The sequence below is a fragment of the Aptenodytes patagonicus genome, chromosome 4, assembly GCF_965638725.1.
Source record: "Aptenodytes patagonicus chromosome 4, bAptPat1.pri.cur, whole genome shotgun sequence".
Lineage (NCBI taxonomy): Eukaryota > Metazoa > Chordata > Aves > Sphenisciformes > Spheniscidae > Aptenodytes > Aptenodytes patagonicus.
This window is the reverse complement of record NC_134952.1, coordinates 45,427,117-45,549,012: the sequence shown is the minus strand read 5'-3', so window position 1 is coordinate 45,549,012 and position 121,896 is coordinate 45,427,117. Positions and strand designations below refer to the sequence as shown.

General features: G+C 39.1%; 1 protein-coding gene across 1 annotated transcript; it reads left to right on the top strand.

Moving 5' to 3' along the window:
* Positions 1 to 408: 408 nt before the first annotated feature.
* Positions 409 to 59,938, top strand: CPE (carboxypeptidase E). Its single transcript, XM_076336564.1, has 9 exons — positions 409 to 728; positions 42,010 to 42,206; positions 44,067 to 44,234; positions 45,174 to 45,291; positions 46,282 to 46,464; positions 53,102 to 53,241; positions 55,628 to 55,727; positions 58,106 to 58,224; positions 59,344 to 59,938. Exons 1-9 carry the CDS (start codon positions 443 to 445, stop codon positions 59,440 to 59,442), a joined length of 1,410 nt encoding a protein of 469 aa, XP_076192679.1. The 5' UTR covers positions 409 to 442; the 3' UTR covers positions 59,443 to 59,938.
* The last annotated feature ends 61,958 nt before the right edge of the window (positions 59,939 to 121,896 follow it).

Here is a 121,896-nt window from a genome sequence, read left to right as displayed (position 1 = left end):
GGAGCACTCTGTCTGTTCATTTAGGTTTTTGCCAGTGGGTTAACTCGGTGGGACTGCACGAATGCCGTGCAGAGCAAAAGTGTTTCACCAAATGAAAAAGCAATGTCGGAATCGCGCCGCGGGATTCTTCCGACGCTTTTCTCCATCTGGACATGGGGACCAGTTGATGAAAACAGCTTTAGTGGCTTCCGCCTGCATCTTGCGGCTCCGGTACGGCGGGGCCGCGCACTCATCGCCGCCCTCCGCGGGGAGCTCTCGCTCCTCCTGCCGCGGCCCGCGGAGACGGGCGGAGCGGCCGGTCCCTCCCCTCCCTTCCTCTCCTCTCTTCTCCTCTCCCCTCCCCTCCCGGTCGCCTCCGCCCGCCCCCCGCTCCCTCCCCTCCCTCCCTCCTGCCGGGGCCGGCGGCAGCTGAGCGGCCGCAGGCGGCGGGCAGCCCGGCGGGATGGCGGTGCGGGTGCGGGTGCTGCTGGCGCTCTGCGGGGTGCTCGCTGCCTGCCGGGCGGCGGCGGCGGAGCCGGCGGCGGGGGGCGCCAGCCGGCGGCGGCGGCTGAGCGCCGAGGAGGGCATCTCCTTCGAGTACCACCGCTACGCCGAGCTGCGGGAGGCGCTGGTGGCCGTGTGGCTGCAGTGCCCCGCCATCAGCAGGATCTACACGGTGGGGCGCAGCGCCGAGGGCCGAGAGCTCCTGGTCATCGAGGTCTCCGACCGCCCCGGCGAGCATGAGCCCGGTAAGGGGGGCGGTGGCGGCGGGCGGCCCCCGGCCGTGCCCGCACCTGGCGGCAGGTAGCGGCGGGGCGGAGCGGAGCGGGGCTGCTGCCCGGGGCTGCTGCATTGGGCCCGGGGTCCGGCGGCAGCGGGCAGACGCTGTCCCTAAAATCTTCGCTCTAGTAGCGGCAGCGGCTGTCAGCGATCGCCTGCGCTCAGCGCACGGCGTCTTTATGTCTCTGTCGTTGGATTTGGCGCCCTGTTGAAGGGAGAAACACGCTCAACCCGCTACGAAACATCAGGAGATGCAGCAGCAATAGGGAATGAACGTGCTTCCGTCTGCTCTGCAGGGCAGCACCTGGTGCAGATGTGCTGAAAGGGAAGGCGTTGGCCTCCCCGTTCCCTGGCACGAACCAAACTGTCGGGGAAAAAACCATTAGGTATGAATGTGCCCGTGTGAGCTGTGTAACATGGCCAGGCTGCCTGCGGAAAGCGTGTTACCGCGTCAGACTACAGGCATTTGCACAGATGTCTCAGCGTGTGTGGTTATGTGTACCTGGGGTTTGAGACATTTTTTATAAAAGGGGATGCGATTGACACTGTGCATTTGTTTGATGCCTACGAGTGTGCATTTTTCGTCGTTCCCAATTTCAGAATCGATAGTATCACGTATGTCTGTATGTGAAAAGGCTCAATCCTGAAAGCTGCTCAGTACCTGAGGCCCAACCATAAGCCACCTGCAGTCGTGTCTTCACATTTCCCTCGGTAGGTTACACAACAGGCCTGGAAGCCTGTGACTTTTAGCTGGAGGTGTGGATTCTGTGCGTCTCTGGGAATTTGGTCTATACAATTAGTGCTTAATGTTCTGCTTTATGACCTGAATATAACCTTGCTTTGCATCCTCAAGGGACTTACATTTTTACTGACTGTATTAGGGCTACTGGTAAAACTTAGAGGTCATAGGATATTGGACATAAGGAAGACAGAAGAGGAAGGCAGGGTAGCAAAGCGTTGTCTTGAAATGAAAAATGTAGGAATTGCAGTGAAATTTGAAAAATTTCTTTGTGGTATGTTGCCATCTTGATATGAAGGGTGATCCCGAAGCTAAGAATTAATCTATCGCCACTATGTAATTTGCATGCTAGAATGATACGCAATTATTGTTGTGACTTTGTGTTACTGTCAGGGGAGAGTTGCTACAGCTCATTTATTTGGCACTTCTGTCAAACCAGCTGAAACAGGGACAAAAAGAGCACTCTGCAGTCTGAGATGGGGCCGTGGCTCTTCCTAGAGACAGGAGGCTTCTCCTGTTGGTGTAAGTGACGTGAGAAAGGGTTTGTCATTGAGCCCAAGCAAAAGAGAATCCAACTTTGTATCAATGAGCGATAACAAACCGCAGAAAAGAAAATTTCCTATGGATTGCGCCCACATACAAGCTAGAGTGAATGTCGAGCGTTTCCTATAGAACATGCTCGGTCCCTCACAAACGGAGCCCTGTAGACGAAAATGCCACATGTTGTGATGTCCAAATCACATGTCAGGGAATGTGATGAGTCCTGGCAATCTTTAGTGGTGGATCCTGAAAATGCTGGGTTTTGCAGAGGATTAACCAGGGTTTGAACCAGAGCAAATTCATTGTTTTATTTAAATCCTCAGTTTCATTCTGCGAGGTACTGACCATTTCTCACAAAGTGGAGAGCTGCTGTAGCTTTCGCTGTCTGCAGTGGCACATGAGAGAAACTCAGGATCTTTTTAGGAAGGTCAACGAGCCAGACCCCATGCCTAGTTATGGTTGTGCTCCTTGAAATAATTGTAAAGGCACTGTTCACATCCCTGCTTCTTTGTTACAGAGCCTAAGCCCCTAAATATTATGCTAATGGTTGCATTAGAGGTGTTTTCTTCTTAATAACGCGCCCTTTCTTCTGCTATGTAGTAAAAGGTAGCACTGCTTATTTTTCTATGTGAGCTTTTTTAAGCTGTGCAGTAAAAGAAGTGGAGCCTTGTACCAGCCTTGGCAGGAAACAGGAGGCTGATTCTGCAGCTCTTACCTGAGGGGGGATCCTTGCTCACTCTGAGCATCCATGCTTGATTCCCAGGGCAACAACAGGAATAAGGATATTTTGTGTGATTAAAGCTTGCAGGACCAGGACCTGATTTATCATCATCTATTGTTAAAAAATAATAGAGAGATTCACAGACACACACATACACAGTTATTTTTTCTTTTTTCACGACAGGCTAAGAAGATGTTATTCCTGAACAAAACCTGTTCCTACAAGATATCCTGAGTGTCTCAGGGTTTATTTTAAAATAAGCATAAGTATAAACAAAATATATGCTGTGGCTCATAGGTTTACCGTCTGTAGAGAGCTCATGCTTCTAGAAGTCTGGTGAGTATGCAGGGACGATACCTGAATTATCTAGTGAGCCACTGTGAAAACAAACAAAAATGTTTCTGTTCGCTTACTGAGCAAGTTGATGACAAAATAAATCAGGAAAGTGTCAGCAGAGCATCAATAAAGACTCTTTGTACTGAGTAAAGAGGCTTTGTACTGAGTAAATCAAATACTGCACATACATGCATACATTGCATAATCACGCATATTGCATGGCCGTGCAGCGTTTTGTGAATGCATTTGATCGTATGTAAGCATATAAATAAACTTTAATTTTAGAATATCAGCTATTTTTGGAAATAAATTTGTAATATATGTGCAATATTTGAAAAAAATGCATGAGAGAAATAGGAGAACTTTAGAAACGTGCTTTAGACTTCCAAAGCAACTGGAACAAATCCTTAGTGAACGAAGCAACTGGAACGAATCGTTGAGGCCTCATCTTTTGCTGGAGTAAATACACATTATGAGGATTTTTTTTTTTAAAGTCCTGATACTGCATTGGAAACCAGAGTGACTCCATACGAGCCAGTCTGGTTTCTTGCATAGGCATACAAAGTGTCTTGGCAAATCTTGGAAACGGGGATTAGTCACTTGGAAGATGAGCACGGCCTTCACTGAGCTCTTCCCAGGGACATGCTAAATGCCAGAAGCGTGAGACTGCCTAAAGTTTCTGATCCTACGTTAAATACTCAGAGAATGTACTGCCTTCTCTGCAAACTTGAACACCACGCTACCCATGCTTCCCTTCTGGTTCATGCCAGAGTTCGTTCTAATATTTTGCAATATTTTTTTTGTGGCAGCAGTTTCTTTAGGCTGATACTGCACCCGTATGGGAGATTAGAGCCTGCAATCGCTGATGGAAAAGGAGCTCTTGAATAAGGATAAGCAAATCCTGGAGCTGAAGATATTTGAACTTTAACAAACAGGTTTATACTGAGGCAGCTGCTCCATGCAGATAACCTTTGAATCGATGGGGACTAGACAGTTGAGGCAGAGGAAGACTTGAATGAGACTATGTCAGTGGTTAGGTGTAGAAGGTGTTGTATGAACCTAGACTGGAAGCGATCAAAACGTTTTGGAGTAGCTTTGATTATGTGAGAAAATACAATTTTCTCCCTGTGCTTGCCAAAAATTGGCAAAGTTGACAGAAGATGGCAGACGGCGAGGTGAGATAAAGCAAGGAGAAAGAGATTGTGGGAAGTTGATGAGTTGATGATGCACCAAGGAAAAACGGAGGACAGTTGACAGTAAAGCACAGATTTTTTCTGGGACAAACTAAACAATGTTTTGCCTTACTTCAGGTGCAGGAGAATACTGTCTACTCCTGAGAGAGGAAGTAGGCTCTAGCTTTGGATATCTCATGTTCTGTTGAACAAACACCCGATGGATGCTGATCTCTTGAGGCTTTTTTTATTACTATAACTAAGCTCATTTGGGGCATACGTTTGTATTCTTTAATAGTAATGAAATATATTTAGAATTGATTAATGCCAAAAGCAGTTCTTCCACCATTAATGTTCAGCCACTTGTTTAGGCATGCTGCCACTTCTGGCTCATTTGTACCATTGATTTTGGTGGTGCAAGACCAGTCCCCTCCATTACTGCTTCGCTTTGAATGTGAAAATGAAACACTTTAACATTTTCAAGATTCCTAGGTTGTTTTTCTTTTTTTCTTTACATGAAAAAATTACAAATAAAAATTTCTCTCAACTCCTACTTTCTTTTTATAAATCACTAAGATTTTTATAGTGGTTATTTTTCAGTATTTAGTTTTGTGAAGAAATCCTCAAAGTAAGGCTTATTAATTGACTGGTTACGTGTGTTACAGGTACAGGCTCTGCAAATTACTTTGGCATCAAATGGAGGGGAGAGAGGATGGATGAAAATACAGATTTTGTTACAACAAAATGATCTGCAAATTTGTGACATTTTCATCAAATTGTTCATGCTAGAGAAAAGGAGATGGAAATCCTGAAAATACCAGAATAATGGCATTTTGGAAACAAAATATTAATGTTTTTTCAAAGCAGCATTTAATTTAGAAGTTTTTTTCAGTGTTAATGATTTTATTGTTCATCCTTCTCCCCACAAGCATCTTTAAAAATAATTCAAATAGAAGGAAAAGGTTTATTTGTAGTTAAGACATCTGATTTTCTAGAAAATGGCATACTTTGGACTTTCCAGTTTCAAACAACAACAAACTGCTGTGAGCCGGTGAGGCAGGAGCACACCGCGCATGAGGTGAGCAGCACAGTTGTGACTCGGAGCATTTGCAGGACCCCGCGGGTGTGACTTCAGTCGATTTTATGAGGTGCAACTCAGCTACGTTAATCCTTGGACCCGTCACTTTATCGAAGACCCCACTTGGCACAGTGAGGAAATGGGTTGGGTGGGTCAGTGCTGGCACTGAGCCTAAATAAGCTGCTTGACTTCCCAAACTGCAGCTCCTGTACTGCCCCCCCAAAGTCTCCCAACGTCAGGCTTTCAGTTTCTCACACTCCAGCCCTGCAGTGCTGGAGCCATTTTCTCCTGCAAAAACATAATTAAAGGGTGACTAAAAGAGAAGTGAAAATCATGCCTCTACTGTATATTAGTGAATGGGGAAATCCAAGATCTGTCCGCTAATACAGAAACCATACCTAGGGGTTTTTCTGTCACTGAAACGCTCCCTCATTCAGCTGTGGCACCAGCCATGTGAGCTAATACTTTCTGTGACAAGAAATTGTGATAACTAAAGCCGACAAATTCACAGGGAAAAAAAATTGTTGCTCGTAATGTTTGTATTTCACTGTTGCGCAAAACCCATTTTTAAATATTTTTTAGGTGATTGTAATTTAAATGACTCTGTAGCCATCCCAGAGAACCGAGAGCAAGTGCTGCTCTTTGAAAAAGAGAAACAACAGCAGCAAGAAGAAGCAAAAGTGTAGGAGGCTGCCATGATTTCAGCCCAGCGTGGGCAGGTATCTGCTGTGCTGCCTTAGCACAGTAGCCCAGGAGGGGGGAGACCCCTCAATATCACCTGTGGGCCTTGTGGGCTGTCCCGCTTCAGATGGGTGAACGCAGCGCTCGGGGTGGCGGCAGGGCGTTTTAGCAGTGGTGATGTTAGAAAGCACGCAGCTCGTCTCTTGGTTACGGTGATGTCATCAGATGCGGCCGTTCTAATTTTATCATGTACAATTAATTGCACTTGATTTTGTAAAGCTTCTTTTCCTTACGCTTGGAATTTGCAAGTAAAAATCTTGTGAGCTTTTTGATGGGCCCTATTAATATTTTCCAATTTTGCAGATCATTAATACAAATTGTATACAGCAAGAGCTTGTTATTAAATCTAGATATTGGAGAGCAGACCTAATTTTTGTATGCTTGAGGTTTAAGCAAATGCCAGTTCTTTTCAATGGCCGCCTGTTTAGTATTCCCTTTCTGGAGGGAGATGTTGAAGGATACTGGGCTTGTCGCTGGTGAGCGCGAGTGCACCGAGTTCAGATCCATCCAGCTGCATTCCATAAAGGTAGGGGCTGTAAATAGGTGGATATAAGCAAAACTCTTTGTATCAGGAGTACAGGAGATGCTGTGCTGACCACATTACGCTGTCACATTTTTCTGTCAGCTGTGGTTCAGCTTCTCTCCTTCTCTCGCGGCTTATGTTTGGAATCCTCTTTAAAGGTGAGCTGCTCTTCAGGCAGCAGGGGTAACAAGAGCACCCGCAGTGCCAAACCGAGAGTGTGAGCTGGGCAGCTGCTGGTATCTCTGCAGAGATGTATAAAATAAAATGCAGAATAAAACGTGGTTGAACCTTTTATTCAGGTAGACTTCTGCATTTGCATTTTTTCTTTCCTTTGTGCGTCAGGGAACAGATTTTTCTTTCAGAGCTTGTGAGGACGTTCTGGCTTTCCCATCAAACACCTCAGGGGACACGCTACCGATTCGCCTTCTGGGAGTGCAAATCAGGGGCTGGTTGTACCTCGCTCATTCTGCAGAAGACTGAGAGACTGTAATTAACTTTCCACAAAATCCGTTATGGGCTGTAGTGCCACTTAGGGTAGTCCCCCTGGAGTCTCCCAGCCAGGATTTGGGGTAGTCTCTGGCAGCACGATTTTAATGCTGCCTGCATTCAGAGTGGGTTGTCCAGTGTCCTTTGCAGATTCTGTAGGTTGCACAGGTCTCGAGAGGGCTGTAGGATTTGCTAGCAATAAGATGGCTGGCTGTATGTGCTGAGCGAGTTTCTTATAAGCATGTGGTTTGTTTTTAAGAGTCTTGAATAACTTCATATTTTTTTAGAATGTACTTGGTAACACTCCGTTTTTTGAAAATAGATTTTTCTTCCTTAATATTTTCTTTCTTAAATAAATAATATTTCTGAATTCATCCTCCCTTCCTATCTGTCCTGGTTTCGGCTGGGACAGAGTTAATTTTCTTCCTAGTAGCCAGTACAGTGCTGTGTTTTGGATTTAGCATGAGAATAATGTGATAGCACACTGTTTTAGTTGTTGCTAAGCAGTGTTTATACTAAGTCAAGGACTTTTCAGCTTCCCATATTCTGCCAGCGAGGAGGTGCACAAGAAGCTGGGAGGGGGCACAGCCAGGACAGCTGACCCAAACTGGCCAAAGGGATATTTCATACCATGTGACGTCATGCTCAGTATATAAGCTGCAGGGAGTTGGCCGGAGGGCAGCGGTGGCTGCTCAGGGACTGGCTGGCTGTCGGTCAGCCGGTGGTGAGTGGTTGCATCACTTGTTTTTCCTGGGTTTTGTTACTCTCTCGCTGTTGTTTTTTTCCTTTTCATTACAATTATTATTATTATTATTATTTTATTTTATTTCAATTATTAAACTGTTCTTATCTGAACCCATGAGTTTTCTTACTTACTGGGCTTCTGATTCTCTCCCTCATCCCACCCAGGAGTGGGGGAGGGTGAGCGAGCAGCTGTGTGGTGCTTGGTTGCTGACTAGGGTTAAACCACAACGCTATCTCAGTTTTAATGTTCAGCTAAAAACAGAGGTGTAGAATACCAAGAGAAGAATGTGCTCATAAAACTGGTGAAAGTCAAGGAGATGTAGGCACATTTATACATCACATTTGCAGCTAGTTGTTAATGCCATTCACGTTCCCATGGAAGTCAATGGAAATTCACAGTAAGTGTGGTTAGACAGCTGTGCTAGGCAGTCTCTGCAGTGTTTCCTAGAGATACAATACCCTCACTCCAAATTGCTTCACTGGCTGAGGTATTTAAAGACTTCCCTTTTTGTTAGACCATTTAAAAAAGGGTTAAGAGAGGCTGTGTGCTACCTGCGAAAACGCTATAGATCCCAGCTACTGCATCTCAGAGGTTTCTCTTTTATTTGCTGGAATAACACAAAGGGCAACCAAGCTGTAGTAAAAAGGACTGTAATCGTTAGGAATAAACATGACTCTACAGAAGGCAGTTGTTTTATTTTTCAGGCTTAAAATTAGTCTGCGTATGCAGAACATTGAGAGTTCGTCGGTCTGACCCAGGCTGGTTTTGACAATCCCACTCCTTTTGAAAGAGTTGATTACTTTAATTTCTTTCAGAGAGTAGAGTTGTCATCGCCTCCCACATCTGCAGAATGCCTTAACAGTTTCCAATGAAAACAGGAGGTGAGCCTGTTTTGTTGTTGGTTGGGATTAAAGGGATGTTTTATTATGGTGACATTAATGTGAACTCCACAGAATTAATGAGAAGTATATAAAGCACAGTGATTTCCTAACATTTTGTGAGACATTTTGTTAAAGGCAGTAAATTGTAATCATGTGATTTATCAAAAGAATACCTTACTATTATATTAATTCTTAATTTACTTTATTCAGGAGGAACTGTTTATTTTTCTATAATTGAGTGATCAATATCTCAAGCCTTTAAATTACACAGAGGGTGAAAATTGCAAGACAGGTCTTCCTATTTTGTAATAAACACAAATTTTTTGTTGTAACAATGGAGTTGCTACTAGGCTCAGCCAATAACTTAGTATTAAAACTAATTTAGAATTAATTCTGTGCTCATTCCACCTAATTTTTGTTTTCAAATGTGGTATGTGATTTAAAAGCCTACATGCTATAGTGTTGCTTTGCTGATTAGCAGGTAGACCTCTTGGTTGGGCTGCAGTACCTTCTGAAAATGTCTTTTCTCTACTGATTATAAAAGGAGGCGACATTGGGCAGGCTTCTAACTTGGGAACACGTGCAAGAGCTTATGGTTAAGACCTGATGAATCCCAGCCTTGGTGTGTCATCATCTAAAGTACCTTGTTGTGCTTTATATGCTTGCTTTGTGAAACATACTATTTATGAACCCTATCTGATCTTTTCTCAGCAGATTAATTTATATTGCTAAGTCTTCATACCTATTTAATTCATGTTCCTCCTAAAAAAAAAAAAAAAAAAGTCATATGCCACGTCTTTTTTTTTGGTCTACATTTTCTTTTTAAACAAAAGTCTCATGCATGTATTACCACAGACTCTTGCTTTTTTTTTTTCCCATTGAGTTGGGAATTAAACTGGAAAGAAGTGTTTGTAGCTGAATTCTCTGAAAGTGTTGTGGAATCAAGGAAAAGTGAAAACTGCAGTGTGTACTTTAAGGTTTCTAGGTCAGTTAAATAATGGGTAGAATCAGGAGCAGTGGAGTAAAGGATGTATACTTCATACACTTCATTTTGGAGTAAGTCGCAAATCAAAAGCCAGGGTTCAGTGAATTCAGTGGGATCAGAATGTTATGTTGGAAGCTTACTTTCTTGTATGCTGGGGCTAAATGAAGACACCAAGGGTCTTTGTACTTAAAAGGTTGGAAAAAAATAATCCGTATCAGTAAAGTGGTAGCAGGGTAGGGAGGTTTGATTTGCAGTGTGACGTGAATCTGTGCTCTTTTGGCTGCCATTAGATCTGCATGTGTTATCTCAGGTTTAAGGTTGAAAGCTGGTGCTGTATGGCGAGTGGGTTAGGAGCCCTGCAGAACAACGGTGCTGGAGAAAGCCACTTGACTTGCTGGTATTCGGGATTTTGGAATCGGAGTTCTGCCATGTTATGAAGAAACGATGGTATGTACTGTGACATGATAGCTGCCCTGTGGCACTGAAGTTGCCACCTTGCTTACTCCTTTCAGGTGCACTGTTGGGGATGAGGACACTAGACTAAAAGTGCGGTCTTGGTCCATAGTGCCCTTCCCTTTGGAGTGGAGGTTTCTTGCAGTGCACTAATGTTGTGCTAGCTGAATCAGCACCGGACACACCTTCCCACGACAGCAGCAGGTAACAGGGTGATTGTCAGAGGGGTTTGGTTCAATATGAAGGCATACGTTAGGAACGTGTCTGTGTAGCTACAATGGCCAGGTAAGAGAGAATCTTGAATCATAAACCTGTGGTTGGCAGTTTGAAGGCAGTAAACATTTGTTTCTAATTAATTCTTTTTCCGAAGTGAGACATTTGTAACTGTATAAGCTAGTAGCTGCTTCCTGGTAGTTGTTCATATTGAATTATGAGCAAAACCTGACATTCTTGTTTATGCACAAATTAAGTCCCATGTTGCAAGCTGAGATAGTCATTCTTTGTATGGAGCTATTCATGACCATGGAGAGTGAGTTGCCTGATTTACAACCAAAGAAAGATACTGCTCTGGCTGCAGAGCCTGCCTACAGCGAGACCAGCCATCGTATGCCATTTTGAATACTTAACCTTAAGTGTGGATCTGCCTTAAAGCCAAGTGGAAAGAATTGTTTGATCAGGTGGGACATCCAACTGGCCAAGGTTTAATGAGCTGTTTTCTTGGCAAGAGCATCCTTGCTGGTATACCAATCTAATGATCCAGTAGATTTTTTTTGGTATTGAGAAAGTGTGAGGTTTCTAGCTGCGAGACATGTCATTTGAATGTCCTTTTACTTCCGTGTCCCTCAAAAATAAAGGGAGCCCACGGTGTGATTGTCTTTCAGTTACACATTGCTGTCCTTCACTGTTACGAATGGTGTACTCCTTGCACATTTATAATTCAAAATTAACCTTTTTTCCCTATGCCAAACTGAAGGTTTTGTAGTTTAGGTTGGCTCTGCATTTTGGCTTATTGCACAAAGGCACAGTTTTAGAACTATAAGCAAGATCGGGGTGAGTCTACAACCTAAATATACACTTTTTACACATGTAAAAGATCATTACTTCAAAGGGAGCTTTATGGCTATGGTAAGCTGACTTCCCATGTCAGATTTTCAACTGATATAAACTAGACAGGGGTTTAATTTCTCCTCCCACCCAGCTGCTGAGCATCCACAGATCAAACTGAAGTCACAAATGCTAATGCTCAAGCCAACTTGTGTGTGTACCCTTAAAAAAGAGGGCTAAATGTGACTTCAATTCTGTCAGAGCCTGCAGTTAAGGAATGAGTGATCAAAGTTTATGCCTTTCTGAATGAAATTTCTTCTTTCTTTTTGGTGACATCAGTACATAGTGGAATGGAGAGAAGAAAAAAGCTGTGGGGTTGGGAGCTGGGCTATCACGTGTTTAAACTTTAAACATTGTCATTGTAGGAAGTTGTTTCACAGAGAGGAAAGGTGGTTTTGTGATAAAGGATGTCTGACTTCTTTCCTGGCTCTGCTGTGTATTTCTTGTCTTTTCGCATAAGAACATCCTCTCCCTGTGCCTCGGGTTCTCGTCTACGTGCCTAGGTTCTCATCTTCCATGCTGCAGGTTAGCGTGTGGCTATGCTGGGTACCCAATATATATCTGTACTTGATAGATGGCATGTGGTTCAGCATTTGATCTACCTTTAAGATGCAGTTCCTACCTGCTTCCTGCCAGATTTTTCCTAGTAGCAAATAGCCAAAATATTTGTGCTGACTCAGCTATGCTAATGGACATAGGTGAGGAGGAATCAAGAGTTTCTCTCCCTGTTTACCTGCTGCAGATATACAATTTTTTTTGTTGTTGTTTAAAAATCTGCCTTGATAGCAGAGGAGTATGAAGAAGGTACCAATTCTCCCTTTTCTTCCAGTGCTCATAGGTAGAGTCACAACAGAGACATCTATATTTGCGAGGTTTCTATGTGTTACGGTTAGGGAACAAATCCATAGTGGAAATAAATACTACAAATCTTCAGTGCAAATCTTATAGTACTAATCTTTAGTGGAAAAGTCTATAAGTAAACAAACAGAGGAGCACCTGTTCCTTGATAATCCATGGAGCAGCTGATAAAAATAAATTCTGTATTATAACGGTAGCCAATACGAAGTGAAAAGTACCTGACAACGGAAGACCCCCTGAATAGAGAAGTTTTAAGAGCCAACAAGCTCATCTGACTTGAAAATTGAAGAATTGTCTGAAATAGATGTTGCCATGGAGACAGAGAGGATTAGCAGCCTGAGACTGATTTCATTGGTCTGCTGCTAGCACAAGTTGCTTGTTTGAGTAGCATTAATATGTTGTCTCATGCTGCTTTATATGCTGAGACCATCTGGCATTAGTGGTATTTAAAGGTGCAGTTCTGCTATGGAAAGAGTTGGCCAACATGGTTTGATTTATGCTTGTAAGACGAGTTACAAGGGTTAAGAGGTCTTTGAAAAGCTGCCTCATGCACTAAAAATATTCTGAAAAGTCACAGCCCGTACAGAGATGAAGTGGGGCTTTGGGAAGCAGCATGGGGAATTTCAGAAGTTTGTTTTATACTCAGCGCACATTTAAAGTATTCACTGCACAAACATGCACTTTTGCATGTTTCTTCAGGTGTGTATGTGGAGGCAGCCACGTTTCTCTTTTCAAAAATAAGCCTTTTCACTGTACACTGCAAAGCTGCTTGGGAGCTACAGCTCCACCGCCTTGAAGAAGCATGAGATCATATTGCTTATTGTATTGTGTATTAAGGAAAAATATGTCATAGAGTTAAATGAACAAAAAAAGGTCTAACCGAACAGAGCCCCTCTAGGTTGCTTCAGAGTCCATGCTTTCAAGAAGAAAGGTTTTCTTTTAGTTTGACTATATACCATTGGAAACATATTTTGTAGCAAAATATTTGATAAGAAAGACAGTTTGTAGAGACTAAGATAAACCTTATCTTTGATCTATTTATAGCTGTGAGTCTTCATCTCCTTTCCTTAATACCACTCTGGAGTGGGAGGTGTCTTCCAAAGGAGCTTATATGATAGTGCTGACATTCCTCAGACGCTTGTAAATTTTCACTATTTTTTTCTTTGATAATTATTATCATGATACTTAACAATTCTCAAGAGTTTTTCCCCAGACAGAGATGGATGGTTAAAGAGTGACCAAATAACAGCCAGAAAATGTTTCTGTCTGAGCTTATGAGTTCCAGTGTGGAGATCTGTCTGTGGCTGAGCATCATAGGAAGAGTGGCTGGAGGGAAAACTAGATGGAGGCTTTGTTCTCCTGGACAGACTTAAAACTATTTGAAGTTAAATCTTGATAATAAACACTATGAAAGCATAGGGTTGGAAGCATTTTTACATTCTCAAGTTACCCATGTTCTGAAGTTACTGATGAAAAGCATTCATAATGGTGTTCTGCAGCTGTGTAACACTTGTCCACAGATATTGATGTGATATTCATTGGATATTGGTGGTGTACTTTGTAGTACAATAATAAAATGAAATGAGGACTTGGGATCTATTTCAGAAATCTTTAGGTTTTAAGCTTTTATCCTGGAGCTCTGACTTTGATGCCAAAATAAATTCTTCCTATACTTGCCCTTCAAATGCAAGACCCAAGAAATACATAGCTGTGGATGTTCTAGCTCCTTTAAATAGCTTTAGAATGATTATATTTGATGCTTAATGTTTTTACAGCTTAGTTCTGTTTTAACTGTGTCAGAATGAATATAGGGCACATGAAGACAGCCAAATAACTTATCTCCCCAGCCCACTCTCAAGCCCCAGTTCCTTGTTGGCAAGTCAGTTTGCTCCCTGGGTTTTTCTTGAAGCTGGTCATCCAGTTCTCTCTGAGACAAAGCTTGGGTGCAGTTTTGGGGATCCATTCACCCCAAGACCCATCTCGCGGTGATATGGACAGGACTGCCGCAGGACTGCTTGCTGCTCTTATCCCTGAGCAGTCTTGCAGTGTTGTCTCGTCATGTCTCACAGCATCACATACATCTACCTACTCTCACGACATACCCAGGGTGTGCCACACAGTTTCACAGTGTTCTGCTATTAAAATCAGCCTGAGAGGCTGTGACATAGCCCTCACATGATTGCACGCACTTTGAATTAGATAAACCCACTTCTTAAAGACACCTGGTGGGGCCCATTGTAGCCTTGTCCAACTGTGGGGACGATCAGAAGGGACTAGCCCTGAGGAGCGAGGGTGTAAGCCACCAACGCCACTTGGCGCAAGAGGTCTCCTGGGTGCCCTTAGCAGCGTAGGCATAGACATAATTGTTGGTTTCCAGTTTTATAATTAGAAGTTATAGTTTCTTGAAAATTATTTATACTTAAAAGCTTAATTTCCGGAGACGTCTATTTTGGCCAGATGCTACTTCATGCCTTTGCGGTATTTGGTTTGTTTCAGTTCTCCAGATACTGAAATTTGACATATCAATATTTATAGTCTGGGAATTAACTTTTTTTTTTCCCCCTTCATTCCATTAATTTCCAAGGATAGAATGCCCCTTCCATTCTTGCTGCATTTGCATAGCACTTAAATGAGCCTACTGCAGCTGATTAAACTATTCACAGGTTATTTCAGTGTGAGGAAGGATGATCGAATTGAGAAACAATACCATCTGGAATAGTGTTTGGGCTACTTAACATAGAATAGAATCATAGAATTATTAAGGTCGGAAAAGACCTCTAAGATCATTGAGTCCAACCATCAACCCAACACCACCATGCCCACTAAACCATGTCCCTAAGCGCCTCATCTACACGGCTTTTAAATACTTCCAGGGATGGGGACTCAACCACTTCCCTGGGCAGCCTCTTCCAATGTTTAACCACTCTTTCAGTAAAGACATTTTTCCTCACGTCCAATCTAAACCTCCCCTGGCGCAACTTGAGGCCATTTCCTCTCGTCCTATCGCTTGTTACTTGGGAGAAGAGACCGACACCCACCTCGCTACCACCTCCTGTCAGGGAGTTGTAGAGAGCGATGAGGTCTCCCCTCGGCCTCCTCTTCTCCAGGCTAAACAGTCCCAGCTCCCTCAGCCGCTCCTCATAAGACTTGTTCTCCAGACCCCTCACCAGCCTCGTTGCCCTTCTCTGGACACGCTCCAGCACCTCGACGTCCTTCTTGTAGTGAGGGGCCCAAAACTGAACACAGTATTCGAGGTGCGGCCTCACCAGGGCCGAGTACAGGGGCACCATCACTTCCCTACTCCTGCTGGCCACACTATTTCTGATACAGGCCAGGATGCCATTGGCCTTCTTGGCCGCCTGGGCACACTGCTGGCTCATGTTCAGCCGGCTGTTGACCAGCACCTCCAGGTCCTTTTCCACTGGGCAGCTTTCCAGCCACTCTTCCCCAAGCCTGTGGTGCTGCCTGGGGTTGTTGTGGCCGAAGTGCAGGACCCGGCACTTGGTCTTGTTGAACCTCATACAGTTGGCCTGGGCCCATCGATGCAGCCTGTCCAGGTCCCTCTGCAGAGCCTTCCTACCCTCGAGCAGATCAACACTCCCGCCCAACTTGGTGTCATCTGCAAACTTCCTGAGGGTGCACTCGATCCCCTCATCCAGATCATTGATAAAGATGTTGAACAAGACCGGCCCCAAAACTGAGCCCTGGGGAACACCGCTCGTGACCGGCCACCAACTGGATTGAACTCCATTCACATTATACCGAGTTGCAAAGTCCGATGACTTGGGCTGTCTGAAATTGAAATAGTTGCCTACTAGGCTTTCTTGTCTGGAATGTCCAACCCAATTCTTTGAATTTGTTGATAATGTGAGGTGGAATGAACATAGATCAGTTTATATTATATTTATAATATTATATAATATGTATATATTTTGTGATCTGTTTTACTGGTAGTCCTGAAAACTAATGATATGGAAATGCGCATTTGAAATAACCAGCCATAAATGGCTAATGACAAGTTCTTCTCACAATACCATTACAATAGATCTGTAGATCCAATAGATCTATTTTAACAATACATTTTCTATATTCAGTGGGTTACTTTAATTAATATAATTCCATATTATGGGGGCAATTTCAGAAACCTGTAGTTAGAAACAGCTGACTCATCAGAAGGTGAAATGTCTCCTGTAGAAAGAATCAATAAAAGACTCCAGAAATTAAGCTCTGCTTAAATGTAAACAAAGCTGCTATTAGATTTATGCTTCCTTAGTAAGCATAAATTTGTCCCAGGAAAATTGCACCTTTGGATAGCATTCCAGTGCTATTCCAGTAATCCCAGTGAAATCACTATATAAGGTGACTCTGGAGTGCTTAGGTATTACTTTAAGACTTGACAAAGATTTAGTGCCCGTCTATACCTCTGATTTCCTCTGCAACTTTGAGAAAGGTATTTGTTCTGCCTGTACCTCAGGTCACCCTCTGGGACCCTGGAGCAATAGTGCTTGCACAGCTCGCAGGAATCTGTGAGAGGGAATCCTTTGATGTCTGTGTCGCCCAGACGCCACAGAAACTGGAGATATTAGTGCAATCCAATCCATTTTTCATTTTCTCCTTCTTAGGAACTGAAAGAATAAGGATAGTCTAAACCAAAAATGTGAATTTGACATGGCCGGAGGAGGTGGAGTCTCCTGTTGCAGGTCCTGCTTAAGTGGGAGAGGACTTTAGTGTCCTCTCTAATGAGTGGTGGCATTGTCTTCTGCTCTTATTCATCCGCTCTGTAAGTACTGGCTAGAACAGAGCATGGTGTCTCTATAAGTTCCGTATTCACTTTATAGCAATATTTACTTTAAATTGCTTTAAGTATGTATCACAGATCTCATGTTTTTTTCCAGCATAAAGCAGATTGGTGTGAGGCAGGACCTTGAGCATCATTCTGCTAACCAGAGTTAGGAAGAGAGCTGTATTTTGCAAGGGACGGGTGAGCATCCAGAGCTGAACAACTTACAATTTGCTTATTGCTGGTGCCTGTCATCCGGGAGCACTTCCTAGACTATTTCTATTAAAATTAATTGCATGGACATTGAGTTAGATAGACCTTACCTATTGGTATGATAATTGCTGGTATAAAAAATGTAGGTTGAAACCTTTATGAGCTCCCAGTTCTAATTTAAATTCATTGCATCCTGGAAAGCTGTGAATGGCATTTTTTTTTTTTTTTTTGATACAGGGATTCATTTAAAACATTTTTCTCTTTCCTTTATTCCTCCTCCTTTCTTTTCACTACTTTTTTTTTTTTTTCTCAATTGTTTTTTTTAATCACTGCAGTTGTCTTTTAAAAGTAGCCTCTCAAAGTACAGCAAAGGTGAAATAGGGGAGAGGAAACAGAAGAGACTAAAGAAAATGCGGTTTTGCTGCAGATTCTGTAGACTTGCAGTTTTCTCCAGCCTTAAGGCTGCATTATAGTGTGTATCAAGATTATACTATCTAGAAGGAAGCTGTAGCTGTAATTTACAACAAGAACATGGCATGTTAGTCAGCAATCTGTTTTTAACATTGTGGTTTAGAGCAGAATTTGCCCTTTCTGTAGGAGGATCTTCAGCAGAATCTCAGGAAAATTGAAGCAGCTGCGGCTGTAAAAGGCAATGTACATTAAAAATGCCAGGGAGAAACCACAGGCAAGGATCCTCCTGTGCCATATATAGCTCTGTGATTAAATGTTCCTTTCAAAGCTTTGAATGGAGATAAAAATCATGTTTACATTTAGATACATAAAAGGAATAGACAAATAATGACATCAGTGGTTCAGCTGATGATATGATTGCTGCAGTCTGTAATGAACTGGGATCTGTCATTGCAGTTAGTGTCCGTATAGAAACCTCTGAGAATAAGAGCATGGGAGTACAAGAGGCAGTAAGTGTACAGGGTCTTACCTCATGTATAGGAGGGGAAGGAAGCAAATGAAATGTTGTGATAATTTCACCATCAATATTTTTACAGAAAAGTGCTGATTTGGTTATTGATATTTTCAGGAGCAGACTCAACAGGAGTGTGGATCAAACTCTTCCCTCTGATTGCTTTAGGTGAGGGATAGGTTGATTTCAATGCAGTCGTCATCCTCTTCTGTTATTTTCCCTTTGGTTGCCCTTGTGTTACTCTCTGTTGTTTAAAAAAACACAGATTAATGCAGCATAATTTCTCTTTGTGTTTACTTGGCAACTTTGGGTAGCATGTTTAATTTTTGAAACGGTTTATCAGAAGTGCACTAAGTGCATTTCAAGAGTTATTTCTTCCAGCTTTCCCATCAACTGGTTTACAGTGATGAATGCATCTTCCGGTAAAGCGGTCAAAATTAAATAGCATGAAAATCTATATGGGTTTCAGTTGTGCACACAATGAAGTCCATTGAAGCTTTGCCAGTGACATCAAGGGATCCCAAGTTTAACGTATTACCTACACTGTTAAATACTATGGAAGTGAGACGAGAGGGTGGGCTATATGTGCCTTCATAGGCCATTATTAATAATATGAAATAACTTAGGTTAAAATCATGCATGATTGCATGTGCATATTCATGTGTACATGTACATTTTGTATCAAAAATCTTCCAAAAGGTCCTCGTAGAAAGGAAAAATTCAAATCTCTCAACCATTGGCTGTGTAGAGGATCTGTTTCTTGGGAGCTGTAGCAGAAGCTTATCAATGTGGAAGTGAAGGTGCGACAATCAGTGGGGTAATTGCTGAGCTGATCTTTAAAGCTCACTGAATACTCAAGAGGACATACTAAATTTAAAGATTGGAAAAACTTACACTAGTCCTTATCTTAAATAGGATTCCACATTGAAAACTAGATATATGGTAAACTTTCCAGCCCTTCATATTCATGCTGCAATTACCTTTTCATAAAGCAATGACATTAAATGTGAAAAGAAGCATGGTAAATACTCAATTTTAACATTCTTAAAATAGCACCGATGGCATTCATCAGCCACAGCAGTGAAGTCCCGTGGAGACTTCTGAATTATTATCATAGAATCATTTAGGTTGGAAAAGGCCCTCAAGATCACCGAGTCCAACTGTTAACCTAACACTGTCAAGTCCACCACTAAACCATGTCCCTAAGCACCACATCTACAGGTCTTTTAAATACCTCCAGGGATGATGACTCAACCACTTCCCTGGGCAGCCTGTTCCAATGTTTAACCACTCTTTCAGTAAAGACATTTTTCCTCACGTCCAATCTAAACCTCCCCTGGTGCAACTTGAGGCCATTTCTTCTCGTCCTATCGCTAGTTACTTGGGAGAAGAGACTGACACCCACCTCGCTACAACCTCCTTTCAGGTAGTTGTAGAGAGCGATGAGGTCTCCCCTCAGCCTCCTTTTCTCCAGGCTAAACAAACCCAATTCTCTCAGCTGCTCCTCATAAGACTTGTTCTCCAGACCCTTCACCAGCCTCGTTGCCCTTCTCTGGGCAAGGCAGGCCAGGAAGCAGCCAGTGGTTTTGAGATTTTGTTAATTCTGTTTGATAAGCGAATGAATCCCAGATCATCTGAAGATAATAAACAGGTACAAATTAACAGACAATTGTGCTTGATCTTGTGTTGTAAGTTGTTTTATATTGTTAACAGTGTGCAGAGTTTAACAGCAGATACAATACATGGAGCCCATGCTCTTCCTTTGTTACTAGTCAGTAATAGAGCTAATTTGTGATGTTCTGCCTTTCTTGGTGTTATTAGCAAAGCTTTAGTGGTCTGCAGTGTGTACAAAATTGATATTCTGATTGATTTTCTTTCCTGTTTCCTTGGCTATCCCTAGTAGCCATTATAATTTCAGAATACTTCAAAAAAGTCTGTTTTACTAAGCTCTTGGGGGAATAAAAAACAAACAAACAAGCAAGAAGCCCCTTCCAAAGCTACTCATTATTTTCAAAGTGTTACAAAACAAAAATGTACTTTTTGGACTTTGAAATGTCAAAAATCACAAGTCTTGTCTCTTTTATTTGTGTTCCTTGATTTCCTGGATCGGTCAAGACTCTGTATTGGGAGTGGTCATAATTCTCCAGGGGCAAGGTATCACCTTGAAGAAAGAGATAGTTTGGTTAAATCAGTTTTAATAAGAATGAATAACCATGTAAAATTACCCAACTACTAATCAGAGTTTTAAACATGAAAGTATAGTTGAAATTCAAGTCTCAGTTTGCCATTCTTGGTGTATCAAAATTCTCCAGTTGTTTATTAAGTCTTTTTGCAGGTGATTTCGTGGCATATGTTGACCCATCCTTCAAAACTTCAAGCATTATTATATGTTATAGAAATAGATCTTTTAAACTTTGTGGCAACTCTATAAAAGTTACAGTGTGCTCAGGGGTGGTTTGTCAGGTCAGCCTGCTTGCTCGACTTGCGAGAGTGAGGCCAGTGTCTGTAACACTGCAGACACAGTGGTCCTGTCTCACCAGAGGATCAAGGCAAACCGGAATACCATTGCTAGGTGGCAGAATGAAAGATACCCCCAGAAAACAGAATTGCAAATGTTCACATGGGACTCAAAAGCCTTTAAGATCTACTAAGCCTAAACTGTGTTCAAGTCAAGAGCTTGCTTTGTTTGCCGTTCCGTAATTTCAAAGGGGAAAAAACATAAATAACTTGAAAAGGAAGTGGTCTTAGAGAATGGGAACAAAAATATCAAAGATAACTTTCTAAAACTTTCTCATGTATTGAAGGGGTAAGTGCAGATAGGTTAGAGGCATATGGTGCATCTTGAATACTGTTTTATTTATTTCTCTACGAATAGAGAAAATAAATAAAAGAATCTACCTAATGTTAAAGTCTGTGAAAGCTCTTTAGATAAAAAGAAACAAAATTCTCCCAAGAGTGTTAGTGTGTTGCTATGTGAACAATTACAATGCAGTAGCAGAAAATGTTTATTGAGTGCCCGCTATTCTAGGAAGGATTTTCTGTAGGCTATATCAAAAGAGAAAGAAGTGTTTTGATGCCAGTTAAAAAGATCTGTCCATGTTGTGAGATTTGTTCAGTAGTGTTTACTCTGAAGGGTCACGGCAAGCCTATTTACCAAGACTTGAACAGACTCTAAAACTGCTGAAGAGTTAAGAAGACATTCAAGGACAATTTAATTATTTTTAATTATTGATATATGGGTAATATATATATATGTGAAGGACAAATTTATTCAGAAAAGAGATACGCAGACCCATCCCTTCGTAGGGTGTCTACCAAATAACTAAAAGTGCAGTTGTACCAGAAAGTATACTTATACTTTGTTCAGCCAAGTGGCTGAATCCAATGGTGTTGATGAAAATGTGTTAGCAGAGGTTTTCCTTTATGTTAATAGAGCTTTTCCTGAGGGTGTTTTGAGCTGACTAGGATTTTTGGGTGCTTATTTGTATCGCTGGCCTGTCCTTAAACCTGCATCTCCATCACTGTTGTCACCCACTTTAGTAAGTTAAACTTGTCCGTGCTGCTTTCACACCTCCATTTACAAGAGTTCCTCATGCAGTATGGTTGTTGGAATTGAAATCTGGAGAGACGGACAGGATAAACAACCCATTCATTAAGGCAGTGTAACAGAATTTTTAACAAGGACTGATACAACTTTATTATGTTTCCTAATAATCTGGAGGTTGGCACTCTCTGAAAGAGAGGATCTTTAACAATGTGAGGCATTCATTCCCAACGGGATGGGAGGTATTGTAATATCCAGGTATTCCGTGAAAACAGGCAAGCAAAGAAATCTTTGTCAAAATGTCTTGCTTTGTCAATGCTGATGACATTACTGAAGTGCTGTTTTGAGGTTTTCCTTGGTATTTTTGTGTGAAATAATGTCCCTAGCTGATATCACAAAGATGATGTTGGCTGTTCCCATTGTCTTGTTGATGCTACTATGTTATTAAACTTCTTAAAATGGATTTTTTTCACATTTCCCTAATAATTAAAATAAATATAATTTATTAAAGTAGTAAAATTGACTATAATTATACTTACTATGATTTAGTTAATGTTTTCTTTCTTCAAGGAAAACTTTGGAAATTAGTATAAAACTTAACTATAATTTTAAATGTTTTTCGCTGTTCCTTCCTTCTCTACATTGTTATTGTGCTGGTTTTGGTTGTTTTGGTTTTTTTTTTTTTTTTAATCAGACCTCTGGAAGGAAATTCCTGACCTTTTCATTTTTCCCATGTAAGTGCTGAACTGCATTTGACATGTCAACTCATAATGTTGTCATAATGTCATGACCGTGGTTTCAAACCTATGTCTCTGTGGGATTTCCTCAGGAACCAGGAATCATAAGCAATGTTTGTAGATACACTCTATGGTATTACATTTCACTGATAAATGGAATGCAAGCAATGAATTAAGAAGTGGTTTTAGTTAATTATTAAGCATGATCATTTTTAGAATGATCAGAAGAGAAAGAACTGGGCAAAACTCTTCAGAATTCTAGTAAAAGTGAAATCACAGTATATATGATTTTTTGATTAATTTGACTTTTGAGAGTGATCTGTAGTTGAAACATAATTTTGGTCCATATTGTGGACCAAAACATTGCTATTAAGGGTACTTTTTCCTTAATTCGAGTTTATTCTACTTATAACAAAGATGGATGCATTGTTCCTGGGTAATAAAGTCAACACAACAGTGGAAAAATGAGCTGGCTTTTGTACAAACTGTTGTGCACTGCACAGCTACTTAAGTGGAAGTAGAAATTGGTTGCAAGATTTTTTTCAGGGGTAAGAATACTGTGATGATGGATATAATGTAAAAATGTAAGAGAGGAGGGTTAAAAATGGTTCAGAAAAAGCAATGTGTAATTTTAAAGCACTAAGCCTGTAGAGGTATTGGCTAGATACCTCTTTTAGGTACATCAGCTTTTGACACATAAACTGGGACAATGCACGTCCCATCATTGTCCCAATGCATGTGATGTTCCATCAGTTCCTAGCGCTTGAAAAAAACCTCAACATTATGGTCCTCTGGGAGGCTAAGCACTGGTTATACTTTACCACTTGCCAAGGCCGTGAAGAGAATAAATGTAAATATATTAGTTTGGCAGTAACTTGGGAGATGTAGCTGCTGCTGTCTTGGGTGTCCAACAGGTCTCCAGTGAATAGATGCTGATTACTGTGCCAAATGGAATATTTTTCAGGGTGGATGGGCGGAAACCAAAGGATAAGGATTAGGATTAAGCAATGGTGAGGTCACATATGGAAACTACTTTTCAGTGTGGAATATCTAAACAGAGAGAAAGTAATATACTGTGTAAACTTAGTAGTGAGGAGATGATTTATGAGAAAAAGGTGAAAACATGAAATAAGAAAATAGTCATGTAAAAAAAAAGACAGGAAAAACATCTAGTAATATTCAGGTTAGGAAATTAAATTACGAAAACAAATATGAGCAAATTCCTAGAAGTGTTCCCTCCCCATTTGTTCTTAGTCCAGTGCCTGTTGGTCTTGTTAGGTCTGTGGCATGATAAGCCAATGCAGACTTTTTTTTTTTCCCCTTTTTTTTTTTCCTTCTGCTTACCAGCATAACAATTCTTTGCAACTTTAGATGACTTGAAAACAGCAGGATGCTTCGGGTGGTGTGATCTCGCAAGGTGAATGGTGATAGAAAGCTGATGCCGTCGTCACTAGGTTATAACGAGGTCATGGCAACATTAACTTTGTGGCCTGGTGCTGCCTGTCGCCGAGTCTGAGCGCGGCACTCAGACTGGACCGGCCAGTGTCCCATCTCCAGGAACACGCAATGCTGAGGCACCGCTCGTTTGAGGGACGTGTCCAGATTGCTCAGCCCTGGCACCTCTATTTCTCTGGCTCCAGAAGAGAGCGCTGTTTGAGCACAGGCTGCTGGGTTTGCACCTTCTGCCTGTTGTCCTCCCTCTTTTTGGGTCCCATGCAGTGTAACTTCCCTCTCCCTCCCCCTTTACTTCAGAGGACCTCCAATTTCTTCAGAGTACTTCTTTACTGTTCTCAAAAACATCAGCTTGAATCACGGAATAGCCTTCTGGGTAAGCGACTGAATTTCCAAGTGCTGTTTTCCGGCCACTGCGATGCTGTGAGACTGCTCCCTTTGTTCACTTACAAGCCTTGCAGCAGAATTGAACTCAGCTTTCAGAGGCTGACATGGTATATTATTTCTTATTTCATCTTATTGTCTGCCTGGGGTAGCTTATCCCGGTCTTGTATTCTTCTCTGTAATTGTCTTTATTAATCAACCTCTTATGGCAGCTTAGCTTAACTCTCCCTGAAGTCCGCAATAACTTCTGAAATATTTTGACTTGGTGGAAAAAGTCCAGTGTGATTATCTTCTGCACTGTATTTTAACCTCAGGAAATCCTGGCCTCCCGTTCCCCAAACTGAAGGACATGTAAGTGCTACAGGAGCACGGCAGCATTTGTATTTCCACAGTGCTTTCCAGAGGAAAACATTAGCATGTATTAAATGTTTTCTTCATTTTAAGAGGTTTTTTAAAAGTATGTTAGTTGCTTCTCCTCTAAGTTAGTAGTTTAAATATGCCTCTCTTTCTCCTCCATTTGTGACATTCAGTAAAATGATAAGACAAATTAAAAACCCACAAGTGTTTCTGAAGGAAAATGAGTGCTTGGAAGTTCTTGGAAGAAACATACTTTGTCTTAATGCAACACCATATATATATATATATATATATATGAAATGGTTGATGAAAATAATTATAATACCATAGCCTTCAAATTTTTTAAGGGGAAAAAGCATATTTTTCTATGCCCGCTTCAAGCCTGTTCTGATGTGAAATGAAGTTTGTGTGCACTGCGATGTAAAGTAGGATTTATAGCTACTACGTAAACCTTGATAGGATGCTTTTGGCATGCTGACTGTCCCATGCTTGCTTCATTGCTTTGTGGATAGTTTCTGCAATGTATAGATCCAGTTGAGTGCAAGTTAGGCATAGTACCTTAAGCATGGTGATAACAAATCATAGGTTCTCTTCCTAGTGTCTAAATCTTTCCTTTTCTGGTAGATAACCATATATACTATAGGGCATATATGAATACATTTTGTCTTCTCTCTGCTGTATGTCAGTGTTCATTACTCTAAAAAATGAAGGTATAGTGCAGTTCCTCTTGAAGGCGATTGAAGTGCACCATGTAATAGAGAGCAGAACAGATCCCAAATCCATACCTAGCCTCCCCTGCATGACAGGGGGACAAAGCTGTCAGGATCCTTAAATGCCTGTTGCTGGTATGACAGTGTAGCAACTTGTGTTGAACAGGCCCTTTTAAGAAGAAATGGAGTTTAGCTCGGTCTGCTACCAAGTATTCTGCTTCCAGAATAATTCTGTGAAATTACCTACATCAGGGTTTGTGTAAGAAAAAAATAGCATTAAGAATTTGTGCCAGCAAAATGTGGCAGGTTCAGTATCCAGTATCCCCAGGCATAGAATATTGATGCCAAAGTGAAATCTAGATTTCCTGTATTTGACAGAAAAATACATCTAACAAAGAAAATGTGCTCTGAATCTGTCTTGCCTCTTTAGTGCTCTGAAATGTACGGTGTCACTGAAGATGATACACTGTTTTCAGAGTGAATTATTTATGGAAGACACATCTGTGTTACATGGCTCATTAGACCAGTAGTGTGTTGCTTCTGTGGTTTGCTGCCACCCAAACTCAGCTGTGTCCATCATCTTTATGTCTGTTATTCCTTTATAACTGATAACTAGTTGCAGTCAGATCTCGGAGTAATAGAGCAATCCCATACCACAAAACTGAAAGGGTAAAAACACCGAACTAAACCATAACAGAAAGTCCAGCATGGCAAACTTCCAAAGAGCAAAAGCCTCTTTCTATATGAAATAATACAGCCAGCACCACATGTAATGAAAAAACCCATTAAAAAAAGGGGAAATGTTACTTACCCAGGTCTTATCCACATACTTCTTACATATGTGCTTATACATTTGAAGTGTGGAGTTTTTGCACTTTCAAACATCTGGGCCTTCCTTTTATTAAAAAGTGGGTACTGAAGTTAAAATCAATCAGTCAATCACTATTGTGAACCAGTATGGTAATTTCTGTGCAAGCTCTTCTCTAAACTTAGTTCAGGCTACTTTTCTGCTCACTGTCAGAAACAGGTTTAAGTGCAGTATTGAACCGGAGGCTGATTACTTCAGGCAATGATCCTTCTTTAATTCGTAGGCAATTTGGCACAGGATTTGAAGTAACCTGGTTTGACTCTGTTTTGTCAAATCTCAGATGTGCTAAAGCATTTCCATTTTCTGTAGAATGTAAAATTTTTTCACGAAATAGTGTTTCCAGCCCTTCAAAAAGCCAGAATGCTTTTTGAGTTTGCAGACTCAAACAGTAACCGTTACAGGCTCTTAATTTCCATATTAAGAAAGATGTGACTCTGAACTCTCATAATAAATTTGGATATCACCATTTACTCCCTTACTGATGAATTTAACAGGCAGATTCAGTTTAAAAATAAAATTGTTGCGGCATGGACCTTTTCCTTTGACAGGTGCTTGGATACTATCTCTCCAGGATGCTTGCAGTCTCTTAAGTTGTTCACTCGTAGGAAAAAGAGACTTCGTCTATAGCTCTAGCTAGGATTTCAGCTATGTAAGAGAGATGGAGCTGGGGGAAAAGGCCTAAAAACTCTGCGTCGGAAGAGGGGTTCAATCTATATAAGCCACAGTGGGAGACTGTGAACAGCAAGTCCACTTTTTTCTGCTGATGGTGCTGTGTTGTCAAGCTGCAGAATTTCACCTGTTTGTGATTGTTGCCTTTCTGAGACTCCTCTGGGGCATAACAGCTAATTCAGGCTTTCCGTAGTGTCACACTTGAGTCGTGCCCCTCCGAGCAGCCTGGCCATTCCTGGCTCAAACGGCCTCGTCCTGAACCCTGGTTCAGATCTGGAGTTTGGCTGTGAAAGGCAGCGCAGACATTGCTTTCATGCTCTCGTGTCCCCCTTTTTTCCCCAAGATGGGGTGCTTGTGTAGAACTGGAAGATGATTTGCAGATTGTAGATTAAAGGAGAAGTGAAAGAAAATGGCAGTGAAAAACCTACATCAACTGACCCAAGTATCAAGTAGCTCAGCGCAAGGAATTGTTATAGTGGTCAAAGTGATAAAGAAAAATTTCCTGGAAGGTTCATCAGACTAGGGAATAGTCTACAAAGGGCGTCAGGGGTTAGTTAGTTAAAAATAAATGGATAAACCTTGAAGGATACTTTAGAGCAAAATCTTCTGGCAGGAGGAGAATATACAATACCCATGTAGACCTTGCTAGCTTCTCTGGCTCCTTCACATACTTGGTTAAACAAAAAAAAAATTCTCTTTCATTCTTGTGTGTTGCGATTTAGAATATTCATGGGACTTAAATGAAACTACACATAAAGGGCATAACGAAAACACATTATCTTCTCTAGTTTTGTCTAATTTACCTGAAAAAATGTTATATTCATTAGGTGTGACATTGCTTCTCAGAAAACTTGCGTTTTCCTTTGTAGGTGGATTTGTGTGGGTGTAATTACAATTCAGCAATCCTACAATAAAGCCATAAGATAGCACATTTCCTTCCTTCCTTCCTTCCTTCCTTCCTTCCTTTAAATAGAAACATATAGCTATAAAGCCCCATGATAAGCAAATAGCAGCTGAACGTCACATGTCATCCTGCTTTCTCTGATGCTCATCGATGTGATACCAAAATGACATCTGTTAGGGTATTTCTGTAGTGAAAATCCATGAAGAAAGAGCTCTGCAGTACAGCTGCCCCGACTTCAAAAAATGTTATAATAAAGCCCTTAAATTTTTGTTTAGTGGAAACATATTAACAATATACTCAGGAACAATTGCGGTGTAATGAGAAGTGAGTGCTATGTATTTCTTCCTCTGCCAAAATTCACCTGCTTTTATACTAATTGTACAATGAACTGATTTTCATTTTGGACAGTCTTGCTTTCCTTATACAAACCTCTCTGTTTCTTCATTTCTTTCATTACATCACAAAATTAACTGTTCCTTAAGAAAAAAGGTATTCATATTCAGTTGTCTATTTGAGCTAAGTGTTGCTTATTCTGTCTATTTTGGAGGTTTCTTTGAGCATCATTTAGGATTGGTACTCGATTTTGTTGCTGTTGAGACATTAACTGCCAAAATATTAGTAAACATTGGAATTTTAATTTGTACTTCTGAGCCATGATCACTTCTGTTGTCCGCTGAGCAAATTTTCAAACTACCTTCCTTGTACTTGCTCCTGTGGTGACATCTGTGGTAGCAAACAGCTTCCCCACAACAGTATCAGAGGCCATGATTTGATGCCCTTCTTCAGATCTCTCCATAATATTTACTTTTGTCCCAGCAGTTCCTAAAGGTAAGGGAGGAAAAGGGGTTAATGAGACCTATGGTAAGATCAGCGCCTGCCCTGTGCTTGCCATATGCTTCTGTTCTCTTTTCTTCTTTTGCTTAGATAGCAAGCGCTCTGAGAGCAGGTACAGTCTTTCTTTGTTCAGTGACAGCACAGTGGTGCCTGTCCTGTCATGGAGACCCTTAAGGATTCGTGATAATAGTATTAGTACTTGTACAGAAAGTCTCGCGCTGCTGGAGTGGCAGCTTTGAGTAACCCGTGGTTAAGATCCCTGTGTGGCTTTCTGCACCACGACTATCCCTTGTAATCCTGCTTGCGTACATGTCAGGAAAGAGGGCTGTTGTCTCCGACTGATGTGTTGGGGTTTTTTTTTGTTTGTTTGTTTTTTTAAATGCCTGTTGTTTAGTGATCAATACAGTAAACTATATAGATTTTTTCATATTTATATACACAACGCAAGCCACTCACCATTGTCAAACAATCTAAAATAGGCGTTTTTCTTTTTCTGGGAAAAAACTTCATGGTCAGACTATTTTTGCCTGGTTGGAAAGAACTGTAAAACAGCATGAACTGCTCGTAACAGGCGTGTATAATACATAGCTCGGAAAGCCTGATAAATTCTGGTTTCCTACATTACACGGTGTTATGTTTTAGCTTGGTAGTTTGGAAGTTATGCAGCCGTGACAGAACAACATCTTGATGGAAGTCTGGGAGCCGTTCCTAGTCAGGAAACTCTTACGGTTCCTGAAATTATCTCTTGGGTTTTTGGGTTGTTTTTTTTTTCTTCTTGCCATAAAAGACTTAAGTTTGCCCTCATATCCTGCTTCCTTTGATACGTTGAGTTGATTATTTGGATCTAATGGAGCCTCCTGAATAGCGTGAGATGTGATAACAGCATTGTTCCCCTCATGAAATATTTTATGAGCAAACCTCGATTTTGAGTTTGTTGCTTTCATGGGTTACAGTAGTAGACTACCATGTCAGTGGGGGAAATAAAGATTACCCTGAGTTCCCAGCATAGCCTTATTGCTAAGGGCTGCTTTGTTTTCCTTCTGTAAAAATGTGTCGTTCTCTAACACTGAAGGGGTTGAAATCGTTGTCTTAGCATAGCAATAGTATAATATAAATATAATTTTACTTTCTGTCTCCCTTTTTAAGCAAATAAGAAAGGCTTAATGTTGTACTAACCTCAGTGTGCTTTCCTACAGTTGGTTACCAGATATGAGTCTGCAGAGTAGACAGTTAAGCATCAACATCCCACTACAACCGTGTGCCTAGCACTGATACATTATATTCACATTTTTAGTAGCTTTTCAACTAGTGTCATGATTCTAAATTTCACATTGCCTACTGCAAGATGGAGTTTTCAAGCTTTTATAAATCTGTTGGTTCATATCTGGTTTGAAGAGAAGGCCTCAGTGAAAACAAGCCAACTGGAGAATTTTAACATGAAAAATGAATTTGTTTTCTGGGTTACACAAGTGCAAAGAAAATATCTTTGAAAAAAAATGTTGTCTTAATAAGGTCTGTATGTTTTTATTCCCAGATAATTTATAAATAGGTGAAAAGCTTTTGCTTAAAAAAAGAAAAAGTAGTTAAATGTGGACAGAAACAAAATATGGAAAAATTGCATCCAGAAAGAAATTTTTCAAAAATAAAGACTTGATCCAGAATTTACAGGAGTCAGTGGAAAATCTCTCCTCAATGTTGTTGCTTTTGCAGGAGACTGTAATGCCTTATTCTGGCAAACTCCTGAGCATGTGCTTGACTTTACATTCCAGACTAACCCCTCTGACGCTAATATGCTGAATTTGAGCACATGTTTAATGTGCTTCACTGGTTCAAGTGCTAAATAAAGGGAAAAGATGATAAAACTGAGCTCTCAAGGTAATTTCAGTGGTAGTTTTTGCTGCTAGCAAAGTTAAAAGGGAAAATGTCTTTATTGTATAAATACCGAAGTCTCTATCGCTAGAAGAAGAGCCATATCAGGTCAAATATCACTCAGATGTTTTTGGGAGAAAAGTATTGTTCCTACCTGCTGGGTTACTAGCATGTCTTACTGAGTTTTATGTGCTGGCTGCTCGTTCCCAAATTTGTTGCCTTTCATTAAGTGCAGTCTTTAATGGACAACGTGGTAATCTTCAGTCCCTTTGCCTTCCCATTTCTGTGTTCCTATAATCTGAACACAATTTTTTAGATTACTTTACATTTTGTAACTACTTCTTTTTTCTTTATGGCTTAGCAGAGAGCTGGAAAAAAATATACTGAAACATGCTTTTGGCAGTCATCATGCTGTGATCTTATAAGTTAAACCCAGGATGAAAGAGAAAGTTAAGTAAAATACATATAAAAAAGAAGTAGAAAATATGGCAAAGACTGGATAACTAATATTTTATAGAACAATCCAAGCAGCTTTAAGTTTGTCTTTTCATGCAAAAATATAATCATTTGATAAAAAAGGCTTTTCCTTCACATTGTTTGATTAAATAAGAATGAACTACTGAATCATAAGGTGTTAGAGGGTTAATAAAGACAGGGAATACTGGGTCACTTCCTAAAGGGGTTCAGTTTCTTTCTCACTTGGAGTCATGTGGTTTTGATTTTGTTTGTGAACTGTGCCAAATCTGTCTTTTCATACGATTTTGCATATCTGCAAATGCAATTTCTTTAGTTAAAATTAGAATAAGAGTGCTTTAGATCTAAGATGTTAGTGAACAGAAACATGAAAAATACTTTCATGACCGGGGGATGACCTCCTTGGTGCCTGAGTCTCTGAGTGAGGCATGTTCATGCGTGTCTGTAAGACGTACATGCCCACATACACACACAATAGTAGAGAAGTGCTTGTATATAGTCAGAAAAGATTTTGCCTCCACACTACCCAGTACTGTTCCCCTGTTTGTTGAATTACTGTCCTTGAATTAAGAGCTAGACAAATGCATATTGGATCAGACACCACATCTTCTTCCTATTTGATTGGAATCAGTATTTCCTAGACTTCCTTTTCTCTTCATTAGAGAATTTTTTCTTCTCAAAAAGCCCCAAATGCCTGAAATTTCAAAGTGAAAATATTGCTGTAGGGCCTATCAGGAGATGCCTTTTGGCTGTATTATGCTCTCATCTGTGGGCCGGCTAGTTAGCTACTTCGTGGAGTCTCTAGCCGTGAACGGTATGTATGAGAAAAGTAATTTCAACAATCTCAGAATATTTGTTAATAAATAAAGGTACAAAATGCACAAAACCAGCTTTTAAAAAAGTGCCAGACTTTATTATACCTCTTCATTATACCTCGCCAACCTTCTCACCTGCACAAAATTGAAATAAAATGCAATAAATCTGGAAGGTAGGGCGCAGTTTTCCTCTCACTTTCGCTGCTTTAATATTGGTCTGAATTACAGAAGTATGGTAAAATCTTTCAGCTCCTAGTGTTTTATTACACTTACTAAAAAATATAAATGACTACACAGGAATCACGGTGAATACACTCAGACTGATGCCAGATACCACTGATACCCGTAACAAAAGCCCTTTGGACTCTTATTAGTGAAGGAATTTGCCCTTAGATAACATGTACACTTTCACTAACATGAACTTCCTGCATTGGCAGGAAAGAGCTTGTCTGATGTACTGCTGGTAACATAAAAGAGAAAGAAAGTTTCAAGTGAGATGAAAGGGACCACAAAAGATGGATTTGCTGTAGCTTTTTGTATTGATCAGAGGAAAAAGTAATCAGGCAGTGCTAGGAAGAGCTACTCAGTTTCTGATCCTGCTGGTCATTGCACTTTAACATGCTTGGCATATTGGAGGCATAGTGGGTATTATTGTAGGGAATGGCTATTATTCACCCTTTTGTGAGGAACATGACTTCTTACTTTGAACTAACCTTTCTGCTTGCACTTAGAATAAACCCTAGGTAGCTTCGTTTTATATAAAATTGCACAAAGCTCTATTGCCGTACATAGAGCTCATTATAAAATACCTAGTTGCTCAGCTGCCGGTTCACTTTCTGCACTTACAGGTGCTGCTCAAGGACAGGATTGCGATTTCTGTTGTCCTTGACTGTAGACCATATGGACAACAGGTACCCCTCTCTCCTTTCTCTTAACGGAGAACTGTCTTATTACTCTTTGAAGGGAAAACCCAGTGGAGGCTCTGAGGAAAGCTGAGAAAATACCAAGCTTTTATGTTTGTTCCCTATATGAGGAAAACTGTCTATTTTTAGGACACTAGGATGTGTGTCCCTGAGCAGACATAAAAGCCGTTAGGTTTTTTTGTTAAGCATTTGTTTCTATCTTACGAAGACTGCTCTCTGTCTCGCAGCTATACAGCTGTTTGTGGCTTGCAGTGTTGGGGTCAGTATCCATATGGGATTTTTTGTCTGGAGGTCCCTCATCTAGAGGCAAAACATCTCTTGAAAGCCTTCTGAATCCACTTCCATCTGCTATTGAGACAAAGGATTTGTCTGGTTCAGTCATCTCCATCATTATTCTTAAGTCAACAAGCTGTTATATGATTCACTTCTTCCTCTTACGCACCAAGCTTGATTTTATTAGCCTCTGCACCAGTTTAGCTTCCTCTCCTTATACTGTCTTACTAGGAATCATCACCTTTTTTCATTTTTTTTTTAATGTATGAGATGATATGGGGGGCATTTTCTAAAGGGTATCTATATTTCAAACATATGTGAGTGTCAAGAGATAGACCCCCTCCAAGCATCCAGGTCTGCATTTCTACCTATAACTGGCTATAGATAAATAAGGTACAATACCAATTTTAAATAAAATTTTACATACCATTGAAAAATTCTGAAGCCAGCTGTTGCAATGTCTGGAAATGTAGTGTTGGACTACCAATCTTGATCACTCTCTACCCACTTAACCTTTTTTTTTCTTCTGCTTCCTACTGACCTGATTTTAACTGGTGCTATCTCAAGAACAAGTACAATCAAGATTTACTGCTGGCTACCACATAGCATTCATACCTTAAATGCAGAAACTTGAGAGAGTATTAGCTGCTAAAATGAGGCTAGAGGTGAAGTGCAGCAAAAGAACAGATCTCAGTAAGCCACTTTTTCATCAGGGCTTCACACATTTTACCAGGTTTTTAAGCCTACAATGCAGCTGCAGTTTTTCTGGCAAAAAAACCCCCTAACTTCTAAAATGACGGATTTCTGTTTTTTAAAATTTTTTATACCAAAAGGGTGATGCTAAAATAGGATTAGGACTAAAAGAAGCTACCTGGGTATTTGTTGGTTTCTGAGGATATTGACATAAATCAGGTCATTTATGTTCTGACGTAAATGGTGTCGTCTGTTAGTCATCACAAGTCAATCTTTCATATTTTTTTTCCACAAAGGAGCAAGGTAACAGCATAATTAGCTTTTGCAGTTTGCCTATGTCTTTCTTACTGTAATTTATTTTAAAAGGGCACTTTATAACTTGTTCTGTAAACTCCATGGCCAATAATCACAGAAGCTAAGATCAATAAATATTAGGGCTCATCTAAGCAAGGGAAGCTAAATAAATGTGCCAGTGCAAAAGAAACTCTTATTCTGTAACATGCTGTCTACACAAGGGACTTGTTACAGATGTACATTTATGGGGAGATTTTATCCCTCTCCATCTGTTAGCAATGACCAATGCACTTCAGCATCATCTGTCTGAATCACAGATCTGCAGCCCACAGTTTTTTTCACACAGTGTCAGATTGTGACAAAACAGCAGTGGAACAAAATAATGTTCCAATTACCAATAAAGAAGGAGCATCCACTATGTGCAGCCTCAGTGGAGTAACAAGTGCCATTGCAATGCTTCAGAAGGGCTCCTGGAAATCAAGGGAGGAGGTCTCAGGGCTTACTACTAGTTATTCCTAGATCCTTAAGCACAGAAGATGTATTTCCCAAGGACCGAGAATGTCCTCGTGATGGGAATTGTAATCCTTTTCAGTCAGAAATAGCTCTCCTCTACAGAGAGAAAATGCAAAGAGTTTTGCTAGGTGAAGATGAACTCTGTGAGCGCACTTCCTTTGCACACGCTGGTGCCCAAGGTAGCGCAGCCCTGAAAGCTGCCCTAACTTGCTTTCCTCCTGAACTACAGCTTCGCACCAAGTACTGGGGCATGAGGCTACAGAGGAGGAACCCTGGCCTAACTTACTCCCTCAGCCCTTTTCAGATTTGCTTTCTGCTCTGGGCACTGCTGGGGAAATCACAGCGCTCGTCATTTCCTGCCTGGAAATACTCTCCGAGCGAGCTCGTGCCTGCGCTTCCATGCTTTTGGCCACCCATTTGGCACAGGGAAGCTGCATGGCAATGTTGATATTGGGCCTGTATAACTTACTGGAAAAGAATTATTTGCGCCTTTTCATTGACTTTTTGTTTATTTCTGGTAAAAAGGGAGAGCTACTTTTGCTTCATCACCCTTTTTTGTCCGGCATTTCTGCTTACCTCTTTGACTTTAGAGTCTGGGATCTGGATATAAACGGGTTATTTCTGACTTTTATTTCCTGTTTTCATGAAATGAGGATGAGGAAAAGCAGAGCCCAAATGTGTCTCCTCCTGGTAGGAGGCATTTGAACTAGTTTAGCTTTGAAATTTCCCGTATATTTGTTGCGTGCAAAGGGAATGAGATAGACGCGCTCAGTCCTTTTGAAATGCTCTAGTGGCTGGCAGGTACTTTCGTAGTTGAAGTGAAAAAGCCTATTCTAGAGCTTGCTGAAGAGAGAAAGCTTGTTGAGTGAACTTGATGAGGAACCACCATAAATACATGTCTAAATTATATATCAACTTTCTCTTCCTCAGAAGGTCTGTTTTGATGATGGATTAAAAAAGTATCTTTGCTCTATGTGCCAACCAAAACTGGAGGGATACAGTGAGTGTCTTTGAAATGAAAATTCACTTGGTCACACATAGTTATAAATGGAAAAGCTCCCCCTCTTACTGAGCGCAGTGGAAAAGATGAATTGAGTCAGTTGTATCCCACACCCAGTGTTGCAGTGGACATATAGACAGTTGCTGTGCTGCCAGTGTCCTTCACAAAGAATCCCAGGGTATATTTTGGTCCAGGTTTTTTCCTCACAGTGAGAGCAAAAACTGGGAGGTGAAAAAAACATATGTGTCTCGTACTCTGCCACAGACTGGTAAGGGTGGTTCAGGACAGTTCACCTCATGTTTGGTTTCTGAGGAATCTCATCTCCAATGCCGAGCTAACGATACCTGCCGCTGTAACACTGTAGTGAATTCTGTAAATGCGAAGTCCTATTCAGTTTTCCTAGAGCATGAAAAATGCAATGCATTGTAAAACTAATCTGGTTAATCCGTTTCTATATATAGATAGTTATTTGTTACTTCTAAAATTCTGATTAATTTTAAATCTGCTTTGAGTTCAGAGAGTGCTTTTTAACACACTTACATGAAATCAGGGTTTTGTGCATATCACATTTCAGTGTTTCTTATTAAGTTAAAGGTTTTGATTAAATAAGTAAACTTATTTTGCTTTACAAATGATTTGTTATGATTTAAAGAATCATTATCAATTCTATTAGATAGCACCATCAGTTCGTGCAGAGCAACACAAATCTCGTAGGCAAAAACTCTTCTACTCTCTGGTAAAGCAAGTGGGCTTTACCCGAAACACCGAACTCAGCGCTACGCTGTGCAATGCTTCAGTGCAAGCGCAGGGTGTTGTGGAAAGATCATCACTGGGATGTGCCAGCACAGAGCTGTAGGTGGGGACTGGAGGAGCTGAGCAGATGCTTTGCCCACTTCTCGTGGGAGGCTCTGCCAAGTCCTGTAGCTGCAGGGGTGAGAGTGGGCTATTGGAAACCTGAAGAAAGCATGAAGTCACGCAGAACCTTTTTGGTGGAAATAACTGTCTTGAGCATGAGGTAATCTGTCTGGAGAATTTAACTTCCAGTGCAAAGACATATAAGATCCTATTTTGAAGTCCCAACTGACAGACTTTATACTGAGTGGAATGGAGATCGCGTCTTAATTTGTATGTGTCAAGGTCAGCAGAAACATAGCTGTTCCTTGTGAGCTTTCCCTCTGGGTTTAATGTGCTTACAGACTATGTTGTTAACTTTAATTTTAAGCAGTAGTGTTCAATAATTATGAAAATTTCCAGAAAGAGCTTGAGACCGCTTTTGAATCATAGCTGTTAAAAAATGCATGCATTTTTTTAAGGCAGGAGATTGCCAAAAGAGCCTTGATTTTCTTTTCCTCTTGTTTCCTTCTCAGTGTATTTTCTAGCAGTTAATGGCAAGAAAGTGAACGATTGGATTTTTCAAAGGCTTTCAGTGTTGACCCATTTCTGCTTTCATGTAAGCCACCTGCGAAACTTCCAGTAGTTTCTCTTTCAGCAAGGTTAGACGAACGCTACGTCTTAGTAAATGTCGCCCTAAAATTATGTAAGGCCTATACAATGATTTAGAAACTAATACTGCGTTGCAGTTCTGTCTTTCAATGTCGTTTTCACACAAGTTGTGGAAATCAACATTTCTATTGAAATGCTATTGAGGCAGGTTGTAGACATTTAGTTTACAGGTTGTTAGAAATCTAAATTTTCTAATTCTTTCACTTTCCAATCTCACCTCCTCATTTAATTTCTTCTTTCCCTCTCTTACTTTTTTCACATTCAAAGGAGAAACCCATTTTATAATCCTTGGTTTTCCATGTAGTTCATCTCCAGAGAATTTCTTTCTCTTTGAACTACCTACAAAAATGTGGAGCGTAAGAAAGTCTGCGATCACTTTTAATGAATGAATTTCTTGCCAGCAGGGGTTCTGAGATTTTCCATGCCATTTATCTACAAGAAAAGTTTACTCGTTGCCATATTAAAAATGACAAGCAACTGTAAGTAATCAAAAAGACTAAGTCTGTTATTTCAGGAACGTTGCTGGCTTTTCTGTAAGAAATACAGGAAAGCAGAAGAAGGACTGTAGTTTTTAAGGGTATTTGAGGCTGATTTGCAAAACGGTTCATTAAGCACTTAAACTTTCCAGTAGTTAATTTTTTTTCTTCCATATGGCTTGCACTTCCACGAGTGAAGTACTGTACATTTTAAGGTTAACTGCTTGACATTAGACCATGACTAGTGGCATGACATTACCTTGACTCATAGTATATATAATTAGTAGGTGCTAAATTTTTTGTCCCTACATTTTAGAAAATTACTGTCTTTACTGTACAAATATAGCCTGACCTGAAAATGGCAGTGGTTAGTCATTTTTAATTGGACAACCCATCTAATATTGACGATGTACATGCTGTTCCTAGGAAACTGCTGAAGACCTTAACTGACAGTAACTGCAGAAGCGAATAGTGACATTTCACAATGTTCATCAGGCACCAGAAAGGCACGACATTTTAAAATACCTTTTCCTCGATCGTTTATCAGGTTGTAATGTACCATGCAGTCAATCTAAGAGGGATGTAAAAGCCTTCTAAAAGCCATAATGATGTGATGACTTTTAGGTTTCACCAGAGATACCGAGATATTTATAAACTTGATTGCTGCATTTCATTTCTTATGACTTGCCCCAAAAGATGTTAGTATCCACCCATTCATTTGTTATCATAAACCGCTGTATCTGGGCTGGAATTACATTTAAGCATTTATAGATGTCATGCTCACATTGTTACACAAGACATACTTTTGCTATTGTGAGTGAGAGATTACCGTTTGAAAAGATATTGTCAGAAAATGAATAAAATTAAATGGAGTTTTAAATATTCAAGTAACAGAAATATTCCTTTGTGTTTGTAATATCTTGGACCATGGGAATTCATTAAAACAATTTTACTTTTTTGTGGGGGTCAAATAAATGAGAAAAAAGTTATATTTCTTCATGCTGCTTCTCCCTTAAAGCTACCTTCAGTTCTCTGCAGTGGAACAGGAACGTGTCTACTGATCTGGAGAAACTGTTTAAAAGTTCATCATCAAATTGAGATTTACAGAGTCTTTTAATAAAAAAAGTAATTCTGTGAGGCAATTACAGTTACAGAATCCTATGAAGGGTGATTAATCATGAAGGGTTAATGGAAGAGCAGCTCTTCCTCTAGCTAAGTAGCATGCTAGCAAGAGGTGACCGAAGGCTGTTTTCTCCAGGGGGTGGGCTGTTTTCCAGAGAAGCCTGAAGCTTTTAGAGATGGTGTGGCAGGAGATATTCAATGAATAGACCAGGGAACCCATAAAGTGAGGAGTGCTGGCTTAAGGACTGGACAGCTGGCATCCTCGGCGTTTGAGGTATCTGTGTTAGCCCATGGGGTGGAGGAGAAGGAGCTGGTTCCTTCAGGAGCTGTAGTGGGCCTGGGATGCTGGCTGCATAGCAGAGTCATTCACTAAAACTCGGGCAGCTGGGTTTGCTTAATTCAGCCAACAGAGCAATGGCCTCAGCTAGCAGTCTGCCCTCCAGCTTGGACTTCATTGTCCTAGAGAAGAAGATGATTAGGAAAGGATTTAGGTAAAAGTGACTCCAAAAACAGGTTTCCAGAAGGTACGCCCTGAGTTGCAGTTTTTACTCTAACATGAAAGGCTGAAATGCAAATGCAAATTAAGCGCTTCATTAACTTCAAAGTCGTATCAGCAGATAGTAGCCTGTGGAAGCTCCCTCGGCTTTTTGGGCACTGTGATGATAACTAATGACTTTAGCAACATTGTCCCTTTTTCCAGAATGGACTCCCTGACTTTGGCCGTGATGGGCATGGACAACTAATGAGCAAACTGCTAATTCCCTTGCAGTCAGCTTGTAGCATTAATTTGTTTCTGCTGAAATAAACAGTAAAAATCGAGTTTGTTTCCCTTGGAGCAGCTGTAAAGTTTAGGTATGAGAAGGACCCGTTTTTTCCATTGTTGTTTTGGATGTAAATTACACTGTTGAAATGATGAAGAGTTTTCCTAAAATTGTTGGATACAGTCTGAAATTCAGTATCTTCTGATATTGAGCAGAAACCCAGTATGTCTTCAGTTGCTGTGCCCGTGGGTAAGAAAGCGGGCAGCACTAGGGAGCTGGCAGAGAACAGTTCCCACACGTGCAGACTGCACAGCCTTGTTCTCCGCAGCCAGAGGATCGATAGGAGATGGATTTCTTTGCTTCAGAGAAAGGTGTAAGAAAATGCCCAGGGGAGCTAAAATATGAACACAAAGTTAAGTTTTGAAGCAGGGCTGTTATTCAGCCTGTTATCTTTCCCTTTTCATTCTTTTGCATTCACTTTTAGATCAGTTTTTTAACTCTTGGTTTGCTAGCAAAACTTGGAGTTCCGCTGACACCTCGCTGCCAGTGGGATTCTTTGAATACTGGTTTCACACTTCGTGTTATAAGTAATGTTATTTTTCTTTATCAGTCTAAAAATGGTCATTGTTCCCTTTCACTGAAAATCACTCTCTTGTATTGTGGTGTAGGGAAGTGCTGCTTTCCAGACCGATTCCTCCGTGCCACAATGGCCGGTGTATTTGACTGTCCGTTATTATTCTTCCTAAGGAAAATGGGGCTGATCTCTTCAATCACTTTTCATAGGAAAGACTTTCCATACTTCCAATGACTCTCTTTACCTCTTCCTGAACTCCTTTTAGCTTTTAATGTTCATTTGAGATGGGTCATTACCACTGAAGATATGCTGTAGCTGAGGCTGTATTCTTAGTTCACTGTAGACTCTGTGCCTGTCTTCATGAACCCTTTTAAACACTGTTAACGATTCTTTGGGGAGGGGGGCAAGCAGTACCATATGGGAAACATGTTTCTGTTTCTTCATTTGAACCAGGCCTGTAAAATTCAAGTGGAAGAGAAAGGTAGGTGACTAATGCACAGAGTTGGGAATCAGGAGAAATAATTTCTCCTTCAGGCTTCCCTAGTGATGTCCTAGGGAAAACCAGAAATGCAAAATGCAACCCTGTTCATATTTACCGCAGTAACAAATTTGCCTCTTAGCTTGTGAAGCACTTTTCCCATAAGTAACACGCCAATATACATATGCATGAGTAGTCTAATTATGAGACTATGTGATGTGCAGTGCTGTGTATTTTATTAAGTAGTATCCATCTGTTTTAATGGGATCAGGTTGATTGCATGGTCTTGATGATTAGACCTCTTGCATTCCCTGGTATTAACAGATAAGAAAAAACAGTAAATAGGAGCTCAATGCCGAAAGAGGAAATGGAGGTTTTTAGTCACAGTAATGGCATTGTGTCTATCAGATAAAATGAAGCTATTTCACTGAAAGTAGAAAACTTTTTAACCTGACAAAAATTTTCAGGGACAAATCCATATGTACAAAAACATCTTAGCTGGAAGGAAAGAAGTCATGGTATTAATAGCCCTCTGTCTGCTAGCATCTTATCACTGGATTAAGGTTAACAAGCACAGACTGAAGAGCCGTAAGTAGATATGGCTGTGTGCTTGATTAGCAATTATTTAGGTCTCGTTTGTGTAACACTCCTCCTGGCTTGAATTTGCCCCTGTGATAGTGCTAAAGGCTATTGCAAAGTGTGTTCAAAGACTATCCAGAGCATATAATCAGCAGAATGTTTGATTAAAGCGGTTACAGCAGAACAACTGCATTTAAAAAGGAAAAGGATAAGAAAAAAGGGCTTCAAAACAGAAAACAGCACGTTCTTCATTTTAGTTCCAGGACAATCCTCTTAATCTCATTCAGGTATTTATGTTATACTAAAACCTCTCTGGAATTAGGGCCCAAAATGTAGTCTTTTAAAAGGTAAATCCTTCACAGCTCTATAAGACCTATCTTGTGTGGTTTTCGTGTCTAGGGTCATGGGAATGCGACTAATGAGCAATTGGGAATATTGGACTGCTCATTTATATATTGAATATATATATTTGAATATATGTAGAATATATATTGAACACATTATACATTGAATATTATATATGAATATACAATATATATTAAATCAGCATTAAATATATGCATAATACCGGACTGTTTATTGGAATGTTAGATGGGAGTGATTAATTTTAAGAGTTAGGTTATTGCACTTGCTTCATAAAGTCTGAGCTGACTATCCAAAGCAACTGTTGAATAAGATTTTTCAGATCACTGGGATCAACAGCTGTTGCTTTGGTAAAAGAATTGCAGTTTAATGCATGGGTAGCGTGATAAGCTTAACCTAATCTTGAAGAGAACATTAAAGATAAGAAGCTCTGTTAGTGTCAGTTTACATATTTAAAAACTACCTAATCAAGACACCCTTTTGTAGTATTGAGGCATCAGTTGCATTAGATCTCAACAGTAGTAATGTTAATGGCCGTGCTTAGCATTTATTTTTGCATATTCTGTTGTCCTCTCATATTCTTTATCTGCCTTCGGCAAACAGCTAAATATAAATTACTATTTGTTTAGCCAGAGTGTAGAAAAAAAACTAAATCCACTTTTCTGAAGGAGGCTTGTAGCTTCCTGGGGATACTGTGACCAGTTGTAGTAATAGTGATACCCTCATCTCAGGTGCGCTGTGTGATCCAGTCCCTGAGTGATTTTTATGTGTTGTTCTAAGACATGTTCTTCCTTTTTCTTGCAGGAGAACCGGAATTTAAATATGTTGGGAATATGCATGGGAATGAAGCTGTCGGAAGGGAGTTGCTCATCTTCCTGGCTCAGTACTTGTGTAATGAGTACCAGAAAGGAAATGAAACTATTATCAACTTGATCCATAGCACACGTATCCATATCATGCCATCTTTGAACCCGGATGGCTTTGAGAAGGCAGCATCCCAGGTTTGTAAGGCCACGTATATAAGAATAGTTATCGATGCCTGTATCAGCCTTCGGATCATAATGGCACTTGGACTAGCAGTTTTACAGATACATGAACTCTTGGTGGCGATTGTTGAATGCAAGAGCATAACTGAAGTATTTCCTAATAGTGCAGTAGGCTTGTTCTGTTTAACAAGGAGGATTTTATGCTTGGGTTTTCAACAAATAGCCATCTTTCTTGTGAGTTTACTGTATTTTAAAATATAATGATATTTATGTTTCATGCACATTCTTTCATGTAAGTTCACTGACTGAACTGCTTCCTAAACAAGTAACTTCTAGTAATACATGATGTTTCAAAAGTGGTAGAAAAGGGAAAGTTGATACTTCCTTTAAGAATATTCTCATGTAAATGCACTTACATGAGTTATCCACATTCATCAGAGCTTGATCCCAAAACAAGCAAACTTTGTGAGCCATCTTTTTAATATGAATAACTTTGATTCTAAATTTCAGGCATGAGGTACTTTAATTAAGCTATTAGTCAAGAAAACTTAGCAGGTATTTTGGGATGATGACTCAGTCAAGAAACATGTAATGTGTTAATGCATAATTAGCAAAAAGAGGCCAAATAGGACCCTGCTATATACAGCTTCTGGTGTGTATTATGTTCTAAACAAAAATAAGAATTTTCTTGTTTTACGAGGTGTATTCATTTTTTAAATTAATGTGGAAATGTTAAATCTTTTTATGTAACTATTTATTTATGATTAAATAAGTCAAACCTTATCAAGATCTTTATTAAACTAATTCTCATGAAGTCTTTAAAAAACCCCAAACCCCACAGAATGCTTTCAAACCATATTCGGTCGTATGTCTCCCTCTCGTGGCAATGAAGCAGAAGCTGTCCTCAAATTGATGCAGTATTTTACTTGTTTGAAATCTCTCTCTGTAGAGATTCTGTAATAATATAATTTGAAACTTTTTCTCCTTAGTCAAAGTACACTTGCTTTTACAGGATTGCCTTACAAATTACATATGATTTATAACACGGTTTGCTTTAGTGTCACTATTATTCTAATTTAGAAGTATCTTGATCCTGTACAAAGTGTGTGACAGTAGATTCAATATACCCCAAGATTAAAACTAATAATCAAACTAAACCTGCTTTACAGAGTACTGAAAGCTTAGAGAGACAGGCTAGGGAAAACTATGCGCTCTGAAGGCATTTTGTTAATGCAACCCCAAACCTATTTTAGGGAATCAGCTTAAAGAAAAGATTTTTGCAAAAATTCTCACTGCATCTTTATTCAGTGTCACTATTGCAGTGAATGAAGCTGACAGACACCATAAAAGTAAAAATCTTAGGTAAATAAAAGTTAAGGTCCTTCTTTACCTTGAAGCTATTTAGAGGAATTTTGAAACAAGTGCAAACATTCCTTGCGGCTGGCTGATAAATCTACAGCTGCTCTGAGACTCACTAAAATGAGGTCTGTAGTTCATGAGCATGGGCAAGAGGCAACGGGGAAAAGCCAGGTCTCGGGGGAAGACTCAGCAGGCACTGGAAAATCTGATGCTGCTGGTAATTTTGCCCATCCTTAGTCCAGATCTGCCACTATAAGAATGATCCTCTCTTCCAAGACCCTCAGTGAAATAGAGGTTGGTTTTGTTCCCACAGAGCTCTAGGAGGAAATAGGGGTGACTCAGCTCTTGGAGCTTCAGAAGTTTTTACTCCCACATGATCTCTTCTTATTCTGAAGAACATGAGAAGTAAACCCATGATTTAAATTTGCACGGCTAAATATACCCGTATAAAGCTTGATATGTAATCTCCTGAATCTACTCATCTCCCTTCTCTTTCTGTTCCCTTTCCGCATTCAGCCCGGTGAACTTAAAGACTGGTTTGTTGGTCGAAGTAACGCCCAAGGGATAGATCTAAACCGAAATTTCCCTGATCTTGATAGAATAGTCTATGTTAATGAGAAAGAAGGTGGCCCAAACAACCATCTGCTGAAAAACATGAAAAAAGCTGTGGACCAGAATCCTAAGGTAAGTAGGGGCTGAATATTGGGTCACTTACGTGCCCATCTCTTCCCTTTTATGCAAGCGGACACGTAGCAACCTCTAGGAGCTGTGTGTATGATCTCTACAATTCACGTTCTTCTAAGCATTTTGTTCATTTTGTTAAATTTATTCGTCTGATGCTTCTTGAAGTTTTTCTCAAAATGGCTTGCTGTAGTAAACCCTTTTGATCCATATTGCTTAATCCTTAGACAATTCCTTACTCAAAACATCTTTTATTTTTAAGGCTAGAGATTGCGTAGCCTTCTCCTTGATTTGAAGCTATTCTTGCAGATATTCTGCATTTTTACCATTGCCAGAAATTCACTTGTGTATCGTGCTTAATTACATTGCTGGCTAGCCAGCAATTCTCACATATAACACATGCATTTTTGTTAAGCTTATGCAGGCCTATATCTGGAGGGATTTTTATCTTCTTGTGTTTACCCCCAGAGGAGGTTCTAGAAATTATAGTGTTGTGACTGCAGTCCCATAGGATTGTGGCCTTAATAGCCATATTCTGTCTTCAAATTCAAATTATTAAATGAAGTAATTTTACTTTCCGTGCAGAGAATAGACTGCATCCTACCAACTTTTATTTTGAATTAGTTTATTTTCCTTGGTTCAAAATTTAGTAGGCTTTTTTTAGCCGTAATGGGAAGAAGTAAAAGATTGAGATTGCTTTATTTGTGGTCTCATTCTGAACTAATTTATACCAGTTTTAGACTTATATTAATCTACTTAATATAATTATAAATCGGATGTAAAGGACTGATTCAGTTCTCTCTGAAGCCAAAATAAAATTGCAAGACATTTAAATGTCTTGCACAATATATGTGATAATAATTAAGCCCACTATATATAATTGAATAAGTTTCTACGTTGAATTATCAATTTGTAACTGCTGGTAATGCTATTTTGTTGTAGCTTGCTCCTGAAACAAAAGGTGTCATTCACTGGATTATGGATATTCCCTTTGTGCTCTCTGCCAATCTTCATGGAGGAGACCTTGTTGCAAACTATCCTTATGATGAGACTCGGAGTGGTATGTAGTAGAAGTTAACAAGAAATAGTAGGAGATAGAAATTACATTCTGTACTTATTTCACTGCTTCCACTTTGTAAACATCATGTCATTGCATTGTAATGATTTATTTTAGCATATTAATCACATGTTTAAAGCTAGTTACTGTACGACCATGTTTTCTAGTTTTGAAGATGATAGTTTGTTTCAGTAGAGTTACATCACAAAAATTATGTAATACCTGAGGGAATCATAGTCCCTCAGATATTTTAATCAAGGCAACTTAGCTCTTAAATTAGCTGGGGCTGTTGCACCCTGTTAACTGAAGCAAGAGAGATGTGTCTAGGCTGCCTCTATGATCTAAGGTTTCTCTACTTGCACCTTTAAAAAATGAATTTCTGAAAGCGGTAGTGTGCTAATAACTATCATAACTATACAAACTTTCTCAGTATTGGTCCCATATAAAAAGGATCACATTGTGGCAGAGATGTTATCATTTAGCACACAGCAATATTAGTTTGTTTTTTCTGCTACTAGGGGATGTGCACATGGCTGAAATGGTCATGATATGATGGTATTGTTTGTGATTGTCTTCCTTCAGTCTACTTTCTCGCAGTTTAATTGCAAATCCTTTCAATATCAGACTGTAAAACTCTTTAGGGAGAGACCTTTGTCTATGTACTGTGTTCTACTAAGAAAATATCTAAAGCCTAGAATAGCTTAGATTTTGTGGTGCACTTTTAAATTAATAATTTCATAAATATTAAGACTGATACAAATAGTCAGCTTAATAATGGGGCAGCTTGGTACGGGCAATTGATGAAGTATTGGGGAAATGTTAATGTTATTAAGATAATGCTATATTAGTTTGTGATGCTGTAGGACACTTAGCCATGTACAGAGAATTTCCAGGCACGGTCCTCCTGTTCAGTGCTGGTAATCTAGGTTGTGAGCCCAGTCGGTATGACTGCCCTTTTAATAATCCTTGTTCCTGGACTTTTTTCCACCCTAGGCAGTGCTCATGAATACAGCTCCTGCCCCGATGATGCTATTTTTCAAAGCCTGGCTCGCAGTTACTCTTCTTTCAATCCCACTATGTCTGATCCAAACAGACCACCGTGTCGTAAAAATGACGATGACAGCAGCTTTGTGGATGGAACAACTAATGGCGGTGCATGGTACAGCGTCCCGGGAGGTGAGCCCCACTGCATGGGGGTTCAGTGGCACTGGTGGTTATTTTAAGCTTAGTTTTCACTGATTTAATTACAGACTGGAATACCAGCAGGTTATCCACAACTGTTGGTGTGGTTAAGGCTAAATCAAAGGCTGATCACTCACCACAGTACATCTATAAAATCCCATAAAGCTCATTGTGATGGCTATTAAAATATTCCTCTTTTATTGCTTTTTCTACAGTGTTTCTTCAGTCACGGTTCAGGTCATTGCAAATTTAATAGTTCTACAGTGGGTGAGTGATTGCCGTGCTATCATGAGAGCTTAAGGTTTGTTGGTTTTTTTTTTTTAAAGAGAGAAAAAAATCCCCTAACAAACCCTGATGAGAGAGAGCAGGCTACTGACTGTTCGTTTGAACCTAAATAATGAAAGAATCCAACCTTGAAAGAAGTGGAGAGGCCTGATTTTGCAATGTTATTGACAATGGGAGTTTGGCCTTTGATTTCCATGGGAACAAAATCCAGCTGTGAAGATACTTGAATCTCCATACTTTGTGGCTTAATTAGTGCCTGATTCCTTCCAGGTACTGTTCCCGTAGACTTTGGTAGAGCCTTCTGTGCTAAGAGGAACAGCAGAGCTACTATGGCCATTTCAACACTGATTTTCCAGGAGAAGTCTAGAAGAGTAGCCTGAAATAATGAAACATTTTATTCCTTTTTACTAAGAATTTTGATGATATGTTCGTTATTTTTGTAAACTGAGGCAAAAAGGTGTTGGGATGTCTAAATCTTTGAGGAGTCTGTGTCTGCTAAACTTGGACAAAACTTCAGAGTGAACTGAGCTGGGAATTTCTGAGCTAGAAACTCAGCTTGCGTTGGAGTGATTTGCCTGTCCATTGGCTTTGTGGATTTGTATGAGATAACTTTGAACACACGTACCAGTTTTATTGTTTGCTTTCCTCTTAATATTCAATTACAGTCTCTGAATGAATTTTAATTTTTTTACCTGGAATGAGTAGGAATTTCTCAAAGCATTAGACAGCATAGATGGTAGCCCAACTCTGCTCCTGTTACAGTAACGAGGGTACTAGAAGAGGAAAATAATTAAGCTTATGTGAAGAAATTAGAAACAGAACAACGACTGGTAGTGCTCACACAGCCAGCAATCACCTGCTTATTCTTAGAGCTGTTATCCCCAATCTTCGCAGGGGCAGCATGTTTCCTCTGCTGTGGTACCACAGGTACCAGGGACTGGGTGTAAGGTAAAATGCTGACATTTCTGAATATGACTGAAAAGCAAAACTTTCCCTTTGTGTGGAGCTTTCCACAGACTTTAAATTGGAACCATTCAAACACCCTTGACAAAACAGTTTGCATAATTTGAAAAAAAAAACCCTGAATATAAAAAAAATATTGAGAGGTTTAATAGTTAAATTTTGTTTCAATTCAGTCCAAAAATTATCTTAATGAAATACTAAGTATTAACTGTAAAAATGTGGGCATATTTAACTTCAGCTTTTTTTTCCATAGGAAAATGCTATTAAAAAAACAGTCTTTCCATTGTTTTGATGAAATGCTTTGATTCTGACTAAACTACACATGCCAAAGGCACATTTTTCCATTGGAAAACCTTGTTGGAAAGTTTGAATTATTTCCTCCTTTTGGATCTCATTTTAAGTTAGACTGCAAATTCCCCAAGTGAGCCCTTTCTTTTTCTCATGTATTTTTACAGAAGTTAGTAGACAGGAATCCTAGTCCTAACCAGGATCTATGATCCTAATATGGTGCAGCTAATAAAAAATAGAGAGATGACAATATACTTTGGACCATACAGCATGAATCTGTTTTTTTTTCCAAGTGTAGAAATCAGCTGGCAAGCTGTGACTTTTGAACAAAACCTCCATGGTAATGTTTGCCACAGGCTGACTTAAAAACCAAAAATAATTCAGCGAAAACAGTTCTGTTGTTTCCATGTCTAGTGCTAAGGAAAATAACTAAACATTGCTTGGTTCAAGTGAAAATTTTCTTGGAAGCTTTAGTCCGAAAAGCTCTGTCTGGGAACTGAAATGTGGCATATAAGTTATCATCTGTTGTGTCAGTGACCTTTTGCTATCCATATGATAACGCACTCAAAGTTAGCAGTGATAGAAGCTATTGAAAAGCCATTTGTATTGCTTTGGGAAAAGTATTTCATTGTATATCCTTACCAGAGCTCAGATTTATCAAGAGAAACTCTCTGAAGACCTTGTCTGCATGGCATCTGCTCCGGTTCGGAGCTCAGGCGGTGCTTCTCTGCCTTTGCACCTTTGGGTTGCTGTGGGCTGTCCTGGGTCCTGCGAGGGGATGTGAGAGTAGCTCAGTGTCCTATGGGCATCTGCAGGTTAGGCTCGCATCCCTGTGTGATCTCCCTGGGTTGAAAGGAAGCAAAATAAAAGAGGACTTGCCTCAAGTTTATAGAGAAAGGAGAACTGGAGCAATGTGACTGGGAATAGAGATAGAAAATAGGTGAGAGTATGTACTGGAGCTGTGTTTGGTGTAGAAAGGAGTGCATGGCTTTAGCAGAGCAGTGGTGAGGGAAGGAAAAAGGAGAGAGTGGAGGACAGCTGAGCTAGGAGGCTGTGCTCTCCTAGATGCTGCCTTGGACAGTTCCTCATCAGACCAAGAGCTCTGACCTAGGAAGGGCTGATTTTTCTTTCTAATAAATTTCTAAAGTTGCTATTGCCCTATAGAGCTTATTATGGTGCCCCCAGTTGTGCTGCATCAATTTTTTTGCCCGTATCATTCGCCCACAGGAACTTCTACCTTCTGTAAAAGACAGCACTACGTGGTGGGCCAGCAGCAGACTTCACTGGTTCCTCAGTATGCAGGGATAACATATGGGTGGCTCTCTCGTATGAGTATGAGTTGCTTTTGCATATGTTTTTCTGAATACCTGGGTTCTTTCAGTAGGAAGGCTGAACATCTGGTGGCAGAAAAGTCTGGTAGCAGCCCTTGTCTCAAACTGGAAGTAAGGGTGAACCTTCCATTGCGTTCATGTTCTATCCTTCCCTCTTGTCAAACCTCAGGATTTCCTCATCGACCTCAGGCAAAGTGGCAATTCTCCATTCAGGTTTTGGCGTGGAGAGAGCAGATGATGTACAGGAATATTTGACACTTGCTTCTGTCTCTTAATACACTTTGCCGTGAGGTTTTTCTCACCGTTACCTGCTTAGTAGTTACTTTCTTCCGTGGAGCAAGGGCACAGAGAAAATAGCTCCCCCAACAGCATCTTTGTGCTAAGTCTGACACCATGATGCCTGTTACACCTGCTTTGTATTAGTTGTCATCTGTAATTAGGAGGTTTTTCAGAGAGCAGTAAGCAAAGGCAAAGAGGTCATTCTTCTGTGTTCAGGAAAGACCCTTTTAGCCACCAGACCCTGGGGAAAAACAAGCCTGTAGATGAAGTCCATGCTATTTTTAACACTGGTCTTCTCCCTGTCAGTATGTAATTAATGATTTCACTTATGCACAAGAAAGCCAAATTAAATTTGCACAGACATCTTTAATTTTGGCATTTCCTTAGCTGTTGAGTGCATGATGTTTCAACATTGATAATGTTTTTTTAATGTACCTTTTGTGTGGAATATCTATTTGGAAATATAAATGAGAAGAGCAGATAGCAATGAATTACTAGCTAGCCACATGCCTGTTCTGCTTGTTCTGTCATTACAGTCACCTGAGTCTAATCAGATTCGTGTCATTGCAAAAATAGCATTTCAAAGCAGCTTACATTGCTGTACTATTGTTTAAGTGTCTTTTTATTTTCAGATACTCTCAAATCACTCTTGGCACTCAATTAATTCGTTCCTATCTTGAATTACATTTCATGTTACCAGTTTTGGAAGCAATGTTAGGTAAATTTTTTTAGGATTTTATATGACGTGTAGGAAGCACGTGTTCTCCCTATTACGCACAAGGCGCAAGTTCATCCTGTCCCGCTAAAAGTTACTGTCTTTATATGTGTAGAAGCTGAACTAGCTTAGTGCTGTAGCTTGTAATTCAAAGTCTAAGTAATTCTGATGCCTGGATGCCAGGGGCACACCCTGCACTCCACTCTCTTTGAGAAGGTTGGAGTTCCTTTTTTTAAAAGCTGAAGAAATTAGTTTTGTCCCATATTCTAAGCTTATTTATGTGAGTACTAACATAGAGACACTGTAGTCCTTCGGGACGGTAGAGCAGTGCAGCAGAGTAGTGTTTCTGTTGCTCAGTTTCAAAGAAAAGACCTACTTGTGGTCAGCAGTGAAGGGCATGAATCTCAGTTGTATCTGAGGTCTGCTAAGCCTTTCTGATCTTCAGAGAGTGGTCCCTGTTAAAGTATAGGAAAGTTAGTTTTGTGCTATCCTTTGTTAAAACGAGAGGCTTTGGGAGTGTGTGGTGGTGTGCATGCATGTGATATGTGCCATGTGCATAACAAGAAGGAATAGGGCAGTTAGAGAGCTTGACCAGTGGCAGCAAAGTTGCCGCAATGTTGAATAAATCTTTTGAAATGTATTGATTTCTTGGATATTGCACCTAATCGCCATATTGAACAGGCAGGTAAAGAGTGCAAATTGTATGTAGCCAGCCCGATGCTCTCCAGATTACATATGTAGTAGGCCGCAGTTTAGATCTAGGCTATCTTCACCCTGTTCTCCGTCCCAGAGATTCAGATCATCACCCGCAGCTTGGTGATGCAAGCTGAAATTTTTCAGGAGCAACACGTATAAACTGTGGCCCAGGCCAGGAGCTGGGAAACAAACTATAGGATATGGACATTGTGCACAAAACTGGAAAATATATTGCTTCTCTATTCTGTCCTTGAGAAACTGGGGCGTCCCTGAGTATCACCTTGCTTTGGGAGGTAAGGGGGGAGGGAGAAACTTCCAGAGAATTGGAGCAGTCGTGGTCAAGAGTTGTTGGCATCACAGTAAAATTACATCATGCCCTTTGGCTCCCAGTTCTCCTCTTTATGGATTCTTTCTTTCTTGTAGAAGAAAGGCAAAAATCAAGAAAAACAACATTATCTAGTGTCTGGAACAGATTCCTGGCAGTCAGCACTGCTGTCAGGATTTTACTCATGACTCCGCTGCTCTCTCGCTGTGTACTGCTGAATGGTCCATCTTGCATTCTGCCTGGTGGGACATCAGAGCTGTCCCTCCCAGGAGCACCTTTGCCTTCTGTGTCCTCATTTTTCAGCCATCTAAAAAAGGCTTAGAAATAAAAATGTTCTTTTTAGGAATCTGAAAAGTCCCTGCTCCTATCAGCAGTTAGGAGTCTAGTTGGCAGAAAATAGATTCACCTTAACGTGTTGGCAAAATCCCACCTGACTCAATCTGTTCACTGCCTTCGGTGTTCTCTTTTGGGTATGACATCAGCTCTCTGGTCATTTTTGGACTGGTGCACAACACCGGTGCTTCGGTAAAGAGACTGCATTAACTCTCATATGTAGCTTGCATAGGGGAACATAGCGCTGAATGAATTAGCTGTGTTTGAAGCACTTTTAAATCCCTCAGTGACCTCCATGGGGATGCTCGAAATGCTTGGTAGGCTTTTTCTTTTCAGTCCTCCATTTGAGAATCCACTGACTCTGCTAGCTAGATAGACTGGGAAGGCAAGCACTAATTCTACATCAGCTTCTGCAAAGAATATATTTATAACCCGCCTGGGGACAGCCACAGTCCCTCTCCAGCTGGCTAATCCAGGTACAAAACTGGAAACCACTTTGGTTATTGGTTGACTGATTTGAGAAAATAGCCAATACTTCCATGTAGTAAGAGGAGGGGCTCAGAAGTGTAAAAGAGTACATCTTTCCCATCAAGTTTTTATTCCTAGTGATGATGCTACTGTATATATTTTTTAAACGCCTATGATTAAAGTTGCATTAATAATGATGTTTCTCGTAATGTATTGATTATTGATTTTGCAGAGGCATTGAGTGGGTGGGAAATACCCCTATCCATGGAAAAATTTCCATGTAAAGGAAGTTTATAGGAAGTTTGCTTTTGTATTTTTTTTTGGTGGCAAATCATAAATATTTGGAATCTATGCCGAGAAGCTTGACAAAGAATATTCCTTAGCAAACAGATGCTTTTCTTGTAAAGTGTTACTATGTTGAAACCCTATATTTTCAGAAAAAAAAAACCCATGTTTTTGACCAGTCCTTATAAACCTCTTTTTCAAAGCCACTTTGTCATGTTTCATTTGCTTTATAATTAATTGCCATTCTTTTTGGTTTACGAAGTGATCACCTTTTGCTTTCATCTGGAAATATTTCAGCCATAATCGGAAATAATTTTCTGTTCCTGAAGAGGGGAAAAAAGTAATTTATATGTCAGCTATCCAAAAACATGTGTCAGGTAAGAGTATACAGGCCAGGTGCAACGTCAGATAGAAGTATACAGGCCTGGTGTTAAGTCTTCCCAACTTTCCTTGGGAAGAAAATGTTTTTTTTGGAATTGTGTTGTTGGTTTCTCTGATTTAATGCCTCTGATTTCAGAACTAAGCTGATTAAATAGAACTGCACCAACTGTGTTTATAGCTATTCTTTTCTTAACAGCCCCAGCATCTCACATGCCCCCCTTTACTCTATTTACATCAGAACAATGCAAAATGCATTACTAACTCTCTTTTCTGGCATTGCAGGAATGCAGGATTTCAATTACCTCAGCAGCAACTGCTTTGAAATCACAGTGGAGCTTAGCTGTGAAAAATTCCCACCTGAAGAAACTCTGAAGGGCTACTGGGAGGACAACAAGAACTCCCTTATCAATTACATCGAGCAGGTAACAAAAAAGAGGATGGCAAAACTCTAGTTATTGTACATAAAACTTCTAAACTTTGTGCTGTGTGAACATCTAATCCAAAATTGCATATTAATCCAAGTGGTGCTTCATAATTCTTGCCTTTACCCTAAGATGGTAAATCCTGTGTGATCTTTCTAAATATGTGGAAGAAGAAGGGAAAAGAAAGAAGATGTTACAGTATGGAAATCATCTCCCCTTACTTAAGCTGTTATAGACATTTGTGTTGGCTTCCTCAATGAAAAGTAATACACATCACCAGAGTGTATAATTCATTCCCCCAGCACTGATGCGTATACTAAGAGGGATGGATTGCCATCTACAGATAGCAAAGTGTGCCTACAGATGTGGGATGAATCACTCTGGGTGTACAGGGAGCCTAGATGGCTGGATTAGACTGGAACTGCCTGGCAGTTCAGTGTAATGTCGAGGGACATCTCTAATCCCGGTTTTTTAGATACTCCGCTGCTCTCTGATTCCATTAAAAATTATACAAAATCTGGTTAGAAGTGTAAAGCGTAGTCGTGGGTTTAGATAGTCTTGTGCTAATGGGTTGTTAGAAGTTAACACTCCTGAAGAGATCTCTGTGTCTGTGTGTTTGGTTTTGGGTTGGTGTTTTGGTTTTGGTTTTTTTTTTTTGGTCGGTGTGGGTTTTTTTAATCATTCCATGCCAATATAGCAGGCTGCACTCAAATGATGGTTCCAAGCAGCGTGGCAGTTTCGACTTTCTGAAACCTGGATATTGTAGTTAAAGATCACAAATATATCTGATATCATTAACAGCTGCACACCTAGGATTGCAAAATCAGAAACATACTTTGTTAGCGGTGCTGGCCAAGTAATACATTCATTTCTTTAAGAATTTCTTTGTGGAGAAATGCTTTAGTTAGCCAGAAATCTGAAATATTTGAATATTTGAAATGTTTGTTATACAGTTCTGTTAGTAAGTTGTATGTGGGCTGAGGAAAAAGCTCTATCTACACTGCAGGTTTTTACCCATTTATGTTGGGATCCATCTCAAATTGTTCAGCTCCTTTGCGCATGGGTTAATTTTCTCTGATTCATGGAAAACTATGGTGTCACTGCATTTTCAAATTACTAATGTGTAAGAGATTATTTTGCCAACTTCCTCTGCTCCTGTAGAGCTGATGGCTTTATGCTTGAAGTTCAGATGGTCTATCTGGCATTGGTTTTTATCCTCTTACAGGATAAGAGGTCCAGCTCTATGCTCCAGCTCCCCCATGATTGCTGAGGGCAGTGCAAATATGTACTTTCTGCTTTTCTAAGGCGATCTGTGTCAGGCTTCTCCCACAGTGTAAATTAGAGGAGTCTGGTGAACTAAATTATAGCAGCTGAATACACCATATAGGTTCGTAAAGGGGAATATCAAAATCTCACAATAAAATTTGTGATCCACAAGTCTTTTCAAATATCGCCGAATCAGAGAGAAGCCTGAACTCCACAGCACTTCCCCGCTTAATTTCCAGGCTCCCAATGAGATGCATCTCTGCACGGGTTCAAAATGTCCCGTTGTCCCCAGCGCTGAGAGCTCCCTATCTTAGGCTGTGAAAGGGTGGTAGATCCTCAGTATCTTGCCTCTGAGGAGCTCACTCTGCTTTCAGACCATGCTTAAGAAATACCAGCAGGACTGGTCTCTCCACACACTGCGGTCAGATCAGTGCTTTAATTTCATATATGCTGGGAACAGACAGATTAGGTACTGCTGGTGCTGTTGCCTGGAGCATGTTGCCTAAGAGGCAAGAAGGAACTAGGAGATGACCCACCGTCACCCTTCTCTCACAGGCCATGTGGGGAGTGTTGAGACTCTATGTGGGCCCAGCTCAAAGACCTGGATGTTTTGGGTGCACAATAGAGAGCTCAAGCATCTCACACAGGGATCGCCCATCAAATTCCAAGTGCCGGCACTCAAGCTTGTTAATGTCTCACTTTTAAGCAGTTGTGTCTATTATTAGCCCTAAATTCTTACAGTTGATGAAACTTAAAAAAAAAAAAAAGTTTTTTTTTAGGCTGTCTTTCAAAGCTTTTCAGCACATTCATTAATCCCCAGTGACAAAGACTTTCAAGGCAGTGTTCACATATATTATGATTTGCTGCATATTTCTGAGAAATGCTTGCATTGCACAGAGGAATTAGTATAACTACCAGCTGAATTATTTTTCCTCTTCACTCTTTGTTCCATTATGATGTTTAGTAATTATCCTTGATGGTTGTTGGCATGTAGACTGTGGGATCCCTAACATGCATCGTTAGATATATCAATAGATATTTCGTTGACGAAAACACTATCTTTTCTTAAGAATTTTCCACTGATTTCCCATGTGTTGCTGACTTTATTTATTTATTTTAGATTCATCGAGGAGTGAAGGGGTTTGTTAAAGATCTTCAGGGCAATCCAATAGCAAATGCTACAATTTCTGTGGAGGGAATAAGCCATGACATTACATCAGGTGAGTGTTGTACCTCAGGAAAACAAGAAGTACTGGAATATACTGCTACTCCCTCTGCTTCACAACCTGGAGCCATTTCAGATCTTATCAGCTGACGCTGTAAGGGAGCAAAATTTTGAAGCCAGGAAAACATGTTGTGCCTCAAGAAGCTTGTTGCCTGCAGGATTTCATGAATCTCTCTCTTGTATTTTGCTCTCAAAGTAGCTGGAGACTGGTTGTAGGGACTTCATAGATCTCTGGCGTGAATTGGTTCTGGCAGCTCTTGGTTATTTGTGCTTCGTTTGTCTTCTGATTTGTGGTGCTAGCAGTGTTTCACAACTCTGCCAGGATTTAAAGTCCTGTCGGCAGTGTCGTTTTGAGTTTGAAGTCTAAGTTGTAGTCCAAAACTGTTACATTACTTATGATGCAATCATACCTTTTGGTATGTAAATTCTTGACAGATTTTCAGGTTACATAACTTCCTCCTGCAAAGATAAATTCTCTCTGCTGTTTACAATTATGTGACTTTTTTTTTTTTTAGAAGGGCGGTTCTAAAAGAGGTAAGTATCATGTTGGTGTTTATAGAAAATTGTGTGTCACCTCTTCAGTGGTGGTGTGCTTTATTCTAGGAATGAATTCAAAGGTAGCTCGCACAGTGCCAACTTGCAGTCTTCCCTGTAGACCTATGCTTTCTTATTCTGAATGGCAATTTTTTTTGTTTGTACAAGATACTAATTAGAAAAACACTAATAAAATGCCAATGCTTTATGTATAAGCTAACATAATGGTCATTTTCTCAATGATACGACTCACTATACTGTTACAGAGATGCAGAATACTATGAAACAGGACTGTTAGACCCTTCAGTTGGCTTTGATTTGTGTTTGTTTCTCACATCACTTGCAAAGAGAGCAGCATTTCTGCCAAGCAGGAGAACAGTCTATGATAACATTAGCCACCTTCTTTCACTGTATGTAAGAAGGCAAAAAAGTATAGAGGCTGGACATAAATTTTCAGGAATAATAAAAAGGGAATAAGCTGTGCAAAAAGATATTTTGAGGTATGAGAGTGATGCATACGATACTACAGCTCACGCTTCTACGATACAGAAAAGCATCTAATCATGAATCCTCTCACATCATTGTGCGTGTAGAAGGCTGGAAATCGTGTATTGTCAAAACAGTGAGGAAAACAAGTACTTGAATTTTAGCACATTCAAAAAGAAGGATAAATATTCTTTGACTTTTTTTTTTCCTGCTCCTTTGTTCGTGAGTTAAGATTCAGCTTTGTTCCAGTGCCAGGAATTAGAATAGATCATTATCATGGCTCTGCAGCAGTAATTTTTTTCCTTTCTGTTTTATGAAGAGAAAAGTCTGGGAACAACTGGACTGACTACTGACATTTTTTGACCGTGCGAATTGCAGACATTTAAGTAATATTTCCCTCTGTGCACTGTGTAGCTGCAGATGTGCTGAAAAAGCATTTAAGAAACTGGCAGTAAGAGCATGGCCAAGTGCTTTAAACGGCACTGCTAAATGACCTTTAGAATAGCCTTGCAATGTTTTCTGAAATTCTGCGTGGAGATAGAGAAATTCAGAGTATTAGCCTGTGACAAATTAGATGATTGCCCACTTCTGGTGCAGGGAGCGTCTGATTCTTTGTGAAAATGGGAGAGGGTCATTTCTAGAGAAAAGGATGATGCATTTTTATTCTGTGACTGAAAGAGATGGTCTGCAGTAACACTCAGTGCAGTAGGAGCCTTTCTTTGACCTGAGTGGCTCAAACTTTCTTTTCTTTGTTTAGCTAGATGGAAGAAAAAAGCCCTAGATATTGCCTGGATACTGAAACGTGTAGATAATGATGCTTCAGGGGCGATACACGTGGAGTATTCCAGGAAATGATCATTTACAGCTTTTGCAGCAAAATAAATTGAGAAAGGTGGTCCTGTTTATTTACATTTGACGAGAATAAGATTTATTTAAATTTGGATTTTCAGGATACTGAGGGACATTAAAAATCCATATTGCATTGCAAACTGAAACTCAGACACTTAACAGGAGCTGCACGTTGGCCGGGGGGTGCTTCTAAAGTAGAATAATGTCCCGGATTGTCCTTTTCTTCAGTGTGCTGGAGAGCCTTCAGCCTCAGCAGGCAAAATCTCTCATGGAGGCTACAGCACAACTTCAGAGTTTAAATCTGTGTTTTGGTTACCTGGAAAGAAGAAAATCTGTAATGATATATTTATACAGCCCGTAGAGAACAATCCTTTCAGACAGACAAAAGGAAGGGGCTGACAGGAATACAACAGACACTGACAAGATATACAGTACCTTCTCCTTAGCTGCATAATTAGTTTTATACATATTTATTTGTTTTTGTTTTTTTTTTCTTCTTTACAGCCAAGGATGGTGATTACTGGAGATTGCTTGTGCCTGGAAATTACAAACTTACAGCCTCAGCACCAGGCTATCTAGCAATAACTAAAAAAGTGGCTGTGCCCTTTAGCCCTGCAGTTGTGGTAAGTTCTCACATGTATGTTGGTTTATCATCTATTATATATAAAAAAAAGTCTCTTACTTTTTTTCCTTTATGGTAAACATGTAAGCAGGAGGTGATTTTTCATAATATTTCAGAATATGCTAATTTAGAAGACAGACTGGAAATCTAATCTTCTAGTACTTGCTGCACAAGCAACTGAGAGTAATCTCACTGTAAACTCATTTCATCTCCCGTTGGTCTTATTTAAAATGAAAAGACACAGTGAGGGGTAATACTGAGATACTTAATACTTTTTTTATTGGTTGATGTGTGAATAGCCAATCGGATAGAAGATTACAGAATATCTTTAAATAGTGCAAAATAAAAAGTAAGAGATGTTGAGGTTTTCATTAAGACTTGATATTTTTAATCTAAATTGTCAAGTGACTAGCTGCATAGGTTAAAACCAGTGTTCAGCTCTGTGCAAAAAGATAGCGATGGAGCTCTGCTTTGTGTAGATACCCAACATGTATAGTGAATAAGACCTAGGCTGCATCTAGGAGTTCAGAAGCATTTTTAATTCATCCTCCACAGGTGTGGATTCCACTCTTAACGATTAAAATAAATGTTTATTTGTCTAGTGTGTGTCATATGATAGGGTATACTACACTAGCACATCGTATCTACACTAGTGAGCCATGTGTCAGAACAGCTCCCTGGATCTTCTTGATGGCATAAAATTGAATACATGTTTTGATACGCTGGGGATCTGCATCGCTAAGTGTTAGACAGCAATACGTGGATGATCCTTTTATTATAGGCTAGAAGATTTATGTGGCTGGCTATTACTCAGTTTTAATTTCATTGGCTCATATTTTTTTAAGTGTTTAGATAAGTCAAAGACTGGACAGATGTCTGGTTTCTTTTGGAAATTTTCTCACCTATGTGCATTTTTTAGATAAGTTTATTGTACTGATGTGCTAGTATTGCACATATTTAAATCAGCCCTGAGAGACTTTGAAATAAACCTAACCTAAAATGGAAGGTACCTCCCTAAGCCCCATGTCTGTGTTAAACAACAACTTTCAGTAAATGACTTAAAAGCCTACGCTTCTCTCTACAAATCTTACTGATGTTTTTGATTGTTTCTCTTGCTCAGGTTGATTTTGAACTGGAGTCATTGTCTGAAAGAAAAGAAGAGGAGAAAGAAGAGTTGATGGAATGGTGGAAGATGATGTCAGAAACACTAAATTTTTAAAGGAAGATTTTGGCTTTACAGCTTTTAATCTATTATATGTTGACTTAGTATAATGTACTGTGGAAAGTCCCTATATTCTAGATTTTGTGCACTTCACAATAATTAACTTTGAATTTTTCAGTCATCTTTTGAATAATATGATTATAAATAACTACTAGCCTCCTAGCTACATAAGTTATTAATTTTCTTCCATATTATTATAGAAAATTTACTCTTATATACAAATCAGAAAAAAACGAGTGAATGTCTCTGCAGCCTATATGGAAGTACAATCTGTTGTGTATTATTTGCAAGTTCAGAATATGTAGGTTAACTCTTGGTTTTAAAAAAGAAATATGCTGTAGTCAATTCCCAATACTGCCAGAAATATTTGACAGTGCATAGTAACAGACAGTGCTCTTTACTGAGTTCTGTAATGGATGTTATTGAAAAGATGTATCATAACAGTGTGTGGTGTAATAATGTTTTACAAGGATTAAAATTCAGTATAACATTTTGTATGTCTCTGGTGTTGGGGCTATTTAAATATGTAAGAAAGAGAAGCTGACTTCGTTTTAGTAAGCAGAAGGAATCTGCATAAGCTCTTTTATTAAGGATGGCATGGAATGAATTCAGGAAATAGCAGAGCTTTATTCCTTAAACTGTTATCGACATTTCAAGATCAGGTTTTAATTATTTCTCATTACTTATTAGCCAAATTAAAAAGTTGTGAATGGGTGAAGAAGAACTTGTGCATCTTGTTAATATGCTGCTTGTGTTTGTTTTACAGCAAGAAAAAAAAAATCGTTTCAGGTGATGTCTGTTTTAATTCGATAACTACCTTTTCAATAATCTTTACATGTGTCAGTGGTGTCTAGATAATCAGCCAAAAGTTCATATGTTCACCAAAAGCTAGTAAAACATTACAGTTTAGACAGTGAACTGGAGGTCTACTGAGGACATGCATTTAGTCTCACAAGCTAAGAATGGTTTTGTTTCCAACTTCGTTTCTTCTGCTGGTTAGTCTTACATAAAGCTAGAAGCGAGACAGATAAGTGAAAATTTTTTCAGTGTGGTGAAATTTTCCCAAAATACTTGGAAGATGATACAAAAACCAACTTTGATTTAAAAAGATCCTTCTTCCTCCCATTTTTTTTAGTATACTTGAATTAACTTGCTTTAGTATTTTGTCTAAGATGAGTGAAATTTGTGGAGTCAGAGAGTACATATGAACCATAGTGGGTGCAAGTTTGGTATAATTCTTCTGAAACTACTGCTGGTATGCTACTTGATAGCAGCTAAGCATCTCATCTGTTTGAAAGCTTACACACTATTGCTGGTCTGTTTTAATTCAAGATCAGATGTTTGATATAAATTTCCTTCCTCTGTTTCTTTAGTATCACTGTCTGTGTTTTGATTAGCATATTATTTTAATTGATACTGTAGGAGTTCAGTACCATTCAGAACCAACCAACAGTGCACTATCATGGTCCCGCCGTAAGTGAGAAATCACATGTTCAGGAGTAGGATCCAAATTTACCTCCTTTGGGTGTTTAAAAATCTACTGAAAATACTGTTTTTCTTGAGAATTTGAAATTCTTTAATAAAAATAGCACTTGATCCTTTAAAGTAACAGGCTTAAGGTTTGACACACATTGATTAATTGAACAGCAATAAAAAGGCATAAACTTTCTCTGATCAAGAATTTGCTATGTAACCTGTAGCTCATTTGGGTAGTAGATACTTAATTCCAAACTTCAGGGGAACTTCACTTGCTGTAAGTCGTTAAGCAGTGATGAACTTCGAATCTCTGTTGCAATGAGGAACCCCTGTGGCAAGTGAAAAAGCGTATCTGAACATGTCTTGATAACAACTTGTGGCTAGCTGTGCACAAGAGTGTGCCTAAAGAATGCCCAGTTACACCAACTCGGGTGTTTATGACAATTTAAAAGGCTAAGACACATAGCACAAAACACACTCCGTGTCTGGAAGTAACGATACTGTTTTTGACTGAACCAGCTAAAATCGAAGCAAACTGTGAAAATGAATTGAAACAAGAGGCTGCTGGCATGTGGGCAAATGGCTACAGGCGTGTTTCTGACCTGTAAACTAATGTAATAAGGCAAGTGTATATTTGTGCAGAACACCCTGCTCTGCCCCTTCCAAACCTAACAATTTCAATCCAAACAATATTACTACATGGTGCGATGCCTGTCATGCATCCGGTCTTCCTGTGTGGTGGATTGTGGGGCACCGTTAGTGCAGACACTACGTCACAGTGATCTCAAAGCAGATTTCTAATCCTTACTTGTATTACATGTGTGAGATCCTCTGGTCTACTGTTTCATGCATTTGCAATTAAATGTAGCGTCCCTTAAATGACCTCCTCATTTTGCTCTAGATGACTGCTTGCTATTACTGTGCTGAGAACAGGTTAAAGTGATTAAATGTTACAACACCAGAACCACTGCCACTGTTCTTGCTGTAGGTAAACATCCTTAAGAACAGCATAGCCAGGACTCTCAATAAATTAATTCATTATGTAGCTTTCCTAGCTGAACTGAGCTGTGTTGTAAGGACTGTGTATGTTTAAATGGAAGATTAAAGTGTTGTGTGATGCTGAGCTTTTGGTTAAAAAGGCACATGCTGTACTATTGTACAATAAATCTACAGGTTTATTTAAAATGTAAAATGTGTGAGTAATTTACAGGTTCAAAACGTGACCTCTTTGGCTGTGCATGTCTGCAAAGTATGCCATAGACATCCTCAGTGAGGTGCGTGTGCCAATTAATTTGCTGTTTGAATAGAGAAACAAGACTGGGATTAGTACCGGTATCCCATTGAGAGCCATCCATAGTCCCTCAACTTTGTGCCGGAATACGCTCCTTTTGGAATATACATCTTTCTGAGCGCTTTTCCCATGCAGGTTTTCAAGTAAAGTCATGGATAAGAATGAGATGCTCTTCATCTATGCAAGGTCAGTGGGGGCAGGGCATACACTTTTGCGTGTCTCTTCCATCCACAGTGTTTACAAATCTATTCTTTTTCCATATCAATCCTTAGGATTAGAAAGCGCAGTGTGCTTGCAAACCTGCGGTACTACGCATTCCTTATAACTATACTGGTCAGGATTATAATAATGAAGTAAGTCAAGTAAAATCACTGCATCCGAATTATGTTTCCCTTTTCCTAGGTTGTGGTGTTCACGTCAATATACGTGAATTCACATATAGTCCTGTCTATTCCTGAGCTGATAATAACATACACTAAAGTGTAAATTAAAACTGAGATGGTATGTAAGAAAGAATTGCTACCAAGTTTCTTTCTCTGAGGTTTTTTAACAGATCTAACAAGTGCGTTAGGAACACTTAATAACTAGCCCATGAAAGGAGGAGGATTCAGAGAAGGATGGCAGGTAGGTTTAGAGGAGCTGGAATTTAAAGTTAAAAGGCGCAGTTCCCACGAGCCTGATTCTCTCCCATATCTGAGCTTAGTCTGACTCAGGCCTGCGGAGGCTGTAAAATACCAGCAGTTTAATGACCGCCTCTCTAAGAGTTAGAGCAGCCGTCTAGAGCTTCTCAGTAAACCTGCTCCGCTGGAGGAGTGCCTTGTTTCCTAATTGTAGTCAGCACTGGAAACGCAGGACCCAGAAACATCACTGCGGCACTTGCTTTCTGCCTTCCTGAATCTTGCAAAGAGCTCATTCTGATTGTCTCCTTGCAGGTATTTTCTTCCCCCTGTATGTTTCTGTTTATGTAGAGCTACATCTGTTGTGAATAGTTTACTGCTTGTTAATTTGACTCATAAGTTCGGTCGTTGACACAGCCTCTGTTCCAGTATTTGACTTCTATAATTAAACCCAGAAAGCAAAAACACTCAGGAGATTTTCTGAAAGTCATGGCATTAAAAAACCTAGTGGGTTTGTCTGTCTCCTGGCTTGTGAGGGTTTTGAGTGAGTTTGCGTCAGGTTGCCATTTTTAAAGCCTGCTTTAGGGGGAGAAGAAAATAACAACTGAGAAGTTGATGTAATCTTATGCCTCCAGGGGCTAAGGTTTTGAGCAGCAGAGCAAGTATTGGAATAGGCAGTATAAAAACGAGATATTTAGAAACAACTGCTGTTTACTTTTACTAACTGTGATAATGGGAGTATATTAATTGAGTTAAATGGCCTTGCAGTGCTGATCTTTCTTCAGCCCTCCTTATTTTGCCTCTCGATGCCCCAGGCATTAGATTTCAGCAATGACTTAAACACATCCATGATTAGGCACCATTTATCACAGTGCTAGATTTTCCCTGAATTAATGGTTAATACTTCATGTTATTTTATCTTTGTCCTACTTTCATATTCAGTTAAGCCACCACAGATTTTTGTAATCATGCATCCCTCTGCACAGTGGAAATTGTCAAAGAGAGAAGCTGAAGAGTTTGGCTCCTGCATTGGGAATGTAGAGGGAATTTGACATCTGGGAATGCACTGGAAGCAGTTTAATATTGCAAAATGAGTAGATTTTGTAGACCTTTTTGCTAATCATTCTTTAAGTAAAGGGCTGAATAGGATTATGTGCCTATGGGATTCTAGGAGTGCAGTATGTCTATGCCTTTAGACTTTAGGTAAAGCTGCTCTGGAAAGATTCCCATTAGTTTCACTGAGATTTTTATCAGACCTTCAAGCCTGGAATCTGAGTAGTCAGGACTGTCCGGTGCCAAGGCTGCTCATTTTGCATTAGCAGTAATTGTTCTTCATCGTTTCCAGGAGAAAGATGCAAAATAATAAACAAGAAATGAAGTCCACTTTCACAAAGTGCAGAATTGGTCATGGAACTTGTTAAGAGTCATTGCAAGACCTAAAGTAGAAATAATGGAGATTAGCTGGACCAGTGGCAACCTACAAGCTCACTAAGCCTCTGAACCGCTCAGTGGAAGATAGGAGGGTAAATCAGGGTGACATTTTTGTTACATTCACCCACTGAGGATGTGGTCAGGGCCATAATTTAGAGACAAAATATAGAGCTAGATGAACTTCTTACCTGACTGCAGCATGGCAGCAATAGAGGGGTTCACAGTGTTGCAATACCATCCAGTAATGTGAGATTCCAGTTCATGGACTTGGAGGAGCATCTGTTCTGCGGTCCGCCGTGGTGCGTGTGCTGGTGTCCAAGAGTGAAGAACCAACATCCCTCCTCCACATTCCAGCACCTTTTGCACAAAAGGTAAATTAAACACATTTCAGAAACTATGGACAAGATTCAAGAGAGGACTTGGCTGCCAAGAGCAGCACGAAATTACAGTCTGACTTCCCTCCCTTCAGCTCACTAAATATCCGCTCATGTGGCTTTCCTTGGCTGCTTCCAGTTCTCTCTCTGGGTGTGCCAAGAACTAGCCCAGCCTGAGCAGCTCAGGGATCACTTATGCCAAGACCCATCAGGCGTGGATTACAAGGGCTCTCTTGTGTCTAAAGATCCTAAGTTTGAACTTGCACTGTGAGGCAGGTCCCCTGGTATGGCCTGGCATCCTGAATCTTCAGGTCTCCAGAAGCTCCACCAGTAGCTTGCTTTTGGCCTGCATGCTTAGGTGTCCTCCAATGGAGGTAGAAGACAGCTGCTACACCTCCCTGGTGGTATAGGAGGAAGGGTCTGGCCTATGCCTCTGACTCCACGTCAGAGCGTGGCAGGCATACATTAAGACTTGGAGGCTGGGAAGTGCTCCTGGATCCCATAGGTTAGACATAGTCTGAGACATGGTTTCTGAGACATGGTCTTAGAAACTTAATCTGAAAAGGAATAGCAGTAAACCTAACACCGCCTTCTTTCCCCTTCAGATTCAGGTAATTTATTTGAAAGTTTATCATGATAGTGATATTTATCCCTGTATATGCATATATCAGCATATCTGCATTGTGTTTCCTATGGGGGCTGGAATGCTTTTTAGTTTAAAGAAGTTTTGGATAAAATACAGAAGCAGCTTTGGGAGCAGCAGCACACTGAAACACAACTAACTGGCTTGTGCTGCACAGCATTTATTATTACTGTGTGGCAAATGAGGGGCATTCACTCCAGTCCTGGTGTTAGTAGGTGTTAACATCGTCTTCTTTAGGCTATTTTAGGCACTTAATTGCTCAGAAATCCTTGAAGGCACCTATTCTGTTTGCCATAAAGGGAACGCAGACTCCTGGTTTTATGAATCACGTCTGAATTAGGTGTCTGTGTTAGATAAGTGAATCCCAGGCAGATCCTTGTGCTATGGAGCTAGGTGCCCCCAGGGGGGAAAGCAGGTGCCCCTCAGCAGGGAGGGCCAGGCAGCCACCTTACCGAAGAGGCCTCGGAAGCCTGGGTCCAGTTACTGCTTACAGGAATATTTTAAAATATGTAACATACAGCTCTAACGTAGCTGGTGACCATATCAGAATGACGATGGTGGCTGCTGGCTTGGCGTGCAGGCTGCCCTGCATCACGTCTGATGCACCAGATGCCCTTCGTGCACTGTGCTGAAGCCTGGAGACCTGAATCTTTTACTGCATTTTGACCTAAAAATCTTATTTATTAGCTGTTTTAGTAGAGCTTTTGCAAAAGAAACTTCTGAAGGGAATCCTATCTTGTGCCTTCTTCAGGAAACTGAAAGACTAAATGAAAAGAAACTGATTCTGAACTTTGTTATACCAGGACATGATACAGGCCTTTCCAAATAAATACAGACTCTGTCTTCAGCTCTCTATTTCCACATACATCTAACAGGCCTCAACATCAGATGCCTGTTAACGTATGTGGCAATATGCAAGATGTTAAACATCTGCAAAATCTTCTGATCATTTTTGTAATGTCTCAAAAGTTAGACATAGCTTGCAGGGGATTTCCACTGAGAAGAAACAAAATTTGGAGGACATTCTAAGTTAAGTCATTCAATATTTGTTTGCCAACGCACTGGATGGTATTACAAGATGCCAAGATAAATTCAAATTAACATGAAAAATATTCAGTACTATTAGTTGTGGGCTTACATAAGTTGCTGGCACATTATGTTAAGAATTCTCAGATAAATAGTTGCCAGGAAAACAAAGTCCAAATGAAAAAAATAATAATTACATGTAATACACTTGAACAAGTGTCACAGAAGAATGAAATTTTTACCCAGTGGAATTTTGCTTCAGCAAAGCAATTAAACATGGAGATGTGTTCACAGACTGTTTCAAAATTAATTGATCTCAAAAACCTTATTTTAAATTTGAGAAAATTGAAGCGAAGATAAGAATAGAAAACACTATGAACCCCAAAGTAAAAATACAATAAATACAAATTTAAAAGATTGTAAAAAGATTGCAGTGAATATTTGTGTACCAAAACAATTCACTTATGATATAATTTCCTAGACACCTCAGGTGCCTTTGAAAACCGTAGGTTGAAAAATAATTTTTAAAAAGGGTTAATGAAAGGTAAACAATAAAATTTTGAAAACCCTACTATTCTGCTTCAACTTGAATCTTTAATTTGTAAAAATATCAATTCATATTTTTGATATTTCATGGTATAATGCTTGTACTTAAAAGCATTTTTACTAGTTTCATAGTTTTTATTAATGTAGCCACATAATTGAGCCCGCAATCTAGCAAAGAAAGACTGAACAAGATCAAATAGTTGGCAGCTGAAACTAGGCAAATTCAGAAGCAGAACTGATGTTCAGTATTTTGTTAGTGAGGCTAATTCACCTTTGCAATAGTTCTGGTAGCTGTACAGTAGATTTTTCATCACATGAATTTTTTTTACATAAGACTGTTGTCCTTTTGAAAGACTGTTTAAATGCTGTTTGTGTTCCTTGGCTGAACCAATCCTTTATTCTTCATGGGTACGCCCTTTCAGATGATTGTCCCATCTGGTTTAATTGTTTCCCGAGGCTTTAGACAATCACACATCCCTTTGAGTTTCTGCTTCATCAACTTAAGAGCATTTTCAGATGCACTAATTAAGGGATTCTGAGAATTCAGGCTTGGATTCCGTGGGCAGTATCTGTATGCCATTAAAAATATCTGGGTATTGATTTTCCATGTTTGCGTCTGGGCTGGTTCCTTTATTATCTGTGCTCTGAATGAAGCCAAGTGAGATTTTTAGCTTTGATTCTGAACTGAATTTTCAAATATAACAGAACCTGCTGAAATGTTGTAGGAATGTGTTCGATTTTAAGATCAATCAAAAAGATTAAAAGGGCTTTCTCTCCTCCTTCAGTCTTACATGTTTCTCAATTTTCTTGGAATTACACTATTCCTAGAACTTACTAATTAAAGACTGGCTTGTTTGCATGATATTTATAATGTCAGCAGCTTCAGCTCCCATAATATCCAAGAAAATTATTTGTATTGCAAGTCTGCATTCCTCTCAAATCCATCTACTTCCATGGGGAGAGATGGGATGTCAAAGCCATACATTTTTCCCCGCCTCTTCAGCAGTTTGTAATTGTTCTTTCTCCGTAACCTCCTTTTTTCATTCCAATGTCCCCGAGATGCATGCTAAAATCCCGATATGGCCTGTGCACTGCAGAAGGTGCTGGTTTCCAGGTCAGTAAATGTGAAAGAGATTACGATGCAACAAAATTTATTATCTAAAAGGTGAAACTAAGCTGCTGCTGGAAATAGAAGGTCATACAGTCACAGAACATGCACTGCTAACATGCACTGCTTTATCATCTCTAATGAACAACCTCCTTATTCTGGGCCTTTGGATAAAAATTGTTGAAGGCAATGAGTAGCCTTTATACTTCATGTCCTGCCAGATCTTCACTCAGGAATTCTTCTCTTTGAAGATGGGGCTAGAAAGGTGTGATCATAAACTGCAGTTCTGTTCCTTTTCTGCTTCCTACTACTCTCAGTTCCTCATACCATTAAGTCTCTTCTATTAGAGCAAACTACTCCATGACAACCTGCACTTTCTTTTAGACAAAAGGATACTTAGGTGGATATTGTGCAAACCATAAAAAAGCACTCACAAAAGGGAAACAAAGATTATGAATGTTTTATTTATACACATATACATACATACATAGATATATACATCTATATATCTATACACATATATATCTATATGCATCTCTATATACTTAAATATACACATATATTTAGTCTTCCCTGAATTTCAATGCTTCACTTGGAGTGTTTTCTTCACCTAGTCTTTCATAAAATAGCAGCAATAGGGGTTATCTCAGACCTCTGTATTTGTTGGGCAATAATAAATTAGCAGCCTTTTCTCTCACTGAACTAGTGGAGGGCACAAGGCCCAGCACTTGGCTTTGTTTGACCTATCCTAATTGCTACCACATCAATTTCAATACTTGAAAAAGTTGTTCATCCAAATAGTTTGAGCTGCTGCTTTATTGTTTGATAGTCTTGGATTAGGAGCTGGATAGTCTTAGTCTTAGAATCAAAACCATGCTTAGTAATGAGAGGAAATATCAGGATAAGCTTCATTAACTGTAGGTAAGCAGCTAAGAGCGCAAACATCCAGGAGCACACGCAGTGAAACTCTTTCTTGATTACAGCCAAAGCTGAGAACTTGAAAGCTGTGTGTTTATGGGGACGCTGAATGTACAATGAAGGAAAAAAACAAAGTCGCACCACACGTTTAATTCTAAACCAGTTCTTCTCCAGGGCATCACGCAATTGTACTATGGATTTTCATACCTGAGTAGATTACTGAGGGGCAGGAGGGGAAGCTTAAAAAGGGCATTCTGTTTGATTTACTCTCCTTCTCTACACTTCCCTGTCATCAGCAAAATAACTAATATTCCTTAGCAATAGTTCCTCTAATGTCAGAGTCACAATTACCATTACTGGCATTCTGTCGATCTCAGCGTATATTTTCCTTTGATGTTTCCCAGATATTTCTTCTAGATATTATGCTGGAAACCTTGAAACGTGACTATGTCTTGAAACTTTAGGATGCCGAGGTTAGGCTGAAGGTCGACAGTGGCTGTCACTGGCATTGCTGTAGGGAAGCTAGCAGAGGTGTACCAATAGGTACCAGCTGTGAATCTGTGCTGTGTGCAGCCAAGCAGTAACTTGCTGGAATATTTTGAGGCAATAGCTCACATTCATTTTGCTTATACCAACAATGTCTTTTCTACCTCTTTGTAGTGTATATGCCCGCAATGATTTGTTTACAATGAGGTTACAAAGAGGGGACACGAAGAGACATGATGGGAACTAGCTGTGTGGAGATGACAGGCCTTTCTTGTGCAATCTTGCAACTCTCATCTGTGTTGTAAGTTCAAGGAATGTATCTCAATTATTTCCCACTTGCAGAATCAGAATAAGATATAAACAGGGAGGACTCAGCTATGACCATGTAAAGTAAAATCTGTAGTTTTCTTTAGCTAGTCAAATATTTTGTCTTTCTACCTAGGGGATGGGAAAAGAACAAAACAGCAATCTGGGACAAAAAATGACAGGAAGGCTACAATATGGTTATTTATCTGAGGAATCAATGAATATTTAAATATAAACTCTCTTTTTTTTTTTTTTTTTTTTGTGTGTATGTGTGTCTGGAATGCACTCAGAAGCCTAAAATGCGGGAAAAAAATTTCCCATGTAATACTTTTCCAAAGAATGTTTTCCCTTTAGAAAATTGCAGATCAAAATAACCAAAAGATAAAAATAAAGTTGTGCAAACACTTCCTGTTACAGCTTTTTTTTCCCCAAAGTCTTCAATATTTGGAAAAACTTGCTTTGAAAAGTTAAAAAAAAAAGCTACAAAAACCTTGGATTCTAAGTATGTGGAAAATCTAAGCATAAAATTAAAAACATGTAAATGCCCTAAATACCCTTTAATTATTACTTGATGACCAAAACTTAAAACAGGATCTGGACACCTATGCTACCTATTACTGCCTAGACTACATTATTATGTTTCCACCTTGAAATTCTGTGAAGCGGGAAATGCATTGTGACTCAAACCACCCCTGCTGCTGGGTAGCATCCTCTGTTAGAGAGATGGGACAAACAAATTTTGGCTGATGAGGTGACCATCCTCTGCATCACCCCTTAATCCAACACTTTTTGAGTCACCAAATCCAGGTGTTTAGGCACCTGTTTGGCCCTTATCCTAGGTGTCCCTAGAAAGGAGGAGAGGCTTAAAGTAAAGATCTGCTGAACTGACTCTCCACCTCCCGTTGTGTTTAAAAAGGGGTAACAGCCAGAGTCTATTTTCCACTCCATATTTAAAACCATTGACTTCAGTGGAATAACTCTGGCTCACAAATGCCATCCTTGGGAGTAGAAAATGACCTTGTGTCCCTTTTCTTTCCACCACAAAGATCCTCTTTCCCAGCTTTCACACGTTGAGCAAGGGCAGTTTGGCACGTGCTACTACTGCGCATTTCCCTCCCAATTACCTGTTTCCTCTCCTGTGTGCATTTTTGGCATAACGTGTCATGTTCTGAAACCTCACATACCTGAAATATTTGGAAGCACTGAGTTCTGGACACATCTGGTTATTAGATTCGAGATGGCTGCCCCTTTTGTGAATAAAAGCCTCACGCTGCCATAGGAAATTCCACTAAGATTTTCCCCTCTATATTATAATTTTGCCTCCAATATTTTACTGCTTCCTTTATTAACAAGGAAATGTTATTGTAACCATGCAAAACACTGGAAGATGTCATTTTTTAGGACAAGAATGTAAAATCTTCTTCTTCCAGGTGAGGATGTACATCCCTCACAGCTAAATTCAGTGGTAACTTTTGCCATCCACTGTGGTGAATGCTCAGTAACAGGCTACGGCCTTCAGGAAACAGTTCTGTAGCTGAATGGCTAGAAATCATATTTTTCTGTATACTTTTACTGTGAAAAATTGTGTGTAACCATATGATCAGCAAACACTTTCTTGCAAATTGGTAGTCTGAATAGCTTGCGAAACCTTGTTTGACTTCAGTTGGCTACTGATGCTTGACATCAAACTGGCACACAGAAGTGCTCTTGGTACAAGCTTCATCTTCTGCTCTAGTTTAGGAATTAGTAGGACAGCATCTTCAGAAGTTTCTTGACCCTCCCCTACTTCCTTAGAATAACATCTTTCCCATGCTAGTAGAGTTCAAATGAAAGGCTGGCTGCTAACTTAAATGCTGAATAGCCTTGCTAGAGCTAGCAAACAAATTGAGGCTCATTAATAGGATGCTGTTGAAATCTGTGTTATTAGGCATCTAACCAGAGGAGTTCCTTCTCTGAATTTTAACGTAAACATCTTGCTATTTCCACTTTGGATTAAAAAAACCCCCAACCCATTCAAAATCATTAGAGAAGGATCCAGTTATATATAATCTCTTCTGTTTGGAACAGTTTTTTCTCTGGTTAACAAAAATTCACTTTTCTTTTAGAAAAATATAGCAGATACTACCTCTTGTTATCGAAAGACTTTTACCTTCTTTTTATATCTTGCTCTCTGAAGAAAACATCCATTTATTCTATTAACTAATCATATAGTAAGCTAGTGATCAGGAAATCATTTGTAAGTGCTTTCATTTTAGTAAATGGGGAAAGTACCGAGCTCTGGCTACAGTCATGGCAGCTTTTTCTGACTACATGCCAAAAGGCTGCAGATATGCCTGAACTAACTTAGATGATACTGTGTCTGCCTATGAAAAGTTTTGAATTTAAGGCTGGAAGAAGTTTAAGGATAGTGATAGAATGAGGGAAACAGTCCACAGGAGGGCATGGAAGAGGTGTACTAAAATCTCTCCCTAATTCTGTATCTGTAGATTATTACATTAAAGACTTAAGTACTTGCTTCACTTTTGTACTTGAGTTGCTGTCCTGCTAAAGAGAATGGGAGTATTTACACGATTGGTGGTAGCTACAGGTATCAGTATCTTGCTGAATTAGTGTTCAACATATTTAGAAAAAAAGGAATTATAATCACCCTGGACCTCTATTTACACTTGCTACCTTTTCTCTTGGCATAACGCCCAACAGCTGCACTAACGAGAGAAGTTATCAGCCCTAATTGTCCTTCACCTCCCTCCCTGCTGGAAGGGACTGGCCTCTCTGATCTGCTGACAGAGCCAGTGTAGTGTTTCATTTAAAATGACGTTGGTTAGCTTAAACAGTTGGTTTTTCGCTAACTTGGCTCTTTAAGACTGAAATGAATTAGGGCGCTAGCTAGCCTCCTCCCCTAGCTCAGCTGTTTATGGGCTACATGCATGTTTGCATCCTGAAGCACAGTGTAAGTAACATACGTGGGTCAGTGACAAACCGAGACCGAATTTGATAAAGGATGTATTTTGAATATTAATTGTAGTAATAACAAATACAGTGTGTAATGTAGTGGCTAAACAAAAGGCTGCAGGCTATTAAATACATTTATTGTTACTACACCCTGTGCAATATATCATACGATAAGACCAGTAAAGCAAACAAATGTATTAACAAGGAGAAGCAGTAATTCAAGCCCCAACAGCTAGCAAAAAGAAGGTAAAATCTGCTGGTTATACATAACATCAGGCCCTTGATGTCTTGTTAAAATGGTGAGACACTGAAAAGAACAGCCAGTTCTTGTAAAACGTGGTATTTGTAACCGATGTTGGGGTGAAAGGAGCTTCTTCAGTTCCATAACCGGGAAGCCTGATTCTGAAAGCAGAGGCATAGTTTTGGGATATCACTTCCCTTTCTGATCATAGTAAGGGTTCTTTCCTGTTCTCTCTTTCCAGTGGAGAGCCTGTTTCTGTCTCAGGTGAACTGGCAGATGGGGTGAGTGTGAAACTATTTTTTTTTTTTTTTTTCGCTCAGCATTCACTGTAGCACCCCAGAGCCCAAGGAAGGACTGGGCAGGAAGAGGGGAGTGCTCAGTGCCAGACTGGCCTCCCCATGAACCTGGTGGCCAGGGGCTCTTGAATACAGTGCCGGTGCATTTGCTTGTTCCTTTGTAGCCTTGACTATGTAAGTTAATCTTTGCATTCTGGATCTGGGCCTGTTTGTGTTTTGAAAGAACTCTTCCGAAAAAGATAAATCTTACCATAAAGATTGGAGAAACACGTGCTTCAGAGGTCTTGATTTAAAAGCCCAAATTCTTAAACTGCAGTGAGGCCTGTGTATTCAAAAGCATGGTGGGGCATTGTTCAGTACTTGGTGTTGCAAGACTTCAAAATGGCCAAGCTCCACTCTTACAAGCGCCCAGATATCTCCTGTTGTTAACTTGGGTGTGACATGGCTTTAGCAGTGTTCACAGCTAGTGGATTCAGGCACTCTTACCGAGTAATGCAGGGAAGGATAGTACTCAAGGGTGGGAGATGTAACTGCTAACAGTCCGCACAGGGTGGCATGCTGGTGGGAAACCTCAGTTCCTCCCAGAGTAGGATTGGGAGACTCCCATGCGGCCGCCTGGGGCAGAGGCGAGGGCCTTGGGGAGCATGGTGGGAACACCCTGTGGCTCATGCATGGAGCAATCGGTCTTTTGCCACTGCAGCATGGACTGTGCCTCCTTGCCATCCAGGGACTCGTTGGTGCAGCTTAGCTGCCATCCTTTTCTTGATAACAGTTTAATTAGTTATAGAAAGCGGGATGAGAAGGATTGGGATCGTCCCTCTCTCCTCAACCCAGTGTCACTCCAGAGCAGGGTGGTTGTGTTGCTGTCATGGGTGAGGGCTCGCGTCCCCTCCAGGGGAGGACCATTGAATCCCAAGCACCCTTTGCTACATGAGAACAGTTGAAATTCCTAAAGCTTTTGGTGGATGTACCCACTAAATACAACAGAATGGGATTCAGTAGAGCGGCTGCTTCTAGATTAGTGCTTTCTTTATGGTGCTGAATTTCTTTGCAACACAAGTCATGTGTTTCTTGGGATTGAGTAGCCTGGAGGAAAGCTGTCTTTCTGCAAGATGAAAAGCATTGAGAAAATCCAGCTAAGGGGAAAATTCAGCTGCTATATACGATGTAATTCTGTTTTCTGGGGTTTACAATATATACTGCATACACTAGATGGCAATGTAATACCTGTGTAAAGAGGTTGCCACCGAATTCAACAAAAAGTGCTTTGAGGTAGGTACTACAAGCTCTTTCAAAGTAATAGCTTTACTTTAACTGTTTTACTTTTACTGTGAGCAAATATTCTATCACAAGGGAAAAACACAGGGCCAGTTTAGATCATTAGAGGTCCACTGAGATTGATTCTTGCTTGTTCCCAGTTCTTTAATAATTTTCAGAGCTGTGTATATATTTATCACATGGCTTAATAATTATTTCATAAGGTAAACTCTGTTAGTATGTGGTTTAATGTCCTTCATTAGGTTTTGCATCTCCTATCCCTGTTTGACACTAGCTCAAATAGCTTTGAAACATCCTTCCCGTATATTCCCCTTAGAATACTTTAGACATTGCAGATGTTCTCTTTTCATTTCCTCTTTTTCTGATGAGCAAAAGCCTGTCTAGTAGCTCAGTAATGTTTCTGGGACACAAGGAAGCTCTGTTGCATGTATATTCCAGGTCCACCTTTTTCTCAGGCTTTGCTGTGGTTTTCTGGATTTAGCCCAGGCACAGATAAGCCTGTGATTATATTTGATTTAACATACACTTTACTGTACTGTACTTATTCGTATATTTAGGTGACTGCCTCATTCAAATATGGCCAGTACCAAAAGGTTTAATACATCTCAATGTTCAGTAAGGTTGTGTAATATACTGAGAAACTTTTCCTCTACTGTTTTTTTTTTTAAATTATTATTATTTGTTTCACATACTATTTAAATAAAATTTAAGGGAGATCTGCTGTCCTGAGCTCCTAGCAGAAGTTCTAACTAATTCTTTCGTAGTGCTGCTGTCATCAAGAATCAAACAGGGAAATTGCTGTGTTGCAGCTTTTGAATTATAAGACAAAAAGTTAATATTGCAATTATACCATGCTGAACTTCTAATCTAAGTTTTGATTCAATTCATAACCTTTGCCACTTTCTTTATTGTGTAATCAGAACAGGCTCCTTAGTGAAATTCTGGTTTTTGTTTTTAGTCAGTGAAGGATTAGTGGTGTACTCCAGATGGTGTTCTTCAGTATTTCTGGTGTCTAGGTATGAAGAGCTGCTGTAACCCAAGGCAACAACCAATAATCCCATATGTCCCTCAAGAATCCACCCTGTCAAATATCTTTTTACATCCCATATAGCTGTTCAACTTTGTTTCTCAGGTCTTCATTCTCTATCTCCCAGTTAATTCTTCTTCTGCTATTTTCCCCACTAAAGCAGTCTCTCTCTCTCTCTCTCTCTCTGTTTATTATTTCCGTCCTGTCCACCCATCTGCTTTTTTTAGCTACCTTTTCCTTCCTCCCGCCTTGCTTCTGTATAGAACATACTCTCAGGGATCAGGAACTTATACGTTGGTTTGCAGGGAACTAACAGAAGTATTTAGATTTGTTTTCTCCTCTGAGGACTTGGTTTGGTATTTCTATTTCTTTATACCTGTGTTTTGACCCTGTGATAAGATCAATTAATTATTTGTTTTCTCAACAGAGTATCTGAATGTAAGCATAGACATTAAAACTATAGGAATGCTTAACACTGCATTTCAAGGACTAATTGCTGTCATGTATTTTTCCTGACTGTACCTCTTTCTTCTTGTCTTCTAATGTGATGAAAGCTCCTGTGCTATGCTTCCTTCCTTAGCCCCTTTTCTAGCAAGGACCTGCTCTTGCAGTTGAGGTCAACAGTGGAGCTATCCTTGAACGCAGCCCTCTATTACAAACCAGCATGGGTTTGCATTGTACTGAAGTATTGCTAGCCTCAGGGTTTTCTTTTAAAGTGAAACAGAAAGCAAAAGTGAAAACTGAATTAAGTCATTAATTTATGGAAAATGCCTTCCCTACCTGGGTAGTATGGCCTTAGATAAAAGTCAGTTGAAAATTCTCCATGAAATCCTTTTGGTGCTTTTGATTGCTGAAGGGGTCACAGGATAAATTCCTCCATTCCTAATGCCAGACATACCATGGGGCATCTTGCATTTGAGACATTTCATTATGTGATATTGTCAGCAAGTTAAAAATATGCATTTTTAAAGTCTGTTAAATATATATTAAAAATATCTGTACTTTGACCACAGCTGGTTAGAAAATATATTTTAACATCTGTTGTTTGATTTGACACTGACACAAAGACGTTTGTCCTTTTGGTTTCTGAGTGAGAGATTCCTTTGAGGTATAAGGTTAGCAGCCTTGGGTGAAAGATGTCTTCACACCTCCATATAGAGCAAGAGATTAATATATTAAAGAGATTAATTTTACGCAATTAACTTTTTTTTTGCAAGTGAGGAGTGGTCTTCACTTGAGTGTAGAAAAGCAAGGCAACCTTTGCAGACCTATTGTTTCACTCTATAATTCTGGGGCTGTAGTCTTATGTCATCAGAATGTTGTATATCAGATATTTCCCATGCTTTATAAGGTACTGCACAGTTCCAGGTATTGGAAACAAGCAGGACCCATTCCACATATTATTTTATTTTAACATACAAAGAATGTATATTAGGTAAGGAGTGAAAGGTCAGTGTAATTGGTTTAGCCTCAAGACATAAATCTTCCATATAAGTAATTTTCACAGTTCTTACTAGCAGATTCTGCAGAGTGACTTTCTCAAGCAAGAGGAAAATAAAAATTAAAATTTGCTTCACTGGTAAACTGATTTGGTTCCAGAATGACTGACTTACTGAGATAAAAAATGAAAATTTGCACGTGTCCCTCTTTGATCACAAATTCCCCAACATAAATCAAAATTAAGAAGCATCTAATAAGTCATGGATGACTGAAATGTTAAAATAACTGTTTTGCAGTGGAGTGTCAGCTCAGTCTCTGTGGCAGTTACAGAATCTCAGCCCATTACTGCTTTGCAATTTCCAGCTAAAATTTTGTTTTAATTTTGTTGCTATTTACAGTTTGTTATGTGAAACATAACAAACCTGATGTGAATTTTCTCTTTGTTTGCTTTGTTGTAAGTTAGACATACAGTCAGACTGTGGTGATGATTGCAGTAGCATGTATTTGTTTTCTGTTTAGGTTGGATTTACACTGGCCCATCAAGTCTTTGGGTTGGTTGGTGATGTAATTCCCTTCCTTTAAGTTCAAAGCCTTCCCCATAAGGATTTTTCTTTAATTATGGGATTCTATTTCCAAAAAGGAAACCAGTTGTACAAATAATTCCCACTACAAATCTTTTGCATCTGGCTAGTTACAATGTTCAGAGTGGACAGCTTTGCTATATGACTTTCTGTTTTCCAGGATAAAATGGATTAACCATGGAGTTAAAAGCAAATCTTGACCAATTTAGTAAGAAATGCCCATAGTGCTTATGGTGATCTGCAAAGGTCTCAAGTTTAGAAGACACAGCAGCTGACTGAAATTCCCAGAGAGAAAAGAGACAGGACTATTACCTCAAAAACAAGACAAATCCAAAAAATCTAAGCAGTAATAATTTTTGCTTCCACATTTCCAGTAATTTGACCTGCATATTTCAGAGAAAATCCTGCAACCCTTTGTTGAGCAATTGTTTCTTCAAGCATTTGCGTTTGCCTTGACGTCTCTGCTTACTCAGGGAGTCTGCCCTCTGAATGAGCTCATTAAGAGCTATGGTATCTGGACGTCAGACTGCCCTTAAATGTGCCTGAGGATACTATGTGGGCAGTAGAAGAAGTATGGGCTTTCTGAAACTTTTTTCCAAAATCATTTTTTAAAAAACTTGCCGAGCGGATGGTAATGGTTATGTTCTCAAAGTGAATCAGGCATTCAGGTTTATCTTAAAAATCTCATTGAGAATCTTTAATCTTCATGCCCTAAACACTGGAGAGGAGAGGAAAACAACAGAACAAAACAAAACCAAAAAACCCCAAAACCAGCACCACCCCCAAAACCTACAAAGAAAACAAATATGTCTTCTTTTCTTCAGTGTACGAATGTGGCTTGCTTTCTTCAGTAAAAATTTTCTTTAATATTTTGATATATTTAATACACTGATTTTTTTTTTTAAATAAAGTTATTAAAAAATGCATCATGCCTATGTTGTATGCTGAATTCCCTCTCCCTCCCCCTAAGCAAAGGTTGTATTTATGGTGCATATAAAGCTAAGATGGCCTTTTTCTGAAGAGGCACAGTCAGCATGCTTGTTAATCCTTTCAGTGGAAGGAAATTAAAATGCAAAGATAAAGGATTAGAGGTAGTAAACATAAACAATAAAATATTGATAAAATTGTGATGTAGTATGTATGAATTAGGTGAAAAAAGCATTTATTTTCTCTTTCTTTCTATTTTTTCTCTCTCCTCTCTAAGAAGCTCCATTTTGTGACTGCTGGTAGCTGAAACTTCTTTAGGATTATGAAAAGTTTTAGAACCAGAGGAGATCATTTGATAATTTGAGTATTTGCAAAGCTCCAGCTAATTAAACTGTCCTCCTTTCTGTCTGGTGGAGGAAGAACTGCGAGTACCTCAAACTTATTTCTCATTGCATTTCAGCACTCTCTTTTGGCATCTTCTAGAGATTCATTGCAATAATTAGATGGATGAGAAAGAAGCATTTGCTGTAGCAGCCGATTACTGTTGAGGAACGAAACAAACATTTGGGGAACATGAAATAATGGAGGGCACCTGGGAAGGGACCTGAGGTTTAGGAAGAAGTTTCTGGTGGGTGGTAAGGCAGTGACATTGCAAACTCGAGGAGAGGCAGAGAAGAAAATATGGGGTTAAATTGGCAATGGAGTACTGATGTGGGAAGGATAAAGGTTAGGAGACATTTGGGAAGGGAATAACAGAGGTAGTGGGTTTGGGAGTGGAGGAGGCAGTAGCTGAGGAGAGAAAATGGAGAATGAGCAGCTTTTCAAGGCAGAAGGAGAACTTGGAAACTTAAACCACCAACAAACCCAAGATTAGTGGCAGGCACTGTAAGCACAGTAATGATAAGATCATGAGGGGAGACAGGCAGCATCCTGTGCTCGTTCCATGTGCTCAGCTCTTCTGGCAAAATTGCCATGACGGTTTGTGAAACAAAGCATGGTACAAGCATTGAAGGTTTGGGGATGGGGAGGTGTCAGCTCATGTTGCCCTGGTCCCCCAAAAATGCAGTCACAATTTTAGCTAATAATTCTTCCTGTGAAAGACAAGACCATGAACAACAGACAAACTTGGGGGGAAGCCAGGGTTGCAAAGCCCTCATGTAGTAGCATGCACAGCTGCCTAACTCAAGCAGACACATCTTCAGAGCAGTCTTGTTTGCACTTCACCTGGTTTCTGGCACTGCTGGAGGCTGTATCTTACTGAACTTGAATGGTGTAAGGCAGAAAGAAGTGGAAAATCTCCAATCCAGAGTGCTGAGAGAGCATTTACGGGAAGTGGTTAATGGCAGCACAAGGTCTGGTGATTAAAAAGCTTGCTGCAGCCTCATGTCTTTGATCTTACCGTGGCGCTTGTCCCATCGATCACTCCAATTTATTGCCCTATCTATGCACATTTGCTCTTTGTGGAACTATTTACACAATCCATCCTCATTAGATTATCAGGTGATTTACTCCCTGTCTACACAAAACTGATCCACAACGGGTGATTCCATTGATGTGCAAGTGGGTTTTGTACAGTTCAGTTGATGCTGAAGTAAATTGCACTGCCATAAACTCGAAGGTTTATAGTATGTGTGTGTGCGTGAATGTGGATTAAGGGGTTGGCAGAATATCAATTACACTGATGTTGATCGCTGTACAGAACAAACCCTCAAAATAGAAAGAAACAGATGAGAAATATTTCAAGAAGTACCATTTCACAGCATGGTGACACAGAATAAACTTACCCTGAAGCAGATCTTTCTCTCCGTGTTTAATAACATCTAAAACTGAATCTTGCAATCAATTGTAAAAAAAAAAAAAAAAAAAAAAAGCCAAGAAAGTTAACGTTTGGAGTATTGGCTTCTTTTTTTTCTGACTTATAAATAGGGGAAAAAAAATCCCTAAAAATATAATCTTTAACTATAAAGGATTTATTTGGATAAAATATCACTGTAAAAACATGTTTCCCAATCTCTGTGCCCATAAAATAACTTGAATACTCCCCAACATACTTTTAAATTTCCCAAGAGCTTAAACCGCTATTTAATTTTAACCATATTGATTACTGAAAATAATCAGGTGCCTAACAGAGGGCTGAAAAGAAGAATTGCTAATATAAGTTAAGTTAAGGAAATAAAAACAATACAGAATAACACATGTAGCCACGTCAGGGCATCTGCAGTGAATACTGCCCCGATCTGGACAATGGGGAAGGAATAGCAGCTCTGGAAGCCGGTGAAGTGTAATGGGGGTTGTTGTGAAAGCACTAGTATCCCTTTTATGTCTCCGGTCCGCTTGTGCTGCCCAGGAGAAAATTCTCTTTTCTGCATTTGAGGGTGGTGCTTCAGTACTTTGCTCTTACATCTACCTGGCAGAAACTGAAAAGAATCTACCTACCTGGTTTTCTGTTTGTGTGGATGTTGCCGTTTAAACTCTTAGCTCTGGTTCAAGTGCTTCAGAAGTACTTTGCTTCTCTTAGTCTTGAGTCTGATCTTCAGAAGAAGAAACAATAATGATAAAATGTCATTTGTCAGCTGTTTAAAAATGAAGTGTGATACAGCGGAGGCAACAAGATTGCAGTGCAATTTCTTTGACGCATCAGTTCAGGTAACTTTACCAGAGACCCCAGCAATCTGGTGCTGATGTTGGATTGGATTAAGCTGCTTGATTTTGTATTTGGGAATTAGTGACAAAGAGATAAAAATCAGCTCCAGTGTTACTATTATTAAATATTTGATGTCATTGCCTCTCTTAGGCAGTGTCCTAACTTCTTATAAAAGCAGTGAGTGAGCAAAGAACATGTAGCAGTTGTACTCTGAACTGTGTGTGTTTAGCTAGATTTTGAATGGACATGCAATATTTTGCTATTTACTTAGTACTATAGCTGCTCAGGCTTTATTTTTCCCAAGAAAAATGTGGGAGGGGAAAAAAATCAGATCTTATAAACTACCAGGAGTAGAAGCCTGGGTTTCACAGAAGAGTCTCCAGTAGGGGAAGATAAATTTTCTGATAATGGCAGTATACTTTGTTTCTATAGACAGCAAATTCAAAGACACTTTAGAGCAAATATCGAGCCATACAATATGCCTCTTGGGATAGACATTAATTTGAATCCTGAATGATGTATCACTCTAATAAAGTCAAAGTCAGAAGGAGCTGAATAAAGAATGTCCTTCACCTGCTGCTTGGCCTGTCACGCATTTTGGAGATGAAGTAGTGGGTTACATTCACACAACTAATGAAAGGTCTTAACAAATGAGAGGATATGCTAAAGAGACAGAGCAGCAGGTCTTGCTTCAATAAGGAACCAACTGTTCCCAAAGTGCTTTTTTTTTTTTTCCCTTCCCCCCCGTGATTAATCCGTATTTGAGACTGTTGACCCGAGTGATCGTTCCCAAATGATCGTCTTTGCTTTCGCTCTGCTTAGTCACTATTAATCTAAAGCTGAAGCTCTATGCTTTCCTAAGATAGTTTCACTTGTTCTGCTTGTCTCAATAGGTGTTTTCAGAAGACATATCTTTAATTAAACTTGGGAGGACTTAAACTAAAAATCCCAGGGATGGTTTTAGCACAAGGAATGAACTGCTAAAGTTTAAATATTGAAACATTTTGGCAGAAATAATAAAGTACATTCATTACATTTGCTAGGATGAAGGAGGCTGGAATTGAACAAACTGAACAATGGCAAAGTTTTAACACTTGAGTATAAGAACATTTTAGAAATAAATGTATAGGGTGGTGATTTTCCAAGTGGGACTGGAAGTAAAATTAAAATCAGATCAAGATGCATGAAAAGATATTGTGTACCATTTTGGACCCGTGTTCTGTGATGCACTGACATTATTTTGGCAGTATGAAAAGTAGCACTTTTATAAGTAAGTTCACGCTCTCCTACTAATTCCAGCCATAGAGCTACGACAACATGACTGATGAAGAAAGATGAATATGATGGATTGGATAGAATGCATGGATTAATAGGTGTCAGAGCAGAGAAAAAATGTGCAATGAAGAGAAATGGGGCATGGGAGGAGAAGGAAAACAGGTGTTGTGGCTTACTGGAAGGTTTATGGAATTTGGCACAGAGCATGATCCCATGTTCACTGAAGCTGATGGCAAAGCTCCCATTAACTTTAATCATGCAGAATCCAGACATTTCCCAGGGTATCCAGAAGAAAGTAAGAAAGATTGCAGGGGAGCAAAATAATCATGAAAAGATGGGAACCTGGAAAACAGCAACACTGAAAAATACAAGCTTGTCAGGAGCCAGCCAACAGAATATGGCAATTAATTAATAATAATCTTATTCTATCTTATTGACCAAGTGAATACAACTTCAAATAAAGGTAGAACTGGTTTAAAGAATTCCTGTTCTGTCATCTGCATCTATCCAAATAAATGTCCAAATGTCAACTCCTGTAAATTAACATGCCTCAGAGCAATACGTCTATTATTTGTTGATTGACTGTGATGATCCAGAAAGACTCTGTATTATTCTGTGTAGGTGCTTCTAGCAATGAAGAACGTGAGACAGTGGTCACTCATTCTTCCTTAAGGAAGAATAGCTTGTCAGGCAGAGGTACACTCTTAATTTTGTATTCTCAGCCTGTTTGTGCGTCCTTAAATTTGGTCAATTCTCTTCCCTGTCTAAATGGTCTTTTAAAGGTGAGTGACTGAAGGACATCTGGACAGGACTGGTGGGGTTCACTGCCAGACATCTATTTTGAATATTATCACTTCAGTAGGAGAGTGACTTCAGTTTTCCTGCTGAAACCACAGTTCTCTCAGCCTTTTCAAAGCCACCAGGCAGTGGGTCTTAAACTGTTGGTTTTACCATGTATTGGTGAATGTGCCTTCAAGATATTTTTAGGCTCTGAGCTGTGTCTGAGAGTACTTGAAAGTTATAGACTGTAAATAATCTATAAACATTATGCAGCAGTGAGGAAATCTCAAAAACAGATTAAAAAGAAACCAACCTGATTTGTACTTAAACTAGCACTCTGTTGTTTTCTGTAGAAAAATCTGAATCACAGAAAAAGTAGGAAATAAAAAATATTCTGATTAAGGGGTTATGAAACAAGATGCTTGATGGTATCTTCAGAGCTGGGACTGCTTAAAGGAAGGCTTTACGAATAGTGGAGAAAGTGGTATTGTGTTTACTGTTATTACTTACTATGTGGCATAGCCACAGTCAGTGGTATATATCCTTTTCTTTATTAGATTGCACGATTCTGGAAGAAGTGATCTATGATCAGAAAAAGTCTTGGATTAGTTTACTTCTACAATTCAATTGTCCATAGTCACAGCACTATGAACTGTTTATAAATATTTGTGAGAGGTACTTGGGAATAGGAAACAAGAATTTTTTATTGGCTGGATTTTTAATTCTGAGCAGCAGTTCCCAGAGTTATTTTCATGGACTGTACCTAATAGTTTGGACTTAGGCTAAGGGCCTTATAACAAAAGTAATCAGTGCCATGGTACCTTTTTCTTCAATATCAGTTACAGGATGCACTTGGTGTATGCAAACTTACAACCAGGGAGAATTCAGCACCATTACTGAATGAATTGTTGAGAGGGACTAATGCAGCTGACTTTTCTAACAATTATTTCAGGCAACATAACTTTCTGTCTCTGGCACCTGGCTTTGCTCTTCATAAGAGCAGCCAGTGGATGCCAGGCCTGCTCAATGAAACCTGTTTTCAGCGTACATGTGGGAAGCACTTTCCAGTCCCAGCACAGCTCTGTTGGTGTCACAGCCAAACGCTGCTGGCCAGGACGCTATCGGCAGCCCTGGCCTCCCTCTTCTGTATGAAAGAGCCAACAACTGGGCTTTTTTGACTGCCTGTCTTTGGTTTGCATCAGGCCAGAATATCTGTTATCTCTCTTACCAGCTGGCATCTCCTCTCTGTCTGGTAAAGAGTAGGCTCTCACTACCCCTACCGACGGCTGTGATGTGGTACCCCTGGGGCTGACCCTAGTGCTGATCCTCGTTCCTGGCATCTCTGGGAGGGACTTGCTGGCTGCTGCAGCTGTGGCAAGCAGCCGGTTCTGCTGAGGACTGCCACAATTAAAAAAGCCATGTATAAACACCATAAAAAGAATTTGAAGGTTGCAGTTTTGACAGCCCTGGCTTTTGAGTAGTATGAGATTATTTAGTGTTAACTACAATTTAATTCTTAGCTATCTTAGAACTTGCAGTGTTGTATAATGGCTTGAGCCAGCTTGAGGAGCAAGGACACTGCACAGTTAACCATAGCAAAAATGCACATATTTTGCATTAATATGGGCTCAGGAACAATGGTTATATACATTTGTCTAATTATCATAATGTCAATACAGTTGTTTCTCCCCACCTGAGAAACCGGTACTTTTTGGCTGAGATACTACTTGAAAACCAAAGTGCCCAGTCATCATTGTCTTTACAATGTATTAATTGCATATACTTCTGTCTTGTTCTGTGTCTGGCTTTTGCGTGCCCATCCACATCTATTCTTTGTTTTGTGAAAAATGCCTAATATTAGATATAGACTTTAAAGGCTGTTTTCTTAGATGGAGATCATGGTATTTATGTAACCTAAGAGCAATAAAAAGCAAAGGACAGAGGCAGTGCACACGTCAGCCTGAACACGGAGCTTGCCGAAGCTGTATTTGCTAAGGAGATGAAGAGTCCTGGGGGCAGGAGGATCTGCTGGTAGCCAAGCACAGAACTGAGTTTGTGAGAAAGTGAGCACTGGACCAGAGTAATATCTTACAGGACAAACCTCTTAACCCAGACAATTATTTTTACACTAACAAAAAACCTTATTTGGTGTTTACTTATTCTGTTCCTTTCTCAGAATTTTTCTCTGTTTACAACTAAACATGAACTACCTAGGTCCATAATTTAGGTAGATAGATACATCCGTATTTAAATCTCCTCAAATGTTACTTTTCTGTCTGTTACATTTGTTAAGCTCTTGACCTCGTTAATGCTGACAGAAACTTCAGCTAGCTGAGTGCATGAAAGTACTGACAAGACACTGATTATGACCTTTGCTGGGATTTGAATGAGTCTTAAATTGCAGATCATAAAGGCACATACGTATTGTCAATGTCTGGGATAGTGTGTCTGGATGTTTGATTACAATGCCAACTGTCTCCAGCACATTCTATCGTCTACCACTGGAAAGCTCAGCATGATGAATAAGATAATTGCAAAATTCTGCAATCAAATATGGATTATAGGTTTAATTCCATGTTTCATTATGACTGTCTTCAATTTAATTCTGTAAGGCTGTAGAACTTACCTTATAAAAGTTTCTGTGATGAAATATCAATAATCTGCAGCACCCAGAATAGGTATTTGAATATAGGCTTTAATTTAGTGATAGGAGGAGAAGTCTCTTAATTGTAGTAGAGCAGTGAGTTTCCCACGATTTTGAGTGACACTTTATATAAAGTATTTCATAGCTTTCTGAATAACTTCTTGACAAAACTGGCAAGAAACCTACAGAAAGTTTGTCTCATTTGAAACTTCTGAAATGTCTCTGGGATATAGATGTCTACATGTATGGAACCAAAGTAGTTTCCTCTCTCTCTGTAGTAAATAAAAAGGTTAAACACTGGCATGTCACTCATTTAGAAATTACTCTATTAAGGTGCTTCTGACGTATTGTGTGTAAATAACTTGGAACTATGTACTATCTTCCCTCGTTCAGGAACACATCTGAAAATGTGCTGATGGCAGGTGTAACAGACCACTACTCAGAAAGTGCTGCTCAAACACTTTGTGCTGTCTCTGCTTCTCCATTTCAAAGTAAATGCACTGTTTCTCCTCTGCCTGCCTCAGACCTTATTTCGCTGATCATAGTTGAAAAACAGAGTCCAATAACCTAAAATGACATTAAAGGGCAATACCTGTTGCTCTGAAGTGGCACTAATTGTACCTTGTATCCAAGATTTATGGCAGGGCAAACTGGCTTAGCAACTTTGATTTCAGGGGACCATTTAAATCTTTAGTATGGATGTCTGTAATCCAGAACCATTTTTGCTTTATATTACCTGCAATGCCTCATGCCAGCTGAGCAATTCCACCCTGCTGTGAGGATAAACATGTTACATCTGCATTCAGTGCAGTATTTAAAGATATCACAGATCGTTCTGTATGGAAATAACAGTGTTTATATAGAAATGTTAAAAATGAGTCCCTGCGTGGTGGTGTTATGCTCACCTCTGAGCTATTTTTCTTCTGCTGTCCAATTCATCTACTAGCAAATGATAGGTTTACAAACATGCCTCTTGTTAGAATTATGATTCCTAAAGTCTCCAGCTTAGATTTGTGAGCTATTATGCTAGGAGAAACTAGTATGGCTGAAAATACCGGCTTCGAGGGAGTGAAATACACAAGTCACACAAAAGCAGAAGGGAGGAAATATTATTATTCTAATCTCAGTATTAAGTAGATAAAAACCCAATCCACCGAAACTGAATGACTTGCCCCAATTTCATCCAAATTTTTTTGTAGTAAAGCCAGTGAGATAATTTTGATTTCCCTAGTGCTTAACCCCACCCTTCCTTCACAATATCCTTTATTTTAAAACAATCCTTAAGTCCTGTTCATATCAAGTGAGAGGAAAAGAAATTTTCGCATCTTGACACAGTCATACTATTACTTTGGAAAGAATGCCCAAAGCATCTACAGTATAAATCCAGCAGCACCAAATAATTTATTGATGTGTTCCCTGTCACCAGGGTCTTTTGATACAGCGATTTTTAAGTTTCTTTTTTCTTTCTTCTTTTAACTACATGTAGAATGATATCTATATGTTAAAATGTTCAATCTGCTTGCTCATTATTGGCAAGAGAAACTGATTTTGAACCTTCTTCTGGCACATCTCCATCCCTAAATCTGCTGCACATAGCTGTTTTAACGTTTCCTTTCTTCTCTGGAGTAGGCACAATCACTCTTTGTCCTCTACAGAGCAGATCAGCGCACAGGGAAATCTCATCTCAGCCCTAGCACTTGACTCCTGTGGTGTTGCAGTACTGAATTCTGGCCATCTGTGTCTTACTGCTTCAGCAAGTTTCCTCTTAGTATTGTCATTAAGCATTTTCTGCACGCAGCCTTTGCACTTGGAAATGAGCAATGTTGTGTTAATCTAATTCTAGTGCATCAGCTAGACTGTGTAAATTTGTAGGGACACAGTATTTGGACCAGAATATATATTTCCTTTCCATTAAATACATATTTCCACCCTTGCCACTAGTCTTCCAATTACTTTATATTCAGATATCTGTCCTATTGCAGACTACTAGTAACTTTACTCGGAAAAGAAACCCTGGCTTCCTCATGAATATAGTGTCTCTTTATTATTGAAAATTATTCATCAGACCCTTTCCATTATAAGACACAATACAAAGACACTTATGCAAGAGGAAGGGACTTATGCAAGAGGAAGGGGTCAGAAAGCAGTTTAATTTTTGGCGTTCTTCAGTCTGGATCCCTGTCACCTGCTGGATATTATGTACATAATGTCCAGTGGTGTGAGAATATGAATGTGCTTTTGAAGGAGGTAAGTAAGCTTCTTTTACAGTGACTTTTCTATTGCCATTCTGCAAAGGTGTGTTATTTGTCTCATTAGAAATCTTAAAAAAAAAACCCAAACCCACAAAAACCACCCACACAAAACAAAATAAAAACCAATAAGACTTTTTCTATTAAAAAATGAAAAGCAAGATTTCTGCTTTGTAATTAATAGTGAAGTAGCCACCATATGTCTCAGTTACTAATGGGATACCTATTTCATTAGCTATTCTTCACAGCAAACAGATGGTTCCCGCCACAAAACACTAAACATTTAAATATGTGATGAAAAATGAGCAGATATGGCAGTCAGGAAATGCAAAGAAACTCTATACAAGAGGCACTGAGCGCACAACCTAGGTGGCTTGTATGCACAAACCAACACATGCCTTGGTTACCCCTTCAGCTGCAGTAAAGGTGGGGGAAGATGGAAGTGGACAGTTCAGTAAAGCAAATCGACAGCTTCTATATAGACCGAAGCATCACTTGGCTCAGCTTGACACGTGCAACTGAGAACAGAGGGCTTTCAGGCACAGACCTTCTACATTTCCAGTGCTACGGGGTCCTGGAAATTGCTGCAAGTGCAAATAACTCCTGCTTCTGGAAAGCCAGTGGTTTGTCTTCTCTATATTATCCAATATGTTTTCCTCTGTTTATTGAATTTGAGTTCAACAGAGGGGCCTTAACTATTCCAGAACCATAAACTCATTTCTTTTTCAGCTTGTGAAGCCTGGTCCAAGGAAAGACACACTGGTGAATGTGTTCATGCATTTCTTTTCTCTTAGCTCTGGAGCACGCTTTATTTTGGAAAACAAATGTTTTGCAGAAAGAGTGTGAGGGTGTCCACTGCAGACTTTAACTGCCATAAGGGCAGTTGGTGTCATCTTAGTGACGATGAAGAAAATTGCTGTCATACAGCTCTGCTGTCACATGGGTCTTCCCAGCAGCTAGCTGGGCTGGCAGCTGTAGTTTTATATGTTTTCATCAATAGTACAGATCCAGACGCTTATTTTGCGGTTACTTAAAAAACAAGTTTTGTTCAGTTTCATTGCCTTTGCTTGTCTTACTGACAGTTTTCCACTGCTCAGTTGCATGGTCAGGTTGGTAGGCTGCACGCTTTTCAGTAATTTGTAGACATGAGTTAATTCAAGTTAAATATTCAATGGGGTTTTCCAAGCGAATATGATGTATAGATGCTGCTTATTTTATGTTATTCATACTTGGTAGTGACAGAGACCCCTATGGTAGGGAGAAAGCAATCTTTAGCCTTATTTAATAGTTGTCTCATGTCTCTGGATCATGCAATAGGCTACACAACCCTACTGAGCAGAAATAACTTGCTTAACAAAAATAAAGGGAAAGAAATCGCATCATGAGAAGGCAGTTCATAATGACCTGCATGAGATTTCCATGAAAGTGATTTAATCTGATATAGACTGTTGCTATTAAAAAAAAAAAAAAAAAATCTCAGATGAGTGGAAGAATTGCCCCTAATCCCACTAAGTGTTGGATGAGGGCATTCGTGGATGATTCCCAAAACTTGTTTAGAAAGTCGTAACTTGAGTATTCTGTGAATCTCCCAGAATAGGAATTGAATCTCATTCTTTTTGATTATATTTCATGTCTCATGAATGTGTGTATTTTTTCTTTCCTCTGAGGATGACTGTAAGTGTCAGAAGAACTAAATTGGGCATAATGGGTGCTCCACAGCAGCTGAAAGTCCTCGGGTGAAGGACTCCAACTGCTGGCTTATGCTGTGGTCTGGCACCTGTGAGCCAAGTGTGGCGAAAGCCTTGGATAATGAGAGGTTGATGAATGTAGGATCGTTTGAGAAAGACAGTCCGCCTCCCCCCGCCCCCCCCCCCCCCCCCCCCCCGATAACAACACAGCAATTCTGAAAGTATACAAATGTATTTTAAATGTTCAGCTCAGGTTGTCAGGTTTATTATTCTTTTAGGTTATTGCAGATGGTAAATTCTTTTTAATCTTTTTTTTAATGTTCTGTGCATTTGTTTAGAAATTCCTTAACATTAGGAACATCTGCATGTTGTTTTCCTCAGTATTGTTAAAGTTGTGTCGCATGCATCAGATTCACTTTCAGAATATCATTATGTGCAGCAGTGCCACCAGATTAAAGAGATGATTATGGTTATGAACTACCCATACATTTACTTCTCAGTTTTATGCACGTCTATAAACTGGCTGAGTGAATCTGATTTGCAGCATGGCTTTTTTCTGCAATATGCAGATGATTAAGACCTATAATTAACTAATGATCTGTACAGCAATTTGACAAATTCTTTTGCTCTGATTGCCTACTCCCCGCAGAAGCATTTCTGTAGCTTCACAGAAATTTCTACTCCTGGCTCCACCAAACCTCAGCTATGAAAAATCTTTTAATTTATAGAGGAACTTAACATTCCTCTTTATAGTGGCGGAGGTGGCTATGCAAACCTCACAGCTTAGCATGGAGCATGAGGGGAAATAAAAAAACCTAAGGGTCACTAGGTAAAAGAAGAGCTTTTTACAGCTATCCTTTAACTGCAGCCAGCAGTGGTGTCAGCCAGCCATCCTCTGCAAAAGGTAAAGTTATAAACATCACTTCTGAGGGCAGAGCGACCTGGCGTTTCTGAAGTAACCGTAAATGTAACATCTCCTTTAAGTGACAACCTGAAACAATAATAGCGTTTAGGGAAACAATGGCCCGTTAAGAGCAAGTGATGCTGGAACATGGGGAGCGTTGGCTGTCCTTGACTTTCCGGCAGCCTGGAAGCTGGTGAGGAAGTGCAGATGGAGTCAGTCTGCATAGGCAGTCTTCACACTCACTTTTTTTTTTTTCCCCAAACAGCAGGAAAATATTGAATAGTGCCAAAGTCCGAATGAGTCACTTCACATACAATAGGAAAAATCATAGAGTACTGAAGACCACCTTAGATGTGAGTTCAAAAGAAAAATGTGTATACACATCTTGCATGTATCACTGATGTTCTTCCTTTAAATCCCTACTATGATTTTTCCAGGAAAACATGTGACAAACAACAAAGAGAAAGTTCTCTGATTTATATTGTATTCTAGAATGGTAGAAGAAAATGTTGGAAAATAATCAGGGCAATGTTTAAAAAAAATGGGGGCACATCTCAGAAAAGTTGATTTAGAGTCCTATCAATTTCCTCTTTAAATCAGTGGCTAACCTCCAAGTGGCTTCAGAGAAAGAAGGATTCAGCATGGAGAAAACAGACTGTGAACATATTTTTTAGCCTAGTTCCCCCCCTTTTAAATGACTGAAATTGTAAACCGCGTTTAATGCAACTGGTTCTCACAGGTAATATGGAAAGCATGCAGTGGTGTTGCAACTAAATATTTCTTCTTTGGCAATACCAGAAGCTACAATAACCCCAAAAAGAAAAGTATAATTACTACGAAGGATGGGTTTCAGGCATTAGAAGTAAACAAGAAAGCTCATATCCTCAATTAGAGGAAAGGTTTGGAAGAAAAAGTGGCTATGGCAGAACAGTATGAAAGGCAAGTAAGAAAACTGAGGTTAAAGCCAAAGACCATCTGCAAGAATGGCAAACAAAGACCTGAAGATCAGATTTCTTAGGGCCAATGAAACCTTTGACATCAAAGGAGATGTGGTGATTGATTTCAGTGGTTTTGATTTAAGACTTTTAATTGGATTGAAATTATTATGCCAGAACATATATAGCAGCAGAGGTCTAAAACTAGATTTTTGCAAGCTGGTGGCCTAGGTGTGAGGAAGTCATGGTGGAATCAACAAATCAGGAGGTGGTCGTATTTATTCTGCATGTTAAATCATATTTTATATTTTGGTCTCCAGACTGTTTTGTTACATCTTTGTACTCCCTCAGCATTGACTGAAAAGATATTCATGGTTCATAACAGTTGGGCAAAAATTGAATTCCATCTGTTTCTTCCATAATAAGTAACTGGAATGAAGGTCTTAACAGAGAACTCCTCCTTGCTAAACACCACATCAATGCTATTTGTGGTTTTATGTCTGAAACTCTTGCTTAATGTATTTGTGCAAAGAAAAACTGCTTTCCTATGCAGAAGTCCATATGATCAGACAGCAGTGCCAGCTGATCATCCAATCTGGTAAAAAATCCACAGCCACTTCTGATGTGTAACAGCTCATGGATTTTTGACTGGTACCTCAAGATAATTTTAGTAAGATAAGAGTTTTCTATGGAAAATTGAATGAGTGAGAATTCCAGTTCTCTCTAACAAGCACTTTAACTGTAACAAATTCATCCAGAAATATGTATAGGTTTACTAAAATGTCTGTCATTCTTTCATAAAGTAGACTCTCTAAGGTTTTTCTATGTAACTTTTTTCTTATTTTGTTTTAAATTTTGCTTACTGCTGATCTGAAAGTCAAGTAAAAATTAATGTTTTCTGCAAGGAACTAAATGTTAGCATTTGGATGTTGAAACCCATCTGTCATTAGAAACTCAATCTAGCAAAGCAGTCAGTTCTATCATTTGGACAGGATATAGATAGAAGGGTAATACAGAAGATAAACTCAGAGAAAATATAATCATAAGCATTAAAATACCCGCAGCTCTAGTGACCCTTGGGGCCAGGGAGGAAGTAGATCTGGGGAGTTTCAGAGCAAAGACAAAGGAAATTGGTAGTGAATATTACATTGAAATAGTTTTGTATGTCTGATATAACTGAGGAGAATGTGAGCCGAATCTTAAATGTTATTGCATTTCAGCCACCTCACCTCAGCTTACTCTCATATCTTATGAAGCTTACTCCCTAAGTTGTGAAGAAACTGGCACAAGTTCGCTGATAGTTTATTCCGAGTGATATTAGAAATGGATAAACAGTCCATAGGTGTCTGAAAGTAAGCACTGGCAGCCCCCATTGACATAGAACCCAGCAGTGCAGTTCTTATATCCCGGTCGTTCCCTAATCATTGCCAGAGATATGTAGCTATCTCTAGAGCAAATGTTAACTCTGTTGCTAGATGAGATGTTTGTCATTACAATAGATAAAACAGAAATTTGAGCTGAATATAGTTGTTCCTGACTAAAGGAACTAAAAGGTGGAGTCCAAGAGCTCTGCAATATGCTGTTTTATCCTTTTCCTGAGAAAATAATGGATTGGAAACTATCACGTATTAATCGTTTTTATTTTATTTCCTTTCTAAGTCCCTCTTATATGTCCTTTCTGTCTACTTTATGACTTCACATACAATTATAATCTAAAGGTGCAGGTCACCATGTTCAAAATGTTACACCCGTTTCTGGCAACATCCTCATAAATAGCCTGGAGCATATGCTTCCTGTATCGTCCCCCTCTCTTAGGGAGAAAGGCTGTTATTGCTGATAACAAATCAGCTCTGCTGTGATTCATGGGAATAAAGAGCCAATACAATCTTCAACGTTTCTGTCTCACCCACAGTCTTACCACTTGATACTGTGTCCTTATTCAGGACTTCCTAGAATGGTATGGTCATCACCTCCTGATGCTCTTTGGCACCAGTGAAGTCTACAATGCCCTTGGGTGAAATGACTTTACTTTTTGGAACAGAATTTTATTTCCTACGTCAGTAGTTTTCACTGATTCCATGGAAACTACTTTCAGGATCTCATCTATTTTCTACTTGAATTTATGGGCGATTTGCCTTTCAGCATTGGAATAATTTTTCTAATCAAATGTTGTTTTTCTGTGAGTGTGTATTTTAAAAAATAAATCTTTTAACAAACTAACTCCTAATCATCAGAGAGGTGATAAAAAATAGGTTATTTTCAAGAGCTAGCTCCTCTGCCACAGCCTGCTCCTCAGATAACGTGCTCTGGAGATCAAAAATAGTGAAGGAAAATGCTGTATTTAAATCATTTGAAGCTCATGGTAATGAAGGGCTCATCGGCTGAACTAGTAAATGTTTCTTCAGAGAGATTTCATCTGTGTCAGTTCTGCAAAGTGTGTTTTGTGGATCCTTCACAGCAGGAACTGGGTATTAGAACAAAGATTTCTTTTGATATTCAGCAGAATCTCACAGATTCAGGGGAAGCCTTTAAAGCTGTCTTTCTTACAACTGGAACTTAATGATGCAAAGCAAATCACATTTTAGCCTAAAACATATTGCGGGTCTGGTTTTCACCTAGAAAGCGGTATTGTTTAAACCTCCCTCCCCGCCCCCTGCAAAAAAACCCAGAAAAACAAAAGAACCCAACCAACTGTGAGTCTGGTCTTGAAAAGATACAAAAGAAAAAAAAAACCCAAAACTAAAAAAAGTAGTATCAGAAAATTATTTTAATACTGTACTTGGATACATCCTATGAGCTCATTCTCCTTTAGAGTCAACCTAAATATCCAATTTGAGAACCTACACTATCATTAATTACTGCTTTCAAATAGAACTGGTATAATACCCTTGCATTTCTCAATCCATTTAACCAAAGGATCAGCCTTACCTCTGAAATAAATCCAAGGGTCATTTCATAGCATGTTGCCACAACGGTTTCCACTTACAACTCAGTAAATAAATAAATAAATAATGTATTTTAATGCAAAGCAGGCTGAGAAACATAACTTCAGTGAAGGCAGTGTTTAAGAGGCCTGTGACTAGTTGTGCTGGAATCGCTTATAGTCCACATAATCTCCTGTGTTTTCGTAGCTGATTTGTCCGGGTTCGTCTCCCATTCTCACAAGCATGTCTGTGTAATTGTCTGCCTACAATGGATTTCTTAATACACATATTGCAAAGTCCAACTGAAACTGTGGAATCTGAAGTTATGTAGCTTCTTACAAAAGATCAGGCTTTTACACCAAAAATGTTGGGTTATCTGTAAATATGTTGTAGCTATGAAAATATCAGTACCTGAGAGGCAACATTGCTACTCTTTGTTTCAGATTTTTCTTTCCATATTGTCTGGACTTGATTCTATTTAAAAATGTCAATGGAATGAGAAAAACCCAAAACAACCCAGGAACCTCAACAGTGAAGCCAAGCAAGTTGTTAATAATTACAGATTTTTGACTCTTCTGCAGCTAGAAACATTTGTCCATATGGAATGAAAACTGGCAAATATAAGCCCTATTTAGATTCAATTTATCACATTCTCAATGTTTTACTGCTTAATTAAAAGACCTCACTGTGTCTAATGGCACAATAAATTTAGCACATCTAGGAATGACTTTCTGAGCAGGATATACTAACGTCAGGATTATTTTCTACCTTTCTCTGATAGTGATCCTACTTGCTGCATTATTTTTGGAAAGTTGTCTGTTGATAAAAAGCTCAGAAAGGATGACCTTTGAAGAAGCCAACATGATACTTTTCCCCTCGCACAACAGACTCTGCCTCCCCACCTCAGTCCCACCTCAAAGCAGACACTCCTGCTCCTTGATATTAAAGGGTGCTACTTCACAAACAGAAGTCACTATCTGACTTGATGCTGTCATTTTCAGTTTCCTAGGTATTATAGAAAATGTCAAACATTTTTATTTGTAGTATATTTTTCTGGTGTCTGCTTTGTCCCACAGATTTTTACTTCTTTTCTGACAGGAAAACTGATTTCCACATACCAGTGCTTCTGGGGCAGGGAATAATAAAGCCTGGAACCCCCTCCCTCCACTCAATTTAAAAGTAAGCTTTAGAAAACCCAAAGTAACCAGCAGGCTTTCTGCAATGTATTAATGAGTTTATTTATTTATTTATTTATTTATTAATCTCCATTTAAATATCCTCTCTCCTTACCTCCGGTGGGAGGGATTTGAAGCCCTACCTCAGCAGTTATTGAGGTATCCAGTGGTACAGAGAGGAAGAGGACTCTAGATGTCTCGTTGTCGAGATGGGTTCCTAGTTCCCCATGCTCTCAGATCAGCAGGGTGAAATGGGCAGGAGGCACTGGCAAAGCCCAAAGTTACACTGTAAGTCATGGTAGGAGGAATCTGGTGTGCTGCTGCTGGGGTGAAATAGGCTCTGTGGAGCAGCGTTGCAGCTTCACAGTAGCTTAGGAGGATGGCTAGGAGGATTCCTTGGTAATTACCATTCAGTCTGATCCTGGAAGGATCTAATTGTGAAAGTTTGTCCAAGCTTTCCACAAGATGCCTGAGCATTCAGCACTTCAAAGTGTCAGGGCCAGAAATGGGAAGAAAAGGGAAATGATTGCTCACGATGACTGCCAAATCCCTGTGTTTGTACAAATCTGGCACTGTATAAATAGCATGCTATGTCCTTGTAACAGTTTAATAAACTATAAACATTCATTACAATGTTTTCTAATCTAAATGTGATGATTAGTTGTTTTTTTCTTTTTCCTTAAAATGGGACAGACATTATTTTGTTAAAATCTTGATGGAAGGAGAGAACTATTTCCCCACTTATCTCCCCTGGGAAATTGGCCCGTTAATTTTTAGCTCCTATAAAAGGGGATAGAAGACAGTTCCCAAGGACTAGACTTGGAGAGCAGATTGTGGAGGTCCATCTCATCCTACTTAATGCAGTTCAGATGTAGGAGGCTCCACCTACTCTAAAAGATGGTTATCTTCTAGTGATTTTCCATAACTAGCATAATTACATCATTTTTAGTGCTGTACAGTGTCTGCAGTGAAATAGTTCTGGTGAAGGAACTGACACAGATTGTATATCACAGCATATGTGTGCAAGAGAAATTGGTTTCTATCTTCCTATCTTGACCTCCCTCCTCCAGAATTAAATTTTCAGACACACCCAAGTTTACACTGATCCTTAAAAAACAAGCAATTATGTTTAAAGGAACACAGAAAAGTTGTTCTATTTTCATCCAACTCTCTGACACAGGCTGTGGGGGTAATAAGTTTTGAGGAACTGTGGTGTGAGTAATTCCAGGCTGTGTATCCTGTTAGTTAATTTGGAGTACAGGAACAAAGTTTCATCAACAGTTTGTAGCAGCAAAATGATTCGCCTCCCTTAGGCACACAACTGAATGCTTGAGAGAATCTGAAATTGGAGAATTAGAGTAGAAAGTGCATCTGGCAGCCCTCAAGCATTTGTTTGCCTCAGTATGCTTACCACACAAAGTCACCACAGTTTTTATTACCTTAAATTGATTGTGAAATGTTGCCATTGTAGAGTTTTGAGATTTCTTCACAATGTTTCCGATATGCTGGTAAAGGAGCTTTCACACAATTTTAATGGAATTTGATCTCCATCTCAACTGGAGCTAATGATGTGTCTATATTATCCTTTTTGTTTGGATCAAAAAATATCCTTTCAAAGTGATCTTCTGGTGATCCTCTCACTGCATTTTGGTTTGTATTCAGGAGCACATGAGTTAGACTGCATTGCTTATCCACTGCAAGCACCCCGAAACCCGTATGACACCAATGGCAGGTTCTCTGTACTACTTGCCAATGTGTGGATATCCTGTATGTACGCTGAATCACATATTCACATAACTGAGCACGTACCCTGGAGCAGTTTTCTATTCTTTGTAATTACTTGGGGTTTAGTCTGGCAGGCTGGTGCACGTCTCCTAATTCACTTAAAGCATCTTCCTTTTTGCAAGCGTGGAAGAATGAGACGTCAAACTTTGAGCAAGCTGGTACTGTGCAGCACACAGTGCACTCTTCCCAAACCACGCTGGTGCTCTGTGTTCAAGTGGCATGGCAACTGCTGCTATGGAAACTGCTTCCATGATGACCAGTGTCCTAACTCCCCTATTTTACCAGCAAGCTATCGCACTTTCAGAATATCAAATCATACATTTGCCTTAATGAGTAGGAAGATGTGAGAAAGTCACTAATACAACTTCTGTTAGTAAATGTGGCAGATTCTTTTTCAGAGTGTATGTTAAAATAATGTCACTGTTTCTGTCTTAGCTTATCTCCTTTACATTCAGTTTTGCAAGTAGTTTCCCAAGTGTTGAGTATGTTAACATCCACCTGGTAAGCTTCTGGCGATAGCCCTGAAGATTTCCCTCTGCCTGCCTTGAGTCCTCAGTATTGAATCTGAACAGTGAAGCAGGTACAGATGGAAAATAAAAGGGGAATGTGAATATGTAAGAAAATGGAAAATGAGCATTGCTATAGTCCTCTGCACAATACCAAATGGAGAAGCTTGGTAGTAATTAGCGACCATCTCATCTCATGGAACTGATGACAGAGTGTCCTTTTAATTTTTTCTCCTCTGTGATACTCCTATTCATAACACTCTGAGGTATCTTGGGGAAATCATCATGTAATTTGGGAGCAGGAGAACTGACTAAGTGACCACTCACTTCACTGGCTTGCTGTGTGACCTTGTATTGTTTCACTTCTGTGTGATATCATTCTTCCCTCTCTAAATTTTGTTTAAAAATAAATTTTTCATAAAGGATTTCTAAAGCGTAATTAACATTTGCAAAGGATTTTGTTTCACACAAAAAAGCAATGTAACAGCATCATGACATGACACTTATTACTTGGCTTTATGCATTTATTATTTGTCTGCAAATAGCCTTTTGGCTCAAGCAAAAGGAGTGCTGGATGCAAAACTTCAGTGTCAGCAACTTCATATCCTCCCTATTGCCTTATTTACTTCTTTCTTGAAAAATCTCACTTGTGTTCTTAATTTTACTGGGTGCTTGCTAATCAGTTTTCTCATCACAGCAGATAAATTGTGCTCTGCAGACAATACTTTCACATTCGTTGGTGGCAGGGATGGAACCATGTTGTTTTATCAGATTGGCGAATGTGATCTTGGAGAGCTTCAGTTTATCTTCATAATCTCTATTTTCCAATTATTGTTTTATGTTTCCTTAACTGATCTTTTAAAGAGCTGCCTTTCCACATGCTTTGGATTCTGCCTTTTCTTGTTTATTTATCAGAATAAGTAAAACTAACATAAAAAGAATCTGGTGTAAGACTCTGCTCTTGTGCTGCTGTATCGGGGAGCGAGGATGGTACAGTGCCACCCTCAGAGAGGGTGCTGTATCCCATTGTCTCTGGGATACAGAGACACTCTGCAAAAGTCACTGGATGATCTTCAAAATACCAACAGCAATGTCATTAAAGATCTGCCAAGTACAATGATTGGGGGACTGTACAAAACACTATTTCAAGACTACTGGAAATTTCCATGAAACGTGGAGAGATGTGAAAAAAAAACCTGAAAAACATTTCAGGATGTAAACTAAATGTTTTAGTAATGATTTGTGGATGTATAGGGATCACAGAAATTTGAGGGAAGCTTTCCACAGAAGGAGTATAAGATGATGCTACAATATCTGATGCCTGGAATATATAAAAGAAAAGAGTCAGGGTTTTCTATGCATAATTATTTATACACGCATATGTCAACTTTCTATTGCATATCATGTGTTAAGTGTAAATTGGACAGCCTCATTCATTCCAGATAAGAATTTCCTATATTATAAATATGGCCGTAGCAAAGAAAAAATTCAGAACAAACATAGGGCTTGGTTCTCCAGTAGAAAAAGGCTTTGTAAACCAAGAGTAGTCCTTTGCTTAATGAGAAGCTAAGCAGAATATTTCTGCCAGCTCTGCTGGTGTAAGGGATTCAGAAGCAGTGTGTGGCCAAGGAACATAAGGAAGAGTGACCTTGGTATCCTTAAATCTGCTTCTTTCTTTTTCTTCTCTGTTTTGGTGAAGCTGTGCTAATTTGGGGAATTTGTCTTATTGTGATCCAAATGAAAATTAATATACTAGCTGAAGCTGCAAAACCAAAATTAAGTTCTTTTGAAGTTGTTCAAATTATTTTAAATACAGTTTTGAACATTTTTCTTAGTAGTTTTACCCTATAGAATAAATCTTGAATATGGTTACATTTTAAAGCCACTTTAAATCCAGATTTGATAATACTTTGTTTGTTCTACTTACTCTCATCTCCCTTCCCTTCCCTTCCCTTCCCTTCCCTTCCCTTCCCTTCCCTTCCCTTCCCTTCCCTTCCCTTCCCTTCCCTTCCCTTCCCTTCCCTTCCCTTCCCTTCCCTTCCCTTCCCTTCCCTTCCCTTCCCTTCCCTTCCCTTCCCTTCCCTTCCCTTCCCTTCCCTTCCCTTCCCTTCCCTTCCCTTCCCTTCCCTTCCCTCCCCTCCCCTCCCCTCCCCTCCCCTCCCCTCCCCTCCCCTCCCCTCCCCTCCCCTCCCCTCCCCTCCCCTCCCCTCCTCATTTATTTCTGCTGTAAAAATGTGGCTGAGGCTATTTCTGTTGTCTGTTGCCTAAATGTCTTTTTATAGAATTTACTACTTGGTCATGCCTTCTGATTTCTTTTTTACTCTTTCCCCTGTCAGTTTCAGCTCTTTTCCCCCTTCTAGTCTTCTTTTTCTTCTTCTATCTTACATATTTATCCCTCTTTTCCAATACTTATTTTTTTCCTCTTACCAGGGAACTCCTAAAATATAACTATTATTGTTTTACCTTTTAACATCTATTTTAAAATAATTTATTAATGCTATATGTAGCTGTGTAGAATATATAGAATTATGCCCATATATCTAATTCTGATTTAAGTGAAAAATTAATAATTTCCTTTTTTTTTATGTGATCTAACAGGATCAAGCAGAGAGTTCGTTAGTACTTACAGTGTGCCTAGCAGAAAAACTGAACAGATTTTTTTTGACATCAAGGACATTGGATATTAGTCCAGAAGGGCACAAAATGATAAAGATACTGTCTATATTTAAAGGGACTGAAAAGGAATTGTTATTGATGAGTCAGCTTTGCTTCAATGCATGGAAAAATACTGGAACTAAAAATTAGGCCAAGTATTTGTAAGTACTTTAAAAAAGGAGAGTAACAAAAGGAGATAAGTTGTAGTCAACACAGGCCTGTCAAAAATGTATTAAATCTATTTAATTTCTGCCCAGGACTGGCTAATACCCCTTGTCAGTAGAGAAAAGGTATTAAATACCAAACTGGGAAGTGCTGTTGACTCTCTTGAGGGACAAGAGGCCTTGCAGAGGGATCTAGATAGATTGGAGCACTGGGCTATGATTAATGGGATGGAATTTAAAAGTCTAAATGCCGGATCCTGCACCTAGGATGGAGTAACGCCGGGCACAAGTATGAATTGGGAGAGGAGTGGCTGGAGAGCAGCCCTGCAGAAAGGGATCTGGGGGTGTTGGTTGACAGGAGGCTCAATACGAGTCAGCAGTGTGCCCTGGCAGCCAAGAGGGCAAACCACATCCTGGGGTGCATCAAACACGGTATAACCAGCCGGTCAAAAGAGGTGATCATCCTGCTGTATTTAGCGTTGGTGCGGCCTCACCTCAAGTACTGTGTGTGGTTCTGGGCCCCACAATTTAAGAAGGATGAGAAGGTCCCTGAATGCGTCCAGACGAGGGCAACAAAGCTGGTGAAAGGGCTGGAAGGCATGTCCTTTGAGGAGCGGCTAAGGACTTTGGGCTTGTCTAGTTTGGAGGAAAGGAGGCTGAGGGGCGACCTCATTGCTCTCTGCAGCTTCCTGAGGAGGGGAAGTGGAGAGGGAGGTGCCGATCTCTTCTCCCTGGTATCCAGTGATAGGACACATGGGAACGGTTCAAAGGTGTGCCAGGGGAGGTTTAGACTGGACATTCGGAAGCATTTCTTTACCGAGAGGGTGGTCAAACACTGGAACAGGCTTCCTCAAGATGTGGTCAATGCCCCAAGCCTGTCAGTGTTTAAGAGGCATTTGGACAATGCCCTTAACAACATGCTTTAACTTGGTCAGGCAGTTAGACTAGATGATCGTTGTAGGTCCTTTCCAACTGAAATGGTTTATTCTATTCTATTCTATTCTATTCTATTCTATTCTATTCTATTCTATTCTATTCTATTCTATTCTAAATATTGTTACATTAGTAAAGCCGTGGATATTTTCATAAGCAAAGGAAATACACTCCAGACATAAGATGAATTATTAGAAGATGAATTCAGACTCAAGGACTATACTCAGCAATTTTCTGTGGTCCACTGTCAACTCTTTTAATTAGCTAGCTGGATAGTAGCTGTCCTGGTTTTGGCAGGGATAGAGTTAATTTTCTTCCTAGTAGCTGGTACAGTGCTGTGTTTTGGATTTAGGATGAGAACAAAGTTGATAACGCACCAATGTTTTAGTTGTTGCTTAGAGAGTGTTCTTCTTATCTTTGTTGATGGCGTCCTCCTGGGAGAGTCAGCAAGCGCTTTCAAGCAGGGGTTGGACTTTGAGATAAGCATTAGCATTGAGGGCATCATGGTATTGCATCTCTCCCCCAGGGCACAGGACAGCACCATCACCTTTTGCAAGAGTTCAGTTTGGCTGACACTGATCACAAATAGGCCTGGTTTACAGCTAATATCATATTAAAATCTATCAGTAGGGAGTGCTGTAGGTGTGACAGGGTGTGCAATAGCTTCCGCTCAGAGATGCGTGAGCCTTGGAGCTGGTTTGCGGTGTCAGCCTTGGGGCACCACTCTTTCTGGAGGGATGGGTTCTTGGAGACGGTCATTGGGTGAGCAGCCAAAATGATCAGAACCTATGAAACTGGGAAAGGACTGGGCTGATTGAACCTTTGTTGAATCTAGAGGGGACAAGAAGGAAGCATGTTAAGTCTTCAAATATGTAAAATGTTTCTCCTAAAGCTGTCTGCTGTGGATAAAGCAAGAAGCAATAAATTAACTGCAGCACGAAAGGCTTCTGTTAGTTTTTAGCAAAATGTAACAGCTAATCATAAGGTGAAATGAGTATTGGGATAGATTCTTGCAAAAGGGTTTCATTACTAAGGGATTTAACAGTGAAGTTAGAGAAATACCTGTCAGGAATAGCTGACATGCAGTTTGATCCTGCTTGGTGGAGGTAGAGGGCTTAAGGGATGACCTTTTTATTTTCCTGCCATGTTTTAAGATTTTATGATCAGAAGAAAAGATTCCAGAGCAAAAAGATAACTTTATATTTCAGTCATGTTGCTCACTGAAATTTTGGACATGGAGAGTGTTCTGAAGAGCTGAAAATCACATTTTGAAAATAGGCACATGTGAAGTTTGTTTGACAAGATACAAGAAAGTTCAAAGATGGGCCCATGCAACCTTTAGAAGACCTCTATCTCCTTTTCTGTAACAGGCTAGCAATTAGGGTGATTCTTCCTCTCTGTAATGCCACAATGTTGTTTGATTTATGGACAGGCTGATGTTTTTCTCTTTCAAAGATTTTTTTTTCCCCACTTCATCTCCAAAACCAGCTCTCTTGGAGGTTTTTGATTAACATGGAACAAAGAAACATTTTTTCACTTGTGAGAATATTTTTGTGGTACTAGAAATATTCTCAAGGGTGTGAACTTTATGGGGAGCGTTTAGCAGCACAGATTCCACCTATTTTCCCACATTCACTTTGTAATTTGGAGTCTGAGTTTAAAATTCAAGCATTACCACTCAAAATTTTCCCTAGTAAAACCCTATTAAAACCATATTTCTGAAACAAAAATTACTGTATGACCAAAACAGTTGGAATGTTCTCACTAAGGCGTATCTGCAATACTTGATAGCTAGTGGCATTTTAGATTTATGAAGGGCCAGCTGTGAGACTTTCACAACACAGAACTTTTGATTTATTTATTATTAAAAGTAAGCAGAAGCATACATTGGAAAACAAATTGCACAACATGATAAGCTAATGAAATGATTATTTCCACTCTAATAAATTCCTTGTGCCAAACATGCGATTGTACATTTGCATAATGACATCATTTGCTCATAAGTGGTCAGAAAAATGCCCCCTCAAGTACAAAATTATTTCTTGCTTTGATTTTTTTTTTTTTTTAAGTTTACAAGATGAATAATCATGATGAAACTGCCTTTAAGCATATACCAGGAATTAGTTTTGTTGGTTGCTAGCAATCCACTGTCAGAAAGCCATCAACTCATCCATGTGATCTTTAACTTTGAAAAAGACATTCTTTTCTTTTTTCAGATATGGGTAGCTAATTATTGTTTAATTGTTTACAGAACTACCAGGAGAACTACTGAAATTTGTTCAGTTGTTCAAGACAGCTTGCCAGCTCATGCACAGATATTGAAATCCATCCAGTTTCCCACTCATGGGGAGTTTCCTTTTTATTTCTCACTGGTATTTAGTTTTACCAAATATCTACCTGACTTCTCACCGGGTTTTATCTAAAAATTTAGCAATACTATTTTAATAAATCATTGTTTCACTTATTTTTTTAATACATCTTTGGTTAGGATGAAAAGTTGGGTAATAGCCTATTTCTGTACATGGGAATACATTACTATTGGCAGTGTGATGAAGCAAATAGTTTATTAAATATATGTAAGTCCACTTGCTTTAGGGAAGAACCATCTGGAAGACCAAAGTACTCACAGGTTTCTGGTTTTTGCAATGCCACTGGCTGAAGTTGACATAGTTTCTATAAACAGACTTATCTAAGTGTTCTTTTTTATTGAGGGAGAAGATATATCTGATCCAGTGCAATTCTATCAAAGTACCAGGGGCCCAAATCGCACATTATTGAATGTATAAAATGGATTCTATTGATTGACTGTAGTTTAAATTCTGAGGCAATATATTAAAAAATCCTTAGCATGTTTATATACTATAAGTTATGTGAATAATAAAACTGGATTATATTTTCATAATATCTTGTTTATTAGAGCATGCTGTTCAAGATTGTGATACCAAAGTATAATACTATCAATGCATTTTTTATCACATGGATCTGAACCATCAGTAAGATTGTAAATTTAGTAATTAATAAAAATTGCTGTGGATTTGTAGTGGGATTTAAAACAGTACTATTTTGTGCAGCAAGTTTATCCCAAAGAATAGTCCTGCTGTTTCCTTAGCACTGGTGCCCAATGGCATGCTCTCGTTCTTTTGTCATGCTTCTGGTCTAACTTTAGATTAAAAGTAGGAACCATGGTGAAATTGTAGGAACCATGGTGAAATTGTTTACATCAATGACACAGCTCCTTTTGATGTCAACAAATCCATACTTCATTATCCTTATCTTTGTGTTTCAGGTCCCATGTGCATGTATGACATTGTATAGGTAGTAATCTCACATAGGTCTGTGCTTGTTAACTATGGAAATGTAAGCTTACAGTATAAAAGAGGTGCTTAACAAACACCTATTTGAAAAAAGTAAATTAGAACAGGTCCTACAGGACCATCTTTTCAAAACTGGCAGTCTAATTTAGCCTTCTACATTTGAACTTGCAACATCAGTAAAAGAGTGAGTAAGTGCTCATTCTGAGTCTTGTCCAAAACCGTTTCAGTGAATGAAATGCACCTATTGACGTCAGTGGGCTTTGGCTCACACCTTGTCTCATGCCTATAGGGGTTGAGACATGTGAAATAGATGAATATGTAGGTTTAATGGGCAATCAGGTCCAAAAAATTTCACCCTGCATGGTTATTATCCAGCTACAACTTTCTCACTTACGCAGTCTTTAAGTCACTAAAACCCTCATGGAAGTGGCATGAAAGATGCAGAGCTTTCCTTTCTGAGTGTTTCAGCAAAATGCTTAAATCGGGTAAAGCTGCACAATGTTGTCTGACAGTTTTGAAGCCCATCTAGCAATATATGAATGAATGAATTTATTTCTTGATTTGCATGGCAGCAAAGCTGTTTACTGTAAAATGGAGAGAAAAGTTACATTTGACTTAAAAAAGAAAGCCGACTCTTCAAGAAAGCAGGTAAAGAAGTAAATTCGACTCTAGAGGATATATTTAGTAAGCACTCCTGGAAGTTAAACAAACAGAGCAAACATAAACATCTAGTTTTGACTAGTTTTCAAAATCTGATATCCCTGATCTTTGGGAAAAATGTACCAGGAATATTTTTCTGAAATTCATGTTCCTATTTCAGGCTTAATTTTTAATGTCTTACTTGCATGCTAGGTCCTTAATGTAAAGTGCTGAGCATGCTGTCTTTCATCTACCAAAACTCTGAACTTCTTGCTTAACTTTAAAGATGAACAAATCAAGATGTCATTTATGATAGGGCTGAGAATTTCATGACAGGTCATTTGTCTGCTAATAAGAAAATTTTATCTTCCAATACAGGCCAGATTCTGCAGTAGTGATCAAAGAAAAGCATGTGATGACACTGATGTCACTTTTCAAAGATAAAATTGTGATAGAACTACTGATGAATATTTATTATAACAATTTGTCTTTCCTGACACAGTATCAATAGTCACATGAATCAGTTATTTCTCTAAATAAGGATCTAGTCTACTGCAAACTCCCCTGAGATTTTGGGAAATTAGGCATGCCTCTCTCTTGTTATATTTCTCCATTTCCTGTCTTGGAAAAACCTGGTCTCGAACAGGTCTGTACTGCTTCTATCCTGGCAGAAAAGGAATATTCTGGGGTACAGGGAACATCTCAAGGTATTTGGAAACCTACCTTTGTAGACTCACTCCATCCTGGGTGCGGAATATCTTGACGCTAACTACTTGCTTGGAAATTATGGTAATCCACTATAGGATAAAACATAGATAAAAATACGTTATCGCTTCATACATACTAAAAAATATTGTTTACAAAATTCATTCAGACAGGTAATGAAGTGAAAGGAAACCCCACCATTACAATCTACTTAGTGACAGATCAAACAAAAAGGTGTCTCGTGTGGTCTAGCTCTCTGCTAGGTGCTTTTGTGGCTGTTTGGGGTTGGGATTCTCTCTCACGCTGTGGCTGCCTTCCACAGAAGCATCCCACTCCCTGTGAAATGCACTTGTTTTTATAGCCAAATTCTTTCTTGGAGCCCTCCAGGGATCCCATTCAGATCCAGATTTTCCTTCCTATTTATCTCTAAATTTCCAGTGGAAAGTTTTGATATACCTCCCATTAAATTTCAAACAGCCTTCCCTTCCTTGGGATATAAAAGTCATGTCTGCCATCCAGTCTTCATCCTATGTATTTGACTAGCTTGCAGACGACTCTGTGACCTCGTCTTCCTGCCAGTGGCTGAGGATATCTTCTATTTCAAGGGAAAACTGTTGTGAGAGGCTTTGGTTGGTTACCAGAACCATTCAGACAGGGCTTTCACTTTACTGTCATCTCGGTTATGGTTACAACTCTTTGTGTGGATGTGTTATAAAATAGATCCACAAAGTATTTCAGGTTAAGAGTAAACTCCTCAAGGTATTACTATTCAACAGTGTAATTTCTTTATAAAGTGTGTATGTTTCAGTGCAAAAGGTCTCCATCCTCTGAGACTTGTAATTGGTCACCTATAGGCTGTCAAAAATACTTCATATATACATCTAGATGAAATTAACGTATGCACCCCACAACAGGCTGTTGACTGAGCCTAGACATTAGTAATTAAACACTTCAGGATGATAATGCGTATGAGGCAACCACAGCCAAAATCTATATTGGAGAAAGCCTTCGAGAATATGCTTTGCAAGTAAATTGTAACACTGATTACCTCTGTGATGTAAACCTAAGACCTATAAATATACAAGAGACCACATATCAAATAAATATGAATAAAATATAAATGATATTAGGCTCTCATTCATTTGGGTGTGGGGTTTTTTTTGACCATCAATGGACTTTTCATCCAGATATATAAATAGTAAAAAGAATGAAATCAAAGTGCTGATAAGAAATCCCAGATCAAATTGCTTTCAGAGCCTGGATAAGTTTTCTGTATTGTTTGTTGGGTTTTTTCCTGATACACCCATGTATCTAATTTTCTCCAGCTTCCAAATCTTTTGCAGTCTCAGAATAACATCAAATCAATACACATCCAATACTCTTGCTTTTGCCTCAACAGAAAAGAGCTAATGGTGCTGACAGTCTTTGAAAAGCTTTTCGGTTGGCCCAACATGGAATAAATTATCCTGACAAAGAAGTAGAACTCTTTTCCAGCTATGTTATTATTGTAGTACATTCCATCAGCAACACTTTTAACTGTTTAATAATACATTACAGCACAGAGAAAAGGCTAATGGAGGAATCTACCTTTATTACAGAAAAACTGGTGCATGCTTTGTGTCTCCTGCTTTTTCTAAGAAAAGTACTCCTCAAAGCAAGAACTGTGATTTTTATATTGTAGCTTCAAGAATTGATTCTTTAAGAAATAAACGCATTTAATGTAAAATGCCTGTGTAATTTACTTAGAAAGTAGTCTAGGAAGAAAAAGGAGTAAAAACATTATGTTGCATTTTCTAAACATAGGTGCTAACTATGACTTTATTTCAAGAGGGTTCTTAAGCATGTTTCTCACTTTAATTCTGTAAATCTATTGATGCTATTATGACTTCTTATGTATTAGGATGACACATACGTGTACTAAGGGATGTGCTCTTAAAAGGAGAAAGGATTTAATCTTGTGTCTCTCTTTTCTTTCTCCCCTCCTATCTTTTTTTTTTTGCAAATGTCCTTGCCTTTATATCCTCCTCCTCAAAGATTTGACTTCATCTTCTGCCCTTCCAGTACTTATCTATCCACTTACTTCTCCAGAGAGGTCATCACACACTTTTGTTGATCAGAAGTATTAGATGCAATACTAGCTTAGGCAATATCTGTTACCTCATCACTATCCCCAGCCCTCACTACATTGCTACCTCTTCAGCAGTGCCAGCACAGCTGTTTGCAGAGTTGTGCAGCAAAACACCTCAGGGTGAAAAAACATAAACAGGATTTAATAGGCATTATTTAATAAATTCTGTTTTCAGGTTACTCATCTGGTTCATACTGCAGCCCCAGACCTGGCTTGTTGGCACAACTGAGTTGCAGTTAACCACTGTACAGCAGTGGAAATAAATGGAAAGGGCCAGGGCTGTCATGGGGTAGTGCTTAAGATGGTACTTCTGACAGTGCTTCATACCTCAGAATAAGGCCTGAGGGTGACACTGCTTTAAGGTCTACCAGAAGTGAAGGCAGCCCGTTTTCCAGATGAGAAGTTGAGAAGTCTGTTGGGAAACTGTAGCCGTTGTAGTTGAGGACAGCCTGACCTCTCCCATTTAGGAGGAAACTATCTGTACAGCAGTCAAAAATCAAGAGGTTGTGTCTACTGATGATCATAAATGGTTTTAAAAAATTATTAAATTCATAAGACTGCAGGCTATAAACAATTGGAATTTGCTTGTTTATAACATCTTTAAACTTTTACCTATAAAAAGTTGAGATACATGCTGTACTTAGAACACACTTTTTGAGATCCCATGTGAAGTCAAACGCTGGTATTGTGACGCCAAGCTACAGAATTGCATTGAAAAGTCTGGGGGCTGGCAGAGATACTGTAGATCTCATATGAGGGTGACACTATCCTATTCCCAAAATGAATGTTTCCCCCAAACTCAGCATCCTAAAGTTAGAAAATAGCTGAAAAACAACAGTATTGATAAGTGATTTTAAGTGTGTGTGTGAATCTTTAAACATGCAGGGATTTCTCCTACTCTTTTTGTATTTTTTCTGATTGCATAGTGAGTCCATCTGAATGTGCATAATGGTATTCCCCTGCAGCTTTTGCTGATAATACTGCCTGCACCGGAGGATGATGGAAATTCCTTAAGTCTAACTTTTCAGAACATCTTTCAGAGTGAAACTTACCAGATAGTTATATAAAAATATAAAAATGAATTGTTCCTTGTTAAGAATCAGAAACTTTTCCCACCAAAATGTATGGTAATTTTTTAATAGGAGCTCAGTTTTATTATTTGTATGTTATCAACGAAAGGATTATTTTCAAATTTTTATTTAGTTTGCATGTTATGAACAGAAAACATAAACAGTCACAGGATCAAGTATTTATTCTGGCCAATTTTCAGCTAACATAACTCCATATATTTTTTTAAATAAGAAAAAGATTTTTGTAGGTGTTCTGTTTTGTGTTTTTCAATGCTCTTGGCAGGAAGGATAGGCATAGAAAAGACATTCTACATGAAGCTCTTTGCTCTCAGATTTTACCATTTGTTCTTAAGAGCTAGGTATACAGATTGGGAGAGCATAAGAATAGCAGGAAATTAAAAAAAAAAAACCAACCCAACAAAAATCCCCTAACAAGATTGTTTAGGGGGGTTGTAAACCAGTGATTGACTGCCATAAGCAAAGAGCTATTATTCTTTATCAGTTAGTGGGTGGCAAATGTTTCATTTCCACTTATCTAGCATTGCTTTTGGTTTGCAACAAGACCATGGCTATGTTTTACAAGATTAGAATTCACCTGGGTAATTACACCCTATTAGCAAGGTTAAAAGGGCAATGAGAAAAAGATAGAGTGGGAGAAATAAAGAGCATTGGTGGTGTTTTAGTACCAAGAATGGATGGGAAACTGCATGAACTTTACAGTGAAATTGGGATATAGCCTGGGAGATGAAGACGTTATTCCTTCCCTTTTCCCTTGTCTGGGATGAATATCCTTCTTTTTATTTTATTTTAATTTTTTTTTTTAGTAAAAGAAATGTGAACTGTAACGGCAAATTCATCCACTCCAGCTTCTGGGCCTGTTATTGATGGCTGTGATATGACATGCTTCCTGATGTCATGGTGGTAATGTTCTCCACCAATTCCTGGATTTATTGCCACACGAAACAAGTTTCTCATATGGTCATTGTAAAAGAAGCCCCATCAGATTGTCCAGCTGTAGCAAATCCCAGATGCATTTGTCTTCATTTTAGGAAATTCTGGTTTGTTGCACAAACTGCCACAAATGCTGAATATCTTATATCGGCTGATTTTATTTCAAAGTTATTGTCCTATATGATATTATATACTAGTATATGTCATCCTCCTACATTGCAAGTAACTGGAACACCTAAGACCTCAGACCAAGAGAAAGTTTAATAACTTTCCTAATGTCAAATATGAAAACCTTGACTTTTTTGTATTTTGGTAAAAGGAGCTCTCTACAGTCTTGAGAGTTTTTGATTGATTTGGCACATATCTAGCTAAAAAAAAAAAAAAAGTCCTTCTTGCCTATGAAACCCCACTCTGGAAGTAATACTGAATGAGGAATGAATGACTGGGCTGGCTGATATTAATGGTAGAAGAAGAAGAGAGACATGGAAAATGTAGAGGTATTTTTCTCTGATTCCCATTGCTATGGTTATATATTATTATCACATAAATAGAATCAACACATTGGTCTAGAACTCTGGTTCTGTGTCTGTGTTGCAGTTGGAGTTTATTGTTTGTAGAGCAGTGACCCTAAAAAGTGCAAACACAGAGCAGGTTTCCCAAGGTGCCTGGTCCTCTTCACATGCAGAAAGGGTGGCTCCTCTAATGAGCAAGATGTAATTATCCAAGTGTTAGGGGCAGAAGATTGCTAGCTGAGATGCATAGAGGTCCAAAGAACAGAAGATTCTAACTCTGTAACGAATCAAGTTTAAAATTATCATATTTGAGATTTTCAAGTTTGGATCTAGCAAGAGTATCTGTATACTTTCTTCTGAAGAACATGAATTTACTTCAGTAAGCTAGCTGCTTCTCAATAGCAAAATATATTTCCCACAACACTTCTCCTTCCTTCCTTTTTTTTAAAGCTTCCAAAGCTTAGCATCTTATTATAGATGATAAAATTAAGGACAAAAAATATTTACATAGTGTTGCTTTTTACTTATCCATTCTGCAGTTTCCATAGTTCAAGATAATTCCATTTATTCTTCCTGATGGCAAGTGCATTCATTTATTATTTACTTGGGTTGGTAGTTTCTAGCAAGGATGCATGAAAATGAAAGGATGACATCTGAGGGAAGACTAGCTATACCTACTTGACTCTCAGCCTATAAATGACTAAAGCTCTGTATAACTTGTTGAAATACTTGGGAAAATTTTTGCACAACATTTTTTCTTATTGTTTTGTTTAAAAAAAAAAAGAAACTACTTTTTCTAGCAACCAAAAAAAAATGGCAGTAAATGAAAAGTAAGGAAAAGAAAAGGAAATATAACTGGAGAGCTGGAATACAAGAGCTGGAAAAGCTGGAACAGAAGCAGTCTGAATTTTCTACTCATATGAAATTCTCTCAGTTTCAGCTTTCCACCCAGGTACTTTGTAGGATTGCGATCATATTGTGTTTGCTAAGACATATGCTTGCCATTTTTCCTTCTTCTTTTCTTCTTCTTAACTGTTGATATGAAGTACAACCCATCTCCTCTGTACTTCGTGCTAAAGAGAAGTTGCACATCTAGCTGATAGTTTATTGTTTAGCTTGGTGCTGATGGCTACCTTCCATTTCATCCAAGGGGAGATCTTCTCACTGTTTTGATAAATTACAGCTGTTGCCAGTGGATCCTTTCCTTCTCTTTCTTCAGCACTGCAATCCAGCTGTCTACTGAGTACCGGGAAAATAGCTGACTGCCCAAGGTTAAAGGAAGAAGGACACTTTGCTTTTGCTGGAACACTAGCAGTGAGCAGAATAACTGCCTGAAGAAAAGGACTTTCCAAAATACTGTTATTAAAGGATCTTGTCATTCCACTTGACATTCATGCTTCTAGTGGTGGTAGTTATGTTGTTAGTGTATAACTCTAAATCCAAGGCAACCATGACAGCAATTTTTTTTTTTTTTAAAGCAAATTAACTCTAGAGGAAGCTCAAATTTTTTCTGACATTTTTGACATTGCTTTAAGGCATGTTCTTGCCTTTAACAGTAGCTATTAGACACCATTTTGTTTCAGGAAAGAAGGTTTTTGTTTAAGATGTGTACAATCAAGTCTCTTCTCCCCTATAACAAACTGGTGTGTCACCTTATGAAGAAAGACAAATCTGAGATTGATGCTTTTGAAATAAATCTGAAGTTTGATTCTTATCAGCTAGTCTGTACTCAACTTGAGGATCTTGTCATTAGAAGTCAGGCTTTGATGAACCACGACTTCAGCTTAAGCACTGAATAGCAACACTGTTAGTTACAGAACTCTAATTCAGCCTGCAGTACCTCAAGACACTGATATGTATGTTTTGAGTTGTAAGAAAGTCTGTAAAAATAATTATTTACATAGGAAAGAAAATTAAAGGGTCACCAAATATTTTCTCAATATTATTTCAGCGGGTGAATTTCTTCATGCTAAGCACTTGCTAAAGGTTTAATGTATTGCTAGTCTTGAAGAGTTTTGTCAAGAAAGTGATAAGTAGCCTTTAACTGTCAGAGCAATCAAGAGTCAAAGGAAAGATTCCAGTTGATTCCTCATAGAGCTGCAAATAAGAGTAGCCTCTCTTCGTGCCACTGGTTCAAACTATACCTTGCTGCTGGTCAGCTTAATCTAAGTTTGGTCTTCATTGATCTGTAGTCAGAACTTTCTGCTGAAGATGAAGAGAGCCAAGAAAGGTTAACTTTCTAACATTATCATAAAGTTTTCCTGCATCAAACCTATGGAAGCAAGTTGATTTAAAATGGTTAGTTCCTTTAATGACCTTGTTATAAGTTCTTTGGTCTAAGATCTTAAAACATCTTCCAGAGCCTAACCACAAATGTTCACAATCCCATATGACATTTTTCCATTCTCTTAATAAAAAACATTTTTACTTAACTCTACTACTGTCATATGCAGAAAGCAGGTGAAAAGATAATGCAAAAAGGGAAAAGCATAAATGTAAAGAAAAGTTTTTTAGCATGTGATTCAAGAGCATGCCAGTTAGTGAAACAAGGTAGTAATATGGAAACAAGGCCAGAGTAATACTGATTTTTTGCAGTGAACTAATAAACCTTTTCCTGCTCTCCCTGTGGCTTTGCATGAGGTTGATTTAAAGATTAGCATCCACATCAACTTGAAATTTGATCCTAAACTTATGCTCGAACCAGTGCCTGTGGTATTTGCTTGCTAGCGCTACACCTGAATTCAATCCCAAGTGACATATTAGTTGTAAAATAGTGTTTGGAAGATAATTCACAAATTTAGAAAGTAAATCACAATGGCAGGCCCGTATCATTTTCTGCGTGGTTGTATCCTTCTCAGAATACACCTTGCTAAAGTTCAAGGATGACAAAGGTGATGATGGAAGACTGGCCGACAATGTTCTCTGAGTAGTGATTGTTTGTCACAAGCAAGCTTTCTGACAGTAAAGTATTCTTTTTTCTCATGCTCTTGATATTATTTGGGACTCTGCATGGGGGATATATTTCCCTAAATCTCAGTTCAATTTCCATTAAGAATTAAAGAATTATCAAGTGTCTTTTTCCTCCGGTTTCAGCGAACAATGGGCTAAGCACTGAAATTGTTGCTCTTGCAATGACACCGTTGGATCATACTCAGGTTTCGTTCTTATTTTGAGTAGTAAATCCAAAAAGTGTAACACTGTACAACTCTTACAATTAAAAAGGGGTTTCTTTTGTATCTCATTATCATATGGCTTAGCTGAGTTTTTAAAAAATAAGCCAGATTTAGCCAGAGAAGATTAAAGACTAAACTCTTATGCCAGAAGAGCTGTATGCGACCCTTTGCAGTAGGATGCTCCAGTTTGCCCCATAGCTATCTGTCTCCACTTAAATTACCTGCCAGCTAATACATGCAATTTTCGTTTGTTGCCATGAAGGTGTGAATAAATCTTAGGCATTGCTTCATTTCCATCACTTGCTTGAGGCTCAGCAAGCATATCATATTGCCACATGCCACTTTTCCTGATCTTGTATCCTGGAGAACTTTGAACATCTCAGTATTTAAGCATGAATGATGCATAGTAAGAACAAGTTGGTGAATCAAGAATCAAACACTTCTGAAAATAAAACCGTGGTGGACAGTGAATCATCTTAATTTAGTAGCATTGCTATTGGTCTTCTGTAAACCAGCTGTTGCCAGTTCTACATGATCACAGATTTCTGAGCAGTGAGCATTTTAATGGGGTTAAGCATACAGGAGAATGACTAGGTATGCTGTATTTTAGAAATGCAATTTTTAAAATGTGATAATGACTCCTTAGATCATGACAGAAGCATAAGATACTAGTGTGTCTGGCTGCCGGCAGTGAATTGTGACCCATGTACAGATCTGGCCTGAGGTGTGGCTAACTATTTTAAAACTCAAATTATGATTTAAAAATTTAAAAGCTCAGTAGACGATTTCTGTCTCCTAGAGAAATAATAAGAAAGTCAGCATTTTAAATGCAGAATCAATCACCAAGGACAAAATTTACACAGTAAAGCTGCTATTTGCTACCTTTAACAGAGAAGAACTCTTTCCTCAAATGGATACTTATGCCTGATGACCACTCTCTGGGTCAGTTAAGTCAGAGTTTTGCCAGCTCTCCACCTCCGTGTTGATATTTAATAAAATGTAGTAGCTAGAAGCAGAAAGAAAATCTCGTGCAGTGATAAAGAGCCTACAAAGGACTTTGACTCAGTTTATCCACCCAGTTCTTCTGGGTTCCGCGGAAGTTCCCCTCATTTGCACCATGCTGGCCTAGCGTGTCCTTCAGTGTGATGGGATGGGCTTTTCCCTTGCCCTTTTCCCACAGCACGGTTGTGCTGCTGTCAGGCTCTACTTGCTCGCACACCGCCTGCTCCTGTCTCTCACCTCACTCACCAGAGCTGACTTTGTGTGGAGCCATCACAGCCACCCCTGCATTCGTGGGATGGGCATGCCAGAGGTGGCAAAGTGCTAAGGCACTCCAAGCAGCAAACCTCTAAAGGAAAATCTTCATCGAAAGAATAAGTTAAAGTGATTATAGTTTTAGATATTTCTTCCTGCAGCCTTCTTAAAAATTTAAGCGCTTAGTATGAAATAGTGTTGCTATTATATATATCTTCCTCTAAACAGGATTAATTATTGATGGGAAGTGTAAATTTTTTAAATTAAAGTCTTAACGCTAGTAACAATAAACATATTAGGTGTAGGTAATTACAGAATTTCACTGCAGAAACAGCAAGTATACTTGTACATTCAAGAAATGTTTGTTTCTTTGTGCACTGAATGCATGTTTATATACAGCAAAATGTTACTCTAAGCCAGTGTGATTTGTTCTTCCAATTAAATTTAGTATCTTATTAGAAAATACCACTTCTGGTACCTTTGTATACCTTTATATTTTCATATGAATTTAAAAATAGTTCCTTAAGGTACAAAATAATTTTAAAAAGAGCCAGTTACTTAATGATGCTTTCTGCATTTCTTACCTCTATTCAGTACAGTACAATAAAAGAGTTCAGGAAATTTCTTCCTTGTTTTTAAGTTCCAGAGACTGTATAAAAAGCAGAATAATTGAACACATTGCTACTTAGATTTTAGTAAATCAACTAATTTTTACTTGAAAAGAATTGCATTTAGAGTTGATCATATATGATAGTTTACCTAAAATACATAGCATTATTTTTACCTAGTCATGTAAAGAGATCTAGTATTTTTCAAAGGTGTCTGTATTGGCAAAATCAGCAGTTTTATTATTAAGACTGTTCACAGAAAGCCAAGGTCATAAATGTTAAGTGAGCTCATGCTTCTGCTTCAAATACCTTTTCACAAAGATTTTCGTGGTGGTCATGCAGCTTTACTCTGGACGTTAAGACTGCTGCTCATGCCTTAGCTTTATTTAGCCTCTTGAAAAGAGGTGGGGGGAGAAAGATCTGACTTTTCCTGCTGCGTGTATAGGCTTGACTCATCTCTTTTCATCTTGCTACCTTTCACAGAACTGGCAGAAAGAGTCCAAGCTGGTGAGGGAAAACAGGTTTTGATATTTCTGGGTAACATCTCCAGTGTTCTCTATGTTATTCTTTCATCCAAGGCACTTTTATTTTCAAAATGAATAACTGTCACAATAAATAATCATCACAAGTTTCAGAAAGCATTATTTGCTCTGTTGAATCTCCTCTATGATCTTGATTCAAATATCAAAAACTTTTCACAGAGATGGGAAAGCCTTTTCATTCCCAAACCGGGGAAACAATTTTGGTGGTATAGCAATCGAGCCAGCTTTGCTTACAGAAAGGAATGCAGTTCTCCAGTCGCTATGATGGAAAAAAATTACGAGTCATTTCTGCTGTTGTTCTTGTGGCTGTGGTTTCTTTTTCATGGTTCTGTTTCAATCTCTGTGACCTTGCAGCTGCTGCAGCCATGTTGCTTGGTCTCAGAAATGAGGCTTTAGCATTTTTTTCCTCTATGCTGTGAAGACCGTGACCCATTGACTTGTTATGATCTTTTAAAAGCTCTCCATAGAATTTAATCCAGTTGTTCACATCTGGAAAGTAGAAACAGAACCGTCTGAATTTTTTTTTTTTGCAGTGGGGGGAATGAGAAGGGGAGGAGAGGTAAAGAAAAAGATCAAGGTTTGAATTTGTTACTTCTACTGCTTGCTGAACTAGTATTAGTGGTTTGTAGACATTTAACCTACACAGAAAGAGAGGCTCAGTTTTATTCTTCAGGCAATCAAAGTCTAACCCTGGGAAAATAGTTTTAAGATCATTTTACCTGCTCAGATACAGAAGCATCAAAGCAGAAAACAGAAGAAAAGGTAGCAGAAGATTCAGGGGCCAGACAGACCCTTTATGAGCAATCAGTCTCGTTGGCCCCCCATGCACCCCAGACCCCAGGGCTGCACAGCAGTGTCCCCTCAGTGGAGAGCATCCTTCTCCACAATAGAGGTGTCACAGCCTTTCCGAGCCACCTCTCTGCCAGGCTCGTTGCCATTTCCTGGGGGCCAAGGTAGTAGTCACTGCAGAGTTTATTTGATTAGGCTCAGTGCAGTACTTTATCTCTCCCATCAGTGTGCCTCAGTAGTGGAGCAGGAGACGGTGCTCTGCTATCAGTAGCTGCTATCTAATCCAGGAGGCAAGCTGCATTTCAACCAAAAAATACAACAGGAAAGTTGACACCCAATTATCATACTGAAGCAAAGTGAAATTCAATGAAGACGAAAGATAGATACCCTTTAATAAATAAATCTTGAGGTTTCTTAAGTGATTGAAATAACTTTACCGTACAAAAATCCCCATAGCAAGACACAATTATACGGCTGCCAGCTAAAAAGAAAATGTCCCCCACATTAAAATATGCCTTCATCCAGATTAAATACAACTTTTTGAGGTTATTAGGGTTTTCTGCTAAGATAGAATGACTGTCAAAAGTGGAACAAACATCTCCTTAGAAACCTTTGTTGGTGGGAAAAGGCTTTACAGGGGCTCAGGCCCTCGGTGGCTGAACTCCAGCCAGTTAGCTCCTTCCAGCTTACTCAAAATGGATTCAGACAGGTAGCAGAAAAAAAGCTTTGGGGTTTGTGTGTTTTCTGTTGTCTTTTTTAGATGAATTTTTTGGTATTATTTGAAATCATTTGTTCATTTAGCACTGACTTTTCCAACCCCTTCCCCCAGCCCCACACACTTCCCCCCATTTCCGGGGGGGGGGGAAATTAGTTGCAGTGGGAGCCAGTGAGCTGGACAGCAAGACCACATATTTTACAATCTAGATGTTTTCATTGTGCTAATTTGAGTGTAAGACTTGTAATTGCACTGCTGATTGTCAGTGTGTTAACAGTACAGGACACCACCACATACTTCTCCAAGTATTACAAAAAGCAGAAACAAGAGAGAGAGAAATGATTTACAAACTAGAAATCTCATGTGGTTGATGTTTATTGGTGCTATCTACAAGCTGACGCAACCTATAAATCTACAATGTTGATGAAAGTTTATTTATTACTGTGCAGTCAGTGAAATTAGAAATGTTCTGGGCAGTAGTTTTCTTACTGAAGCAGTAAGAAAATTAGATGCTTTTACTGGCAAACAACCTGGAGCACTAGGGAGTTATACAATGAGATCTAGGAAATTTAACAATTTGTTGGTAGTATAGAAGTGGTGGAGCTAATCTGGGAAAATGCAAGTCAACAAAGGTATTTCTAGTGAAAGAAAAAATTATGATACAGCATAGAGCTTAGCGTCCAAGACCTGAACTTTGAGCTGTGATAAGAAAAGACAGGATTTGTTTGGTTGTGACAATGAGGTGATATCCATTCCTGTATAATCAGATGTGATAATATCTACATTTGGTTCTGAACACCAGAAAAGCAGAACAACACTGGAGACCTTAAGAAGTAAAAGGAGTGGTCAAACATAAGGGTATTTGTAGATATGGCTAGGTGGCAGATAAGGAAAGTAAGATTGGTACAGCTGCATGAAGAATGACACAGCAGAAAAGATAATATTCTATTCTATGATATTCTAGTCTATAATATTATAGAACTTCTCATCATCAAGCTCATCATAAGTTTTCATCATCATCCTAATCCTCTGAAAATGAGTGAGTTGTGATATTTCGTAGCAATAATAAAGCGGCATAAATTAAAGCAGCGAAAATAAACTGAGGGAAAAATGTAATATTTTCAAAGGTTATAATAAATGAATAAATGAAATGATTGCAAGCATCTTTGGAGCTACTGTATGTGCATTAACTAAACTGATCTGTTATACTCTGCATATTTTGGCAATTTATTCATTGTCATCATTTCACAAGTTAATCTTCTCCACTTTACATTTTTGTGGTAAGATTGCTCAACATATTTTTGACTTGATAGTCTATATAACAAGGTCTGACCCTAAAATCTTCTACCCATTTTACGTGGTAGGTATACTAAAATGAAGCATTGTGAAATATAATATTTAGAAGTTGTCAGATGTGTCATAATGGCTGTTTCTAACCCTTTCTATGGAAGTAGTTCTACATGTATTTCATTAATTCTTAATATTTTATCATCTGATTCTTTCCAAGACTTCTCTCATATTCATTCACTATGAAGATAAGAAAACTTATGGATAACTTGGATTTTTTCTTACGAAAAAATAATAGGTACTATATAGAAACCATTTTACAGGGCCAGACACCTTGATCATATACTGATTGTGCCTGAGCTATAAATAAGGAACTATGCGGGTTCACTGTTTATTCCAGAACAATAAATATGAGATCCAAATCTCATTAGTATAAAGGGTGAATAGAAACAACTTTAGAAAAAAGGAGTTAAAGTAAATGGAAGGAAATTAAAAGCCAAAGATATTAATATGTTTTATATTGATGTATTTTTGTTCTCTTGATGGTGAAAAAACTGTCACTAAATTTCATATCAAGCAGTGTGTTCTACATGTTAACGTTGTTAGATGTTAATAGTCAATCTATTTGGACAAGAAAAGCTCAGAAGTGATATTTCTATCCTGGGTTTTCAAAATCATATAAGGTTTTTGTTGATTTTTTATTCTGGCAGTGTTCACTTTTTCCAGTAAGTTGGACATCAAAAGTACTGTAGCTGCATAAACATGAGAAATATAAAGAAAATATTTGATTTTACTTCTAAATGTATCAATAAAAAATGGGTTACAGGATATGTTTGAATACATCTTAGTGGGTATTACTGTGAGTATGGTTTAATTTTGGAGCATAAAATTTCTCAAGTGTACCATCTGTTATTTTTAGATTGTACCTTTATTAATGAGAAATTTGCTGACTGAAGATTTTGAACAGAGCCTATATAGCACAGTCAAATGGGACCCCAGTTCATTTACCAGTGGTATAACTAGCAATTTTGGTTTTTTGGGGTGGGTTTTGCTTTTTTTTTCACTGACTGGATCAGCTTTTGTTTGAAGTCCACACAGTAAGTATTAAAATACATGTGTTGTCAGAGATGTCTCTGAAAGGTCAGAACATCTTATTCAGATAGGAATAAATTTCTAATATTAAAGGTAGAAATATTCCTCTAAAGCCAAGGTTGTGAATAGACATTGTGTCCTTAGCGGTCTGAATACTTTAAACTTTGAAGGAAATTAAAAACATTATCAGAATTTGAAGTTTTGGCTTATCACTACTTCTTCATAACAGCAAATTCAGATTTAGTAAAATCATTGTGCTTAATAATAGCATGGAAAATTTCTTGGTCACTTCTGAGACAGTAGGATAGGAGTGAGCTGTGCTGCTGGTTGCAAAAGCTGTGCATTTGCTTTGTGTACGTTTGGAACACAAGCAACAAACATTAGCGTCATGTCTGTGATGTGATAAGAATAATAAGCAATTCTCCTTATTTCAGGTAGTTCTAGGTTATTACTGCCTATCAAATAGAAAAGGTCATTATGATTTCATTGGTATGGAGCCAGTCAGTGAAATTCAGTTGTTTGGGAAAGCATTTTGCTCTGCATTTTGTTTTGCTCAAAAATAATTGGAAACTGCCAATTCTAAAGGGAAAGGGCCTGTGTTCTTCTAATCCGGATTCTCTATAATTTTATTTTAGTAAAGGAGTAAGTTAATGAGTGTTTTATGCAATCCACAGATGTGAAGTTAAAAATGAAACTCTAATCTAAAGTCTATAAAAGCAAGCACATACTGAAGATTCAGTCCTTCAGATGAAAACTGTTATCACTGAAATGAACAAAACTGAAATTATTGTTGCTAGCATTATGACAGCTTTTTGCTCTTTGCAGGCTTTCTAAAATACGTACAATAAGGCAAACACTTGTACAACATTTTTTGTATAAAACTCTAACAATACTTTAAAACATGCGTGACTCACACTGACCTTTTCATCTCATACACATGTTATAACCATTACTTAGATGAACAAAGTCAGATATAGAGACATGGTTTGAGAATAGTGGTGGAAGTGGTCAGAAAGACAGGGTTTTGAACCGTCAGTGGTGTTTGTGTCTTTCTGTCATTGTACAGGGAAGTTGGATTTTGATTTTGCAGATTTTCATGCAGAAGGGTTGGTGACAATGTTCTGCTTAATATTGACGAAGACTGCATTGTTAACCCAAGCAGGTAAACCCAATGTGTTACAGCCCTTCCAGAGTGATCTGACTTGCTTAAAAATCAGATTTGCTTTGCTTTAGAAATATTATAGCCTCTTTACTGTCTCCTATTTTTGTTAGGTTTCATGGTTTCTAGATTTTTCTCTTTAACTATGAGGTCTAGGATTGGTGAGGGTTGGGGGTGTCGTTATTTTTGCTTTGTTTTATTTTAAAGAAAAGCTCAGATTCTGCTATGATTACGCACTTCCTGTCTGTTTGCAAAATACGAACCACTGTTGCGACACGGCAGCTCTGG

Excerpts from the sequence above, each read along its gene's own strand:
- CPE (XM_076336564.1), top strand. The coding sequence starts at position 443 with ATGGCGGTGCGGGTGCGGGTGCTGCTGGCGCTCTGCGGGGTGCTCGCT. Across the intron at positions 46,465-53,101 it reads ATGGTACAGCGTCCCGGGAG|GAATGCAGGATTTCAATTAC; the intron begins GTGAGCCCCACT and ends CTGGCATTGCAG. Across the intron at positions 58,225-59,343 it reads CCTTTAGCCCTGCAGTTGTG|GTTGATTTTGAACTGGAGTC; the intron begins GTAAGTTCTCAC and ends TCTCTTGCTCAG.